The 128,840-nt window shown below is 34.1% G+C and overlaps 13 protein-coding genes, 1 non-coding gene and 1 pseudogene across 27 annotated transcripts; 9 read left to right on the top strand and 6 right to left on the bottom strand.

The window, feature by feature from the left end:
* Positions 1 to 10,854: 10,854 nt before the first annotated feature.
* LOC145608738 (protein sym-1-like) lies at positions 10,855 to 16,262 on the bottom strand. 3 transcript variants are annotated; one of them, XM_081664343.1, is made up of 8 exons: positions 15,786 to 16,262; positions 14,258 to 14,345; positions 13,683 to 13,777; positions 13,414 to 13,486; positions 13,175 to 13,267; positions 12,952 to 13,038; positions 11,372 to 11,452; positions 10,855 to 11,274 (listed from the first exon to the last, which is right to left on the bottom strand). In XM_081664343.1, the coding sequence occupies exons 1-7, from the start codon at positions 16,100 to 16,102 to the stop codon at positions 11,372 to 11,374; spliced, it is 834 nt and encodes a 277-aa protein (XP_081520469.1). In that variant the 5' UTR covers positions 16,103 to 16,262; the 3' UTR covers positions 10,855 to 11,274. The 3 variants fall into 3 exon arrangements, with proteins under 3 accessions (XP_081520469.1, XP_081520470.1, XP_081520471.1); XM_081664344.1 differs by having other exon boundaries at positions 10,855 to 11,253; XM_081664345.1 differs by having other exon boundaries at positions 10,855 to 11,248.
* A 1,483-nt stretch (positions 16,263 to 17,745) lies between these two features.
* On the top strand, positions 17,746 to 23,312 carry LOC145608556 (syntaxin-51-like). 3 transcript variants are annotated; one of them, XM_081664171.1, is made up of 7 exons: positions 17,746 to 17,900; positions 18,438 to 18,709; positions 20,693 to 20,898; positions 21,004 to 21,104; positions 21,276 to 21,320; positions 22,622 to 22,758; positions 23,064 to 23,312. In XM_081664171.1, exons 2-6 carry the CDS (start codon positions 18,492 to 18,494, stop codon positions 22,745 to 22,747), a joined length of 696 nt encoding a protein of 231 aa, XP_081520297.1. In that variant the 5' UTR covers positions 17,746 to 17,900; positions 18,438 to 18,491; the 3' UTR covers positions 22,748 to 22,758; positions 23,064 to 23,312. The 3 variants fall into 3 exon arrangements, with proteins under 3 accessions (XP_081520297.1, XP_081520295.1, XP_081520296.1); XM_081664169.1 differs by having other exon boundaries at positions 22,942 to 23,312; XM_081664170.1 differs by lacking the exon at positions 17,746 to 17,900 and adding an exon at positions 17,935 to 17,974 and having other exon boundaries at positions 22,942 to 23,312.
* A 1,813-nt stretch (positions 23,313 to 25,125) lies between these two features.
* On the top strand, positions 25,126 to 39,619 carry LOC145609689 (uncharacterized). 4 transcript variants are annotated; one of them, XM_081665141.1, is made up of 30 exons: positions 25,127 to 25,293; positions 27,127 to 27,216; positions 27,484 to 27,826; positions 28,509 to 28,669; positions 28,854 to 28,919; positions 29,121 to 29,238; positions 29,321 to 29,430; positions 29,527 to 29,622; positions 31,239 to 31,362; positions 32,402 to 32,469; positions 32,582 to 32,668; positions 32,786 to 32,941; positions 33,038 to 33,133; positions 33,304 to 33,363; positions 33,448 to 33,563; positions 33,652 to 33,739; positions 34,175 to 34,279; positions 34,380 to 34,484; positions 34,668 to 34,720; positions 34,819 to 34,882; positions 35,022 to 35,153; positions 35,331 to 35,443; positions 35,546 to 35,639; positions 36,025 to 36,244; positions 37,770 to 37,900; positions 38,275 to 38,421; positions 38,578 to 38,706; positions 38,920 to 39,018; positions 39,120 to 39,158; positions 39,260 to 39,619. In XM_081665141.1, exons 3-30 carry the CDS (start codon positions 27,586 to 27,588, stop codon positions 39,395 to 39,397), a joined length of 3,156 nt encoding a protein of 1,051 aa, XP_081521267.1. In that variant the 5' UTR covers positions 25,127 to 25,293; positions 27,127 to 27,216; positions 27,484 to 27,585; the 3' UTR covers positions 39,398 to 39,619. The 4 variants fall into 4 exon arrangements, with proteins under 4 accessions (XP_081521269.1, XP_081521267.1, XP_081521270.1 ...); XM_081665143.1 differs by having other exon boundaries at positions 25,126 to 25,293; positions 27,127 to 27,826; positions 34,383 to 34,484; XM_081665144.1 differs by having other exon boundaries at positions 27,127 to 27,826; positions 32,786 to 32,935.
* Positions 39,620 to 40,339: 720 nt separating this feature from the next.
* Positions 40,340 to 41,930, bottom strand: LOC145609552 (mitogen-activated protein kinase 7 pseudogene; annotated as a pseudogene).
* A 2,793-nt stretch (positions 41,931 to 44,723) lies between these two features.
* On the bottom strand, positions 44,724 to 47,099 carry LOC145608464 (transcription factor IIIA-like). Its single transcript, XM_081664079.1, has 6 exons — positions 46,916 to 47,099; positions 46,668 to 46,808; positions 45,764 to 46,055; positions 45,453 to 45,682; positions 45,213 to 45,356; positions 44,724 to 45,111 (listed from the first exon to the last, which is right to left on the bottom strand). Exons 1-6 carry the CDS (start codon positions 47,045 to 47,047, stop codon positions 44,923 to 44,925), a joined length of 1,128 nt encoding a protein of 375 aa, XP_081520205.1. The 5' UTR covers positions 47,048 to 47,099; the 3' UTR covers positions 44,724 to 44,922.
* Positions 47,100 to 48,063: 964 nt separating this feature from the next.
* On the top strand, positions 48,064 to 56,371 carry LOC145608508 (aladin-like). Of its 4 annotated transcripts, none has more exons than XR_014105822.1 (16): positions 48,064 to 48,289; positions 48,379 to 48,434; positions 48,565 to 48,711; positions 50,002 to 50,116; positions 50,442 to 50,541; positions 50,633 to 50,809; positions 51,817 to 51,872; positions 53,556 to 53,643; positions 53,721 to 53,796; positions 54,487 to 54,586; positions 54,701 to 54,752; positions 55,186 to 55,323; positions 55,488 to 55,575; positions 55,652 to 55,719; positions 55,841 to 55,920; positions 56,123 to 56,371. XR_014105822.1 is itself a non-coding variant. In XM_081664123.1 (15 exons), exons 1-14 carry the CDS (start codon positions 48,232 to 48,234, stop codon positions 55,712 to 55,714), a joined length of 1,314 nt encoding a protein of 437 aa, XP_081520249.1. In that variant the 5' UTR covers positions 48,064 to 48,231; the 3' UTR covers positions 55,715 to 55,719; positions 56,123 to 56,371. The 4 variants fall into 4 exon arrangements, 2 of the variants coding, with proteins under 2 accessions (XP_081520249.1, XP_081520248.1); XR_014105821.1 differs by having other exon boundaries at positions 56,120 to 56,371; XM_081664123.1 differs by lacking the exon at positions 55,841 to 55,920.
* A 1,529-nt stretch (positions 56,372 to 57,900) lies between these two features.
* On the top strand, positions 57,901 to 64,721 carry LOC145606598 (alpha-L-arabinofuranosidase 1-like). The gene is made up of 17 exons (XM_081662391.1): positions 57,901 to 58,169; positions 58,815 to 59,027; positions 59,266 to 59,320; positions 59,601 to 59,812; positions 59,901 to 60,022; positions 60,124 to 60,277; positions 60,631 to 60,700; positions 60,834 to 60,979; positions 61,086 to 61,131; positions 61,231 to 61,283; positions 61,474 to 61,618; positions 61,980 to 62,098; positions 62,196 to 62,267; positions 62,348 to 62,451; positions 62,701 to 62,956; positions 63,772 to 63,912; positions 64,257 to 64,721. Exons 2-17 carry the CDS (start codon positions 58,866 to 58,868, stop codon positions 64,407 to 64,409), a joined length of 2,010 nt encoding a protein of 669 aa, XP_081518517.1. The 5' UTR covers positions 57,901 to 58,169; positions 58,815 to 58,865; the 3' UTR covers positions 64,410 to 64,721.
* A 2,690-nt stretch (positions 64,722 to 67,411) lies between these two features.
* Positions 67,412 to 74,252, top strand: LOC145608530 (E3 ubiquitin protein ligase RIE1-like). The gene is made up of 4 exons (XM_081664145.1): positions 67,412 to 67,997; positions 68,794 to 68,913; positions 73,228 to 73,495; positions 73,773 to 74,252. The coding sequence occupies exons 1-4, from the start codon at positions 67,573 to 67,575 to the stop codon at positions 73,935 to 73,937; spliced, it is 978 nt and encodes a 325-aa protein (XP_081520271.1). The 5' UTR covers positions 67,412 to 67,572; the 3' UTR covers positions 73,938 to 74,252.
* A 511-nt stretch (positions 74,253 to 74,763) lies between these two features.
* Positions 74,764 to 76,487, bottom strand: LOC145609301 (large ribosomal subunit protein cL37 alpha-like). The gene is made up of 2 exons (XM_081664816.1): positions 76,328 to 76,487; positions 74,764 to 75,352 (listed from the first exon to the last, which is right to left on the bottom strand). Exons 1-2 carry the CDS (start codon positions 76,401 to 76,403, stop codon positions 75,006 to 75,008), a joined length of 423 nt encoding a protein of 140 aa, XP_081520942.1. The 5' UTR covers positions 76,404 to 76,487; the 3' UTR covers positions 74,764 to 75,005.
* A 2,665-nt stretch (positions 76,488 to 79,152) lies between these two features.
* LOC145609551 (putative protein S-acyltransferase 1) lies at positions 79,153 to 85,958 on the top strand. The gene is made up of 10 exons (XM_081665007.1): positions 79,153 to 79,210; positions 79,351 to 79,476; positions 79,748 to 79,776; positions 80,615 to 80,623; positions 80,745 to 80,897; positions 82,446 to 82,625; positions 82,709 to 83,011; positions 84,039 to 84,260; positions 84,705 to 85,178; positions 85,883 to 85,958. Exons 1-9 carry the CDS (start codon positions 79,153 to 79,155, stop codon positions 85,146 to 85,148), a joined length of 1,524 nt encoding a protein of 507 aa, XP_081521133.1. The 3' UTR covers positions 85,149 to 85,178; positions 85,883 to 85,958.
* Positions 85,959 to 88,721: 2,763 nt separating this feature from the next.
* On the top strand, positions 88,722 to 93,775 carry LOC145609669 (putative protein S-acyltransferase 4). The gene is made up of 6 exons (XM_081665124.1): positions 88,722 to 89,194; positions 90,275 to 90,448; positions 90,809 to 91,114; positions 92,035 to 92,256; positions 92,657 to 93,129; positions 93,510 to 93,775. Exons 1-6 carry the CDS (start codon positions 89,141 to 89,143, stop codon positions 93,532 to 93,534), a joined length of 1,254 nt encoding a protein of 417 aa, XP_081521250.1. The 5' UTR covers positions 88,722 to 89,140; the 3' UTR covers positions 93,535 to 93,775.
* A 1,051-nt stretch (positions 93,776 to 94,826) lies between these two features.
* On the top strand, positions 94,827 to 98,051 carry LOC145608532 (magnesium-protoporphyrin IX monomethyl ester [oxidative] cyclase, chloroplastic-like). Its single transcript, XM_081664147.1, has 5 exons — positions 94,827 to 95,350; positions 96,373 to 96,437; positions 96,613 to 96,940; positions 97,098 to 97,196; positions 97,661 to 98,051. The coding sequence occupies exons 1-5, from the start codon at positions 94,901 to 94,903 to the stop codon at positions 97,922 to 97,924; spliced, it is 1,206 nt and encodes a 401-aa protein (XP_081520273.1). The 5' UTR covers positions 94,827 to 94,900; the 3' UTR covers positions 97,925 to 98,051.
* TRNAC-GCA (transfer RNA cysteine (anticodon GCA)) lies at positions 96,144 to 96,215 on the bottom strand. Its single transcript has one exon. It is a non-coding gene; the product is annotated as a tRNA-Cys (tRNA).
* Positions 98,052 to 98,669: 618 nt separating the features above from the next.
* LOC145608534 (putative aquaporin SIP2-1) lies at positions 98,670 to 101,278 on the bottom strand. Its single transcript, XM_081664149.1, has 4 exons — positions 100,892 to 101,278; positions 99,250 to 99,510; positions 99,037 to 99,144; positions 98,670 to 98,939 (listed from the first exon to the last, which is right to left on the bottom strand). The coding sequence occupies exons 1-4, from the start codon at positions 101,183 to 101,185 to the stop codon at positions 98,886 to 98,888; spliced, it is 717 nt and encodes a 238-aa protein (XP_081520275.1). The 5' UTR covers positions 101,186 to 101,278; the 3' UTR covers positions 98,670 to 98,885.
* Positions 101,279 to 104,572: 3,294 nt separating this feature from the next.
* LOC145609629 (E3 ubiquitin ligase PARAQUAT TOLERANCE 3-like) lies at positions 104,573 to 113,240 on the top strand. Of its 4 annotated transcripts, none has more exons than XM_081665079.1 (15): positions 104,573 to 105,604; positions 106,478 to 106,577; positions 106,795 to 106,876; positions 106,960 to 107,132; positions 107,226 to 107,296; positions 107,403 to 107,468; positions 107,562 to 107,718; positions 107,813 to 107,961; positions 108,575 to 108,739; positions 108,819 to 109,133; positions 109,472 to 109,516; positions 109,656 to 109,953; positions 110,865 to 110,987; positions 111,153 to 111,228; positions 112,270 to 113,240. In XM_081665079.1, the coding sequence occupies exons 1-15, from the start codon at positions 105,439 to 105,441 to the stop codon at positions 113,020 to 113,022; spliced, it is 2,739 nt and encodes a 912-aa protein (XP_081521205.1). In that variant the 5' UTR covers positions 104,573 to 105,438; the 3' UTR covers positions 113,023 to 113,240. The 4 variants fall into 4 exon arrangements, with proteins under 4 accessions (XP_081521205.1, XP_081521203.1, XP_081521204.1 ...); XM_081665077.1 differs by having other exon boundaries at positions 112,264 to 113,240; XM_081665078.1 differs by having other exon boundaries at positions 104,574 to 105,604; positions 111,150 to 111,228.
* Positions 113,241 to 128,840: the final 15,600 nt, after the last annotated feature.

Below are 128,840 nucleotides of genomic sequence, written 5' to 3'. Positions count from 1 at the left end.
CTCCTCTGAAGCAATCTCTTTGTAAGGGGTAATCTGTTCAGAATCACGTGTGATAAAGAGTTGCTTCCTAGAGGTAAGAATCGTCTCCAACTCCTCAACTTCACGCATCCTTCCCTTCCTGGGCGATGCTTTAAGCCATCTCCCCCATCCAAGCCTCTGTTTCTTACTCTCTTCCGAGACAAGGCAACAGTCCCTTTCCGAATGTCCAATCACCCCACAAGCATAACAAAAATACGACAATCGTTCATAAGCAAATTCAATACAAATTTCACTGCCACTCTTATCAAGGACTCTCTGAAATCTTCGCAAGGGCTTAGTAATATTGATCATAATCTTCGCACGCCGGAATCGATCCAATCCCAGCATGTCCTCTTCCATCTCCAATACCTCACCCCAATTTGCCACCAGTTCCTTGACATCCTCATCGGACCTACAATTGAAGGGAAGATGTTTAATTCTTACCCAGAACGGGCAATGAAACAGAGGGATCTTTTCAGGTTGCTCATTCCCTTCAATTTCTTTTAGAACAAGCAATAAATTATCAAAGCACCATGGTCGTCCATTTAACACTTTCTCCTTATCCCTCCAATGGAAGAACTGGAAAGCATAAAGGTTCGGCCCTAAGGCCCTAATCACTACTTTGTCCTGTAACATCCAAGCCTTCGTCATAGTATTCTTGAAAGCCTCAACGTTATAGGGTCTCTCAGTCACCAATCGGCCAATCAACATCAAATGGAAGTTCTGTTTATTAGAGGATGAATCCACCACACCCAAATCCACCACGCCCCCATCCTCATCATCAAGCTTAAGGTTCGCATAGCGGTCAGCAATGTCATCCGCCATAGAAAACCAAGGGAAAAGCACTCAGATCACAAAAGCCGAAATAAACGGCAGCAAAACCCTAGGCACACTAGAGAGAACGGCCCTTTCTTTCGAGGGAGTCTCTTGCAAAAAGACTAGGATTTTTATTTTTTTATGATTAACCTTTGACATGTTCTATTATATACAAGCTAAGTATGTATGCAATAAGTATTTTGTTATGATTAACCCTAGGATTTTTATTTTTTTTCTTAGTTTAATTATACTCCATTTATCAAGAATACGCATGAGATCGAATTGCACATATCGAAACACTGTAAATTTTTCATGAGCTAAAAATATACTCGTCTTTAAATTAAGAATTCAAATTAGCTTAATGATATAAAATATTCGTCTAATTTGGATATATTTAATTCATTTTCAATAAAAAGAGGTAATAAAACAAGTAATAGTTAAACAAATTGAAATAATGAAAATTATTTCACACATGTAAGTAAATGGAGCTTTTTGTAAGCTTGTTTCATACAAGCACATTATTATTGTATCCGTGTGTAAAGTCATTTATAAATTGACACATAAAAAGCACGTACATGCGACATTTATGTATGTAATGAGATATACAGATTAATTATTGACACATTTTTAGACTGAAATTTTTTTATTGACTAGTTGGAAAGCCTAACGTACACATTTCCAATATTACTTAGCTATTTTATAGATTAGGCTACTACATCCATTTGATTATTCCTCTTTCCAAATTTCCATATACTAGTTGTAGTATTTTTGTGCAAGTCAATAAAAATGGATGGTCAGTTATAATTATCTGATAAAGAATAATTTTGCAAGAATATGACTGTCGTTGTTCATTGATCTTGACTTTATTTGCTTTAATTTCATACATCAAGTAGCTTAATTAGTGGTGGTTTTTTTTTTTTTTTTTTTTTTTGGGGGGGGGGGGGGGGGGGGTGGATGGTACAATGGTGGAGTACAAAATAATTGTACTAAACATAGAATGGCGTGTTAGAAGGAAATGTTGGATCATTTATGAACCATAACTCTCTTTTAACTCTCTTCTGCCGTGTTATATACCCTTTTGGATACTATGACAACATTATTGTTTGAGAATTCTACGTATTGTTTTATAGTGAAATATAAAGTGTAAGTTTGATTCTTGATTCAAAGATGAAAGTTTTGTGAGAATTGGAACTTCCAATAATTCATGTCTATTGATTTAATTTGGTTAATTCAAGAAAGGTGAATTTAGAACTTCCAATACTATGTTTCACAAAAAAAAAAAAAAAAAAAAAAAAAAAAAAAAAAAAAAAAAAACAGAAAAAGAAAGAAAAAAAACCTTCCAATACTAGACTTTTCGATCATTACCAACTCCACTGCCTATCCATCCTTGAGGAGTAGGGATCATAAGATTTAACACTTTATTATACTAGGGCAGCTAACGCGCGCGATGCGCGAGTCATAGCTAGCCATCTCTAGAAGATTTTTTTGGTTTGGCTTTTAAATCACAAATTTAGTCAAACTAACAATAAGAGAAAATAAGTAAACAAATATATTTAGGTGGCATAAATGTTCAAGCCAACTAACATTAATGAAAGCATAAAAGTACATACATATTTTAGAGGTTATATTGTCTAAACCCTATTCATTTAAAATATATAGCCTGTACATATTAATGAGGGTATGTATGTAAATACACATTTTGAAGGGTATAATTGGTATTACACTATTCATAAGAGTAGTTTTCTACTTTTTATAAGAGAAAGAAGATAGGGAATGCTGTTTAATTTAATGATAATTGTTAAAGTCTAAGGGTGGTGATAAGAATAGTTTGTATTTATGAGTTGAGTTGAGATTGACTTGACCCTAATTCGACATTCAAGGCTTGATTCTATTAAACTTAGGCTTAATTATTCATTTCAATTTTGTTTCAATAAATACTCCTTAATATTCAATAAGAACATATTTCATAGAATAAAAAATCAACTTTAATTTCTCAAAAATTACTGTAATATTTCAGTCTTTTTTATTCATAGAAATATATAATCTCATATGAGTATATAACAATAATAAAACACCTACCTTTAATGGATTTCAATCACTACAAAAAAAGAGTTTTAAGCAGTAAAAAAATTATAATTAATCAATGTTTAACATCTAACTAGACTCAACTTGCCCTCAAAAAAAAAAAAAAAATAAATAAATAAAAACAAACTAGACTCAACTTTTAATTTAATGAAGAATTAAAAAAGACTACTTCGTATTACAATTGTTTCTAAAATAAAGGAAAAAGATAGGGCTGCATATAATAAGCTAAAAGTGGAAAGAATAGACATATAATTAACATTTATCACAACGATTTACTCGTGAATTGTTGATAAATTCCAAACTTTATACGGAGTACTAAAAAAGGAAGTATATTGCCCTAAGGGATGCATATATCATTACCCAAAAAAAATATATTATTACAAAGTATCCTCCGTCCCTGTTATTTTGCTCCATTGTTAATATTTTGGCTATTTTAATTTTTTGACTATTAATCCATTAATCTTTAAGATCTAATAGGATGTAAGATCGCGTACGATTCGTTTTATTGTATTTACAAATTAAATTTTATAACGGTTAATATAATCATGTAGGATCTTATAGTTTTAGAATTTCTCAATTTTAAATTACCGAGTAGTTAATAAAAAAAAAACACTTAAATGTAGAGTAAGAAATATAGAAGTAAGAAATAATAAAGGCCTACATCCTTAAAATGATCAATGGTTTGATTGATACCAAACTTTCATAAAAATAAGGTTGACAAGCACCTCACTAAGTCAAACCCCAATTATCTCCCCATTGCTGTCACATTAATATGGGTGGATCGGAAAAACCTTTAGCTTATTTTCAAAATGTCAGTTTTTTGGAGGCAAGCAATACTGCCAATTTTTCATTTATTTTCTAAATTATTATTTTCATACTTTATTGCTGACGAGAGTGCTTCGCTAATCATAGTCAATTAGTCATAGTTAGTCTAGAACATCGATCATTAACTAACTATTTGGGATAGGATACTTAAACCACAAAATAATTTTTAATTAAGGTCAATATATAGCTTCTAATTGTCGTACTTTATGAGTAATTAGCCTTGCAATTTGCCAAAAATTGAAACCGATAAGTCTACCCACTTTGAAAATTGGTTAAATTGTCGTACTTTAGTATCATTATTGTTGAATATTAAGCCTAGGAATTAAAAGAATAATAGAAAATTAGGAAGAAGTTTTGTGGTAGATTCATTAATAATATGGAATGGTTCAATTATAATATCTCTAGTTTTCTACCCTTTAATAGAGTATGACCGTATATGAGTGTATGACCATATGAATAATTGTCAAATTAGATATAAAAGTGATACAACGAACAATCAAAGTTTTATTTGATTAAATATAGTATGATTACCTTATTTGCTAAAATTTGATTTCAATATTCGTTTAGAATTATTCTGGCACCAAATTAAGGATAGAATGAAGTTGAAGATTGAAGCAAAAGAGTAGAGTATAGAATGAAGTTGTTTAAGAAGTCAACAAAAGTGTGCGAATGCCACGTTTAGATGTTGTATATGTGACAGTTGCGTAGCAATGTGCTCTGCCTGCCTTGAGATCATCAGATTGATGGGCTCCACTTCTGTTCATACGCGCTGTTCTGTTATGTTGATTCTCCTGAACAGTGGACATTTGACACGTGTCTAATCATACTATCCGTTTTGCAACTGTATTCATGGACCAAGTCATGTCATAGTACCGTTGATGCTACCTTAACAACCAAGTTCAACATAATTTAAGACCGAGATCAGAATAAATCGATCAAAGATTGTAATTACGGTTTACTAATTATCTATACTAGGATAAGTTAGGAGTGTACTCGTATAATTTTAAAATTTATGTAAAATAGAACGGGAGAGGCAAGGTAGAGAAGCCTAGAAATCCGCTACCAAAGCCCAAAGCAAAATCTATTATAAGATCAATTGACGACATGAGAAGTAGTCCACTTGGGTTATAAATGAAAACCATTTGCTCTATTTTCAATGTAGAATAAATAATGCTCACACTTACACTTAACACAACCAAATAAAAGTTGTTTTATAGGAGTACATGTTAATTCTAATTACAAGTTGTTTCGAGTAGTTTTAAAATCTCCTTCAAAACATATTTATGTATGAGTAAAAAGAAAGGTTAAACATGGCCTAATACATACATGTATGTGCGTAAGTGGACAACAATAGACACCTTAATTACAAAATGGCATTCGTTTTCAATAAATTACTATATCATGTATTCGCTATATTAAGATGTTGTTCATTATGATTTTATTTTTCGATAAATATCATGACTATACATTATGATACAAGAAAGTTCAAGTATTGTAAGTAACAACTATATGTAATACGTAGATTTGTGCGCTAAATGTTCTTCAGTAGTCCACTCCTATTCCAGCCGTTTCCATTTTAGTTATACGGTACTATATATATATGACTCTATGAGCTAGAGGTGTGGAGTATGGACTATGTATGGACTTATAGAGCATACGAAATCATTTAATTGCATGAAATTATACAAATTAAAAGCCGGCAAAGTCTTATACTACGTAATAAAAATAAAGTTGTTGGTACGTTTCATGATGTTGTAACAGTGAAACACGATTGCATGGGGTATTAAGTAAGGAGCATATGAAAAAAGTTCATAAAATTATTAATCTGACAGTAGTAGTAGTGCCAGATGATTGAGCCAAAAAGTTGAAATCAATTCAATTGTACGTTGATATACAATACAATACCAATATCATATCATGTTAATTGCTACTCCGTAATAATAAGTAGCTAGCTAGCTAAGGCTGGTCCATGAGTACGTGGTGGTGGCCTATTAAGTAACTGTTACATCTACTGTATAAGCTAGGAGAATTAGAGAAAGTTGTACATGATGTGTGCATAAAGTAAATTTATTTGCTAAGGAACAATCTATACTATACCGTGATGAGCGCCAACAATATAATTATTATATTGGCGGTTCTCCGTTCTCGTTAGGCTTTATACTGTTTACTAATTCGCCAATTCGGATCAGGTTTATCTATACAAGATTCCAATCAAAAGAATATTCCAATCAAGAGTTTTGTAAAAGTTGTTTATATGATGTAATTATCTATTTAACACTAATTTTAGCATAATTCAATTGACTTCTCAACATCCGTCATAAAATCTACCCTTTGTGTTTCAAAACAAAAGGAATCTAAATTATAAGTCAAAATTAATAAAACAACGATAGTACACATTATTAATAATAAAACCCATCATTTTCATAGTAATAATTATATATAGCAAAAATATCAAAAATAATACAAGAAATAATAATTGTGAAAGAGAAGTACTACTACCACAAATTTTGTTATAACATGAAGAATTGATAAGAAATTATAAAAAAAAAAAAAAATGGGGGCCATAATAATAAATGAAAAAAGCAAAGTGGGGATAGATAAGCCTTGATTTATTATTGTTTGCGCGTAAAGAAGTTCAAAATAGATTCTCTTATCAGTCATCAGAAAGAGATGTAGTGGGAGAAGTTGTTGACCAAAATAATCTATTTTTAGTTTAATTTTTATTTTTATTTTTGTTGTCAGAGAAAATGTATGTATGTGTCGTTGCTTTTGAGGACGAAGATGTGATCAGCTTATGATCGGGTCAGATAAAGCCCAACCCTATTTTTGGATTATTTTACTTTTTATAAAGAATTTGATTTAATCATGGTGGGCACCTTTTTCTATCCATTAATGTATAAAATGGTGTTAATGAGATTTGTGAAGTAATAATGTGGACTGTGGAGTGAGTTTATGTGATCGTGTTCATACTACATTCAAATGTGTAATAGATATAGGCCCTATTCTTTTAAGCTTTTAGATAGATCAGAGCAGATTTGTAATAGAGTTAATAATACGAAGTTATACAATTCCCATATGAATACATAATACGGTAATGTGCTTAGTTGCTTACTTAGTCCAATAAAGAATTTTTTGGAAATTGAGCGTTCTACTAGATTCTTATTACTCAATTAACCAAACAAATTTACTTTTAAATAAAATATTTTAAAAATCAAGAATTATTTAACAATTGTAATTTGTAACTCTTAAAAATGGTTACTACGTTTAACCAGACAAAATCTAATTATGCCATACCAAGCCAAATAGGCTAAACACTAGCATGTCTAGCAATGACTATTTTACATTGTACACAATTATCTTCACTGGACAATTAGCTATGCATTGACAAGAATGTGAAGGATCAAATTAAGTTGACACTTTTTAGAATGTTCATAACTAATTATCGAATTACTCATAAGCCACAATCTATATGAATTGGGTTATGTTACATTGTACATACTAAGACCTTTTGCCTAGGTACACACTCGCCTCCTACTAAATCTATTAATATATGTCTCCAACTTCATAAGTTAATTATCTAGGACCGGAGGAATTATACGGTACGACTTAAAAAAACGGAGGAAGTAGCAAATTAGATTATAACAATAGTGATTAGACAAAGGGATGATGATGAGGTGTAAATTAGGTCCCATGCAAAAATGGTTTAAAACATAAATAAAAAGAAAATGAAAAGTGGGGTCAAAGATAAGATAAAAGTGGGGCCAGTCTGACTTACAGTAGTCGTAATCAAGTAGGAGGGGGGACTTGGACTTGGAAGACGGGGCTGCTCTTAAACAATCAGATGTTGACATCTTCTCTTTTGTGTTGTGTTATGTGCATTCTCTTTTTGTCTTTTTTTTTTTTTTTTTTTTTAAAAAATAAATAAATTCTGACTATTTTGCGGTGGATTTGTCTTTCTTGGGCCCACCTTTTGATTACGTCATGATGACACTTGCATTGCATCACTTCTTCTAGTTGGTTTTTTTTTTGTTTAAAAAAAAAATAAAAGGAAAATTCAGTCCCTTCCCCCAAGAAGAAGTTGATGAGTTTGTAAAGTGATGATTTTGAGAAAGGATATAAATTAAATTCATGTTCTTTATTTCATAATTCATTTATTACTCCGTACTGTGATTAATTATACTTATGTGATTTTACTCTCTGTTTCGATATAAATGGCTTAATTTGACCAATAATTTTATCACGCAAAACTTTGACAAATGCTATAATATCTTTGATTATCGTTGAGTTCGAATTACTTTCGTTGTTTTTTAGTTCAAATGCAAGTATTAGACTACATATTTTTCACGACATAATTCCTGCATGACTATATTCATACCTTAGTTTTTAACAAAATACTCCGTATAACCTAAATCTAGGATGAGAATATTCTACGGATATTCTTTATCAGTAAATTTATTTTGCATGAACATATGTTACATATCAATATGTACATAATCACCTTAGCTTGATAGAAATTACATGATTGGTAAATAAAAATCTTCAAGTTGATACAGTATAAATGACAACAGGCCGACATTTGGTTGGATCCATATCTTTACTTTTCCATGATTAATTATATTTAATTCCCCGTCAAACAAGGGTTGTACACAAACTCTAGATGAGGTGACTTAATATTAACTAGCATTTTGGCCCGTTCGATGCACGGGTTCATATTTAGGTTATTTTATATGTAGGTATGTTTTTCAGTAGTTGAAACTTGTGATATGAAATACGAACTAATTGTTTCATTGCTAAAACTTAAAAGGAAAAAAAGAATGAGGGTAGAAATGGGGAAAAAAAATAAAAGAATTTAGTTACATATATATACATGAAGACTATAGGATATGAAATGACATATTGGTTTAAGTTATATTTTAAGTCTATTAGTTGAAAAGACAATTTTTATATAATTCAATTCATATGTTTATGTGATGTATATTAATTGGTTCAACTTTATTTTATTATGATGGAAATGAAACACTTCATTTTCATAATTGAATTTGCAAGTTATAGAATGTATAAAGACTTAAACTAAAAGATTAAAAGGGGTGACATGTGTCATGTGTGGTAGTGAGTGACTTGTGATGACATGTGTCATATGAAAAATTATGGTTTGTGTTTTTAAATACTAAGTATAGATGAATTAATCTACTTTAGTGGGTAGAAAGAGTCATTCTTTTTTAGAACTAATTAAGATACTGTGCTACTAACCAAAAAGCAGTGTTAACAATCTACTGTTTAGATTCAGTGTAAACTACAATTACTCTTGTATCCATTTCATCCATCAAAGGCTTATGAACTAATCAAATTTTGATAATTAAGTACAACTCATTACAAGAAAATAAATTTTGTTTTACAAAGTACAAATTCGACTTTATATAACATTTAAAAATTGAATATATTTACAAATATCATGAGTTTTACAATTTTATTAGTATTTGATAAGCCGAAATCCACAAACAAATCAAACTCTTTCATATCAATGTGACGCTGTGTTAGATTTCTAAGCCAGAGAATTAATAATCTAAAACCAACTCAATTACATTGATCACCCGTCCCGCCGCTGGCGAAAGTGATGTTGTATCATAATTTCATATCATTTAACAAGACAATAGACAATTAGTAGTCCAACAATTTAGGTCTTGACCCCTTAGTTAAAATTTGATAAATGCATTTGTACAAGAATGTCGCTTTTTATCATAATTATTGAGACTAAAGCATTGCATTGAACAATTTCAACAAGTCTACGTATGATAGTGAAGTGAAAACTCAATTTAATATTTGTTTTTATTAATTTTTTTTTCAATTTTATCAAAAACTTGTTCAACTTTCAGCAAACAAGAAATTCAATTTTAATTTAATTCTTTTGTAGGGGACTCCCTAAAATTGACTAGTAAATTAATGGGCCATGTAGAAAGTTAGAAATGTAGACATTGGGCCCACTTATTTATAAGAAGGGCCAAATCAACTATGCTTAATTCGTTACACGTGTCTTGTTAGGCCCACAAAGGCCCAATGGTCTACATCTTGCTGACTTATCATCGTTGACATCATTAATTACACAAAATTTAGCCTAATTAAATTCATATTTTAGGACGTGGAAAAGATAAGCCGATAATAAAACAAATTTTAGCTATCAATGGACATCTACGTAAACTAGATTAATGTGAAAAGACATGTAACAATGATATTTGAAAGTTTGAATCCATAATATTGATTGATGATTGCATATTTGCAAATTGCAATACAAGTTTAATGCTAATCGACTTTGTTGAGGTCCGAAGAATTGTATTTGAGATATGTGATCGAATTTCGTCTATATCCTTATGGATGTCTATTCTAATAATACATTCAAATCACAAGATTCACAGCAATATGATTGCATAGACTCCAATTTAAATTTGGTTAAATATTTATTCGTAGTTTTAATGTCAATTTCATTTCAATTCTTTGTAGCTACAGATGTGACATAATTTGATGATATTGTTTTAATTCCAAGTACTACTAATCATGTCTAAAGTCTCTTCTACAAGCTATTCTTTGGGCGAATACTTCGTTTCGCAATCAAATCTTTGCCCTATCTAAAATTGATTTCATAGTCCCCATAACTTGAGCCTTAATTGAAGAAATATAGAGGAATTGTCTTTTAAAGAGTATATATGTCAAATATGATGTCTGTATTCTACATAAATACATCATATGCCTACTAATTACTTTACTCTTTCTAAAGATAATTAGCAGTTGACTAGCTTACTAATAGCAATTGGGTAAAAACAATGCCTTCACTTTAACTGCCCACATGAGTGCACCAAGAAGTTATTTATGCTCAAGGAATAAAACCGCTTGCATTACCGTTGTGCTTACCTACAAGGGTTACAGCTCTACAGGGATCCAAGAATAATTCCACCGATGAAGCAGTGCATCTATCAGACATCACTCAGCGTGTGGGGATGCATGTTGTGCACACAGAGTGGAAAAAATCCCTATGTGTACCTTCTTTTCGGAACACCTAGGACCCTCAAGTGTAATGGTGCATGTAACAAAATTCTCATGTTATAGAAGGCATGGGAATATTAGGAAGTCAGAATAAGAGGATCCTCATACGATATGTGAACCAACAAAGTTGAGAGATACAACACATTTAATCAAGACCATGAAGAAAATACCGGCATCATGAGAATAATATGCATGGCAACACTCGGACTTTCTATGTTCCACAACAGCTCAGAGAGATGAGGGGGTGTAGAAGGGCAAACTGAAAACAGCTTCCTTAACAACACAATGCCCACTCAAATGATGCATGTTTTATTGTCCAGTTCGGATGAAAGTAAAATGATCATAAAGCGCCACATTTTGAGGTTGTTGGTCAGTGATCACGATCAGCGTAGTAATAGCACCATGTGTAGATTCCAGTGCCTCAGGAAAGTGAAGTTTCATATTCATTATGTAGAGTGTATATTATCACCTAACCTGAATGCAAATTTTCTGACACTGAATGCATGCTGTATTTAGTTAATGAAAGAAATAAATTGCAGTAAAAAGTATGATGTTACATTAAACAATGATTAGAAAAGGTTCAGAAACATACTTATTTTGTGACCACTTCTTTGTGAGCTTTATATGATAGGATCACGTTCCATATTACAGCGACAAAATTGGAAGCAAGAACCTGATAATCAGACCACAAATTGATAAAATCAAGATATGCTACACTATCACAATTACAATTTAATCATGATCAGACAAGGACAACAACAAAGCTTGAACCTGGCAGGATGTTTATGCTCGATAACTGAAAACTAGTCAGTGACTATCAAGGGTTTAAAGGGCTTAATAAAAATAAACTATGACCGTTAATTCCTCTCAGTGACCAAAGTCAGGGTAATCCTCACCTTCCCTAACATCTATGTGGATTAAAAGAATCAGTTGAGCACAATATTACTCCATACGAGACCACATCCGATGCCTGATTTTGATGAAAACTTGGGAAGTTTAAACATACAAAGCATATTGAATGGTTTGCTAATACCTATAAGTTCTATAACTTCTTCTCCCTCCACCCATCCCACTTTCTGCTGATACTTGACAAAGTATGCACATTGTACCTATTACATGTATGAAATTAAGGTCTTCAAGAAGGGTTAGGAGCACTAGAACACGATAATGCTCATGTCTATAGACAGTTGCCCCCTAAACCAACTACAATTTGCCAATGGAACAGTCAGGGATCATAGCTTAGTCCATCCAGTTGGGCCAAAATGGTAATTTTTACCTTCAATAAGAGTACACACTAATAGTGCCATTGTAACTTCAATTGGTACAATTACCCTTTCAAATAGTATTAAGGAATGTTCAAATGATACTATAATTGCCTTCCTTTTTTCTCTCTCCTCAATGTCCCCACCGGGCCACCCTCTACCCGGCTGTTACAAGACTTCCAACCCCTGAGAACATTACAGGCTTATAGCTTATTCTCCCCAAATGATCCCCACCTCTCTCTTGCTCTCTGTCCTTATTATCCCCAAATGATCCCCACCTCTCTCTTGCTCTCTGTCTCTCCTCTTTACCTCTTTTTATTTACTAGTATTTATTCATTTATTTGTTGTTTGTGTCCAAGATGGACTGAAGATGCTATTGCTTAGCACTTCCCCGGACATGAAATATCAGGTGACTCTAGAGGATCAACCACCACAGACTGATTGAGGGTAAAATTGCTAGTATACAAAATATCAGCAGTGCAAAACAGAGAAAATTGCCTAAAAACTTAAATATTATGTAGAATAGGAGCATTGTTTCAAAAAAAATGTAGAATAGGAGCATAGAGACAAATGAATCATGCATCTGCATATTAAAAAAAAAAAACACAAGAGGAACTTCCAGATATGCAAAATGTAAAAAAAGCTCTTAGCTAACACATCAAAATTAATTCAGTTCCCTCGTTTCTTATGTTCAGTTATGAATAGCACCTACTCCCAAGGAGGGTAAGATGCACTTGGTCAAAACCAAGCTTGATGCCCAGCATGACCTTTAGGCAAACTGAGCATTGGTTAGGTTAGGGTAGTAACTCCTTACCATCCTCAAAGGGGGAAAAAGATGAAGGCAAAACCACTTTATGCACAAATAAGAATATAAGATAAAATGAACTTCCACAATATCATATTTACATACCTGAAATTGTTGGGGAACAAAACGGAAGTTCAAAAACTGGAATGGTATCCACAATTTCCAATTAGCAATCACAGATGAAACCCATTCCTGAAAGCAATTAAACTTCTATTAATATGACTGTATTTCTGAAGGTGCAAAATTACCGTAATAACAATCCCAGGCCCTATTTATGGTTAAAGCAATGGAAGGACAGAGGAAACTAATAAAAAATAACTACACAAACCTGCTTAAGCTTAGGCACAACTTCTGAAGGCCTTCCTTCCAATGTGATCAATGTAGAGAGAAAAGTTCCGATAAAGATAGGTGCAAAGATGAACTGCAAAAGATATGATTCCATCCTTGAGTAACATTTGCAAGCGTAGAAAAGGAACATTATAAAAGCTATGAATATTGCTGACAGGATAGGCCGAAATATATAGGGAAAAGTTTATATACATAAGACAAACAATGTATAGAAATAACCTGATCGAGTATAAGACGCAGGAAAGCACCAGAAGCTCCAGGTAAAGTGACCAATTTACTAAGATATAAGTACCTAGTTACATGAAATAGCAACATTTAGAAGGTCACATACACCAAAAACAACATATGAAAAGATTAACATTACCAAAAGTAAAGTAAAATAGCACTGTATTGACTGAAAACATACAGTGTTTGCTGAACTAATAAGTGTAAGCCACAACAGAACTTTGAAATCATATATACAGGATGTTTAAATGCTGAAGTCATACCAATAATGCAGTGTTGGGCCCACCAAAACCAGCCCTAAAAAGGTGAACATGGAGGTCCTTTTGTAATCCGGCGTTGAGACTTTATCTATAGCAAGCTGTATGAGCAACATGCCTCTGTCAATTAAACTAAAACAATTACACCCACATACTAAAGCAAGCCACTAATACCAAAGACCAAATATTATATGTGTAGCACAATTTGACAATTTACCAACAATTAGGGTCGCGACACAGAAATGCAAATTAAGGCATATGGAAGATGCACTTGAAGTATCTCTAAGAAGTCATACTAAAATTTTCCCACAGTAGGTTTACCCAAAAACTTCCACAACTTAAAAAACTTGAACAGTCACAGAAACTGATACACAAAATTACACAACATGAAGTATACTGCCCAGCCATGTTGAGAGGAGAAGCATTTTAACATGAGTCTTTTTTGAGACTAGTCCACCAAACCAACAGCTCCAAATCAAAAATAGGCAACGATTGTGAAAATACACAGTGAATTGGATGAAAACAACAAAATAATTCAACCTTCCCTGTGAAAATGGTAACAGAGAAGCGAGAAGTCATACCTGGCAAATCAAGTCTCCAACAAAGTTTAACAATGCAGAAGTCACAGCTTTCGTCAAGACAGGAGACTTCACTAGAAGATCCATGTACCTGTAACCCAATGAATTAGCATCTGTGAATATTGGTAAAGTATTCTAAGAAAAATTGCGCAAACACTAATTCAGCAATTTCCAACTAACAACAACTGTAGCTGCTAAAGGCATACATAATTATGCAACAGCCTGTGTATAGCCTTAACAAAAACCTCAAGTAAAGCCTGATGCAAACGTCTCGTGGTTGAAGCTTCTAGGTTTATACTTGACTAAAATTTAACAAATAAAAATACTCGGCATCAATTTAAGAAACAAAGGGCATGTGAGTCGTAGCCTAGCAAGTTCATAACCATTGAATGGCAGACTAGCATGTTTATAAATATTTTTTTCTTTTGAAAAATTAACATTGATAGAGTACATGCATCAAGTAAAATTCTACTGAAACAATCTGATTTAGTTCATTATATACAAAGCAATATAATTCTAACAACCTCATCAAACTTTATTGACCAAGCACCTTTTTATTTCCATTGATGCCAACAAACCAAAAAAAAATCGTGTAGAACTTGCTGATGCAACTAAGAGTAAGTCTGCTGTGTGAAATAGCACTATAGACAAGTTACCCGAGGGGGGATCGGGGGACGCAGCACCTGCTAAAAAAAGTAGATGGCTCATACATAGTACTGTATTATTTCTACGCAGCACAACAAAATCAAGTTTCCAATCTTCTAATTCCCTTCTTCATTGCTCACTTCCGAATTGACAATGTCAAGATTATCGAAACCAATGAGTCTTATAGAGTTATAGGCAGTAGCAACAACACAACTATACAGCCAGCTAAAAATTACCAGCTCATTTCCCTGAGATGATAAACTCAAAGATAATCAAGTCTCGATATAACTCATATAAGCAACCAAGCCTATGTTTTTCATCCAATTCAATCACCAATCAAAATCACATCCACACCCCCACTACATATTAATACTATGACAAAAAAATCATTTCGTTTTTCCTTGTTCTTTTTTGGATCATCATAAATTAACATAGAAACCATTAATCACTGTCAATAACATAAATCTCTAAGAGAAGGAGTCCTAGAGTCCTAATACTCCCAAAGCACAAACATAATAATTTCTTCTTTCACTTCAATTGAGCTCATACCCACCTCCTTGACTCCTTCTACATACCAATACCATCACAATGCAATAACTTTCTTTTCACTTCATTACTCTGAATTGTCTAATGCAACATTTTTCATTGTCATACTTTATGAAGCTCAAATATTACTCCAATCATATCCTTAATTCCTTATACATAAACATGATTTTCTTCATTTACTTTAATTTCGACTACTTCATACACTTTATTTCACAATTTAATCAATTCTATCACCACATTCTAACCATAGTAACACAAAATAAGCACAATTATCCACTAAAAATTCAATACTTTAAAAAAAATTCAAAAAAGCAATTAAAGATAAAGCTTGAAACTTTACCAAGAAAGCAAACTCCATTTAGACTGATTCCCACCATCACCACCAACACCATCATCACCGGACCCACCAAACCCTCCTCCGCCATTACCACCGGTAGAGCCGCCGGACCCACCACCGGAAACCGCAGAAATTCGGGAATAACCCATAAATTTAAAACTCAACCCAGTAAACCCCAACTCCTTGTTACTGCAAATTGAGTTGAATTTTTGAAGTGGGTTTGGTGAAATTGAGTTGAATTTGGGAGGAGGAGTGAGAATTGAAGAATGAGGGAGGAATAAAGGGGTTTTCCGGAGATTTGCTGTGGAGGTGAGAATCATTTTCTGGTGTTTGTTTAAGGTGATAATATGGTGGTTTCTGAGGGAATATTTTGGTAACTGCTACAATGTCAACAAATTCACAAGGGTTTTTGTTGGGGTTATGGAGGGAGCCAAATTATGTTTAATCCAAATTGGCATGAAATTGGCCTTTTGTTGTATTCCTTTCATCCTTTGGGATGTCACAAGGTCAAATAGACATTGGCATGTTACATACCTCTTTAATTTTTACTCACAAAGTCACAAAGCAATCTAGATTCTAGATTATTTACTTGTAATTTTCATTATACACTTGAATACTTGATTGTACGTGCACAAATGAAACGGAGGGAGTAAATATTTTATTTTATTATTTTTTTCTAAAAAAGAACCAAAAGAGTAAAGATTAAGTTGGTAATATCATGTACTTGTGATACACTCGAGTATATGATAGACAGTCTCAACATAATATTTTGTGAATAATCGAGTTTTGAATATTATAAGCTCAAACAATTAATCCAACTTTAAAATAGTAATTTGATTTAAATAAATTAGAATAAAATTAATTTATTCGTCCTTTGGTATGAAGCATACATAACTAGTTTAACACATGTTAAATCTTGAAAGTATGTAGTAATGGCTGTCATTTGTCTTGAATTAAAAATAACTAGTGATCTCTTTACATTAGCTATCTCTCATTCAAGGGGAGGAAAAAAAAAGATATCTCTCATTTGTCTTTACATGGAAAATAGTTTAATGTTTCGATTACAAAGCCTTTTTAAATTTTCCGATTTACACAAAATTAGTGGTTTTCTTTGAACTGCACCTCACAACACATCACATCCACCATGACCCATCGAATTACCAAGCCGCATCGGTTCACGCACCACCAATTCCATAGCCTACACCGTTAACGTCTGCCGTTTTAATTTTAGCTTTGCTCAAAGGTGTTGCCATGGCCTTCGCGGCTACTACGTTGTTAAACCAAAAATTATGATGGATTGTTAGTGGTTTTATTAAAGTTGACGTCATCGATGTCAGGATTAGAATTGTGGAATCCGTGGACGTACTAAAGTTGTTTGTGTTGTTGTTGCTGTTGTTTGCCTGTTTGTGAAGTGTATGTTTTTTCTATTTGTGTGGATATATTTACCCGTGAGACCGTTCTACACAGTAATTTTCCTAATCATTAAGTTGCATTCTTATAAGTTTTTTGAAAAAGGGAAAATTTGCAAATTGCAGCAATTTAAAACTTGCATTTTGTAAATTGCAGCAATTTTTTTAAAAAAAAGTTGCAAATTGCAGCCAAAAGCTGTAATAAACTGTAAACCTAATCCAACTTTTTCATCGGTTTGCGTGTCGAAGAATATTTGTTTAAGGTTCTAGAGGCCATTTTAGCCCTCAAAGATCTGAATTGAGCTCGAAATTGGCAAAAAAAAATAACGTAAGTGCCTTGTTTTGCATAACAAAAATGTATCGAATTGTGAGCAACTATTTTTTCCTCTAAAAAAAAAAAAAGCCTATTTTACACATTCAAATTTTAACTATGTAATCATAATCCTATACCTAATCAAAATTAAATTCAAAATCCATGTACGACCCAAAATTAATCATAGAAGAACCTACTATATTAATTAAGAATAAAATGATGCATTAAATTGAGATGACGACAATTTAGAACCAACAACAAACTACTTCTCCTCCTTACGAAATTTCGTAAATTCCACCACTATACCTTTCCTCACACGCCCTCGTTTTCTCTCTCCTACTTTTCTGTTCTGTTGATTCCAATCTTTTCCACCACTTATTCAATCTTTAATTTCAGGTAATGTTATTGGGTATTTGCTTCAGTTTCATGATTTCTCTTGTTTAATTTTGTATTGATTGTGAAAATTTTGTGTAAGATTATTCAATTTTGCGCTTGATTTTTGATTCTATTAATTTTTAGGGTTGCTAATTATTGACTTTCACTGCTGAAATTTGGGAGATTTTGTGTGAATTTTGTACCAATTGTTGAAAAAATTGATGAAATTATTGCTATATTTCCTTTATTGTGAATGTTATGAGAAACCCCTTTTTTGTTTAGAGATTGGGGTTAAATTTTAGGGTTTAAGAAGATTTGGTTGATTAATTGCTGCTGATTATGTGAATTTTGAATTTTCTTGCTGATCAATTATGTAATTGGTCTTTTGGGTTTTGATTTTTTGATTTGATTGAGCTGGAATAATTGCAGTTTTAATGTTCGATGAGTTGTTATTGTTGTCTTGTTGTGATCATTTTGTAATCTGATTTTTGTTCATATCGCATGGAATTTTAGCAAGTGTGCAAGTTTTGTTGATATATGTTTTTTTTGTTTGTTCAGGGTTGGTTTGTTTGTTTATCTTTCTTAAGAGTTAGTTTATTGCTGTTAGTTGAAATGGCATCACTTTCCGAGTCATGGATGCGAGAATATAACGAAGCATCAAAGCTTGCGGATGAAATAAACAGTATGGTCTCTGAGGCAAGTACTCTACCGCCAACTGGAACACAGACACAGCGTCATTTTTCTGGCACTCGCCGTAAGATTACCATATTGAACACTAAACTAGAGAATCTGGAGTCACTTTTAGCAAAGCTCCCAAGCATGCAGCCTATGTAAGTATATAAAGTTGACAACTGGTTTAATGATTATTGTTGGATATGTAGGCACTGCTAAGCTGCAACATGCTTCCCGGACCAGAATTTATTTAAAGTTGCTCACACTTTGTCTCCATGTTTACCATAATTGTTTTTTAATTAAATTCTTTCAGCGGCTCATTGCATTGGTTTCCTATTATATGATCAGGCTCAATGTGTTGTCTTGAAGATGAATTGCTTTTCCATCCATTTCATATCAATATTCCTTTTCACCTTTTCTTTGGTGTCATGATTAACTTTTACCCTTTTTAAATCATTAGCATAAAATATTAATGACACTTGTAGAATCATTCCTGTCAAAAAGGAAAAAAGATTGTAGAATTATTTTCATATTGCAGACCAATGTACTCTCAAAGGTTACTAGTCCAAGTTTCAAAAGTTGACCTTTAAACTTTCAAAGTCAAACAAGTCTTCTATGTCATAGATAAACTGGCATGTAAAGGAGCAAAGAAAGGTCCAATTACTCTTGCTTTCTATGCTTTGCAATTTTCTAGGAGCCTTCCATTTTGTGAATATGTGCATAGATTCTTTGCATTATTTTGTGTGTGAATCTTTTCGCCTGATCAACTATGAGATAGAATTTTGGGGTGACAGCAAGTTGGTTTATGCCCATGAGGCCATGACTTTCCTTACTACGATTCCTGGGTGTTTAGTCTGTCATCTAACTGTTTTAGCTGTTGAAACATTTCCTGTAAATGTTCAACACTTTATTTGTCTTATTTCAATTGTATTCTTGCACTAGAATCAAAAGATGATGAAATGTGACAATACTACCTTTGAATTAAGAAATGTGGAAACAGATAAAGATAATCAGAAATCAGGAGTAATTATTATTAAATACAATAAAGCAGTTTTATTTATTTTGTTATGTGTGTGTGTGTGTGTGTGTGTGTTGTGAAGGAGGGGTGGGGGGGGGGGGGGGGGGAACTTGTAGTCTGGAGCATTGGTTCTACTCTAGGTTTATAATTAAAGTGGACCTTTTAGTTTTAGCCTGGATTTTGTATGTTCTCCGTATCAAAGCAGCTGGTGAAGTTTATTTATTATGAAGTGTAAAGTTACGTTGCATGTCTTGGATGTGAATACGTGAAGCTTTTGTGACTTGATGTAGATCCATTGTTATGCTTTTGCTGTTTTGCATAAGTATGTTTAGTGTGTCAGAGTCTGGCTTATGTTATATTTATCCTACTGTAAGGATATTTTTTATTTGTTACGCTGTGCAATAATAGTGGGCACTGGACAGTTAAATTTGTGCATAGGCTTGAAAATTTTTTCATGCAGAGTGCTGTGCACGAGCCACATTGGAAAGCTTTTTGTATACTTTTTTTTTGTACATATGGTTCCCTATAGAATTCACGGGTTTCCTGGACTGTTTAATTTAGTTGCACCTGAATACCTGGTTATATGAAACGAAAAGGAACTAATGATGATCGTCAAAATCATAGGCATGACAGCTGAAAAATCATGGAAGCTGATGTTGACTTGATTTTATCAATATATTAAGCACTATCTATTTATCAATACATTTAAGCACTATCTTTGTTAAATCATTATCACTTATGGGTTTAAATATATTTACAATTCCTGTTCGCCAGTGTCCTTACTTATTATCCTATTTTTTTGGTTGTGTATTGCATAGTACCTATTTTTTTGTTGATCTTTTTACTTGTCTGATGTAGACCATGTAGTATTATTGTGCCTAGCACTGTCGTTTAAACTTAAAAAGAATAGGAATGATATATTTATAGGTTGGTGGTTTTTCATCTTTCTGTTGTTAATGACAGAGTCAGAACCTCTATGATAATTTCTGCTCTGTTTTACCTTTTACCTTCCTTGATCTCCTCTCCCCCCCCCCCCCCCCCCCCACTGTGTATTTTATTGTCATGTTGATTATAAAAAAAAGTTCACTGATAGTATATTGCTTATGCTCTCACATTTATGCAGAACAGCAAAAGAAATGAATAAGCGCAATGACTTGTTGTCAAATTTGAAATCTAAAGTCAGTCAGATGGCAAATACTCTCAATTCATACAGTGCTGCTTACAGAGACCGTTTACTAGGTCCGGATGTGAAGTCAGACGATGTAATGAAGAGAGCATCTAACATGGACAACCATGGAATTGTAGGCTTCCAACGTCAGATTATGAGAGGTATGGATAAAGAAGTTTGCATTTATCTATGTATGTTGTACACTCCTTATCTTAGCCTGATTGTTTATGCAATAACACCTCATCCCCCCCTTGATCCCTGAGCAGAGCAAGATGAGGGCCTTGAGAAATTGGAGGAGACTATAGTAAGCACAAAACATATAGCGCTAGCAGTCAACGAAGAGCTTACCCTGCACACTAGACTCCTGGTAATGTTTTAGTATGGTTTAGTTTTTGTGGCACAAGATTTCCATTGTACTCTCTCTGTAGGCATAATCTGCTGCATTTAATAATAACAATACTTTACCTTTACCAAATCACTGGGTTATAAGACTTATAACTATTATTCAAACTTCTGAACCTAAATCCTTTATTTGTAGGATACTTTGGATGATCATGTGGAGTCTACAAATTCTCGCTTGCAGGTAATTTTGTCTTAGTACTTGCATACTTGTTTATTTATGTTTGCTTTTGGTAAAGTAAGCTGCTTGTAATTTTCTTACCTTTTTGTTGCTTATAATTAAAAAGTGATTTGTCTAAACATCTTAAAACAGTAATTGCAATGTAGATTTTAAAAAATAAGTGTGAGTTTGTTTCACTTATGATGATATAATGTTTTCTATGATCTGTATTCACAACATTTGCCTGTTAAAAGTTTTTTTTTTTTTTTAGTGTTATTGTGGACTTTGTTTTGTTTCCAAGTTTAGTTAGATCTTAAAAAAAAAAAAAAAAAAAAAAAGAGAAGTTCAAAATGAGAACATCAGTTATTTTTAAACAATTAAGTTATATTATACAAAAAAAAAAGGTTAAGTTAGATCTAAAAGAGCTTTTGGTTATTAAATAAATTATATTCAAAATGAGAACAGCAGTGTCGCTTAAATGACATACTTAAGAGAAGTTCAAATTATTTGGTTTTGGAGCTACTGTCAAATTATATCCTTAAATGTATTAACCTGCCTGCAAATCTAGATGTCTGGGCCTTTGTCCCTTGTTGGCTTTTTTTTACTCCTGTGTAACATGTTACAAATGTTGATAAAATCTCTCAAGTCCTACCTTAAGAGTGGCAACTCATGTGTGAGTGAGTGTACTGATATGATCGTTATGGCAACAACAAATGTCATACTTCATACTTGTACTGTTCTTTTTGCAGGCATATCTTTTTGATATTAACTAGCCATTTATACTGCAAATCATTTATGTTACGGGTCTAACATCTTAATTGAAGCTGATTTTCTGTACTGCTAAACATTTGTTATTCCTCCTTTATTGGAGTGATTTATTGGGTGCCAAATCAATTCCATCATTGCTTATAAATTTATGTCCTAAGGTAACTTGTGATATTACTGGGCTGCTATTTGTTGATATCTGAGAACAGAGCAAGTTGTTAACTGATGGCAACCATGTTATATTTTATAATGTCCAGTGACTAGTTAAGTAAAAAGTTTTGTTGGATGAACATCAGTTTCAATTCTAAACCTTTTAGACTTTATGTGCCCCCCTGTATTCTAGATCCTCTGTTTGTGACCCTTGGACATTCTTTATCTTTGTTTTTCTTCTTAATGAATTTTTTTTTGACTTGTTGGTGCTCAGCAAGAAAATGTGAGACCTTTGTCTTTGGGGCTTTCTAGATCTCTCCACTTCAAGATTCATTCTTTTGCATATTGATTAGTGGGTGGTGAGTTTTATCTTTTGGGTTTTAATTTGTATTTCGTGACATTTGGAGCAGCGCATTCAAAGGAGATTGGCCATATTTAATAAACGCACCAAGGGAGGTTGCGCCTGCTTGTGTCTATTGGTTGTCTTGATCGTGGCTCTCATCCTTGTTGTATTGGCACTGATCAAATATCTATAGAATCTTGTTCGGTAAGCTCAATTAATCTTACTCATTTTTGGAGACTCTAATATGAAGTACACTGAAGATTGAAGTTTCTCTTTCTTTGTTTTGGGCTTCTGCTGCGCCTTCCTTGCTTTTGGTTTTCTCTGGTAGAGATTGCTTTTTTTACAGTAATGTTGTTTCATTTTTAATCTCGTATTTTTCTATTGTAGGTCCTGGGTAGCATATTGATCTTGAAACTTCATAGGAAGTGTGGATCTTGGGATCTGTGAATGAAATTATTGCTCAAGCACCTATCTGACCTATATTTGCAATGACTGTGGATTGATCGCAGATTGGACAGTCTCCATGAATAGTGTGTAAAGTATGCATCCTTCACAGTCAGCAAATTCCAACCTTCTGTATTATTTTTCTTAGAGGCCGCAATCTTTTGTCAAGTTAAATTTCAGCATCTGCTGAAGTTGTATGTGATGACCATCACTAATATTGGCTTCTTCTGCCCGGAAATTGTGCTGTTTCAGGAATTCTGAAATGATGTATTAACTCATCTATCTTTTAAAGTATATATGTTCATTTTATCTTTTATCGCCTTCCAATGTGTATAATGTAGGCGTAGTCACTCCTCACCGATATGATATCAAAACGTAAGAGATGCATAAGGGACAGTGAGAACAGAATTTTTTTTTTAATCTGTTCTCACCGTCCCTTATGCATAAGGGACAGTGAGAACAGAAAATTAGCGTGCACCAAACCCTAAATTGAAATTTAACAAGGTTATATCTTTCCTGTACATCGTTCAAACAATATTTTTGCATTGAATCGTTCCACTAATGATGGGAAAACCTACCCAAGGATGGGAATGCTACATTTTTTATTCCATTCCCTTGGTATTAAAGGCAGCCAAATTTAACATATTTTCTTTTTAAAAAAATGTTACCCACTCCCATTACTTCAATCAAAGCTTCTTACCCCGTTGCTATTGCTTTAAGAGCAACCCACCAAACCAAGAGATCCTTAAAAGATGTCTTCATCTCAGCGGTTTCGCTGTGCCCACTTTGAAAGTTTGAAGTATCGGCCGTCACAAGCCCTGACTCTGCACTTGTTGATGATGAGTGCTTCCTTAAGATACCTTTGGTCCGTGTTGCTGTGTGCTTACGAACCTCGCCCGTTCTAGGCTTGCGTCCTTGTTGTTAAAAGACATGTGTGCGTCGCACGATTTGGTGTCAGAATCCTTGGACCGTGACATTATTACCCAACTCATCAATCATCACCTCAAACTGTATACAAGGTTAATTTTTGTTCATTCGATGATTAGATGGGCGATAATCATTGAGATGGGCAAAATATATATTTAGGTCCAAGTTTATAAAGGATCCATTTTTCAACAAGCAACACTCCTAAGAAGAGTAAGAACCATTTATCACCATGAACACCCTCGCTAACAACATTTATATGATCACCATTATGATAATTAATCAGCATAATTTTTTTTTTGTAAATTTGTACCTAATCATATCTACCTTTAGAAAATTAACTTTAATTGTTATTTTGTCACAAAATGTGGTGATTAAAATGTAAAATACATTAGCATTATAAAAATATATGTTTATGCTAATGTATTATACACACTGCTACAAAATCATCTAATTTTTTTTTAATAAAATATACTTCGTATTTAATAAGGAGTAATACTACAAATCTATCTTATTTTTTATTTTTTTTTATCTAAATTAATTTAAAGTTAAAAAAAAAATTATTAGATAAAAATCACCCTCAATAAACAAAAATGACACGTGTAAAGGATTATTAGGAACACTAATTTAAAATGGTTCAGAATTACTTTACTTATACATAGCTCAAGACTTGAATTCAATTTCAAATATCATCATATAATTTTGATTATACCAACTTAATCAAACCTTAATACTCGTAGTGTTTTCCTAATTTTATTTCTTATTGAATTTTATGTACTTTTAGAATTCTACAATATAATTGTAAGTTGTACCACATATGACATACTCCATAAGAAAAAAAAATTGCATAACATAATTATCCAACTTTATAGTACATACGTAGTATTTTGTGTTTCTAATAAATAAGTACGAATTCGACAGTAACCAAGATCAGCCTTGGTGATGTTTTTAATCTTGCAAAAAAATTTCATGCTTTTAAGATTTCTCACTCCTAGTGCAAGAAATACACTTGCTCATCTTGTGGCGAGATGGAAAACTTGTAATTATGGAGCTTAATTTGAAATAAAATTCCTGCTAACGTTAAAAAAAAAAAAAGTACGAATCCGACACAACTCAATGTAATCTTTAGCGTTATTGGTGAGGTCACATGTTCTTTCAACTTCAAGATTTAGACCCAAGATTACAACATCGCCGATTGTGTCGCTGTCGATTTTGTCACCCAATCTTCTCTATATAAACTCCGACAACATACTCTACTCTACTAGGTTTCTTCATTTTCTTCTTCCTTTCTTTCTCCTTCGCTCTGTATTTCTCTTTGATTCTGAATAATCTCAAGCGTTGCTCATTCAATTTCATTGATTCCCATCATTTGTAAGATGATTTCCTTCTTTAATTCTTTATCAAAAATGATAAAAATCCGATAATTAAACTATCTGGAAAACGGGTTTCTGCATGTATTTTTCTTTTGTAATTACAATGTGAATTAACTTGAAGTGATAAAAAATGAAGTATGAAATGAATGATGATTGATTGAATATTCCCATTTGATTGAACCCTTTTCATTGTTATTGAGGTTTCTGGAATTCAACATGATTATGGTTGCTCAAAGTTATTGTTTCATTTCTTTGAATCTTGATTTTTTTTTGGCTGAATTCTGCTAGTTATTTTGTTGTTGTTGTTGTTGTTGTTGTTGTTGATGATGAATTTGTCTGCAAAATTTTGATTTTCAAATGATATTCGGTTTTCGGGGTGTGTTGAAGTTGTTTAATTGAAATCAATGCTAATATACATTAGATTCCTTGTACTTTTTGATGTCATTTCATTTGGTAAGTTTCGATTACATTTATGGATTAGTGATTTTGTGGCGATTCTACTGTTTTTGTTAGATGGAACTAGCCAAATGGTTTGAGTACTATTTTGATAATCAATATTGAGGGTTTAATCGAGAATTTAATGGCAATGATTGACCAAAGATAATTTTGAGTAATTTGTTGAAATTGAAATGTTGGCTTGATTTGTCAGAATTTTAGAGATATGGCAGTTGATTTAGAGCCTTAGTCGATCTTGCTTCAATCGACTAATGAGTGATAGACTAGTAGTTTTGCTCATCAATCTAATTTCATGTCTTGAAATTAATTAAGTCGTCAACCTTTTGATAAATTTATAGACTAGTAGTCTTGCTCATCTATCTAGTAGTTTTCGACTAATGCCTTATTTGGCATTTGGTTACTTCAAAGAAATAAAAGATTTAAATTGACAAGCCTGTAAAATGTAATTGATTAATTAAATTATGTAGTTCCTTGAATTTTTTTTGGAATTCACCAATTTTTATAAGGCATTAGATCATAAGGGATGGAGGAGGAAGATTTTTGTCGATGACTACACGGAATAATTACTTTTGGTTCATGTAGCCGGCCTCACTTGTGGGATTAAGGCTTTGATTGATTAGTGACCTACTTGATTGATTAGTGAAACTTATGGGATTTAGGCTTTGATTGATTTATTGATTAGTGGCCTGCTCTGTATGTGTATTTTAGATTGCCCTCATATTGCACATATTGTAAGGCATATATAAGCTGTTAGCATTCATGTGGGTGATCGTGTTTTTATATATATTTATAACGAGTCATGTTTAAAGTGTCTACCCTTCTACACAGGAGTAAGGGACTCATATTCTTTGAATAATGCGGCTTTAGTCGACATAGCCCATGATAAAGCTTTAATTTGTTCCCCTATTCTACTGCTGATATTTAGTGGATGATATGCAATGAAATTGAAATTAATTCTATCTATGATACAACTATGCTTTTATTTTGTTTTTTTTTTCTTTCATTTTTTCTTTCTGTATAAGTAGTTCAGAGGGATTTCTCAGAATCCTATATCCTTCTAGTGGTCAAATATTTGATTCTTTTGGCATACACAGAGGGATCTGTTGCAAGCGCTTATTTGATTTTCAATTTTAATTGGCACAGTTATGTTGTCTTATCTCATACTATATCTGTATTGATGTCGGGTTTAATATTTATTTTATTTGTATAATACAGTTATACACCTGCTACTGTCTATTGTTAGTTGTTCTCTTTTTTGGAATAATTTTATTCTATACCTTTTTCTTTTTTCTTCTTGTACATCTTTAAGACTAGTCCTTGAACATTATAATTGGAATGATGTTTAATCGAATTTTGTTCAATATTTACTTTTCAGGTCTGCTGCTGGCCTGCTGCCCTTCTCTCGACCATAAAGTTGGTTGTGTTTCATTTTCAGAGCAGTAGGATGGCATTTTAACTTTGAGTTGTAATTAATTTTCAACACATCCTGTAACTTCAAAATTTGTCATCGACTTATACTCTGCCATTTCCATGTACCTATATATGTAAAACAAGCAGAAGCAATTCCTTATGTTTGCATTTTCTGTAAATGATCAAGCTTTATGCATTTACTTTTAACATTCAAGCTCATCTTTTGATATTATTGGTATGCCTCGTAGCATTATTATAATTCAGACTTCATTTCATAATGTACATCTAGACTCTTCTTTTGGATTTCGTGAAAATTTTGCAGATGCCATTTGGCCATATTCAGCAAAGAAGAGAAAGCATTTGAAAGTACACTTGCTCTTTGCTTGCATATTTTCATTTGGGGGAATTTTGCTACATCATCTACATGGAAAACTTGGAACAATTGGAAGCTTTGTGCGAGATGCTTTACAACTCACTAGACTCTGCTGAGCGAGCTTATGCTGAGAACACCTTGAAATGCTTCTCCGAGGATACCAGCTGCATCCCACAGTTGGAATACATACTTGAGAATGCAAGAAATTCATATGCAGTTTTATTTGCTAGCTCAAGCTTGCTGAAGCACGTCACTCAAAATATTCTTCCTATGCAGCTACAGCTTCAAATTCGTAATTTTTCCCTCAAATTTTGTACCTATAAGTGATTTTTGATATACTCCTATTGTTTACTACTGCTTATTGACTTCGTGGCCACAAGTTTAATTGCCTTTGCTCCTGTTTCATGTCTATGTATGAATGATGTTGTGAACATATCCCATTTGATTGAGTCATCTGATTTATTTCTCTGCAGTTAGGTAATCTATGCCACAAACTTTAAGTTGGTCAAGTCTGCTGTCAACTGATACATCTCCACTAGTTATTCATTGCTAGTGATTTCAACTTTCAGCAATCTTCTCTTTATAAAGGGTCATATTTGTTTTTTTTGAAAACTATAAAGGGTCATATTAAGATGTTGGCAGTTGGCCTTCTTATTGTGATTGTAAACAGTAGGATTTGACTAATTATATATTTCTTGTATTTTTATTTTATTTGTTTATTTATTTATTTATTTTGTTGGGGAGCGGATGTCATATGCATGTATAAAGTATCTGAATCCTATATGATGGTTCACACATAAACTAAAAGGTAAAATTTGTTATCTGAATCCTTTAGTAAATAGTAAATAGTGAAAAGTAAAATTAGATATCTGAACCCTCTGTGATGATCCAGACTATTGTATTTTGACAATGTGTGTACATGGAACTTTGCCCTCTTGTTTTCCTAATTTGTCCTGTGTGACTTTAATCTGAAGGCAACCATGTTGTAAACTATCTGGCTTCTAGAAGTGCCAACTTGGAGCATATTGTAGCGACTTCGTTGATTCAACTTGTTTGTCGAGTTTCAAAACTTGGTTGGTTTGTTGATGATAAATTCCAGGAGCTCATTAGTGATTCTCTGAACTTTCTGAATCAGGTTAGTGAATACAGCCCTTTGTATATTTGGTAGGAAATTGTAAATGTCTATGTGAATCAATGTAAATATATGTTTCTTTAAGGTATCTGATTATTTTGAATTGTCAATCATTGGTGCCCTTTTCTGCTGCAATTGCTGTTTTTGGTCTTGATATTTTTATTTGAGCCTGTGCTTAATTTTGCAGCAAGAAGCCGCTCACTATGCTATGGGTTTGAAGGTATTGAATCAGCTTGTGAGTGAGATGAATCGGGTAAGGTTTGTCAGATATGATATCAAATTGGCTTGTGATTTATTCCTGGAATAAATTTAGGGAGGCTTAAATCTTTATTGTTTTCCTTCATAGGTTTTGTTTTTTTTGATGTTATCATTTGGATTGATTATTATTGATTTCTACTTAAGCTGCATTAATTTCTATCTACTAATTGGTGTGTCAAACTCATTTTAATAACAGCCAACTCCAGGGTTACCTGTGCAGCAACATCGGAGGGTGGTAAGCAAGTTCAAAGATCAGGCGCTTCGGCAAATTTACGGAATCTCCCTTACATCATTGCATGGACTTAAAAGTGATGGTAATTATTTAGGCATTCTGTAGCCATTTTCTTTTATAGAGTAGCTATTTTTCTTCCGTCTTAAGAGTTTTTGGGTATGTAGCTCAACAGAAATTGCAGGAGCTGGCTCTTTCACTTTCTCTACAATGTTTATCTTTTGATTTTATGGGATCATCAATTGATGAAAGCTCAGATGAAAGTTTTATAATTGAGGTATATTGTGGAAACTGGTTTTTATATTTTAATCCGACTGAAATATTCTATTACAAGTCTTTTCTCCTCAGTAACTATTTTTTAATGGGGTGACAGGCTCCGGTCTCCTGGAGATCAGTCCTTGAGGAACCCTCAACAGTACAAATATATTTTGACTATTATGCAGTCACCAGTCCTCCTCTTTCAAAATTAGTGAGTTCCTTAACTTATGTCATTTTCTTCACTGAGTTTGTTTTGAAGGGATAAAAAATGGGCTGGCCTGAGTTGGAATATGTATAATTGGTAGACAATTTGTAGATTGACTATGTAGAAATGATTCGGTCAAAAAGCCTGAATACAGGATCTGACGGTAGATAATTAAGTGAAATGCTAAGTGAAATGTTTGTGGATTCCTGTTACCCTTTATCCTCTACAAAGGGACTGTGATGGCGATTTTATCAAACTCTAAAACACCATTGCATAACATCACACCTTAAACTACAAGAGCTAAGTATTACGTAATCAAAATAATCACCTACTCAGACTTAAAAAATTATTACTGTAAAATGAAAACATGAGGTAGAACTGCTTAGTTGGTTAGTCAATTGTGGTTCTTTGTCAGTTGTTGCTCTGTTCTCCCTCCGTCAAATGTTGCTGTTCGGGGCTCTTAAGGTTGTAAACTCATATGATGTCCTGTAAAATCATTAAAAGTCTAATAGTAAATCTAGGAGTATCATAACAGTTTCAGAAGTGAAATGCTAACTAAATAGCTATCGCAACTGACCTACCCCAACCCATGTTCTAAGAGAGATGTGTTCCTTCCATTCCCTACGTACTATTATTCACTTGTAGAAGCTAAGAGATTCGTTATTGTAAACCTCATTTCAGTTCCAGTGTCCTATACTTTAAAGAGTAGCCCAAAGAAAGTAGTTTGCATGGAATTTGCTGAAATAGTGTTGATGGTATAGGCATTATCGTGCACTTTGATTTGAACTTTGTTTCCCAATAGGATTTAGCATATTTTATGAACCACAAATTGCCCTGTCCCTATTCTTATTTGCGTATCAGTATAACAATGTTCTTTTTACCTTTGTCACCTTCACCATCATAAACCACACAAAATTTTCTCATATATGAAAAACTAGTGGAGAGGAAGTTAAAGGGTATAAATGTGAATTTTCCTGACGAGGGTTGAAAATTTTTGCTTGTTAATTTAGTCTTTGGTGTCATACTGTCATGTCACAGTCAGAGTCTTGAAGGCAGTTTAAGGATTGGCTCAAAGGCATAGTTGGAGGTGCAAAGAGGGGGATACTTGTTAGATTTATGCTATTTTTGGTGGACATGACATTGAAATGTAACAAAAGTTCAGATTGAAGTGATGTTTGTGGACAATTCGTACTGGAGGTTACCCTATGTCAATGTTGTCGCCCCTTGTCGAAATTCACCTGGCTGGTGGGGAATGGGCAGAGAAGATAAGAAGTTGGTTAGTAGTAAAAAACCAAAGAAAACATATCTTACTATAATGGGTCGTTGATTCATTCTTTTACCTTTTCTTACCAGAAGTATAAATTAATTGCCTCCAAACTTATATGTGCAACGCCTTACTTTCACCCTTGAAATGGAACATAATTCTTGAAAGATGTTATCGCATCTTTCTGATGTATAATTATTACTCTTTTTGTCCTTAAAATTCATAGATGTAATGGTTGTCAATGTTTGATTGCAGTATGTTTGATCAGCTTTTTGAAAGTAAGAATTTATTTTGCGCTTCAATGTGTGTGTAAAATTCTTTTTTCCTCAACACTGATAGCTCAATGTTTTCTGTTAAGGCTTTGGAGTGTTTGGGGCGATTGACTTTAGTCAAAAGATCCTTGTTTACGAGCGGTACCACACGTAAGCAGTTTTTGACTTCATTGATGATGGGCTCAAAGGATATTATTGAAACAGGGAAAGGTTAGTTTGTTGATTAATTGCTCCAAGTCTTTCGCTTGAGCATTAACTTGTATGCTTGATAAAGAGCTTCAATTTAATAATGAGCATTAACTTGCATGCTTGTAAATGGGTTTAGTTCCTGTATATAGCTATGTTTAAAAGGTGTTTATGTAAAGTGAAATATGAAAAATAAGTCTGTTAGAATTGGTTCATGTTCTTCTTCGTAATCCCTCTAGGAAAGTGTAACGAATAGACTTGTGATCTCCTTGCCTGTAGATGTAGGCTTACTTTGATTTGAACATATCTTGTTTTAACCTTCATTTATCTTATTTCAATTTGCACATTTAACTTTGTTGTTTTTTGTAAATTAAACTGAGCGCTAATTTGATCCACCAATCAGAAAGATTTTTAAAACTCTTATTTTGTGCAAGTCTTTAGTTACAATTAGCTGACAAGATTATCCTTAAATTATGAAAAAAATATTATATCTACCATTTGAATAACTCAATGGTGAAGTCTATTGTTGCCTTTTTTTGAAACAGGGTTATTATTAAATCGTCGTAAGTGATATATAGCTGTAGAAATAATGTATTAAGGCGAGTTGGCATTGTGATCTTCCCCCATTTGGGACATTGGGAGATACAAGGTCATGTGATACAATGTTAATTATGTTACTGATATGAAATCCTGTATCTGTTAGTATATGACACCTTAATTTCTCGGGACTGCTATATTTAGTCTTGAAGTCGAAATATGATGAAATTAACTTACAGTACCTATATTAGGAATCTAGACATTTCAGGAATCTAGGCTTAAAAAGTCATTATAGAATTTATCAAACAATTTATGCCTATAAATAATTCTTGTTAAGCAAAAATTTGTTTCATATGCTTTAGAATTGTTTATACTTAGAAATAATCATATTACCAATATCTTTGTATTAAAGCAGGATATCAAATTTTTTATTTTTTAAAATTTTTTTTTTATTATTTTTTTGAAGAAAAGCTGGATATCAATTTACTACAGTAGTTATCTACTTCTAACTCTACCTTGGGAACAGGTCTTAATCATCATGATAATTACCATGAGCTTTGCCGTTTCCTTGGGCGTTTTAAAGTGAATTTTCAGGTACACAGATAGGTTTAACATTTAAACGTCAAATGATATGCTCAATTCATGGCTTACTATTACACGGATAGGTTAAATGCTAAAAGTGATGCTGCCTAAAATTTTGTGACAGTTATCAGAGGTCGTGAGCGTGGAGTTCTACAACTCATGGATAGGCCTAATATCAGATTTCACATTGAAGTCTCTGCATTCTTGGAAGGTTATTGCAGTCTTAGCAACCTTTGGAAGTTTACTTGATGAAGCTAAAATTTTAAAAATTTGCATAGCAGTAAATGTTTCAATTTGTATGAAAATGTTTTGAGTTTCTTCATTTCAGTGGACAAGCAGCAGTATTTATTATCTTCTAGAGCTGTGGTCCAAAATGGTAACATCTTTACCATATTTGAAGGATAAGTCTACAAACTACCGCTTAGATGAGTTTGTGCCCAAGATTTTGGAAGGATTTGTATCTTCACGTTTTGATTCGGTACAGGTTAAGATATAATTGCTTGCCCAGCTTTTCTTTTAGCTACATATATTTGTCTTTGCCTCTTTCTTAACTTAGTTATCCGACTGATTGTTAGGACAGGCTGGGTTCTCGGACGATCTTTTAGAAGATCCTCTTGATAACGTTGAGCTAATGCAGGATCAGCTCAAATTCTTTCCATATCTTTTCAGATTTCAGGTTTGACCTGTTGGTCTTGAAGATTGTTTTGCATTGAATTACTAGTTTTTTTTTTTTGTTTTGTTTTTTTTTTTTTTTTTTTTTTGGGGGGGGGGGGGGATTTGGCTGTGCGTAGTTGCTGAGCTGATTCTGATTCTCAATTTTTTTTGTCTTTTTCTTATTTATTGTAGTGTGAGAGCTGCAGTACCTATTTGATAAATGCTATGGACCCTCTCTTACAAGAATATATGGTATATTATATCCTTCTTGTTGTCAACGTTTAAATATTAAACATACGCATAAATCTTAATGTATGATTTGGTTGCATGACTCAGGATGGCACAAAACTACAGGAGTATGTGACTAGTAGCAATGTTGTATTAACAGAGACCAAACTTGCATGGATGGTGCATATAGTGGGTGCCATACTGAGTGTAAAGCAATATACCGGGTATGGATTTTGTAATTCTTACTTATTTTTATTTTTATTTTATATTGCATGCAAAAGCCTCGAATTTAGTAAGCAATCTCTCTTGCAGTTGTACTTCAAATGAAGTGATTGATGCAGACCTTTCAGCACGTGTTTTGCAGTTGATAAATTTCATGGACACTGGATCATATGTCCAGGTACCGCGCCCTAACTCTTTATGGGATGTTTTGATGTCTCTTTGTAAAATAGAGGAATTTTCTTTATTGCAGTACCAAACCTTGACATTTAAAATATGATTATCAGCATTTTGTGCCATTGACAGTTACACTTGCTGACAAAAAACTAAGAATGCTGGTAACAATATTATGGTGTGTCATTTCTTCGTTGGCTATCCTTCTGGCCCTTCACCGTTTGAAGTTGCTTCTTGTCAATTGCCAGTTTTATATCTACTTTTGTCCTGGAATTTTATACACAATAGCAGACATTTAGTGATATGAATTTCCTCGCTTCAATTTACGTGCGAGTATTTTGTCTTTATGTGGTAGAATTGATCTGCAGGTTGATTGTATACTGCCTTTTGTCCTCTTCTATATTTGCTTTAATGCTTTTCTTGTTTTGCTTGTATGTGTTAGAGATATGGTGAACTCAGCAGGCAGAGGCTGGAACTTGCAGTCCTTAATTTCTTTGAAAACTTTAGGAAGAGTTACGTAGGAGACCAAGCATTGCATGCTTCAAAGGCAAGTGCATATTGTTGATTAAATTCATAATCATATCATCATATAATGATACTAAGGTCAATTTCAGTGCTCTTGACTTCTTTTTCTTTTTTTCTTGCAGCAGCTGTATGTTCGGTTGTCTGAACTTCTTAGACTACATGATCATCTGTTGATTTTGGATGTCATGGTCCGGAAAATCGCCAATAATCTGAAGTTTTGTTCAGAGGTAACAATTAGATGAAGTATATTCTAAATAAAATCTTAGGGGAACACCTTAAAGGTTCTTGGCTAAGATAATCATATAAGAAATGGGGAAAGAGAATGAAGGGGAATGCTTATTACCTACTCCGTAATTGTTAAAATTTATGTCATAATTAAGTTCTTTTGGGGATCTTTCTTCTCTTTGCAGAGTGAGGAGGTTTTGGATCAAACATTAGCTCTGTTCTCGGTGATGACATCTGGGTTTGTTCTATTGCTACTGGAATATTTTTAGACTTAAATTTTTCTTTTAAAAAAAAAAAATCCTTTCTTATGTACAATAAAACATCAAATCTATTCAGGTTAATGACGGGAAAACTTCTTTCAAAGCTGGATTCTATTCATTATATAACAGAAAATCACAATGTAAGTGGTCTTCTTAAGTCCTCTTCCTCACATATTATAAGAACACCTCCCCCCCCCCCCCTCCCTCCTCCTCCTCCCATATTTAGAGCTGGTACTAATTAAAGTGTCTGCTTGGCTCATGTTGTGTTGCTAATATCAGAGAGAGCATTTTCTTTTCCTAAAAGATTACAGTGCTCGTAGAAGAACCACTTTTTATTTCACTGTTGGTTCATTGATGTTCATGGAAGATAACATTGTCAAGTTCAAGCAAGCAATTGATCCTTTACAACAGGTATGTGTGTTAACTGTTAATATATTAAAATGGCAGTGAGTTTTAAAATTCAATCGTTGCTGCATTGAAAGGACCTCTCCTTTCTGTTAGCAATGTACTTTATTGGTGTTGTAATGGAAGCTGCAATCATCAGACCTCTTTCTTTTTTATATGTTTTATCGTTGTTGGTGGTGATAGGTTTTTGTCAACCTTGAGTCCATTCCTGACCCGTTATTTCGGGACGAGACTGTAAAATGTGCTATAGCTGGGCTGATGCGGGATCTAAGAGGAATTGCAATGGCCATACACAGGTGATGTGCGGGATCTAAGCCGCATCTCTTTGCTCTATCTATAAAATTTTTAATATTACGAAGAAAAAATTTTAACCTCTTATATTTCATTAATTACTTCAGTCGCAAGGCATATGGGTTTCTTTTTGATTGGTTATATCCAGCACATATGCCTCTTCTTTTGAAAGCTATTGCTACTTGGATCGATTGTCCAGAGGTAAGCTGCCTTTTCCCTTGAGATGGTTTTACATAATAGTGTCTTGACAATGACATGACATGCTGTAGGTTTACCTGATTATCTGCATGTTTGAGTTTGATTGTGATATGTATTGTACAAGAATCATATGATTGCCTTTCCAGTCAGCATGTTTTAAGAGTGGATCAAATCTAAGCCATCATTCTAATAAAAAGTATTGATCATAGGATTACTTAATCTAGTGGGAGTAGCTTATTAATGAAAGTCAAGATATCCAGGCAAATTCGGCATTATTAATGAAAATCAAAGTATCTTGTATCTGCATTGATTTTAATTATTTCTTTTTGAGGGATCATCCTTAAAGAGTAATGGATATTATGATGGTTAATCACAAGGTCTGTTGCAGGTGACAACTCCATTGCTGAAATTCTATGCAGAGCTAGTTCTAAATAAAGCCCAGCGCTTAACATTTGACCAATCCTCTCCTAATGGCATACTGCTTTTCTGGGAAGTTAGCAAGTTGCTTGTTGCTTATGGGTCTAGAATTCTTGCTCTTTCTGGTCCAAAAGATGTCTATAGCACCAAATACAAAGGAATCTGGGTTTCTCTTTCCATTTTAACAAGAGGTATGTACTTTCAAAATTGATCTTTCCCATAGTCTTATCCCATCATCCCAGTCCCATTCTTCTACTTCCTTTGTTTTTTTGGTTGCACCCTTTTGACTTTTACTCTATACCCACAATCTTGTTTGACTATTTTTGGTGATTTTTTACTAGAGAACAATCTTGGTCATGTGGGAGCTTGTTAAGTGCAACTAAACATATACTTCCAAAATATCAACAGTAATATTTTTACTTTATACTTGTACATTAGCATGTGTAAAAATAGAAAGGTTACAATGACCAGTTTACCCTACCCCCCCCCCCCCCCCCCCCCCCCCCCATACCCACCCACACACAAACAGAGGAAGTACTACATACTGTGACAGTGGTGTATCTGTTTTTTGTTTTTTAAAGATAGTTTCCAGTGACATATAAAATGAGGAGACAAAAGGTGATCAAAACTATACTCAAATCAGGAAAGCTAAAAAAAACCCCGCAATCTAGAATTACATTACATCAGAAAGAGATGTGCTTAGGCAAGGCTTCATGCACCTGACCTAATTAGAAATCAATCATTCTTGAGATGTCACCCAATCCTGAAAATACTACTCCCTCTATCCCATAATATAGTTCCTGTTTCCCATATTTCACGGAAATTAAGGAATAGTAGAAGCGTGTAAAAGTACATAAAAATCAGTAAAAATTACATTAAAGGCAAAAAATTCAAGAAAAGTACAATATTAATGATGAATATAGTAGAAAATTCCAAAAGCATTTAATAGGGGCTAAAAAATTAGGGAAAAAATAAGGGTAGCTTGTATGGGAATTTAAAGTGATTTTAAGTGAAATCTTAAAAAGGAAAGAACGGAAATGGGAAGAACATTTTGGGACGCCGGAAAAGGAAAATGAAAACGTATCTTGGGACGGAGGGAGTATTATTCGTCTCTTAAATATATAAAGTATAACAGAAAATGAATCGTTGTAATATGGTGCTAGCTGTTTCTGTTAAAATGGTTACTGGATTTTTTCCTAGACATCTAAGCCTGATTTCTGTGCAAATTATGTTCTGTCATCTTCTTCCCATGCCTGAACCCTGAATATGATACTTCCTTTGGTCTCATTGCTTGTTGCTTTGTCTGGCTCAACAATGCTTGGTTAGTTTAGTACTTTCCCTGTCAAATTCGTCTTTCCGTGTCTTCCAAAGATTCAATTTAAATCTTGGATACCGCATTGCTGTTCGAGTGGTTGTATTAGCAAATGCACTCTGAATTTGTTGTTATTTAGCAACTAGAGCAATCTTAGATCTGCTAGCTATGGTTCTAGATTGTGTATAATCTTGGAATGTTTTCTATCTAACTTCAATGGAAATGTGATTTCTGCTTATGAAAACGTCTGCTTTTGTTTGACGCAATTTTTTACATGTATGTGGAGGATGTGCATCTTTTTTTGTTTTTATTTGACAAGCTCTCCATTTGTCTTTCCAATTCCGGCTTGCAATTATTCTTAGCTTGTCTTAACATTTTTTGCAATGATATTCTTTTAATGACAGCAATTGGCGGCAACTATGTCAATTTTGGTGTGTTTGAGCTATATGGTGACAAGGCCCTTGATGATGCCCTTGATATCGCTTTCAAAATGATTCTCTCAATCCCTGCTGTTGATTTATTAGCATACAGAAAGGTTTGTGTAGATGTTCTGCTGTCCTGTACCAAAGCCGCAGTCTCTCAGTTTGTTTTGTCCCCTCTTTCCCTCCATATAATTTTGAATAGGCTAAGGAAATTTAGTATTGTATTAAATATCTGGTGACCCTGCTTATCAATATGTTTTTATTTTGTTTTCCTTGTTTTTTGTAACATTCATGCTTATCAATGTGTTTTTAAGTTGTTGTCCTTGTTTTACTTAACATTCATGCTTATCAATATGTTTTTAATTTGTTGTCCTTGTATTACTTAACAGTCATGCTATTGGTCACTATGCTTCTCCATTTAATTTGATGGTTTATTTTGCTTCTGATAATTTTCTTTTTTTAATTTCTATATTAATATTATTCGCAGGTCTCCAGGGCTTACTTCAGTTTTATAGAAATTTTTTTCAGCAAGCTTATAAAGTTTTCTTGTAACCTGGAAGGAACTACTTTCAAGTACATTGTCACATCCCTCCATTCTGGCATAAAGAATATAGAATCAAACATTGTTTCGCAGGTTTGTGTTGGTTGTCATGTTCCCGAATTCCTTTTTTCACCTAGTATTTTTTGTTAATCTAGCGTGACACATTGGCACGGAATCAAGATTCTTATATGAGCTTGCAATTTGTTGACAAATGGCTGATTCAGTTGTAATTAACATTTGAAATTGCAGTGTGCTTCTGCAATTGATTATTTGGCAACCTTCTATTTTAATCATATTATGATGGGAGAATCGCCTGCTTCACCAGCTCTACTTACTTTTGCTAAGCATATTTCAGATTGTGGTGATATCTTTCTAGATGTAAGTTTAATTTTTTGTTTACGTATTCTTTATTAAGTATTCCATTTTATGGCTGTGTTATATCTTTCAAGATGTAATTAGTTCTACATCTTATTTGCCTTATTTAATCTTTCTTGAGCTAAGTAATGGTGCCCTTTGTTTTTCTTATCAACATGTAACGAACTACTTAAGAAATTTTATGATTTTCACAAGTAACGTGCTTTCGTTGATCAGATACTCAAGACTATGTTTGAGAGAGTTTTATTTGAAGACAATACCTCCCAATGGGGTATTAGCAGAGCAATGCTGAGTTTGATTCTCATAAGTGAAGAAGTAACGAATTCATCTCATTTGTTTTCTATTCATATTAGATATCATGTGTCAGATCTGTCTATTGTCGATGCTTATATGATTACGTGTTGTTTTTTTTGCAGATGTATACAAAATTCAAAACTGAAATAGTGGCATCACAGGTAAGCTTGCTTTCTTAGGATTCAATCCCCCCTCCCTCCCCTCTGGTGACCCTTCATTCCGTGGCATAGAAGATCACTTATTCTTGATGTCCTGTAAACAGCCTGTGGATCAACAGCAACGCCTTTTTCGCTGCTTTGATATTCTCATGGAAAGTGTTACTCGAGATTTAGAATCGGCTAACAGGGACAGGTTTACTCGAAATCTTGGCAAGTCCCGGCAAGAATTTCGTGAAAAATGACTTTAATCTCTCAGATATGTCCAAACCAATTAAAAGATGAACTCGTGGTGACATGTAGATAGTTGTGCTAGCCTATAAAACTGTATATTCTTGTTTTTCTACAATTTCTTTCTGTAAATGCCTGTTAATGGCATCTGTTATTTGAGATATGTTACACAGCTATAAGTTCAAATATAAACTCTGAAGAGCAATTCTTACAGGAGGGAAATCCTTTCCCTTGAAATTTTTGATATAGATTGGAAGTTTTTTGGAAGTTACAGGAGCAATTATTACAAGCCATAATTTGCTCTCTTTCTTTTATACATTTCACACTTCAATGAGAACATCACTTGTCCAAATTTCAACTACCTCTCCCCCCAAGCCCAACCCACCCTAATGTGATCTGGTAAACGAGTAATTTGGATTGAGTTTGATTGAAGTCGTATTTGGCTGATGAGTCATTTGGTTTTGTACAAAATTTCAAAGGGTAAAGTATCGCTGCCATTGTTTTAAGTTTTTAACATGGATCTCGACTTCTCGAGGCATATTGTTCAACTTCCTATACTATCTTCCTTCCGTACAAGAATCATGCCTTTTGCAATATACTCGTACATTCTTCCTAGTATCAACAAAGTATTGGATGTTTATTAAAAATCAGCACAATCTGAAATATGCTTAGCAAAACTACACAATACCATGATTTTGCTCGTCTTCTTACAATCTTACACTTCATTAATTTCTAGTGATTTATGGCATAAAGTATATATGCAATTAAATGAAAGATGACATTGTATAAATACAATAAATTTAAGAATGAATTTGGGACGATTTGTGATTAATTTTTTTAATATCCAACAAATTTGAATTCACTAACAATAATCAAAGTAGACCTAAGCTATTTCTCCATCATTTTTTTTGAAGAAACCATCAACTGTTTTTAGTACATGTCAAACTTTCTAGAGATCAAACATTATGATAAAACTCCATTTCTCTCCACATCAACTCTCTTAGACACGACTCCCCTGCATTCGCCTCAATATCAATGTCGAGAGGCCTTATAGCAGGAGGATATTGAGTTGGATCATACATGTCTGCCATGTAAGGGTGTCGAAGCGCTTCCGTGACTGTAATTCTCTTTGTTGGATTAAAAACAAGCATCTTTCGCAGCAAGTCTAAGGCCAAAGGATCAGCGCTAGGATACTTGCCCCCCCAAGCAATCCCCGTATGAATAAGGCAACCCTTCGATGAATTTAACAGCATTTTGACTTTTTATGAAGGAGAGGTCATATTCACCAGGGGTTCCAAGAAAGTTGATGATAAGTCTAATTTGGTCGAGGAAATTTTTACCAGGGAAGAGAGGTTTGTGGCCTAGTATCTCCGCAAAAATGCATCCTACTGACCAAACATCAATTGCTGCATCATAGTTGTTGTTGCAGACTAGTAACTCGGGTGCTCTATACCACCGTGTTACTACATAATCTGTCAAGAACAATTCACCACCTTTGCACGTTCTTGAAAGGCCAAAGTCACATATTTTTAGACTAGAATTTGCATTTATTAAAATATTTGCTGGCTTTAAATCACGATGAACTATGTTTGCAGAATGGAGATACCTTAGCCCTTCCAGCAACTACAAAAACACAAACCAAGAATTAGTATATACATAAGTAAATAATATTAGTTCTATGAATAATTTTATATGTTAAAACTAATAAATCTTGAAACATAAAACTTAAAATTAGTATCTTCGACTAAACTAGTAAAAAAACATTATTTTTTGCATTTTATACTTTCAAATTAATTAAATCTTGAAACACAAAACAAAAAATTAGTATCTTCGACTAAATTAAACTAGTAAAAAACATTATTTTTATGCATTTTATACGTTAAAATTAATTAAATCTTGAAATATAAAACATGAAATTAAATTATATCTATGTAAAATTACTCGTTAACGTACCTGAAACATGATAAACTTGACATGATCACGAGAAAGCGGGCAACGAGATTTGAGTATTCGATCAAGATCACTATCCATCATTTCGTACACTAAGGGTCTGTTCTCTTACGTTGAAATTCAGTTCAGTTCAGTTCAGTTCAGCTCAATTCAGTTCAGTTCAGTTCAGCTCCTAATTTCCTTCTCTTATAAAATATTCATTTCAGTTCAGTTCATTTCAGCTGAGTTCAGTTCAGTTCAGTTCAGCTGAGTTCAGTTCAGTTCAGTTCAGTTCAGCTGAGTTCAGTCAATGAGAACAGACCCTAAGTAAATGTCCTTAAATGTATTCTTAGGAGAGGTGATCATAACATTCCGCAATCCGATCACGTAATCATGACGAACATGGCGTAATATTACTAGTTCCCTTAAAGTCCTAAGAGCCATAATGTGATCGGAGAATACATTACTTATCTTCTTAATTGCAACTTTTTCACCGGTTTTCATATCAATCGCTGAACATACCAGACCGTAACTCCCCTCACCAAGAGGTTGTATTGGTACATAATTTGCAATAACTTCGAAATTTAACCACCTCATTGTCTTATCTTCACTAGTCATTATGAATTTGATAGTAAAGACTAAGCGTGAAAAAAATAAATGCTCGCAATACTTTAGAGAAAGAAAAATAGAGTTTAAAAGCTAATGAATATGAATTTATAAAGGGGGTTGTTATTCGACGCCCGCAAATTACTCAAATCGCCCGCAAATTATGAATGAATTTACGTTATTACCCCCAATCTCTAACTTAACCTCTTTCTCTCTCCTCAGTTAAAATCACCACCACCACCACCCAACACCACTGCCACCGACGTAAAACAACATCCACCACTTTAAATCACCACCACCACCGCTTTATTTTTTTTCGCCGGAAAAGTAGACGAACCGTCCTGTCTAGGCGGTTCAACCATGGTCAAACAGCCTAGGGAAAACGGTTTGACCGTGGTCAAACCGCCCAGGCTAGGCGGTTCGACCGTGGTCAAAACGCCCAGGCTAGGCGGTTCAACCATGGTCAAACCGTATTGCCTAGGCGGTTTGACCGTGGTCAAACCGCCAAACGGTTTGACCACGGTCAAACCGCCTAGGCAATACGGTTTGACCATGGTTGAACCGCCTATCCTGGGCGTTTTGACCACGGTCAAACCGTATTGCCTGAGCGGTTTGACCATGGTCAAATCGCTTTTTTAGGGCGGTTGGAGCATTTTCCGGCAAAAAAAAATTATTTAGTCATCCGCAGTGGAGATGCGACATTTGGGGGTGGTTATTGGGCGGCGGTGGACTGTGGTGGGGGTGGTTGTTGGGTGGTGGTGGACAGTGGTGAGGGTGGTTATTAGGCGGAGGTGGGCAGTAGTGGCGGTTGTTTGGCGGTTTGGCACTAGGGGTATCATTGTAATTTCATTCATTAAATGCGGGCGATGTGATAAATTTGTGGGCGTCGTTTAGCGATTCACTTTATGAAGCTAAATGACGGTCGTTAATTCCTAGCTAGTAGCTACTTCTATACGAAGTAGAATTACTTACTCCGCACCAAACTATCCTTAATTTAAAAAAAAAAAAAAAAAAAAAAAAAAATCCTACCTTATGATTTTTTTATTATTTATTTTTAAATAAAATAGGATATAAGCACCCTTGCATCCAAAAAAAAAAAAGATAAGCACCGCTGTAGTTAAATTTCAGTTCAAATAATCATCTGATACTATTCATACACAAATACACTTTTCTTTAATTAAATTATTTAAAATTGTAAAATATTATTAATTTTATTTTAATATACTTCCTTAGTTTCCCTAAAATATATATATATATATATATATATATATATATATATATATATATATATATATATATATATATATATATATATATATATATATATATATATATATATATATATATATATATATATATATATATATATATATATATATATATATATATATATATACTTCCTTCGTTTCATATTATGCGTAATAATTAAAAAAATATATATATTAAAAAAAAAAACCCCCCAATTGTTGTATAGAATATAAAAGGGAGGTAGTATATAAATATCAAGTTTTGTATAATATTAACTGTTATATAATAAATAAAATATTTAAAGATTTAAATTGTATGTACAAGTACTTGTTTTTTAGGGCATAATTTTGGGTTTTCCTGCATGTTACAAGCACTGAAGAAATAAAAGTACAAGTTTATAAATAATCTCACAGCTTTTGTTTGGTTAAATTCCCTCAAACAAAAATTTAAATTTGACTTGGTTTCAAAAAAAATAAAAAATAAAAAAATTAAATTTGACTTCATCTAAAAGGTACAAATAGAGGAGTATGGAGGGAGTGCTTTATAATACGGAGTAGTAGACTAGTAGCAAATATGTGAACAATTTGCATCTGATATTTCGTATAATGCTTCGTCATATACATTGTTTTCAATATCACTACATTTTACTTCGTACGAGTATATTTTATCAATAATTAATAAGTTATAAATATTATAAATTGAGGAAAATCCAACGAGAATTAATCAGAGTATAGACTATAGAGAGTTGAACCCTATCAAATTTTGGATGAAGTATAAAAATAAAGGTATATTAGGAAATTTTGTCCACAATTACTAATTTAAACCTCCGTTTTGAAAACAACTACTCCAATCTTGTAAAATGTTAAGAGTAGCACTACCACTCTTCAATTTCCAGCTAGAATCTCTAGTGACCTTTCCCTCCAATATTGTTTCTCAACAACTTTTCTTCGTTTGACAATAGAGCTCTCACCCAAAAAATTATTGAGCAAATTCCTTCCTTTTTTCACCAATTGAGCAAAAGGAATCATTTCTAGAACACTACTTCAGGTAATTGAATTTAGGTTTAAGTCAATTTGAGAATATAATATGCAGGTTAGGGTTTTTAGTGACTTGAAATTGGGGAATTTAGGGTTTTGCAAATTTGTGCGTTTTGGGTAGATTAAATAGACAAGGACATGCCCATGCATGAGGACATGGAATACCAGTCAACTCTTAGTGAAAGTATGTGCATGCATTGGTAGTACAACTAACTTTTCAAGATAATATCAATCTTTAAATAGATGCATATTGACAATTTGAAAAACTATAACGTTGTGCAAGAGATAATAGGAGAGCGGAGGATGAGAAACTTCTTAAAAGGACCAGTTCACTTTAGCTTAATTTCAATTCAGTTCCTAATTTTTTTCTCTTCTAAACAACTCAGTTCACCTAAGCCCTAATTCTTATGCACGATAATGAATTTTGATGCAAAACATTCACCAAGATTAATGAACTGATGAAGTTTGAGAAACATTCACCAAGAGTGAGAAAATTCAACCAAGTAGCTAGTACGAAGTATTTACTAAACACAAATTACTCTGTTTTATAATTAGCGGGTAAACCAAGTATCATATATTCAAAAACTAAATAAGCAGCCCAATATACAACTTCCAGAATCTCCCTTACTATATATATACTCCCCTTTTACTTAATATAGTCTAGTCTCCCATAATTTACAAAAAACTTTAAGTTACTGATTCTGCCCTGTAATGATCAATCAACTCTCTGAACCATCATCATCTGAAAGCAACCACGACAGGAATTCCGAGCTATCATCTAGAACACCATCACATTGATTAGGCGCACTAATTCTCTTACGCATGAGCATCTCAACATTAGGAAGCTTTCGTTTCCGTCCACCACGAGGCCTGGATCTGAATTGCTCATCGAACTCCTCAAGATCTCCCTAGAAAAAGCAACAGTTAAGCGGTTAACACAAGTGTAAATGACTGTGTCAGGATAAGTAGAAAACTTTGTGTCGAGAAACCTAAGAGACGAGATGTATACATGCACATAAACATGGCGAGTAGATTTCTCATGGTTATCTCTCACATGCTTGAAGGCAAATCTCATGCCGCAACCAGTAAAGCTACAAACGAAGGGTCTGAGTTTCAAATGTACTGCCTTTACATGCTGCTGCATATTTGATTTCTGTTGAAGTCAAAAACCATTTTATTAATTTCATTCGCTAATACCTACACTGCTCAAAAAGCAATATACGAGAGAATAAAAGTGACAACATCCTACCGTGGTAAATGAGTGGTCACACCCCTCGAAGGTGCATTTGAGTATGGTGGGCAAATGCTCTCCATGAGTTGATAAGTGCCGTTTGTAATTCTTTCTTAGGTGCTTGGAACCACAAACCTCACAGTTTACATATTGGTGACAAGATCTGATATGAGCTTTGAGGCAATCGATGTTGGCAAAGGGTTTCATACAGCTCGGATCAGCACAAAATGTTTCTGAAGATTCCAAGACTGAACAAGTAATATCCTCAGTCAGATTCACAACTAATATAACAAACATTTCAAAATAACAGAGGCAAAGCAGAAACTTGCCATGGGATTCAGCATGTTTTCGCAACTGAGACGCATATTTGAACTCCTTCCCGCACCCATTTTCCTCACAAACATGTTTTATTTGTCCCTTCCCGGTATCAGGTTCAGGCTTATTATCTTCATGAAAATCCTTCAAATGCCTACTAACATTCCCTTGAACAGAAAACTCCTTGCCACAATTTTCTACAGGGCATTTAAACAGCTTCCCTTGATGCTGAAGAATGTGACGATTCAAGTGATCTTTCCTTCTATAACTAGCATTGCAGTCATTTATCGGACAAACAAAGCTCCTCTGCAAATATAACAAGCACCTCGTTCAGGAAAAAAGCCAATGCACAACCGGCATATTCTAATTCATACTACTAAAAATCGGCCCAATGGTCAAACCTTATAATAGTGCGTGTCAAGAGGCTTGACTTGACGGAGCTTCTCAGGCGGTCCCCCGTCCTGATACTAGTCCAGTCAAGATTTATAAGATTACAAAGCCTCTTTGCATTTTGGAGTTCATTCTTTGGGATCCAATGCTTCACACACTCCCACATAAATTCATTATCTGCAATATTAACATCAATCAGCTATGAAATTCCATACAAATCATCCAAAAACATAACCTTGCTCGTGATTCTCTCGATAATTTATAAATCGAGCAAGATAACCCTTCCAATAGATACAACTCCAGCTCAAAACATTACGAATTCCATTATAAATCAATTACATAACCCTTATCACAACAAAAAATTTGTAACACTAGTCAAACTCCAATATAAAACCAACATATTTCTATAGATATCGGCAATTAACACTAATTCACATTAAAAATCTACTGTTAATTTCACAAATTACAATTCAAATCTAACATAAACAACAATCAATAAAATCAAACAAAAACCACCAAAAATTGTACCTCAAGTGAATGGCTAAGCATGTGTTGCTTCAAGTGAGCAGGTTTCTTAAAACTAGCACCACATTCTTCACATGTTTTATTACAATTTTGCCCCTCGTTTTCATCGTCTCCTTCGACTTCTCTCTTTTTCTCCAATTCCTCCTATAATTACACATAACATGCATCAAAATTCAGGAACAATCAGAAAATTTAACTACGAAAAAATCAAATTTAACGAAAAATTGAATTCGTTTGGGTGTAGAAATTACCTGGTGGTGAGAAAGAATGTGAGAATTGAGGAGCGACTTTTTGGATCTACAAATACCACAAAATTCGCAGTAATATCGACGAATATCTCTGAAAATTGGACCTATATCTCTGTCTTCAAGCTCTGCTCCCATGGCTGCCACTTTCTCTCTCTTGCTGAGGAGTGAAGGTGGGGTTCTAGGGTTTTGAAATTCGGCAAAGAAGATGAATGATTTGGGGATGGATTTGGTATTTATACTCAGTGGTCCGTACTAGGCTAGTGTGTTACTCCTAATTTTCTGGGCAATTTATTGGGCTTATTGTAATATGGATTATGGGCTAGGAGCTCGTGTGAAATTGTTAATGGACAAAATGGCAAATTAGCCCCTAGGAGGCTAGGAATATATTGTCGTAATGTGTACGATAAGTCACATGTTAAAATCCCGCCATCATCAATTATGATTTGTAGTCATTTGGGTAGAACTCGGGATGTGTTTGAAATTTGTTTTTAGAGTAGCCTTTTAGTGTTCGACCACTATATGAATCGAATACTCCCTCTCTTTCCGTCTTTTAAAGTCAGTGCCCTACTTATTGACAAATATGTCAAGTTGTCAACGCTTGATTTTAACCTCTAATCTAACCTAAAAACTATAATAAGTTAGAAAATATACATGAGACAATTGTAACAAGTACCCAACTTCTATTAATCACTATGTTTCATTGTCAGTAGCTGAGTGTACAACACTATGAATCGACAATCAATTTTGCTTCTAATTATAGTTTTGTCATTAACCGAATATAAGTGACTAAGGTACATCCGGAACAATATACATTTAGGGGCTGTTCTCATTGACTGAACTGAACTGAACTGAATTGAACCGAACTGAACTGAACTGAGTTGAACTAAACTGAATTGAGCTGAACTGAACTGAATATTTTTATAAGAGAAGGAAATTAAGAGCTGAACTGAATCGAGCCGAACTGAACTGAACTGAACTGAATTTCAACGTAAGAGAACATACCCTTAGAATATGTTGTTGATAAAATAAACCATATATTATACTCTACCAAATCGGTAGATATTTTTTCTGAGCCCCAAATCGGTATATATTTGCTCCTTCCTCTCCGATATTACCTGGACCGCCCACGGGACGACATTAATTAAAAAATAATAAAAAAGCGAAAAGCCGAGAACCCTGGCGGGAAAGGGTGCAACCCATTGATTAGTGTCCTAAAACCCTACACTAGGCCACATATCTCCCCATAGTGAAGTGAGTATTTTAACTCAAGTACTTAACTAAGTTGCAGCAAACCATACAGTCGTCGGAAAACGCCGAAGATGCCGTCGTTTCCGCAACCAGGCACCGTCACCATCTGCGAAATCAACCGAGACCTCAGTATTTCTCTCTTTCTCTCTCCTCAATTTTCTCCACCATTTTCAATTTCTGCTCAATTTAATTTCAACTAAACTATGTTAATTTTCCAGTTACTGCTGATAATTTATTCGATGATCGTGCTAAGGAATGCTATGGCAAAGCTCTCGTATGTTAATTGTTTCTTGCATTTTCACTGAATTCCTAATTTTTATATGGGTTTCGAGTTGATTGTTGTTATAGGGTTTCTTTTCTATTTATTTGATTAAAATTTTGATTTTTTTGAATTTGGATTGTAGGGTGTTGTATTTAGTCCTTTGCAATTTCAACCGGAAAATCTAATTTCACCGAGTCGTGATGATGCCGGTGATCAACAAGGGGGAATTCCGGAGAAGGGTTTGCCTGCTTTGATTGGTGCTGTTAAACGGATTTTTCACCCTAATGATGTAAGTTTGAAGCTCTTAAGTTTTAACGGAGTTAATTGGATTGCTGATTGTCAATAATTTAACATTGAATGTTAATTTTAGTGTATTAGTGAGAAGAATGGGAGTGGCATTGGTTTATTGTGATATGTTAATTGTGTTTGCTTCATAACGTGCTTGCAAGGCTTTACATTTGGATTGATTGATGGGGTGCAAGCCCTATACGGAGTTATTTTTACGAAGGGCGTTGGTTTGCTGGTTGTCAATAATTTTACATTCAATGTTCATATTAGTGTATCAAGTAGAAGAATGAGATTGACATAGGTTATTGTGATAATTTGGATTACTGGAATTAGTTGTAATTGTCGAGTTTGCAGACCTTTAAATTAGAATTGGTTGACGGGGTGGTGACAATTGATTTTGATGCTTGTTTTGTGAACTAGAACCTTCCTTTGAGGACTTTGATTATATGAAGTACCATGCAAATTAGTCAGTATTAAAAGAGCCTGTTTCTAAATATTCATGGTAACCCATTCACGATGTATTTTAAATTGAATGATTAGATGTTAATTTATTAGCTATCTCTTAGGTGTTTGAAAGTTGCTAGTCAGTAAGTTCAACAAGAATATAGTGGTCTTAAAGGATTATGTGTGATATAATTGGAACAAACACTAGCCTTCTTTGAGAGCTTTGAAACAAATGTCTTCTGGTAGCTTTACTGGCTTGCCTAAATCAATTTAATAGGTTAGACTAGTGGCTTTACAGAAACACCATGCAATTTGTGAAATATGATGCTGTGATATTATTGAATGCTACCTTTATTCTTTTGTTCGTATGATTGCACTAATCAAATATCTTCAGTTCTTCACTTTTCTTTTCCCCCCTTTTAAAATTGCAAATATTATTGGAGAGTTGAGGTGTTATTCTTGTGTACTTTTTGCAACACAATGTTAAAGACTATATCAGCTTTTACCCTTTTCTTTACCTATTGATTTTAAATCTCCAAAGCTGTAATGTAACGGGCATTCTGGATAACATACATATTTTCTGTGAATTGTGATAGTGCTCTAATACATTGTCATCAACCTCAGCAAAGAGTTTGACATCTACAATATTGGAGTATAAACAGTTGTACCTTGTACTCCTTGCTTCTGTTCTGATGTGGGGAACAAAGCGTTGTTCAATATAAACTGAGCCTGTCATAAGTCTTTTCAGCTATGAAATTGACTGAAGACTAGTAAAATTGTAATTAAGATGAGTAGTATATTTATGCCTGCACATATAGTGCTTCTTCTTAGTTTCTTAGTTTTGCAGGTGCATTTGTTGCCAGAAGTAAATTTACAAGGAGTATCATGGCACCAACACAAGCATATATTGGCATTTATATCTGGGCCGAATCAGGTCACAATTCGTGATTATGAAGATACTGGTATATCTCTTGTTTTTTAAACTCTCTTTGTTCACAATTATCCGTCTTTGTTGATATTGTGCATGACGTTTTCTTGATTAAGGAAGTGGTAATACTCTATTTTCCATGACGTAATCATTTAATGAGCAAACTGTAAACAGCGATGCCTGCTGCAATTCAAAATTCTGTTAAATAGGTATCGAGGAAAGTGGTTGTATTAAAAAAAAAGTATTTTTAGTTAAAATGAAAGGAGGCTTTCTGTAAATATGTCTAAATTGTGTGTTATTTCTCTTGATGATTTTAGTTGAAACTTTTTACTTAATGAAATGACTTATAATCTGAGCAGAGGGAAAGGATCCGAGCATTTTGCACGGCGATTTTCAGAGAGAAGTCAAACTTGTTGAATGGAGGCCAAACAGTGGGAGAACACTTTCTGTAGCATGCAAGTGAGCACCACAATATACCCTTCATTTTATGCTGTTTTGTACATAATCATGTTTTGTTAAGTCCAGCCGTTGGTTTTGATATATAATACAGGGGTGGAATTTGCATATGGGCTGCTTCATATCCTGGCAATCCAGCATCTGTACGATCTGGGGCTGCCCCTTTTGTGGGTTCCATTTCCAAGGGCTCTGGCACAAGATGGACGTTGGTCGATTTTCTTAAGAGTGATGAGCACATAAGTGCACTGTCTTGGAGTCCTGATGGAAGATATCCTTATTTATGCTGTTTAATTCTATTTAACAATTCTTAAAATGATGCATGTGTATTCAGTTATTTATTGCTGATAATAAAAACTTGTTTTTTGAAAGATGGAAATTCTATTATCATTCACCTGTCGTGTGCCATACCAACCTTTACATGAATGGTTTGGAAGAGCTGCAACATTTGAACTATGCCAGGTAACATTGTGCTAGTCTTCTAGGATAAGTCTTCGGTGCAATACTTAACCACTTCATTGTCTTCTCTCACTGTTAATTAGCGGAGTCTCTCTCATTGGTAGGTCTTACTATATACACCTGGATGAGAAATGCCGTTCATAAAGAGCTATTTTTTAATGGGATTTTTCCGAGGGAAGATCTTACTAGAAACTGTTTTATAGCCTCCTTTTGAGGTTATTATTTTCATTAGGTACTTTGCATATTGAAATGATCTATACTCTGATGGTGAAGATGTTTTATTTGAAGTAGGTTGATAAAAATTGCATAGCTCTTTCCAGGCCAGAAAGCTATAGATTCTTAGCCTCTAGTGAATCATCATCAACTTGACTTTGAAACACTTAGATTGATTTTTGAACTCATTTTCTCAATCCCTCCTTACATGTATATTATTGCCACTTCTAGACATCCATATTCTGGCTGTTCTTACTCCATTCTCGAGTTTTGTTATCTGTAGCTGAGTTTTTTGGGGTTTGGAAAGGATAAGGAAAAAAACCTATATTTGCAAATATTGCTCTTGGTATTGGTAGGTTATGGCTAGGGTTTTCAACTAACTAAATAAGCTCTTTATTTGTGAGTTGCAGGTGTATACAACTTGTCTTTTGTGAAAAAGTTACTGTTTCCTTCAGGATATTGATTGACTGATATGATTAGTGATGTAACAAAATGTTTTTGATTGGGGAGTACCCTATATATTGGTTTACGTCCTATAGATTTCTGATTGTGTTTTATTGATCTTCTTTTGGCATGGTGTATGAGCTTTTCTTAACTAGTCAACACATACTTAGCAACAGGGTCTTTTGAGAGCTCAGCCTTTACAATTTGGGATGTTTCTCAAGGTATGAGACTAATCACGGCGTCATATATTTTTAATCTTCTCTTTTCTTTTCTTTTCTTTTTTTTTTTTTTTTTTTTCTTTTTTTTTTTTTTGGCGATGTTTAATCTTCCCTTTGTTGTCTATAAATTTGGTTGATCTTAGAAACAATTTGAGAGTAAGTTACCTGGAAAATAGAAGATAAGATGTGAACTTGAGCTGCTTCACTTGCTGTTTAATTTTGTTATGTAGTTCTACTATGTGTATTGCTTTTAATAACAGGGCTTGTGATGAATAACTTAGCTATTTATTCGAGCTAGATGTGGCCTTTAGATTTTTTACTCAAGGTTTTCTTCTCGATGTAATGGTCATACTCCATGGTTGACACATAAAGACATAATTGAAGCTGCTGACTTTGAAATTTTGGTTGAACTTTTATGTCTATTTTTTTAGATGAAGGATAAAAGGTTTTAAAGGATTGAGAAAGATACAAAAGAAAGGTTATTGTGGTTCTTAGAAGTTTTTTAATAGGGAGGAGAATAGGAGATTAAAATTGATAGTTCCTAACTTTTTTAAGGGTTGTAGGCTGAAGCCAGAACACTATATCTGAAGCAGAACTGGTAACAAATTTAATCAGTCATACACGGTCCATTTTTTTTTTTTTAAAAAAAAAAAATCTGAAGTTGTGAAAGTGAACTTTTAAAGCCAATGACTGAACGAAGGTTCTCTTCCTCCTCAGTAGGTAACTCAAACTTTAATTCTAAATCAACTCTGCGGTGAAGCTAATGTATATTATCAATTATGGAGGCAACAGCCTGTTGAAATGCAATTGTATGACTTCCATTTAGTAGAGGCTAACGTGTTCTTAACAGGAGATATAATGAGAATTAGAAATATCTCTTCAAGCTTTTAACTATATTTGGTTTTGAAAATGGTGATTTTTAATTTGTCAAATCATTAGATGGGAAAAGGTTGAATGGTTAAGCTTTTATCCGTTCATATATTTATCTCAAAAATAATAACACTCTGTAGCTAATGGCTTAGAAACTCTGTTTTTCCTCGATGGTACCCTTCGTCTGTTATCATTGCTGTTGTACCTCTAGAGTAACTGAAGCCCTTGTGGATGAAAGTTATTACAAACTTTCCCTGATACCTGATGTATCTCTTCTGACCCTCATCTCTTTTCATTGGTCACAAGCACCGGCTGAAAGGCCTTTTCTCCTGTATGCCTATAGTGTTAACTATCTTAGGTTCATCTACTGCACATTCTGCTCCATATGTTGATTTAATAACATCCAGTCATTCCCTCTTTTTTATTCCTTTATGGGTTGACCATAATCGTTGCTTTCTCCAGTCAGTTGGTGTGTGTTCAGGATTTTTGGTGTTCCATGTGTAGTTGATTGCTGGGTTGAAAAGCAAATTGCTTTCTAAGATCATTATGAAGTATTAAGAACTGTAAGGCATCTAGTTGCTGATGACTAATGTTTCTATATCTGTTACAGAGTCATGGCTTAATAAAGTACTTGCTAATGTTTAGTAATCTCATGCTCTCCTTATTGTTAAATCAATGTATATATTGTCAACTCAGCATATATTTTTTAATAGGTTTTAATTAGTAGGATTAGAAAACCTTTGATAATATCATTATGTTTTCTTTTCGAAGTCCATTTTGAAATTGTAGTGGCCATTGGTCTTTCTGCTAACTTAGGTGATGGGACTCCTTTTCGACGAGGATGGGGAGGCATATCAATCTTGAGATGGTCGCCTACTGGAGATTACTTTTTTGCAGCTATGTTGTATGTTCTTGGACTTATACCATCTTAAATTCATGATGTCCCATCAAATTATGTATTGAAAATTTATTTATTTGCAGTGATGGAACATTTTATCTATGGGAGACTGGGACTTGGACCTCACAACCATGGTCTTCAAGTCGTGGTTTTGTTACGGTGAGGGAATACCTTGTCACTTGACCATAACTGACTTCTTTGGTTTGAACTTACAGTCTACTGTTATAAGCTTCTTTGATTGCATTGATTTGATTTTATAACTCCTTAGCTTGCTGATTTGAGTTTAATATATATTCACTGAGCTGCAACTTGCAAGTAATTATGTAAAAAAATACAATTTTGTTGCCAACACTTGTACAGATGTAATCTAATAATGCTTGTGAAAGATGAATGGTAGCCTCATTTTTGTTAAATGTTAAATGATTATAGATTCATTACTTGTCCCTAAAATCATCCTTGTGGCCTTGCCCCTAGATAGTACATTCTAGGCTATAAAATCCTCCTAGTCGATCTGGTGGCTGAAGTGAATTTAATTGCTTGCTTTATTTGTGCTTTGGAATTGTATATTTCTACTAGTATTTTTATTTGTACTTTGGAATTTAGAATTGCTTGTCATCTTTGCATCCGGAGTTTGTCAATATTTTTCTCTAGATACATCAGCTTCAACATCTAGACTTGTTGAATGCAGTAACAGTTTTCTCCTTTTAGTATCACTCCTCGTGTTCAGCTATGAAAGCCCCTGTTATAATTGTGAAATGCAGGTTACTGTCGAGTTTTCTCCTTTGAGTTTTTGTGAAAGAGAAGATTTTCCTTGATATTGATGCTACCTCGTTCTTGTTTCTTTCATAGGGGGCAACATGGGATCCTGACGGGCGTATGATTTTGCTTTCCTTTTCAAATTCTTCTACTTTGGGATCTGTTCACTTTGCATCAAAACCTCCATCTCTTGGTACTTAAAGCTGCCTATTTCCCTTGCCCCCTCCCGCAGCTCCTAATGTTATACATTTGCTATCAGTGTGACCTATTTTGTACCTTTAACCTTATTTTTAAATCATTTCTACAGTTGCACACCTACTCCCAGTTGATCTCCCAGAAATATCAACTCTAACGAACAGGTACTATCTATGTTTCCCATCTTCTCTTGTTTTCAATTGCAATCCAAGTTCTCTTTGTAGACTACACGATTTGAAAGTGAATGTTCATTTTCTTTGATGCTACAAATTAGTTGTATGAATTGCAAAACTACAAATTTGTCTTTGTAAGTATACAGTCTGGTGGTTGGACTGGGTGGGTGTAGGGGGGAAATATGAAGCTGTAATCCTGCAAACATGATTGAAAGAGGTTTCAAATGCTGTGACATGGTCATTTCCTTATACATTGCACCTCCTGTTCTATTAAAAAATAGTTTCTAAAAAAAATCCAAATTTTGTAGGTAATGTTTTCATATATTGAAATGCTAATTATACCTCAAGCCCATGCTTCTGTCAGTGTACTGAACAAGAAGCTTCTTAAATCACCTTTCTGGCTTATTCTTATCATTTATTGCAGTCAGAAAATTGAGAAAATAGCTTGGGATGCTTCAGGAGAACGCTTAGCCATATCTTTCAAAGAAGGAGATGAGTTGTACCGTGGTCTTATTGCCGTATATGATGTTAGGAGGACTCCTTTGATTGCGGCATCTCTAGTGTGAGTTACTTTGATTTATTATATATATTCTGTACTCTTATTTTCAGTCTGTTTTCTGTGTGTGTTAGTCATTTATTCTTTCATATCCAAAAATGAATTTATGGTCATGTTATGTTGGTAAACATACTACATAAAGTGATTTCATCTTTTCCTGTTGCATCCAGTGGATTTATCAGAGGACCTGGGGACAATCCCAAGGCAATTGCATTTTCTTTCCATGACAAGTTCAAACAAGGACCTTTGTTATCTGTGGTAAAATATTCTACATCAACCCTCTTATTCAACTTTCTCGAATTGTAGCTTATTTAAGTCCATCTATACTTTTCAGTGCTGGAGCAGTGGTTTCTGCTGCACCTATCCTCTTCTATTCCGTTCTCACATTCTTCCTTAGTTGAGGTATGCCTTTACTGTTGATCAATTCTTATTGTCTTCATATAATTGTATTAGGGATTAGGGAAAGGTTACAGGGCTTTATTTTCTTTTGAATTTATTGTCTGATATATAGTATATTTGGAAGGTTATATGTTGTCCTTGATTGTGGCTTGTGGAGAGTAGTTGTCTACCTGTTTGGAGTAATGTGCCAAGATCGTTTGTAAGGTACGTTGTCTTTGGAAGGTGCCTATCTGTGCAAATCAAAGAAACAAACTACAATTTTGAAATCTTGGCCTTATTGCAGCTTGTTAGTATATTATGGAGTAAATGTCACTCTACCTTAAAAAAAAAAAATCTTTTCTCATTTTGCCCATTGGTTTTATTGTATGGAGTTAAAATGCTGTGAACTTATTTCTCTCTGCAGTAGGCTGTTTTTGGAAGGGGGGAGGCGTTGCTTCAGCTCTGCAAGCGGCTGCAACTTCTGGTGAACAAAATTTCCCTGTTGTCTGATTCGTAGACCTTTCACAATCTCCGGCATTTCTGTTTTAAAAGACGGTGGTAAACAGGTCTCTAAAAGACAACAGAGCCCCAAGGCTTTTTTTGATGGCTATAATTTAACTGTATATTAAATTCAGACATTCTTTCAGTGCTATAAAAAACTCCTCTCTTGTGTTTACGGTATCGTTTTGCACTTCAGATACAGTCTGTTCGATTGTTATTTTGCAGTCAAGTTTTAAATGCCAATAGTGATGTTAAATCGTGTACAGAAGCCGAACTATCAATAACAGAGCTCAACTATGTTTACACCTATCAGGTTTCGGAACTTCTGTAGGTTTTTGAGTGAACGCAAGCATAAATGGTGAATCTACCCTTACAAAGTAAGAAAACAAAATCAAAACAATGCAATTAACCAATTACCTACGAATATCTAATGTAGTCATTCAAATTGAATGGTATATTATTTGTAGTTGGATTTTGCTGGAAAGTTAAGCAAATATTCCTATCTTTATTTCTACTTGTAGTAAACTTCAGGAAAACTAGTACATACGTTGAGGAAAACAGGTCCACAAAATATTACTCATAATTCAATAATGGGAAGACTAAGTTGTCCCAGCTATTTTTTTGCCTTTTTTTTTTTTAATTCTTTTGCCATTTATTGAATAATTTTATGTTATTTATGTATGTGTCTATGTGATGAGTATATTAATGTTGTCTGGACTTTGGGGCATACTTTAAAAGGGTGGTTATTTGAGTCTGTGGTAGTTGCAACGCCTTATCAGCATTTTGTTACTCCGAATTATTGTTATTATTACTCTGTATTATTGTTATGGAGTATAATTATTGAATTGAATTACATTTTTTTTTTTTTGGGGAAGTTTTTCTCAAGGTCAATTTGTGGTTGAGAGACGTGATCACCAAAATAATTGCAGAAAAGGAGTGGCAGGATAAACAGTACAATCAATGTAGTTTGAAGTACAAAATTTCATTAACATTCTGTTAAAAAAATAATTATAAGAGTACGGAGTACTTTTGAAAGATACATATCAAAATGTTGAGCCTATTTAAGGTTGTATAGCTTATGGGCCGATGTTACGAGCCCTACTCTCTTTAGGTTGTATATATACACTTGTGCATACTCTAATGAAAATATGAAACACTATTCTCTCTATTTTGACATGGTATCGGAGCCAATCAAATTCCTAAATTCTAAATTCTAAACCCCAAATTTCTAAATTCTACTTAGTACTAGAGCTCTCTTCATTTGAATTTTACTTATCCGATTATGTGCCTTAAGCGGCTAAGTTTATCATGAATTTCGTTTCTCTTAGCCAGTATAACAACCCATTCACTTGTAAATGTACTCTCAGTCCTTTTAGCCTCATTTTTTTTTACAAATATGACTGCTTAACATCTTAGATTCTTAGTAGAACGAAACGAGTAATACTCTTACCAACTACCGGTATACCATATACAGTACTACATACAAAGTACTTTGTACTATAACATCAATCACCGAATCAAGTACATAGATCTCAAGTAATTAAACAATGGTCCTACAAAAACAAAGATTTCTCCATAATAATTCTAGGAAATCCGTATAATTACTACTTTTCTACCACTTCAATAAACAAATTAATTGCCTTATCCAAAACATTAGATTATTTTATTTGGATAATAATGTCACATAATATGATGAGTTGATGACTATAATGTCGGATTCATCCTTAAAAGTAAAGATAAACTTATCTTCAACCCGTCTCTGTTCATAATTTTCCGGCGTAACTCAACACTCTTTCAAGTGGCCCCTTTCTTTTTTTTGGGGTCACTTGCAATTTTTCCCTCTTTTTCTCTCTCCTCTCTTTATATAAATCATCAGCTAATCTTCCTATTTTTGTCATAATTATAATTATTTTTCCTCTCTCAAATTATTAAGCACTATTCTTTGAAGTCTGTCCATTTTCCTGGTGAACAATGTATGTTATAATTATTATTGATTAATTTGCATATTATTTGTTTTTAATGGTTTCAAAGATTGTAGCTTTATTGAGAAATAATGGGATTATTAAGGAAAGATTAAATTTTTATGATAAACTAATTTAATGGAGCATGTGATTTGTTTGTTTAATGTAGTCCATGGTTTTTAGATTAGTTTAAATTATAAGATTCTTTTGTCTAATTTAATTTACATTATTTGAAGGGTTAGTTGCATATTAGTTGTATTGCATGCATAAGTTGTATCTTTGACTTTTTGTTTTTTCACCATCAGAATTTCTGGGTTTGTTAATTTGTTGCTTAATTAAGGAAATTAAGGTGCATAATTGCGTTTATGAGCTATTTTTTACATGGGGTTTTTCTAATTAGTTTTCTTTCTTTTTTTTAAAATTATAAATTTATATGTTTTATTTGAAATAACTGAGATTAATAGAGTGAATGATCAGAATTAGTTTCATGCTTTTGGAATTGATCTTTGAGTATATGCAACGTAATTTATATCCACCTAGAAAAAAGGGTATTTTGTATAATTTGATAACTAATTACCCATTTTGCGTTTAATGCTATTTTGGCAAATTTTTAGGGGTGATTTAATTATAGATTTGTCTTACTAAATTTGGTGACAGATTGTGCTATATTGGAAAATTGGCAGAAGATTAATGTGTTGAGGCTACAATATGGGTGGATATTGTCTGTTGATATTGCTAATAGGGGCATGTACTTTGTATAGTTCATATGGTGTTGGAAAGATCAAACAGACCGAAACAGCAATACTTACAGTAGATGCTAATGCTGCTGGTCGAGCGATCCCGGATAAGTTGTTTGGGATTTTCTTTGAGGTTCTTTTCTTAGAACTTTTGATTTTCATCCTGATGAGTTTCTAACAAAGTGGTCCTTAGTTTATAAATGCAAAAGTGGGCTTTATTTGCAGTTGATATGTCTTGCAGTTTGTCTATTCTACACTACAGCTTGTTAATTTCGACTTTTGAGTGTTACTATAGTTCATGTTTATGTAAAATGTAAAAGTTGATTTGCCTTCTTTCTAGATAATGAATGTGTAAAATGCTATATATACAGGAAATCAATCATGCTGGATCTGGTGGACTTTGGGCAGAGCTAGTAGACAACAGAGGTATGTTCTTTGTCCTTGTTAAGTTAACGTTGGGGTCAATTTTCACTCTGGGATCGAGAAGCTTGAGCGGGTTATTTTTATCATTAGCATTTGTTGTTGGCATATATAGGAATGTAATGTGGGTTGAAAACTGAGACTTGGCGAAATTGATGAATTGTACATCATATGAGACACTATCAGTTTCTTTTTGCACTCTAGCATCCTTTGATTCCTCCCAATTATCAATTAATGAAAACAGGTTCATGCTTATGGATATAATCTGGTAATTTTGTGTTTCTAGGTTTTGAAGCTGGAGGTCATCACACCCCTTCAAGCATCAAGCCTTGGTCAATTATTGGAGATGAATCAAACATCGTCTTATCTACAGACCTTTCATCATGCTTTGAGCATAACAAAGTTGCTCTCCGGATGGATGTTATCTGTGGCAATGATGGTGTTAAATCTTGTCCTAGTGGCGGTGTAGGAGTCTATAACCCTGGATTTTGGGGGATGGTAAGAAGTTGGAATTAATTTATCCTTAGTGCTGCTAAACCTGTGCTTTAATCTTTTTGATCAATTTTTTCCATGATTGATTTTGCAGAACATTGAACAAGGGAAGAGTTACAAAGTAGTCTTCTATGTTCGATCAACAGACTCAATTAACATAGATGTCTCATTGACTAGCTCAAATGGAGGGCTAGTGTTGGCTACCAGCAACGTGATGTAAGAGCTGTACTTACTCCGTATTATGCAAGATCTTATGTAATCTAAAAGTAAAAGGCTGCTTCTTCATGCATTCTGACTCTAGTATCTTATTATGGCAGTGCTGATGCAGCTAAAGTTGCTAATTGGACAAGGATGGAGGTTATGCTGGAAGCAAAAAGTTCTGATCCAAATTCAAGGCTTCAATTAACAACAACCAAAAAGGGTGTATTGTGGATTGATCAAGTGTCAGCAATGCCAACAGATACCTATAAGGTAGAATTTTAGAATACAATATATGTTCAATCTGATAATATTTGTAAACACAATAATATATCTACAGAACATATATTACAAAAAGTATGTTTCCCTATGACCCTATGTCTCTAATATATTCTAATGTCTCTAAAATAGATATCACATATATGTTCAGGAATTACCTCCAATTAAAATTATAGCCAAGTATTCATCTGATCTTCCATGACAACCGAACTATTTCACTTGTAAATATTTGTAATTCATTTATTGAAGGAGGAAATATTTTAAATAATAATATGCTTGCAAACAAATTACCATCAATTCTTGAAATTTTTCTCTTGTACCTTATGAAATCTAATCTGTTTACATAGGGACATGGATTCCGCAAGGACCTCTTTGAAAAGCTTGTTGATTTGGAACCAAGATTTTTTAGATTCCCAGGTAAAGTTTAGTATAGTCCTGTTGTTGCTTCATAGATGTATATGATGTTGACATATCCTTTATTTTCCAAAAAAATACTTCTTCATGATCTTGTGACATATTTGTTTATTCATTCTGCATTATGTTCTACCAGGTGGTTGTTTTGTTGAAGGCGAATGGCTAAGAAATGCTTTTCGCTGGAAAGAAACTGTTGGTCCATGGGAGGAGAGACCGGGACATTTTGGAGATGTTTGGATGTATTGGACTGATGATGGGCTTGGCTACTATGAATTCCTCCAAGTAGGAATCATAAACTTTTCTCTTTTTTTTTTTTCTTTAATTAATTACTCATGTCATCAAGATGCAGGGAACTTTTAGCTAAATATTGTGTTTGGAGTTTTGACAGTTGTCCGAAGATCTTGGGGCATCTCCAGTGTGGGTAATTAATAATGGTATGAAGTATCAATGTTTGTTTCGTTTAACTGATTCTCTTTTTTACTGTCTAAAGCTCCCTATTTGATGTATTTGTACTTTCTATTTGACTATCATAGGAATCAGTCACCAAGAGTCAGTTGAATCATCAATGGTGACTCCTTTTGTGCAAGTATGTTACTTCCTCTGCTTTCTTCACTTGAAATAAACACTTTGTGCAATGCATTGCAACTATATGGAATTAAGATACAAGTTTCATTCATACATAATTTCCGATAATCCAGTCAAATTCCTTCTCCTTCCAGAGCCTGATTTAATTTAGTAAACAGTTGATCTTATTCGACACTTTTCTATGAATCTAGGAAATGCTTGACAGTATAGAGTTTGCCAGAGGTGATAATTCTTCTCAATGGGGTTCCCTTAGAGCTGCGATGGGGCACCCAGAACCCTTTGAACTAAAATATATTGCTATTGGTAATGAGGATTGTGGGAAACCATATTATCGAGGTAAATTGTTTTTTCGTAAATTATTTTGCTCTACAATAATTGTTATTTATGTTCAAATCCAGTGACGACTGTTTTACAGATTTTATACCCGTTTTTGTTGGCAAGTTCGTGATTACACACTTTCCACCTTTGACACATCTGTTTTGCTTGTAGAATTCATACTAGATGAGATAAAGGGGAAAAAAAATTACATTCTACTATGTAGCAAGTGTTCATCAGTTGAATAGAAAGTTTTCCTTCTGAGATTAATGCTATGGCAAACAGGAAAAAAATAATTACAGCAGGAATGGGTCAATGACTTATTCTTACATTATGCCAATGGCGTTGCATAAAGACTCATCTCTCTACCATTTCTGACCAGGAAATTACCTCAAGTTTTATGATGCCCTAAGAAAAGCCTATCCAGATATTCAAGTTATCTCTAATTGTGATGCGTCATCAACTTCATTGGATCATCCAGCTGATCTATATGATTTTCATGTAAATATTTCTCGACATTCTCTTTTGTATAATGTCTCCGGTATTGATGTACAGCAACCAACTGAAGAAACCCTCGTGTTTTTTCAAAATATTCCAGATATACACTTCTGCAGCTGATATGTTTTCTAAGAGTACTAAATTTGACAGGACACGGCGTAATGGGCCAAAGGTACATGAAAGAAGATTATTTTGTAATTTCATCTGTAACATATATTTTACTCACTATAGAATATACCCTCTGTTTGACAGGCTTTTGTGAGTGAATATGCTGTGACTGGAAAAGATGCTGGCACTGGAAGCCTTCTTGCTGCATTAGGTGAAGCCGCATTCCTTATTGGAATAGAGAAAAATAGGTAAGTAATACATTTAGCCTCTATGCGAACTGTGTTTTTTCCTCTAGCCATATAAACTGCTGAATTTCTGACACAGATATCTGCATAAATTTTGAACATCTAAAGAGGTTGCATTAAGTGCTTTGGGTCAAGTTTGTTTATGTTTTTTTGTGTCTATACCCACACATTCTTTGTTCAAAAAAAAAAAAAAAAAAAAAATACCCACACATTCTTATGTTTTTGAAAAATTGCATTGTATTCTGAGCGCAGTGATGCTGTTGAAATGGCAAGTTATGCTCCCCTTTTTGTAAATACCCATGATAGACGATGGAATCCAGATGCTATTGTTTATGATTCTTCACGCGCCTATGGTACACCTAGCTACTGGATGCAACAATATTTCACAAAATCCAGTGGGGCAACTCTTCTCAATTCAGCACTTCAAGCCAGTTCCAAAGCTGCAGTTGTTGCCTCCGCAATTAGTTGGAAGAACGCAACAGACAACAAGAACTATATAACTATTAAGGTATGGCACCTTTATATATTAGACTTCTGCAATTCCTAATCTGAAACTATAAGTAGGAATTCCGGTGATAAATAATGACACAGGAACACTTCCCTAGCATATGCTCCTCTTGGCATATTTGATATCACATGAGCTTAATAACACATTAGCACCATTGATTTATTCTCTGAAGTTCAAATTCTGCTAATGCAAACCTATTATGTCTTTAAATCTCTCTGTTGGTTCAATTATATATTTGCTACCTTCTATAATGAGTTTGATGCATCCAGCATTATTGAAATTTTCTCAAAAGGTTTGCTTCATGTAGATTAATAAGAACCGAGTTTATGGCAACTTTTTAGAATAACAATTGTCTGAGGATGAGTAGAGATATGTCAGTAATGTCACCAATTAATCCTTATGATTCACTAAGGTTGCTGTAAGAGATTCTTTACCTGCTCAGGCTTTGGCTTCTTTTCACCTGAAAACCCTGAACTCAACTTATATATTTCGTAGTTCTCATCTCTTGACTAATCTGGACTTATTGCTCCTAATCTTATTTTAGTGGTAGATTGCATTTAGGTAGCCTTGTCTGGGTATGTTATCCTCAATCTGAACTTATCAAAACTCTTTGACTCTTGTCTGTACTTTTTCCAAGGGTAAAAAGAACAAAACCTCAACATCAGAATCAACTTAAGTTTTTTCTTTTAAAATTTTCTATCAGATTATTCAGATACATGTCTCATGATTCTCGATGACTTGTAATTGGGAAATGCATTCTGGTATACATACATAATTTTCAGTCTTTTTAAAAAGGGTTTTGATTATTGGTGCAGATTGTGAATTTCGGAAATAATTATGTGAACCTCAAGCTCTCAATTGGGGCTGAAAATTCTGTACAGCTAGTCGGGTCAAAGAAGACTGTTCTTACCTCTACCAATGTAATGGACGAGAATTCATTTCAAAGTCCTAATAAGGTAATATTCAAAACACATGATGATTGAGTTCTTATTATAGTCAGTTTAGTGTGGTTTTATTTTTGTATACCACCAACATATATCTGTACATAGAAATCCTGCATGATCGTGTATATTGTACTCGTAATATGCATATGCTAAGCAACAAAATTCTGTTTTTAACTCCCTCCTCAGAGAATTAACTGTCACGTTACCTTGACTTCTGAACTCTCATAATAAAGATTATTAAAATATTGATTACTAATCATTACTATTGTAGGAAACGTGACAACTTTTTAACAGTACACCAACATAGAAAACATTTGTCAGCTTATCTGGGACTAAAAGATTTTTGTTACTAACAGGTGATTCCATCTTCTTCTCACTTCACATTAACTGGCAAAGAGACGAATATCATGCTCCAGCCGATTTCTTTCACTTCATTTGATGTGATACAAGAACAGCCAAGTCATCTGTTAATGAAGGAAGCAGATTCTGGCCTAAAATCTTCTATATGATGAGCTTATACAGTATACAGTTTACACAGACACCAGATACAAGACACCAGACACATCCAAATACAGATAATGGGCTTTTGTACACTAATGTTCTTTGTATTCTGTAACAAGCGTGTGTCTTGGGCCGTTGTACAAGAGTTTGATTCAACTCTTAACGAAGCCCACACGATTAAGACCAGCTTGTCTCATGCAGATTTATCTTTATGGTTCATTGGTTGTATAGATTCAATTCAATGTTGGCTTATGAGCCTGATGTATATCATATAGATGTCATTTTTACCAATAAAAATTAATTGCTTTCATTTTCCTTTATGAGGTATCCTTTTTTTTTTTTATCAATTATAAAAAAATGATGTTCAGCAAAATAATTTTAACAGCAAAATTAAGTTTCAACAAATAAAAATACCGAGAGACAGTGAATACATGAAGTAAGTTTTTAATTACTACCTCCGTTAATTATTATGTGCAACAAAGGGGTATTATTTGTGAGACATAAAATATTCCTTTGTTGCACATTATTTAACAGAGGTAGTAATAAAAATCATTTTAATTCTTGAAATAAAGTGAGTAAATAATGAAAAGTGGTGGTATATGGATTGCATATATACCTAAATATTAATTTGTGTTAAAATTTTATCAACCATTCCTCTTAATTCTCACTTGATCTACCCTTCTTTTGAAAAATTGGCCCTTTGACTGGCTAGTATGGTCGTCAATCACATGATAAGTAGGTAACATGTACTAATATAATGAAAATTAAACCCCCTTTATAACCTCTTCTTTTCTGAATAAGTTTGATTTTAATTAGCTCCAATCAATGAATCTCTACTAATCTTCACAAATTACAAGAGGAGTGTTCCAAAATAAAAAGGAAGCAAAATGAATAAAGTATAAGGTAATATTCCCGATTATTGCTTCCATATTATATTACATTTACATGTCATGTCTCATGTATAGTGTAAATTGAACTAGTAACGTGATAATCTAAATGCTACGAAAGAGGTTTATTTTCTCGTGATTACATTGCACTTTGGTTTTCTTGTGGTATTTACTTATACGTTAAAGAGCTTTAAACATGTCCATCACGCACGTAGTAGTAAATTAATGTAATAAGCTAAGTGTTTCTGCTTAAAATATTCAACAATGCATCTAGTATATGCATATGTTTGTCCTTGACTTTTCTATTCTTAATAGGATTCTTATGTTGTTTTCTATTCTTAATAAGATTCTAATGTTATTTTAATTTGCAGAGGTGCATACCTATGTTCTTCTTGAGGAGGTAGATATATAAGGCATTAATAGATTGTGGCCTCTTTTTCATTATCTATCTTTTTTAAATAAAAGAAAGATAATGAAAAAGAGGCCACTATATATTATTGTTGCACATAGCGCATCTACGATCTACCACGAGAATGTCCGCTGAATTGTGGTAAGTTAAGATAGATGTTAAGACGGTTTATGAAAGAGGTAAATGTTGTAAACTTGTAAAGTCACTATGATGTTGTCATGATTCATGAAGGTGTTAATGTTACTTTTGCTAGGTATTATGGCTTTCTTTTTGCACCTTTCTATGTTTTACTTGGTGTCTATTACAAGTAAAATTAATCAAAGATGGCCATTGCTCAATTAAATTAATCAATAAAAACATAAAATAGGAAGATAGAAATAAACCAATTCAAATTCAATTGAACAAGACATTAGTTTCATCCAAACATTCATAGATCCTCTATCCCTAGTATGGAATGAACTAATCACACATAACTAAACTAAAAAAAAAATAAAAAAAAATAAAAAAGATAAAAAAAAAAACATGATTACTTTTTTTTAAAAAAAAAATAAAAATAAAAAAATAAAACATGATTACTAATACTAATAATAAAAATTATAACTTACAAATTAAAAATTGAAATAAGAAAATTGTAAGCGAATCTTAATCAACTTAAACTTAATTAGGTCACAAATTGCTTGGTCTTATTGGGAGTTTTTCATATTTTACTCACTCTCATTTCCACCCGTAATTTTAAAGTCTTAACAAAAATTTTATTACTCCTCTCAAATCATCAGACACCCTCCCAAAAAAACTTAAACCACAATTAGTTGGTCATAGTCACATACCACATTAAGTCACCCACTATATAGGATAATCCTTTTGGATTATATTATAAACTTTGACTTTAAAAATTAATCAATACTTAAATGTCCAAAATCCAACCCACCAAAACAAGTACTAGTATTATACTTCGTATACTTTAAGTTAAGACTTTTGTATTGAACTTTGTTAGTAGCATTAGGAGTACAAAATTTTGTTTATATATCTATAATCTACTTGTATAATTAGTACTCCGTATATCTATATTAGCCACATGTCACCATAATTACTTTTTTTTTTTTTTTTTGAAACCACCATAATTACTCATATAACACATATTATCTCCAACGCATATAACACAAATATGAATCACATTTCAAAAAAAAAACCTAACTAATAACCCGTGCATCAAACGAGCCAAAGGCTAGTTATATCTAATTACTCCCTCTGTCCCAAAAAGAACGACTCATTTGGCCAAAATTTTATCCCAAAAAGAATGTCTCATTTGGCCAAAATTTTGTCCCAAAAAGAATGACCCATTTGCATTTAAACACCCACCAATTTGCTACAATATTTGTGCAAAATTAGCTTCCCCATATAAAAATTTGATTTTCCATGTTACTCCGTATTTTATTACTTTCTCTCTCTATTTTTTTTTACAAATCCCATGTAAATTTATCTTTTCAATATATTTTTACTTCTTTTTACTTAACTTCTTAATACCCGCGTAATCAACCCAAATGAGTCGTTCGTTTTGGGACAGAGGGAGTAGTAATTACGAGTAATTGCATTAAATAATTGTCACATGAAATCTCGTTTACATGTGTTTATATCAGTGTGTCCGATTATGACCATGTATACTCTAAATTGTTAAATACATGAATGTCGAAAAACCAACTCACCATCCCACAGAAAAGGAAGAACGCCATCTTAGAAAATCTCCCACTAATTGCGACCTTCAACTTCTCCCTTTCTACCCAAAAACCAGAAACCCATAAATAAGCTCAAAATCACCAAACATTTTCACTTTTTTAGTTAAATTTTCTCAAAAATTCAAAACCCTTTTCTCAAAAAATGGAGGAACAATCATCAACCCTCCTAAATCACACACCCACAAATTATTTAAGAAATTATCTCACTTCCACTTTCTCTCATTTTCTTCCATTAAACCATCCTTGCATCAATGGCGGCTACTCGGAGCTTCGAATTGATGATGATTCCGATGATGGGTCATCATCATCATCATCTGATCAACCTTACTGTAAACCCTTTGTTGTTCTTGATGTAATTTGGAATTTGGGGTTTGTTTTGGTGTCTGCTTTTGTGTTACTTTGCACAATTGCAGAGAAACCCTCAAGCCCTTTAAGGGTTTGGATTGGTGGCTATGCTTTACAATGTTTATTGCATGTGGGGTTTGTTTATTACGAGTTTCGCCGCCGTAATCATGGCGGTTTTGGCGGCGTTTCGGCGCCGGAAGGCCATTCGCAGTCTCACAATAGGTATGCTTCTATGCTTTGGTACAACAACTTTGCATTTCTTGTTATTAGTTGTATATTTGATTTCTTTTCGGTTCAATTGATGTAATTGATTAATTTGTGCTGTAATTTTCATGTTAGAGGTGATTTTGATTGGTGGGTTTTGCTTGTAATTGGGTGAAATCCTGAAATGTTTGATATTTTCTGTAGGTGAGAGAAAAAGTTGGCATTTTTCTGATTGGTTTTGGGTTTTTAGTCATTTTTCTGGGGTGATATAAATTGGGTTTCCGATATAGTGTTGGGTTGGTGGGTTGAGCTTGTGATCGGTTGAATATAAACACGAGAGGAAAAATAATGAAAAAATAGAGTTGGTATTTTGGAATTTTCATTGAATTTTGTTAGTTTACTGACTTGATGAATATGATGATAGTGATATCTTTGATTAATGGATAGCCAGAATATAGGAAACAATTTTTTTTTTTGACATGTCTTATATTGTGATTTTGGGGTATTATGACAATGATTGAAACTGATGTCTTTGGTTGATGGTTTATGGTTGTAGTTTGCCAATAAGGCCTAAAGTCACTAAATCATAATCAGTATTCCGGTGGACTATTCGCTACGCTTTAAAGTTGTCATCTGTCATAATTTATGGTTAAGGATTATCTATATGTATATTAGTAGGAATTTTTTATGGCAACATGCAAAGGTTAGGTTGAGTTAATGGTTGCGGACAGGCACTGCATTCTTTGTGGTCCTTCTTCTGTTATCTGGTTCATTGAGGGTGTCACTGCTAAATCTCTATTGATCTGATTTTCAGTATTATGAAGAGATTGGAATCACTGAACACAGTAGCGTCATCCTTTTGGTGGGTTTTTGGATTTTACTGGATCGTGTCCGGAGGCCAATCCCTTTTGCAGGATTCTCCCCGTCTTTATTGGTAAGCACATCTCTCTTTTTGTTTTTTTATTAAACTCTTCATTCTAGGTTCTCTTGTTCCATTTTAAATTAAATGCTTTTGTTTCATAGGTTAGTATGAAACAGTCCTGTGTTAACTATTAAGGATTAAAAATTACTGGATGAAGTAATAGAAAGAAACTTGATCATGAATTTTAGTTAAGAGAGCTGACAAGTATGAACAGACTGAAAAATTGGGTTGATAGACTATAGCCACTTACTAAGCTCAAGATTGAATATTCTCCTCCCAAGTGATTCTAACCTTGCTTCTAACAAGTAGTGGGCTATGCTATGGTGGCTTTTTTAAAATTCTTCATTTGTATCTTCTTGTGGTCTCATCATTTAAAACCTACGCTGCTCTAGTTGTATGTTGTTTAGCAAACTTACAACAGTTCACATGTTATTAATTTAGTCCGATGAAGGTCTATTAGATTTTGGTGTTATGTTCTGTTCTTGCTGCTTGCTGCATTTGATTGGACTGTTAGGTTATGTCCCTTGCAAGTCAGAATCTAGGTTGGTGCCAGAGGGAAGTTCCTAATTCCTGTATACTAGCACAGTAAGAAAAATGATTCATCTTCATTTTAGAATTTTTGGGACAATTTGTTCAACTTTGTGGTATGGCTCTATGTACATCTTGTACATCCTTAGAACATGTCTAAGGTCGGATTTTCTGGTGAGCAGAAAAAGGAAGCCTTGGGAACCGTTGGTGATCAACAATTTAGAGTCATGCTGATGCAAATGGGCCAAAATAATTGGGTGTTTGTACGTGTACGAGCAATACTGTTGACAGGGGTTGTGAAGGAGGTCTTAAGTATCAATGATGGTCATTTGTCAATGTGAGAATGTGATCCTCCAGCTCCTTTTGTGTTGGGCAATCCCAGATTTCAATTAGGAACAGGTGAATTGGATTTTGATCTACTGTTAATACTGTGTAGTTAACCCTTTATTAAGTGCTTTAGAGAGCAATATATAAGTTTGTTGGGCCCTTTCCTAACCCAGTTCTACTGGTCTCCTTCCTTCCTAGCTCATTGGTGGCCCATTTGGTCTCAATTCAATATTAGTCACGATGAGTAGATTTTTGAAAAGACCTTGAATCCTTTTTATCGGTGGTTGCTAATTTGCTACATCTTTTCCCTTTTTCATGATCCTGGGGAGAATAGCTGTAGACCTGTAGTTCATTTGTGTAGTTGCGTGGTGGCAATATGAATCCACTATATTTTCAAAAAATTTAGAAGAGTGCTAAATCTTAATTTAACTGTCTTATGGCTTTGTGAATCTGTTGTATGCAGTTTTTGCAATGAAACTTATGGATAGATAATACATGTAGTTGCTTTGTGTTATTTTTGGGGCTGTTGGGGCCTTGGGGGTATGGACATTCCCTCCATTTTTTATGCAGAAGATTATTAGGGGAAGGGGGAGGGGATGCTTCCAAGTTGGATCAATCCGTTAATAGCATGATAGAAATCAGATATGAGTAGATCTTATTTACAGGGTTCCAGGCTTAGTACATCTTCTTCTGCCTTTTAAATTAAAGACCAAGCATTAAGTATTCTTCTTGCCCCCCCCCCCCCCCCCCTCCTCCCTCTCTCCAAATAATGTAGGTGCACAAGGAGTCTGGGTGGCAGTATTGCTGGGGCATGATGGGCGTTCTTTTTAGTTGTTCCTACGTGGTTCTTGTTACTATATTCATTTTTAATGAATTGATGGTGTGGGTGGTTTACAAAATTATCTTCTCTTTGAGGAGTTGGCTTAGAGATTGATTGGTTTGATTTGAGCATCAAGTGTCATTGCTCCTCACTTCGTCGTATTCATGATGCACAAGGAGGAAAAATTGGAGGACAATAAATTTAAGAGTTTCTTTTATTTCATTTTTTTTTTCCAGGGTGGGTGGGTCGGGGGGGGGGGGGGGGGAGAGGGGGAGATAAATTATTGTCTGCTTGATATCCTTTCCATTTTCCAATGCCTCATGGATCTCTCTACCAATGTTACTTGCATGTTAAGATTTCTTTTATGGAGATATGCAGATGAAAGCATGAAACTAATGGCTGTCTGAAATGATTATTGCTCTCTTTGGGTGCTGAGATGGAGAGGGTGATGAAACTATGGTTATTGTATGCTCTAGAGGATCTGTATGTTACTAGGTGGTTATAAAGGGAATATATAGTGTGTATGTATATGCTTGTATATTTTTTGGGGGGAATTAAAGAATGATATTCTTGTTTGTTACCCGAAGCCCTAGACAGAGTTGTTTATGTTGGTGCTGTGGGTCAGCCTCCCTTGATAGCCATGATAGTTGTGGGCATGAGGAGAGATATATGGTTGTGGCTTCGTGGTTACGGTGAGATTATATTGCATGCTCTAGAGGATGTTTATGTTGGTGTTGTGGATTAGTCACCCTTGATAGTGAAGATAGTTGTGGGCATGAGAGTGATTCTGGCTGATGTATTTTGAAATTGTGGTTACAGAGTGGAGGCAAGTGGACAAATAGATCCCTCCATGGTTTTGGTTGGATCTCAGAATTGGAGGACCTAGCCAAGTCAGTTCAGGCTAGCTTACTCATTTGACTGGCTCAGTCTTTAACTCTTGTTATGAAGCTAGACTGTTGTAGATTTGATCAGTTGAATGATTCGCCCCAAAGGTCTTAGGGTAAAAATGATGAAATGTTACAGGCCTGGACAAGGCCTGCTCTTGAGCTAAGTTAAATCCTCTGAATTGAATTGGGCTGATTTTTTGGGCGTTTGCTGAATGAACCACTAATTGCATTTTCTGAACGCATGTCAGCTTGCAAAATTTTATGGTTCTTTCTGAATGGAAGTCATTTCAGACAGGTTTCACCTTAGACGTAGACGAGTGCGCCTACTTGTTTGGGACAGGGTGAAGGAGGATCTTAAGTTGTGCTGGTGGTGAGTGAGGGAGATGTAGTAGTCGTTTTGGGCAAGAAAAGGAAGGACAACTGGTGGCTTTTGCATTGGCAAACACGTGGTAGTCCTGGTAGATATGGAGGTAGGAATAAGTAGTATGTAGCATAGGTTGGATTTCTAGCTTAGAAACCTGAAACAAGAGGAATGAGGGTTGGTTGTAACCTTACCATGCCAAAGCAAACACGGTGGGAAATTTTAAGACTTGTCAGTTCTTTTCTCGTTACAGTGTTACACACGTACACCATTGTTGATTATCCCTCACCCATCCTCGTATATAGATTTATATGTCCCTTGGTTCATTTGTGTATTCACCATGCTATTTCCTGCTCTTTACAAATGATTACTGAAACAAGATTCAGAGCCAGTCTTTTTAATATTATTTTTCTTCTTCTTTTGGTGCTAAGGAAATCCGAAATCATCAGTTATGAATTATGATGCTTACCCCAATACTCACTACTCAGTAGGGGGCAAATGTTCTGAACTTTTATTTGGACTCGGGTACCCATAAATCCATACTGACACAAATGTGTACAAGTGTTTTGCTCAGCTATTTGTCGTCATGAAATGCCTAAGTTTCTTTACCAATGTTGGAGTATCAAGGATCCAACACTGTGTCAAGAACTGAATTTCTCACAGCAAGTTTAATATTAATAATGCGAAATTAAGACAAGCTAGAGTACTTTGATTAATTGATTCGAAATTAACAGGAAGTTACAAGGATAAACTATAGCTTTAGGCTATAAATCTCAAGGTAGCTGGAGGCTGCTAATCTCCAATGGATTCACTCAATTTCTGGATAGTTGCTATTACTACTTAATTTCTTTATATACTCAAGCTACAAGCATGCCCTAATATTACTTAGTATTGTCTTCTAGTACTTTAGAAATTAGAATTCTCCCCATGGTTCCCAAAGTGTTGTGATTTCTCTTTCATATTTGTCTTCTTTCCTGAATTGGCTTCCTTCACATAGCTACTGCTCCCCATGTTTCCCTCCTCCTGTCCAAGCTCCCCCTTTTTCTTTTTCTTTACCGTTGAATTGCTTTTAAATGTCAACCTTGCTCACTTTGTCAACCTTGGGCCTACGGGTATAAACCTTAATGAGTTGGCCCATATGTGGGTCCATTACACACTGGTACTTGGGGTAAAATGAATAGTCTGATTAAGATAGGTTCTTGGACAATATGTGACCATTTTTCAAGTTTTGCAATATATGACATGGAGTATATACGTTACAGTACTGGTGCTATAGTTTTCAGATGTCATTCTCTTACTTTCTACATATGGTCAGTATATATATATGCTACTCAGGATTGTATTCTTATGCTCAAGCCTCAAGGAACATGCTGTTGAATTATTTTTTTTTTGCTGAATTGCAGGTTAGCTGTAGTTTTCCTGGCACTCGATGTGTTCTTTATGATATTTTGCATAGGAATGGCCTGTATAATTTGCCTTGCTCTTTTTTGTTGTATCCCAATTGTGGCAATTGCTTATGCCATGACGATTAGAGAAGGAGCATCTGAAGATGAGATCAGACTACTTCCAAAGTATAGGTTCCATCAGTCTTATGCATTAAAGATGTCTGCCTCTGTGGATCTGGGAAACATAAATGCTGCTGACGAACTAGCCATGCAATTTGAAAATTCTGTGAGTGGCACTGCCTTTTATATTTTATAAGACCATACTGTATTCTTTATGCTTGATAAAATTTTCCCTCTCTTTTTTCTCAATGAAAAAAATTCTAGCCGGTAAGTTTAAGCATGCTGATGTCCATGAAGGATATTTTTATTGGTTGGCAAAGGTCTGCAGTCCATTTGTTTTTTGGGATAATGATGGAAATATATTAATTAGAAATCTAGTTCACGGTACTGTATCAGACTACACAATGTGTCCCTGGGATCTGACCTGTTAGTGTCTTTTGCAGGAATGCTGTATATGCTTATCACGGTACGTGGAAGGAGCAGAATTATGCACCCTTCCATGCAACCACAATTTCCATTATGGATGCATCAGCAGATGGCTGCGGATAAATGCTACCTGCCCGCTTTGCAAATTTAATATCAAGGCCAAAGGTGATGCATTGGTCTAATAAGAATATGCTCTCTGAAGCTGTGTTTATTAGCTCAGTCAGCTAACTGTTCTCCCCCTCGAAATGAAGATCGACAGTGATGAAGCACTGCTGATTTCTTACCGATCTGTTGGCACTTGGTTGCTACTAATAGATCATGTAGAAAGGCAATTTGTAGAGAAAACTGTTTCCCCCGGCTTCTGTAATCTTAACTGTTAAATTAGTGTAAATAATCAATTCTTAATTTAGGTTTCTTTCTAACTCACCATAGCATCAATTTTTTTTGGTTATCAAATCATGAAGCAATAATTGATATAATGCTGAAAAATTGCAGTATGACTGTAAAGTCTGTATCACGGAGTTGCTATCTAAAACTACTGGGACGAGTTTTGCCTGGAAAGAAAAAGGCACGTGTTGCACGACTTTGTAACATTGAAGGCATGCTAGCTTTGCCTCTCTATGCCCTTTCCACCTCTAGATGATTTCGACCAACTGCTGGGACTATGCCCTCCCTCCCATCCCAGGCTTTAAACCAGAATTTGAAAAAATGAACACTTAACTGTAAATTAACTGAATTTGCCGAACTTCATCTAACCAACTCCAATATTTATTGGAAATTAAGAAAGGCCGTAATTAAAGTTCTATGAGGCTTTTATTTTGATTTTATTATTATTATATTTTTTTTTTACTTGGAATAAATGAAATTGAATTGAGCTAAAATGAAATAAAAACATAGAAATCAAATTGACTGAACTAAACCAAATTCAATAAATTGAAAACCAAGTCAATTCATGCGCGGGAAAAGGGCTAACATTGGGAGAATCCAAGAGGAAAAATTAAAGCCGAATACTGGAAAAATGATCTACATTGCCCTTGACAGATTGTCGCAAACAGGAAAACAAGTACAAATTGTTCAAACATATACATTCTGCTGAATTGGAAAAAGTTGTGCATATCTATGTTTCTCATCAACTTCGGCATCTACAGGCAAGGTTTCTCTTCTAGAACAAAATACAAAACATGCTACAAAAGGAGTATTAAACATTTTTTTCTTAAGCCAAACAATTAGTAACCTGGCTGCTGCTTCTCTTACACATTCTTGAGCTTCTTCATCTTTGAAGGTGGCCATCGGCCCTTCTTCCTCATCTTTCTTTTTCGCATTAGACGATTCCTCCGGAGTCTAATCTTCTTTGCCAATTTCATCTTTATCTTCTGTTCAAGCTTCATCTGCAACTTTGACTCCAGTGGAAGATTCTCAACTGATTTCTTATCTTCCTCATCTGCTGGCTTATCTCCACCTTCTCCAGCCGGCTCCTCTGCAGCTGAGACCATTGCAACGACAATGCCTCTCTTTTGAGCAATTACGGGTCCATGAGCCTGTAAGCTGTGTCCAAAGGTTGGATGCAACGCAACACACACATTTTGCAGCCTGGTTGCTGAAAGTCCACCTCAAAAAGTCAGTCATCCATTAGGACAGTATAACAAAGTAAATAGGCCAGGCAACAACATTCATGTTCGATTTCTAATTCGAATATCATTCCAACAGTACATGTACATTAATACTCCATACAATGCTTTTGTAAGATTCATTTTCAGCAACAATCTACATTATCTATACAAGACACCTCAAACCTTGCTACGATCCCTACTCAGATATTTCGTCGAGGTGATTACTGATATGGCATCTACAAGGAATAAAACCAACCCCAAAAAGAAAGCTGCAGAAAGATGACCTGAATATTCATAAGCAAAAATCAAGGCGGAATTGTGGAAAACCCCCCAAAAGCTGCATACATAGCTCGTTCCGAGCTAACTCGAGAACATTGTAGCAAACAGCCTTACAAGAGTGCTAGGGAACCAAGTGGGGTGTAGTATGTCCTAATTCTTAGGAATATAAGCAAATTGTGAGCCAAATTCAGGAATTAAAGGCTCCACAAACAAAAGTTATCTTCCTAATCCCATAAAACTTACAGGTTACAGAAATTCGAAATTCAATCAATTAGATAAAACTGGGAAATTGGGAGCCCAATGAAGAACAAAAGTAGTAATTCAAAACTGATCCAAATTCCCATCAATGCAACATCAACAAGATTGATTTAAATGATTAAACAGATAAATCAAAGCATAAATCCGGCTTAAAATTTGATTCAATTTGACATTACACCAAGAAGCACTCCAACTGCTCGACGAAATTCCCCAATGAAATACAAAAGCAAGATAAACCCAAATAACAGGGCAAAGCAGAAAACAGAAAATGGGTATTAAATCACTAAGATAATTGAACCATGTTATACACAAAAAGGTAAACAAAACTCAGAATTCAGTTAACATGATGAATGAATTGCATAATAAATGCAGAAAATTGAAACCCAGAAACTAAAAATGAATGAAAGAAGGAAGAAAATACTTACGGAAGGAAGAAGAAAGAGCAATGGAGGTGAAAGGAGGAGCAGAGGAGAGAGAAAGGAGAGGTGAAAGGAGAGCCATCTCTCTGCTTAGCGCAGTAGAGTGAAAGGGTGGCTTATGGATAAGCTTTTGTAATGATGGCGAGGATAAATTAAAATTCACATTGGAGGAAACTACTTGGTTAAATTAAATTTTGCGCTTAATATTTCACTTTGCAAGGAAATGAATGGTTGCGATTTATACCCGTGACCTTGCTATCATGTTAAAATTCGGGAAAACTCTTTGAATTGGAGTGTGTACGATCAATATACATATGATTACAACACTAGTCTAAATGTTGAGAACTCATTAGTATAAAGATACAAATATGTCCTAAATTTGTGAGAAATATTATACGATCTTACTCTAATATTTCCCAACCATCTTTATTGCATAAAAAGGTGAATCGATTTTAATAATGCATGATAATTTTGAAATATATATGAAGTAAAACGGTGAAAGGTGAATGTTGTTAATTATGAGTTAATTAATAATATGCTTTTATTTTTTTTTCCAGTTTATACGCTTTGACATTATTTATACACTTTCTTTTGATCATGTTTTGTAATTTATACATAATGAAAAATATAGTCATGTGAAAATGTGAGATCTTGTTAGATTCGTTACGATATATATTTTCAAAATATCTAATTTTTTAAATAATTTTTGCTTATTAAAAATTAAACCTATTAATGGTTAAATATATGTATTGGCAAATATGACAAAAATATGATCAAATGAAAAGAAACCGGGAATTAAGATTGCAGCATTTATAGATGATTTTGAAAGCATCTAATTTGATTGCTACTTGATTGAATTATGACATATATAATCATGTTTGATTTCATTTTATGTCATAGAAAGTGATTTATGAGATATTCGATTATCTAAAATACCCTAATAATCTAAATAAATCATAAAGAAGGATGAGTAAGGATATTGATGCAATATCATGCGGATACCACACCCTCTTGGCTTATATAATAGAGATTATAAACTTATAATATAAATTATAAAAATTGCACACAAAATTCTTTACATTCAAGAAATTCTCTAATTGTTTGTTTCCATCATCGAAATCATCCATGGCTAAGGGATTGTTTACTTTGTTCTTCGTAATGTCATTGTTCTTTCTCCCATATGGTAATTATTAGCGATTATATTAATATAATTATTATTTTTTTTGTTAGAAATACGTAAATTTTTTAAATTCTTGCTCATATACAAGTATATCACCAACTAATAAAATTTTCATTTAAAATGTTATATATTAGGTAGCGTACATGCAGGTGATCCAAAAGTATGCGCAGAGAATCCATTTCCTTTGACATCTTGCACGTATGAATCATGTTTGGATGCTTGCCTAGCTAAGTCCGGTAGATATGGAGCTAATTGTGATTGCATCAATAGCGATTCATGTTGTTGTGACCTTGATAAAATATAAAACATAATGCAAATGTAATTAACGTAGTTCTTAAATAATTAATAAGTTTTGTTTCATATTGTATTCATGATTTTCTAAGGGGCGTTGAAATTAAAGTTGTGTTATAGTTACAAAATGATTAAAGAATTGAAAGTACGTGTCGAGTCTCCTTATGTTACTAGCTTGTGGATCATAATCTGAACACTTTAATACTCGAATAATTATTGAAACATTTGACATTTCCCTTTTTTCCAAAGATTTTTACGAATACGCTTTTTGTAAATCGAAGTACGTTTTTTTGGAACTGCTTCCACTACTATTTATATATGGAGTTATCAATTTTAATTTAACTATATTATTTTTTTTTTAATAAAATAGCTTATTAAAAACAATTTTTTTAAAAATATGTTGTTGAATAAAAGTAATAATATTTTAAAGTTTCATAATACAAATTTAAATACTTATAAGACACAAAATTTGATATTAGTTATTGCAATCTCTAAGGAGAATGTATCACGCTAAAAAAGAGCGTGAATAATAAAATTTATTATTCGGATATATTCAGAATTTCAGACTACTTCTAACTTGTATATATTTTTCGACCAAATAATCAGAATAATATAAAGATTTAATATAAGAACATCTTCTAAGAACGAAGATAGTAGTATAAAAACACACATCTCTCTTATATATTCAACTTCAATTCATATCCCTTTAATCTTATAAATATTTTCCCCTTATAGTCTACAGAGTACTAGAGTAGTAATTTAACTAACATTACTCCGTATTTTTTATAAACTAGACTCAATAATTAATACAAGTAGATGTTTTTTGAAGTCATAGGTCAACATCACATGAAATTTTTTTAAGATTCACATATCAACCATTGCAAGCATATACTATATTACTAGCTTTTTTTTTTTTTTTTTTTTTTTTTTTTTTTTTTGAATAGATACTATATTACTAGCTTAGTACAACATATAGTAACATATTATAAGTTAGGAAACAATCTTTTTAGAAGACGTATTACCAAATATTCTAAAGATTACTACCTAAAATTGCATATCTCTAAATTAACAGAATGATGGTAAATTTGCAATGTCAAAAAAGAAATAACTTTTGATTAGGAAGACAATCATGATTATAATATATATAGAAGGAACAAATAAGGGAATTGCATATGATTTCTAACAATAATTTACCAAATTAAATTGAGCATTAATTAGTAGCCTATTATGTAGTATCATATTATACTTGGAAAGTAGGGTTTTTGTGCATTTGCCTATGTATATAAATAGAATACATGTAATTAAGTCTAAATTGCACATAAAATTGCTTGTTTTATTTCTTTTAATTCATAATTCATCAATGGCTAAAGGATTTCATACTTTGTTCATCATATTATTAGTGTTCTTGCTCCCATATGGTAAGTTATCGACGATTATTCTTAATATTAGAACAAATTTTATGTAATATTTGTAAAATTCTTGCTTAATTACAAGCATATCACTAATTAAATTTTTCATTTTCATTGATGAATATTATTATTATTATTATTATTATCAGGTATTATGTGTGGTAGTGGTGGTGGTCGACCAGTATGTTCAGAGTATCCAATTATTGTTTCACCATGTGATAGTAATGTTTGTCAAGCTTCTTGCTTAGCTGAAGGCAGTAAATTTGATAATGGAGGTTGCATCGATTACTCTACATGTTGTTGCGACATTGATACTACGTAGTACTACAATTCAATTCAATTCAATTCACTAGTAGAAAAACGTCATTTGATTTACTTGCTTACTTTAGGTGTATTTACGTCGATGTTGCAACAAATTTGTGATGCAATTACATTCATTTGCGTCGCTCAGCATTGATGTAATTCTTGAATAATTAATGCTTGGTTTGGTGTAAGAAATTTATTTAGAAAGAATTATTTATGAATTTTGTTCTTGATCTTCTAAAGGTTTGGAGTCTCTCGTGTTACTTCTAAATGTGAATATATATCATGCTCCGACAATAATTTAGTAACGTGTTGTTGGGTGCAATATATATTCAATTCTCGAATCATTATTATGACCTCCATCATTGTCTTTATCATCTATTTGAACAAAAAATTGTACTTCGTACTCGTACTAAGGACTACTAACAACTAACACTTTTGGACTTCCATTATAACAGCTACGAATTTTATTATTGAAGTGAATCTTATTATTCTTAATTGCACCCGTTACACCTCAATTAAATTCCATATTTCACACTTTAGTCTAAACATTGACCTAGTTATTCGTTATAGCACCTAAACTGTAGAAAACCCTAAAATATGAGTAATATAATTGGGGTTAAATGTATGGGGTAATTAATTAGGAATATACGGGGTTGGATAAATGTAATTAAGGGTTAAATTGCTTAATTATGGGTTTAACGTGGATTAATGACGTCATAAAAGACTTAAAAAGTAATTTTCAAAGTCGCTTTAATACGTGATAGTAATTGATAAATTTTCTTTATTTTTATACAATACTCGTATTGTTATTTTAAGGTGAACAAAACCGGACCTAATAAATTTTAATTGAGTGACATGAAAATCCAATAGCACGAGAAAAATGAAATAAATTGCCCCATTTGAATTATTGGTCATGTTGACATACTAATACTATGCCAACCTCCTAAATTTGAGGGCTAAACAAAACCATTAGATCACCCCCACAATTCCTTGGATTTTGGAAGATTTGCTGTCGAAAGATAGAGATGAAGAAATAAGGGGAAAAAAAATTCAAAGGATTGTGTAAAATCTGGGCAAAATTAATTGATTGTATTGTATGATTAGCAGGGGAAGCTGGTAAGAATAAGATCATACATCTTAATCTTCCCTTCTGCTGCATTGCCCACCAACTGTTTGATAAAATTCCCCTGTGAAAAAAGTTCTATTTAATAAGTATGATTTTGATGATGGGTGTTAGATAATAGCCATGGATGACCAAATACAGATCCTTAGTAGACGTAATAGCATGCCTCCTGATGGGGGTTCTTCTTGGAATTATGAGTCTCAATCTGTGCATTCCACGCGCTCGTCGAAACCTGAGAGGCTCTATAAAGTTTGGCCTGGGAACAATGTATGTGATGCCCTGTTTTCCTATGATCTTTTATGTTTTAAATGTTGTTGTTCATTGAATTTTTGAATTTGGAAATGTGGGGTTTTCATGTTTAATTATCATGTAGTACATTTTGGTGTTGGCCATTTGATATGAATTGTTATCATTGCCTGTTTTTATAGTTGACAAAACTCAAAATGTTTCATGCTTTTGAATTTGGGTTAATGCTAAATTGCTAATTGATGGTGATTAGTTGAGCACTATATTAGCTTGACATAGGTATAAGTGTATGACATGCTAGGACTCGAAATTCTAGACATGGAGATTATGTCTTAACACCTTTGGACACTGAAATCTACATGTACCTTCACATAATAATGCATTTGAAAACATTTTAGGTGGACCTGTTAGATAGCTCTTGTTAAACCCTCTTGTATTAGGTTCATTTGTGAGGATTGTATAGCAATAGCATAGTGTTTTTGTATCTCAGTTTTCTTATGTTTTTGTTCTCCACCAATATTTCTTTAATGATCAAACTGAGGTGTTGAGCAAGGATTTAATTAATATGTTGGATTATGTTTACGACAACATTACATGAAATTAGAATAACGAATCAAAGTAACTTAGGCTAAGCACGTGCCCGTGGTCTGTTTGCTCAATTGATGTCATTTATCCTGATTTTTATTGGCAAATGGCAATAAGCTACTATGGGTGTAGAGCTGTTTGATGCAAATACAAGATTTGGAAGATCAAATCAAGGATTCTTGATCTTATTTCAGTTTATTTGATGCAAGTTTACTGGTTGGGGTTAAAGGTTTGATTCCCTTACAATCATGCTGGCCAAAGTGGATCAATGTTTGCATGTGATGTTGTGTATCTTTAACTTGAATGAAAACTCTGATTATCCTCCAAGTCTTTTTAGATAAAGTTGAGTATTTTGGTTGTATTTACTTTTTTACATGAAGATTGCCTAAACTATGCGAGGAGTAGCTTTGATGAACACCCCTTGTTGCATGGCAGAAATTACAGAGACTATTAAATTCGTTTGTGAGTGTTATATTGCATAATGTTTTCATCACTTTCTTATGTACTTTGTATATATTTTACCCACCAATATTATGCCTGTAATGATTAATCCGAGGTATTGAGGTGAAACTTGAAAGGTTAAGGAATTATTAATATGTTGGATTGTTAAATGTACAACAAAATTACACAAGACATAGTAAAGAATCAGAGTAACCTAGGTTGAGCATACTTCCATGGTCTTTTTGTTTGATTGATAGTATTTTTCCTGATTTATATTGACAATCTGATTTATATTGACAATCTGCTACTATAGGCATAGTGTTGTTGTATGTGCAAAAATTGGAAGATCAAATAAAGAATGTTTTGATCTAAAGTCATTTTATTTGACTAACAATTTACTAGGGTTTGAATCCTTTTCGATCATTGCTAGACAATGCAAAGTGGATCAATGTTTACATGTGATGTCTTGTAGCTCTTAGTTGAATGAAATGCCTAAGCTATGTAAGGAATAGGATTGATTTACTTCCACTTGTTGCATGGCAGAAATTTCTTTGTGGTGGGAGATTGGTACTTGGTCCTGATGCGGGATCCTTGTATTTATCATCATTTTTGATAGGATGTCCAGCTATTACTTTCTGTATAAGGATGCTCGTTAGGATCAAAGAACATGATCCACTATATGGATATGGGGTGCTCACCACAGGTGTCATTCTCACTTTTATGGTACGTTTTTCTTTGATTGATTTATGTTATTTTGAGCCTTATTGATATATGTGTTAGTCTTATGCAGTTTATGAACTTTGTAGGATTTGTTGTTCCTTTACATGACATCTGTTCGAGATCCAGGAATAATACCAAGAAACCATAGGCCAATTGAAGATGAAGGTTCAGGTTCTTCATCAAGGGAATTGGTAGCAACGGGCAAATCTGGTATTCTTAGGATTCCTCGCACTAAGGATGTGACGATTAATGGCTACACAGTTAAAGTCAAGTTTTGTGAAACTTGTAGGCTTTACCGCCCACCCCGTGCTTCTCATTGCTCAATATGCAACAATTGTGTGCAGAGATTTGATCATCATTGTCCATGGGTGGGTCAGTGTATTGGACTAGTAAGTTAACCTGTATTATTCTTGATCATACAAATATATGACGCTTTAATATGGTATTGTCTGAAGTCTCTGCATCAAAAAAAGGTTTTATCAAGAATTTGTTATTTCAATTTTCAGCATATAAATTTCCTATAAATTTTGAGAAATGATACTACTTATTCAAATGAAGCCAGATCTATATCCCATAGTCAAACTTTCTTGTAATTTTGGCTGTATACATTCATCTAGCTTTCTTGTATTCTCTCTGTTTTTTTGGTAATAACTTTACTGCAATCAAAAGGGTAAGTTTGCTCGTTTGAATGCTCTATTGCATCTGCAGTTGTCTTTATAAAGTTTTTTACAATTGAGCTTCCTGTAACCATTGGAAACACTGTCATCAAAATCCTTCCCTGAATGATAGGACATCTAACTACTAAGACTTGATAAAGTATCTTTCACGGACTTGAAATGAATTTATTCTTAACTAAGTGTTAAATGTAAATAACTTAGACCATTACTATACAAGACTGCATGAGCTCTTTTGCATTGTCTTGTTTTTCCAGGACCAAGTAGAACCCCTGTTTTAGCCTATACATGACGGAAACAGTCTTCAACAATATGTTAAAGAAATTATATTAATACCAGTATGTAACATACAGACATAGACAAACCACCATTTTTTTGTCCAGTGGGTTACATAATCTTAATAATGAACTGAATAAAACATCTGTTGCAGTAGCCTCTAACTATAACCAGTGTCAAACTTGTACTATGTCAAAGAATGTTGATGATATGATTTGTTTCTTTCAGTTTCAGATTCAGGTTCGAATGATTAATCACTTGAATATAGAAATCTGAATTTCTTTTTTTTTAAAATTGATGAATGTGTATGCCTAATCTGCCTTTGTAAGGTTTTCCTATGTTGTTTCTTGCTCTACCATCTGTATTATAATTTTCTCTTCTTTTCTTGTTTGTTTGTTTTTTTTTTTTTTTCAAACTCTTATCCTGCTACAAGTGTTACTAACTAAAATTCTCAATTTTTCTTCAGCGTAATTACCGTTTCTTCATCTTCTTCATATCTTCATCAACGTTCTTGTGCATATACGTCTTTACATTTTCATTGATCAATCTTCTTCGAAGAAGGAAAAGCCTTGTGCATTCAATGTCTCGTGATGTTGTTTCAGTCATTCTAGTCGTTTATTGCTTTGTAGCTGTCTGGTTTGTTGGTGGACTTACCCTCTTTCACTTCTACTTGATGTCAACTAACCAGGTGATGATCTTACACCCAAAATTATAATAAGTTTACATTTTCTGCTATGAGAAAGTATGAATTGTACAATGCTCAGGCTACTAAGCCTTGAAGCTTTAGCACATGGGGTATATAACTTCTTGAGCACACCCCTTCATGTCATACTCATATTAGCTGAAGACTGTTATTTAGACTCTTTCATTTCATCTCAAATCTCTGTGTTAGATGTGTGACAATTAAAAGACATAAACATTCAAAGATTTCATTAAATGGTTGGTGCTTGGAGCTGTTGAAGACGTACTCATTTCCGATTGTTGTAGTCGAGTCTGTGTAGCGTAGGTTTCAATTTCATAGACATGTACCAGAACTTAAGCATGTGCCTGGGTGACTGGGTCTTAACATTTAAGGTCTCAATGCCTCATAACATTTTCACTTCAATCTGATATATTATGTTTTCCAAGGCAGACAACTTATGAGAACTTCCGGTATCGGTATGACAAGGGAAAAAACCCCCATAATTTTGGTGTGATCAAGAATATTAAACAAGTCCTATTCACCAAAACGCCACCTTCAGCTATCAATTTCAGAGAGTTGGTGATCGTAGAAGACATAGTTATACCTATGACTCCAAGTGACAATGAAAGCTATACTGGATTTGGGAAAAATTCAGATCAGGAAATCACACAAAGGCTTACGCAAAGTGGGCGTTGGGTGCTTCAAAGTAATTTTCAGAACTGTAATTATGCAGATAGTGATGAAAAGTTGAAGAAGAAAGTAGGTAACCAAGACACTTCAACTGATCAGTTTCTATTGGCCCCAGGACAAGCTTCTGCACCTCAAGGATATCAAGCCACATCTCGAGATGCTGCTGACATGGCAAACAAATCCGAGAATGTTGATGTTCGTTAAGGCTGCCATGTGAATACCCTGATTGTGAAGGTAATCTCAACTCTAATTTTATACAAGCTTATACTCTAATTTTTTTTTTTTTTTTTTTTTTTTGTAGACTTAAAAACTTATTTTCTTTTTATTACTCATGAACAACAGGACATGAATTAATATCAACTATTAATGCATCTGAGTTCTGATTTTACTATATGTCTGCAGCATAACTGTATAATGCTTCACAGACCGAGAAAAATGATAGATGACTCTCATTAGGTACTAAACTTGCACCTCTCAACCATCACATCCATCCAACATACCACCTTGTACCTTAAGATACCACCATAAGAGATTTCATCTATCACACCTATCTTCTCCACTCGATTTTATTTTTCTTTGGTTGCATTCCCAGAGATTTGCATAACACTTCTCAGACAACTGCCCCATGAAGCAATTACTCGGATATGCAAAATTTTGAGCCATTTCTGAGACAACAGATGCAGAAACTTCTTACCTACAACGTCAATAGATTTAATGCATTGATATTACAAGATCTTCCATTATCATACCAGTATTCTAATTACTGATTTATTGTACAATCATGCTCTTACTATACGTTGTGCAATTTAGGCGAGTTGGAGGAATGTATGTTGCTGACTTGCTGCTTTATATTTCTACTGAGTTATGAAGTATATGTTTTTAATTCGAGTGTTCTGCTGTATTAGCTAATTAGTTGATACATATCTGCTTGTTATTAGTTACAGGTTGAAGCAGGTAATCACAACTTCATGGTTAAATCAAGTGAGAATTATTCTCATACATGGACCTCTAATGGAATCAGGCTCATGAATCGTTGTATATTGAGGCATAATCGATCATGAGGGATTTTTTTCGTGATTTAGACGACCAGGGAAAAGACTTAAGTATCTTTCATGTACCTAAAAGGAGAAAGAGTTCAATTATGTGTTATGGTGGCACCAAAAGTGTATTATGTAAAAATTTACAGTGAAATGAGGTGTATCATTTTGTAAAATATCTGCAGTTTACGTTTTTTTTTTCCTTCTTATTTTTTCTTATTTTTCAGTTTGATTTTGAATTCCCCTCTTTGTTCCTTCCCTCTGAGATATTTTTTCTTCTAATTTGTATATTTTCATAAACTTAGAAATTTTAGTAAAGCTTTTTTGCCATGAAAAAAAAAAAGTGTTTTTCATTATGGGCCATGGAGGTGTAAATGTGTAATAACTTTCAAGTATTATTAGTGTATATGTGTGATGGGCAGAGTAGAATATGAAGCTAAAGTAATGATATTATAATTATTATCTATCATATAATTAAAGTTTTTGTATGTAATAATGTAACAATTGAAGTTGATCTGATGATAGCATATTTTGTAATCTGCTTCTTTATTTTTTATATTGTTTGTTTGTGCAAAAATTATCATTGATGACATTACTTTTTAGTATGGTCATTCTTTACTACATGCCATCTATTTCTATAATTCTATGTAATTAAATCAGGGAGTTATAAACTGAAAGATATAATTTTAACAATAATATTGAACTTGTGTTCAGTTCAGTTCAACTGAACTAATCTGAACTGAGTTGAGCTGAACTGAACTGAACTGAAATGAATTTTTTATAAGAGAAGGAAATTAGGAGCTGAAATGAACTGAGCTGAACTAAACTGAACTGAAATGAATGTTTTATAAGAGAAGGAAATTAGGAGCTGAACTGAACTAAGCTGAGCTGAACTGAACTGAACTGAATTTCAATGTACGTAAGAGACCAGGCCCTAAGTCATTTCATCTTCCCAAAACTTGAGCAAAAGTCAAATAATGTGATTATTAGTTGTAAATGGGACACTACAGGAAGTTTATTTTTAAAAATTTTATTAAATAGTTATAATTTTAATTAAGTTTAGATCAATAGAAATATGTGAATAAACATACTTCAATGATTTAAACCATATCCAGTTGTGTCCAAGTTCGACAAAGATCAATGGTGACCTTTGTGTCAAAGTCAATTTTAATTAGGTGAACCATGAGTTTTTTTTCAACTTTATTTTATCATTTAAAATATTTCAAATGAGTAAAATTGATAGCAAATAATTATATTAATACTTTTATCACTAATTTTTTTATTGTTATTATTTTTGAAAAATTTCTAATGGCAAGGTCATCATAAATAAAAGGAGTATGGAATACTTAGTTAAATAAATGTATAAGAATTTTAAAGAAATCATTATCTAATCTATTATATAATCGTAGAGTCAATTTTGCAACACTTCACCACAAACTTTTTTTTTTTCCAATACTCAAATTCTTTGCATAACCTCATCTAATTATTGTTTTTTTAAAAAAACACACACACCAATAACTACTCATCATGCTAATTATAAGTCATATTTTTTTTTACACCAACTATAACTATCCATCTTGCTAATTTTTTTGAGCAGGCCCCCATTCATCTTCAAGATGAACAAAATATGTTTATCTTAGGGGCAATTCGTAAATAACTAGAACAGTGTGAAGTCCACCTTGCGAACTGAGAAGGCAGTTAATAAAATGAGTTGGCATTTTATGCTGACTTATAGAAAACTTCATGGAGCAGTGAATTAACTCCGTTAATCATCTACTGACGATTCTAACTAACTGCCGTTACTATACATTTTAGAACAATTACGATATATTACCATGTGTTTGCTGGAGTGCAATTGGGACTTGGGAGCATGCTAAAACTTACTAAGTAGGTAGAGGGATGCTGCAATTAACCACGCTGCAACTGGCCGAGATGCACACTGCGACTATGCTGCAATTAATTTGGACGGAGTATGTTCCTGCCAGAACCTCAACGACAATCGATCCAAAAGCAGATGGAAGGCAGGCCCTCAAGGACACCAGATCCAAATGAACCAGACCCTAACGTTTACAAAATGCGGAAAACGCCGTGAATGGGGAACAAAAGAGATGGCGTTAAAAGAACGTGCTGACTGGACGTGGCACGTGCGAAAAATAGATTACAGTTCATCGAGTAGTAATGTGTACACATGGCAGGATTTTCCGAATTTTTTTCCAAGACTCCAATGATTACCAATATTTCACTTTGTGTTGTTTTATTTCGCGTATAATATATTTATATATTCGGTGTATTAGCACGTGTATGCTCTAGTAATAACGAATTACAAAGCCTATATAAACTTGGTTCAACTTCGAGCTAGCTCAAACACTAACAATTCTTATCGAGTTTAGCATATTCGTAAATCTATTTATTTAGCGTTGGAGTGGATGCATGGTGATGGTAGCAAAATCAACGATGAATTGATAGGCAACCAAACCGCGTGAAGACAATTTCTAATATTGGTATACGGCAGCACGTAGATTGGTCGGACCAACCAAAAACCAACTAACATGATTTTCTCAAAATTAAATTAAATTATTTTATATTATATAATCTCATAAAATGTATTTAATGTTAATATTATAGTCTTAAATATCATGATCAATTAATTTTATATTGATAAAAAAATCCATAAAAACCGCGAGAAAATTGAAATTTCCGCCATTTTCCAGCGTGGACTACGGCTACGTGCCAGATACCATTATAGAGAGAGAGAAAATAATAAAAATAAAAATAAATAAAGTCAGAGAATTTGGGAATTTTTCAATTTTTTCAACATTCTGAAAAGAGAAACTATTTTGCTGTTTCACAAGTAAAAGAAAGAGAGAGAAGACTCAGAAGCTCAGAAATTCGAAAGATCTAATCTTTTTGTTGGAATAATTTTGCTGGGAAATTTTGAGGGAATTATTGATTTGTATTATTTTCTTTCTATTTTTTGAAATTCCATTGAATAGTGATTTTTCTAGAGAATTGAGTGATTTTTGTTTCCTTATTGGTGGATTTAATTTGATATAATTATGAGGGTGATTAAAGATTGTTGCAGATGTAAGAAAAGGTAGAATTTTTGAGAAATTCTTGAGAATTCTGGGTTTTTTGGGGGTCTTTTGAAGTTTTCAATTGATGATGGCTACCAACAAACCCAAGAGGCTCTTTGAAGTTTGGAGGGGCAATAATGTAAATTTCGTTTCTTCTCTTCTAAATTTTTAATGTTATACTTTGTTTATTTGATCTAATATTGAATTGGGTGCTTCTCATTTTTAATTAGTAATAATTCATAATTCTGGGTTTTAATGATTATGTATGAATATGATGATTTTATCTGTTTTTGCTTGGTTTAATTATGTTCAAATTATTATGATTAGCAGAATAATTTATGCTATTGATACTGGGTTCTATATGTTTAATTGATCAAATCATGGTTTAATTGTCATATTTCTGGAAATTTACATGTGAAGTTTTTTTGGGGTGATAATGATCAGGCTCAGCTTTTATTTATATTGTATGATCAGGGTTTATTCTTGTGTTTCGAAAACGAATTTATATGGGTTTTACTAGTAGGGTTTATGGTTATTGATGCAAAGAGTAACCTGCAGTACAACCAAATGGAATTCAAAAAACTCATCTTTGTGCAATAAGTTGTCTTGGATTGAATGAAGCAGTCTTTCTTTGGTAGTAAACTGCTAGATATTAGGGACCCTTTGATAGGGGTCGGAGAAGGTCGAATCAAGGTCAAAGTGGAAGCTTAAATTCAGATAAGATCGGACTTATGAAGGTTTATGGCTTTAAAGGAATAGATGATCAGATTGGGGGAGAGAGCAGCAGTTGACCTATATGCTGTCAGGTTGGGTTTAGTTAAGATTCCATGTAAGGTTTGCTAGCTGCTACTATCAAGTCCTATAGAAACTGGCATTGTACCAGTTCAAGAGGTAGAAGCACGTACATATAGACCTCCCAAACCCTGCTTAAGTTTGGATTGTCATTTGGTGGGGGGTGTTGTGTATAAAGCTATTAGTACCCCTTACAAGTTAGATTAACTCGTGATCGATTTTGAATTGATCTTTAAAAGATAACTATGGTTTTACTTTCTGAAAGATTAAGTAATTCTTGATGCAATTCCCATGTTTTTGAAAGATCCAATGCTATTCCATATGCCATCTATTGCAAAAGCTGAAGTATGAATTTATTTGGCTAAAAGCCTTTTATGAGTAGAATTGTAAGCATACCTGCTGATTGATATTCGTTTTGTGTTCATAGAAATTTCTGTGTGGAGGAAGATTGATATTTGGACCTGATGTGGGATCAATGTTTTTGTCGAACCTCTTAATTGCCGGGCCAGCATTGACTTTTTGTATAAAGGTGTTTGTAAAGGCGAAAGACAACAGTAAATGGTATCCTGTAGCAGCAGTTGGACTATTCCTAACCATCTTGGTAAGTATTGTTTAGTGCTTATGCCCACCACAATTCAAACTGCTTCTATGTACATGTTTTTTTTGGTGAAAAGCTTCAAAGTGTATGTGAAGAATTATAAGCACACAAGTTCTCCTGGGATAATTGGATAAGGTTGTTAAGGCCAAAGGGCCAGTTGTTGATTGACGAAGAACAGGAGGATAATGTATCATTCCTCTGTTTTTCCCAATTCCTTGAGTCCCGCTGAACACCTATCTCTCAAGATCAAATTGTTTATGCAAGCAAAACGCTTAGATAATATAAGAACACCATTGAGTTTCTACTTACGCTGTCTTGTTGAATATAATTGTATAATCTGATCATCAATACACTTTCTTGCAGGACTTATTGTTTCTATACATGACATCTGGGAGAGATCCTGGAATAGTCCCAAGAAATTCAAGGCCCCCTGAACCTGAGGAATCTGATATAACAAACCCTTCAATGGAGTGGGTCAATGGAAGGCACCCTCATTTAAGAATACCTAGAGTGAAAAATGTATTAGTGAATGGTTACACTGTAAAGGTGAAGTTTTGTGAAACATGCTTGCTTTATCGCCCTCCGCGTGCTTCCCATTGCTCCATTTGCAACAACTGTGTACAGCGGTTTGACCATCACTGCCCCTGGGTTGGTCAGTGCATCGGACTTGTAAGTAACCTGTTGTCACATGATTGAGAATTTTTAAGCTTATATTATATTTTTTGTGTGACGTGTCTATTGGTTTTAATCTTTTGATCTATGATGTTATCCTTCCCTTAACCTACTCTTTTCATAAAAAAGAAACAATAAATAGGGTTAGTCACTAGGCATTGATTTTTTTTTTTAGCAAATTGATACTTGAGTTGGACAAAAGAGGGTTGGGATTTGTGTGATCGTGAATCAATATCCCCCATTTCGCCTTTGAAAACCATCCATATGATATATAATTAGATATGCTTTTGATCCATATGCATGCAGCTATGCAGGTTTTTTTAGTGATTAATTTTTTCTCTGGGCATCTGAATTGTGAAACATCCATCTAGCTGTAATTATGTGAATTATAAGGATTTTCTAACCCCAGGCTTCTGAAAAACCCCATCTCTGGGGTTATATTTGTTTTCTTTTACCGCAATTTTATAGCAGTCTGACCCAGGAAGTTTGATGCCTTGATGGTATTAGCCTGAATAAAGTGCCTTCTAAATTTTTTATAGGGATAAGACACTGGTTTAATGGCTATGGAAATAAGCTGATTTTATGATAATGGATATTATGGGGCGATGGCCTGTTACTCTTGGTCCTTAGAGTCGTTGGCCTTGTTGCCTATGCAAACATATTTGAAAGTTCATAATTCATACAGGTAAACTGTTTGTAATAGTTTTCCCTAGCTAATGCACCTCGGAATCAATTGCATGAGCTACGTAGATTACAAAAAGACTTCCTTTAGCAAATTGTTGTTGCAAAGAGATGGAGCTAGAGTAATAACTAAAAGATGTGCCTGGCACGATTAAAAATGGCTAACAAATGTGCACATGTTCATTATTGAATTACACATATGTATGTAGCTATAACATCTTTCTTGGTTTTTGCAGCGGAACTATCGTTTCTTCTACATGTTCATACTTACGGCAACAATCCTGTGCTTATATGTTCACATATTTTCTTGGGTTAGTCTAGTGAATGAACCAAAGGGTCTATTGAAGGCTATGGCACACGATATCCTCTCTGTTGTCTTGATTGTATATTGCTTCATAGCTATCTGGTTTGTTGGAGGCTTAACTATTTTCCATTTCTACCTTATGAGCACCAACCAGGTAATTTCCAGTATAATTGTTTGTAATCTGATTTATGCTTATAGCTTTCAATGGCTGTGAAAGTAAGATGCTCACTTTTAACACTTTAGATTCCGATGTACAATAAAAAGAAGAAATGGATAATTTAAAATGGGAGAACAGATATGAAAGGTAAACTGAGGATTCGTGTTGTATGATGTATTATAGTCTGATTTAAGAATCATATCAACAAGAATCTGTACATGAAATGAAGAATTTAGTGTTTTACAATTTGTAGCTCATTATGCTGGGATTAACCTGTATGCTTGAAATATGTTCATATTGACAGGAATAGCTATTTTTGTCATTAATCTTTAACTGAAATGTTGGCTGATGTATTATTGGATCAAGTCTTATTATATACCTTTTGGTACATGTGCAGACAACTTATGAAAATTTTCGCTACCGGTATGATAAAAAGGAGAATCCATATAATAAGGGGATACTCCAGAACTTTAGAGAAATCTTCTTCACTCGACTAGCCCCTTCATTGAATGATTTCCGGGCTATTGTGTCTGAAGAAGACCAGGTACCAGACAAACGGATGCATGTTCACCCATCTTTTAAAGCGGATTTCAGCTCAAAGGAGAAAATAGACATTGAAGCAGGTGATAAGCATCATGAAGATGAAGATTATTCACTCCCTAAAATTTTGCGCAATTTAAGCTATGATTATATGGAGGACAATGTGAAAAGCAAGAATAGTGGAGAAGGTATGATTGCAGACCCTTTTTTGGTTGATGAAGAACCAAGAAAATTTTTGCATAATTCCCTCGCTGAAGATGAGTTTGGTGAAAGGAACTACCAAAGAAGTAGCTCTTATGGTGCCGCACAGCCTAGCACACAAGAACCCAGGTGCTTTGTAATTACCTTACTTTACTATGATGTTCATAACTTCATACTGTACATTGTTCTGCATTTTTTTTTATTTATATTTTGGGTTTAGATCCCAATTCTGGCTAATTATCTCATAATTTGACAACTAACAAGGGGTGAATATCAATAGTGTCCTTGTTGAGTCTAACTATTGAATGGTCATTCAGAGTGTTAAAGACATTTCACCTCTTGTTAGTTTGCTAACTAATTAGGCAAGTAGATTTTTACTTATTGAATACTACTGTTTGATGTATTCCATCTAATTCTGTTAAAATATCTGACTCTTGCTGTGTTGCTTCATTTTCCATACTATTTTGCTTGTCTAACCAATGTTTTATGTCTGCAACTCTGTATAACAGTCGTGATCATCGCCCATCTGTATAGGGGAAGACTGATGTCAGCTAAAGTGTTGATGTTGTTTCGGCCATGAAAAGTCTGAATCTGTCTGAATTGACTTGTGAAGTTCAGAATAATATTGCACATAAAAACATTGAAACTCGGGTGGTGCTGTGGTGGAGCAAAACTCGAGCTCCAAGGAAATGACACAGAATTTCCCCCTTCTTTTGCCTACAAGAATTTCCAAACATTCTATGTACTTGAGATTACATATTGTAACTTCTTTTTAGCTTTTTTTTTTTTTTTTTTTTTTTTGGTTGGGGTTTATAGTTTTGTAGGGTTTGAAGAGCTGACAATCGACAGTAATGCATGATTTTTATAGGGTTGCTTAAAAATGTACCATTCTACACTGCTGTCTTCTCACAACTGTAAATTATTGACAAATAGTTTTGACCCTTATACAGTATACATGAAATCATGAATTGGGGGTTATTTAATCTTTTAAATTGCTAATTGTTCTTCAATTTGTTGTTTGTATATTAGTCTGCACATTATAATTTGTTTTTGAAAGGTTATTTTCTTTGTACAACCAGTTGTGCCATAAATTATGGCTTTATCTTTGTTCATCTTCTCGTACCTTTGCAAGCATTGAGCCAAAAAATGACTGCACCATGCTTTACTTTTAATGCGTGTATAGTGTACCACAAAAATAATACATGAAGATTATTGAGAAGCCGATAATGAAGATTAATGAGAAGTACATGGTAACACTTGCATTTCATACTCGGGTACACCCAATTTATAATATGTATGTGTTGTCAAGTCACTCAAATGTCACACAAATCTCACTTATTCACTTATATATCGAAACTTTATTACACATAGCCTATTTAGTACGGAGTTTTACTCTATTCACCATGGCTCCATGTGATAGGAGCATACATAAAGAACTATAGAAAAATCTAGAGGATGATTGTGAATCATAGAGTCACATTTTTTTTGAGGGAATCAATCAAAGAGTCACATTTTTGTTATCCATACATGAATTGATCAACCAAATTCAATTATAGATGACATTACATTACAAACCATAAAACCTCCAAAAATCTTACACAATCAAATAGAGTAAGAAGAGCCACATATATATCAAGGCCAAGTTGGAACACCCACAACCCCTAAGTCCTTAACCCATCAAAGAAATCAAACCAACCCATCACCACATGACACGTGGCAAACACCCACTTCATCCTCAAGATTTCATTGGATCAGATTCATTACCCTCAAAATTTCCCAAAAAAATTCAAAAAATTAAAAAATTAAAATTATAAAATAAATAAAATCACTTTAATAACAATCCCAAAACTCCCACCAATATTTTATCCTCCTTCTCTAGCTATCTCCTCAATCCTCAGCAATGGCAGCAGAAATGGCACTCCTAAAACCCATTTCAAAGTTCAGCCCGAAACTAAGCCCAAGCCCGATAACCCGGCCCGGAGCAAAAAGCTTCAGAGTATCCATGTCCACAACATCAATGCCCACAAAAACATCAAAAAAGGGGAATAAGAAGGAAATTCAAGAAACCCTTTTAACACCCAGATTTTACACCACTGATTTTGATGAAATGGAGCAACTTTTTAACACCCAGATTAACAAGAATCTTAATGAAGCTGAGTTTGAAGCACTTTTGCAGGAATTTAAGACTGATTATAATCAAACTCACTTTGTTAGAAACAGTGAGTTCAAGGAAGCTGCTGATAAGCTTGATGGGCCTTTGAGACAGATTTTTGTTGAGTTTCTGGAAAGGTCTTGTACTGCTGAGTTTTCTGGATTTCTGCTTTACAAGGAGCTTGGTAGGAGGCTTAAGGTAATTTTTTAATTACTTATCTTATGTTTTTTTGATTGATTAATTTGGTTGTTTGTTTAATTGTAAGCAATTTTATGTTTTGTTGTGGTGGGGTGGTACCCGTGACCTTGAATCAAATTTCGTCTATATCACTTTGAATGATGACTATAGTGATTAATCAAGGGGGTTATTAGCTTACTTGTGAACAACTTTAACTTTGTGTTATATACCTGGAATCAAATTTCGTCTATGTCACTTTAAATGCTAACTATAGTAACTGCTTAAGTGGGTTATTAGTTTACTTGTGAACAATTTAAAGTCGTGTTATATTTCGTCTATATCACTTAGCATGCTGACTATAGTGACAATTTAAGTGGATTATTAGACTTATTACTATAGTTTACTTGTAAGCAATTTAAAGTCGTGTCTTGGGATAGTATATGATCTTAGATCGAATTTTGTCTATATCACTGACGAGTATGATGGTTCTCTAATTGTTTGTGGATAACTATATCACTAACAGGAGTAACAGCCATTGTGGCTCAATGTCACCCCAAAAAAAAATGTAGTTGTGAATTTATTTGGTGATTTTCTCTGCTTTTGTCATTGGCAAAGTTCAGGTTCAAGTGAACTAATTGTATTCAGTTTATATTTTTTTTTAGGAAATTGAAGTTAGGTGTTTGTTTGATGGTTTTTGAAGTTCAAGTCTTGAAATTTTGGGACTTGTGAATTGTATTTAGCTTTAAAATAGTGCAAATTGAAACTTTTTTCAGAGGTAAACTAAAAATATTCCGAATAAAAAAAAAATTTAAAAAGGGCCCAACCGGGTTCGAACCGGTGACCTCTTGATCTGCAGTCAAATGCTCTACCACTGAGCTATGGACCCTCAGTGTTTACTTTTTGCTACTCTGTGTACTTAAATTGAATTATGGCACTAATACAATCTGCATGATTTTAGCTATGACATAGAATTAGTTATAGTAGTGTAAGATATTGTTCTAACAATGTAACATATTAATATTTGATGTCCTTTAATTTTGCAGAAAACAAATCCGGTGGTGGCAGAGATTTTCTCCCTTATGTCTAGAGATGAAGCCAGGCATGCTGGGTATGTTTTCGCAACTCTCCATTGCGTTCTATTTGTACAGAACTTTGATCATATTCACGAGGTTCTAATGCATTGCAGATGGTCCTTGTGGATGTTAATGCAATGTGATTCCAGCCTCTGAATGTTCATTAGGTACCAAAAGATTTTCACCGGAACTGTTTCTTGTCTTGTGCAGGTTTTTGAACAAGGGTTTGTCAGATTTCAATCTGGCCTTGGACTTGGGTTTCCTGACCAAAGCTAGGAAATACACATTCTTCAAGCCAAAGTTCATCTTTTACGCGACATACCTATCAGAGAAGATTGGTTACTGGAGGTACATTACCATTTACAGGCACCTTAAGGAAAATCCTGAGTACCAGTGTTACCCCATCTTCAAGTACTTTGAGAACTGGTGCCAAGATGAGAACAGGCACGGAGATTTCTTCTCTGCTCTCATGAAGGCGCAGCCCCAGTTCCTCAATGACTGGAAGGCCAAACTCTGGTCCCGTTTCTTCTGCCTCTCGGTAATCATATCATTCACAAGTTATCCCTTGCTATATCTACAATTATGTTGTGGGGTCTGAAAGCAAGCACTTAATTTTAGGGGAGATTGGACTACAAGTAATGTAAATCTGTAATGATACCATTGATTTTAAACTTCTATATCTATGTTTGTCACAGGTTTATGTGACCATGTACCTCAACGATTGCCAAAGGACAGCATTCTATGAAGGCATTGGGCTCAACACCAAAGAATTTGACATGCATGTCATTATTGAGGTGAGACGATGAAATTGTAGAATGCTTTCGTTCTCATGTACATTCTATCTTCCTCACATTTTAATCTTGGTGTTTGGTATGTCTCCAAGTGTCAAAATTGACGATTTACAAAAAAGTTCTATGTCTTTTTTGGTCCAAAGAAAGTGTTAAAATATTTTGTACCCATGTCAGGGTGTTAAGATCTGACAGAGGTACTCAAGGTAAATTAAAGTGTTTGATTGAAAAGCAAACTTTAATGTAGTTTGCTTATTTAAAGTACAAATGAAGCTTGTTACTTTGATAACTTCTTGTTTAACTACTTCCTTCCAAACACTTTCCTACTATAATGCAGTCAACTAAGCTAAATAGGCGTAAACTGGAAATTTCTTAAACCCTGTAGACCAGAGCATTTATCCATACTAGGTGATTCTATCGTGCTTGTGAAAATTAGAGTTTTATTTCTGATGCTTTGGTGTTTTTTGCAGACCAACCGCACTACTGCCAGAATATTCCCAGCTGTGCTAGATGTGGAGAACCCAGAGTTCAAGAGGAAGCTTGATCGAATGGTGGAGATTAACCAGAAGATCATCGCTATTGGGGAGACTGATGACATCGGCTTTGTGAAGAATTTGAAGAGGATCCCATTAGTAGCAGCACTGGTTTCAGAGATCTTGGCTGCGTATCTGATGCCACCAATTGAATCTGGTTCGGTTGATTTTGCAGAATTTGAGCCACAGCTTGTATATTAGTCTTCCTATGTACTACTGTATTGTGTTCCTTCTAGTAATTAATACTCGAGGATGACTTAAATTGCTATTGCCAGAGAACAGAGAATCTGTAACAGTATGTAAACTTATAAAATTGCAGATTTTGACATTTCAGCAGTATCCCTGATTCCATGTTTAATAATTTCTGAAGTCATATAAGAAAAAAGGGCGGTCTTGTGTTAATAGGAGAGTGATCTCCTAAGCTATATGAATTAAATTACGGCTTGGGTGCATCTAGTCTCACTCACCTTTTAAAATATTTAACCTTGCCAAGTACTCCGTATAAGACAAAAGTCACCATCCAACAATATGACTAATCAATAGTCATATCGCAACAGATTGCTTCAAAATATGAAAGTATGACCCCTTGCATAGCAATTTTTGCATAAATCTGGACACGAAAAAAAAAAAAAAAAAAATCACTGTTGCAAGTCTTGCAACTAAAAGCAAGATATTGAATAAACCATGGCTAACAGATTCTCAGGTTTTCCGCATTAGAAAAATTTAGGCATTCCAGATTTCCAGCTACTAAAAAAATAAATCTATACAATATATGAGCAATAATTCTGCACAATTCTAGGTTACACAGCAGATAAAATGAAGCTAAATCAGCAGAAAATGGCAGGCTTCTGATAAGCAGCTAAAGCTCCTTAACTGGATTTGAGAGGGTTAATTTGTACCGTCATTGAGTTTGAAATGCACACCAGAATCAGTAGATGGAAATCGATGAGGATGCAATTGCAAGTTACTTTCTTGCATTAATATGCTCAAGATAAATTTACAGCTAGTTTTAGTGGAAGTAATACAAAAGGGAAATGTTCCCGTCCATGCTATTTAACAATTTCCATAATTTTCTATCTTCATATCTAGTTAACTACCTGTGCAAGGAACAAAATACACACATAAGAGAAAGAAAAAAGAACATGTCGAAGTTGTTCAAAAATCATTCTGATTTTGGCTTTGTGTCCGACTCTTCTATTGCTTTCGGAAACAACACCTTGAAGATCCATACAGCCAAACATGTCAAGATTGTTAAAAAATCATTCTGATTTTGGCTTTGTATCCGACTCTTCCATTGCTTTCGGAAACAACACCTTGAAGATCCATACAGCTAATAAGGTTGCCTCAATTGGAGCAAGCCAATAAACAAAAATGTGCTCCTTAGTTATGTAGTCACCACGAGCATAAGCCCATCCCATCACCTGCATAGACAGCAAAATTGACAGTAACAAAAGAGTTCAGTAACTGAGTTTATATAGCATACAAAACAGAGACCATATATACGGTAAAGATACTTAGATACATACAGATGCTGGGTTCATGCATCCACCAGTTAAGTCGGAACCAAGAACGTGAAGTGTAAGTTTTGAAAGGCTAGAAATCCAGGTTTTCCTCACAAAACTCCCAGGAAAGCTTCTTGCTAATGACAAAGAGATGAAAACAATCATAAAGGTTAGGACTCCCTCAGTCAACGCGCCTTGATGGATGTTGACATTCAGTTTTGGTCCCTTGCCAATTTCAGGAAACATATGAATTAAGAACTTAACCCCATAAATGGCTCCAAGCACCTGAAATGGAGATGAGTGGATTAATACGATAAACTATATAATATGAAAAAGACCAACTATTCTACCAAAGCAAGGCAATAACAAAAAAAAAGAGCAATTTGAGAAAAGGAAATTGTCATACTCTGTATCTTACTTATCAGGCATACAGTTCTAATAACAGAAAACTTTGATTTCAACTCGAGTAGTAACAATGGAGCATTTCCAAACCGCATAACAACCATTATAAAGACTAGCCTTTAAACAGTACCAGCACCTCATACATTGTGAAATTCAAGTTCTCCAAACATTTAAATTTTATGAACAATATAATCAATCCAGGTTCTAAACAAGATTTGCTAAATGTCTTAAGATTAAACAACACAGTAATAAGATCCACATCAAAACATCATCTGCATCAAGTTGTCCCAATGATCCTAAAAAGGCTCCTGCCTAAAGCCAGGAAATTTGGGGGACAGTGGTCAGATATACACAGTCTAACCCCTTCTTAAACTCCGTTAGAACCTTAACATGAGAATGCATCTAATTTCCCACTTGTTTACAGAACACGGTATAATCCCTTCATAACTCCATTAGAGCCTTAACATGAAAATGCATCCAATTTTCCCTACTTTCACAATCAATAAAAAGCAAACACACTGTGAATCTGTGATGCACAACCTTGATCTAAAGCGAATGTAATCGTGAAAGTAATTATAAAGTAAAAGCAAACCCTCTCAACATTTAACTGTAGTCAATCTTGAGGTTGAGATATGTGAAAGGAAGGAGAAATGAAGCCAACAAGTTAACAAAGGCAAAAGAACAACTTTCAAAGCAGACGATTTTCGGATTGTCCTTATTGCTAAGCTAATTTCGTGCTTCATGCAATTAAGCACTTACCTATTTAGTCCCGACAAATAAAGATCCCTTCATATAACAACAATACTTCATATACAAGCACAATGATCTTGCTTCGTATACAAGCGCAAATGCAGAACGACATCATACCAAAAAAAAACGTGCACACAAACAATATCATCAATTCAGTACTCAACTAGATGTTTTTAAGGTCCTAATTCTAATAAATCAAATCTTTCTCATCTCACAAATCTCAATCTAGGACATATTCAACCATTGACAGAAACTTCAAAGCAAAATACTGCACAACAAATGAAGATAAACTACAATCTTAATGTCAAATAATCACTAATTTAATCAAATAAGACCTCAAATTAAACTCAATCAAAGTAAGATCAAATTAAAGCACTAAACTTTATCAATTTTAGCAACAATAGAAAACAAACCCATCATAAATTTTACAACCAAATAAACCAAAAATTAAAAACCTCACTACCCAATAACTAATTCAATCAAATTAGCTGAAAAAATTGGTTAAAAATTATACCTGAGCAGGGATTCTTGCACCAATGATGAACAAAAAACGACTAAAACCCCCAGAAATAGCTCCAGCCAATATATTGAGAGGATTATAAGTAGCACCTCTCGCAAATTTAGCCAAAAAGGCGAAGAAGAACAAATTGAGAACAGAGAAACACAGCTTCACAATTTCTCCAATAAAATTATGTTGAAATCCCATAAAATGGAAGACAAAGATTTTGACAAGAACACCAGAACATACCCACATAAATGAGAGCACGAAATCCGAGATTAACAACGACCCATTTTTAGATTCTCCCATTTTTATGTAAAAAAATTATTTGATCAATAGGATTTTATGCTAGTATATGTATATATCTCTCTCTATCTTTGGACTTTCAGAAACTGTTCTGTATTTTGGCATATATTCGAATTATATTTTATTCGGGAGGGAGTGGTTATGGTGTCCCGAATAAAAATTTGAAATTCTTTATTTTCTCCATTTCCTAATGTTTTTACTTTCCCCTTTCGGGAAAATTCCCGGTTTCTCATATTAGGAAACGAAAATTTATTTTCTCATGGGGCATTTTCGTAAATAAATTAACAACTTTTTCATTATTATGAGTTTCATAATTGAATAAAGCTGTTGATTTATTTACAAAAATGTCATGTTTTCACCATGAGAAACCGGGACATCCTCCTTCTTCCTTTATAAAAACAATAATAGTAAATAAATAATTCATTGGTCGTTAATTTGGCGGCTTATGTTGCAAGTAGCCAAGTTGGAAAGTGAGTTTTGGGCTGACATTGACATTGTGTTACACTAAGAAAAGGCATAAAATTAAAATGGAATCTTTTCTCTCAATAATGCTTACCCAACTAATTGTAGTTTTAACACCATGTCCAACAAAGCAACAAAGTATTCTCCTGTTACTCATATAATGTACATATGTAATTTAGGAGTATAAATTTTTTTTTTTGAAAGAATAGGAGTATAAAATAATGAGTTGGATGTAAGACAAAGTAGAGTAATGTTAAAAATAATAATAATAATAATAATAATAATAAATAAATAAATAAAACCTCATTAAAAAGGTGAATAAACTTGTAATACCTAAAAATTTTTAAAAATTTAAAAAAAAAAAAAAACCTTAAAAATTTTAACCAATTGTAAATACTATTTTTTTTGAAAAAAAAAAAAACTATTTAAAAAAGAAAGATACTCCCTCCGTGTTTTAATAAGTGTTACACTTTGATCAACACATAATTTTAGACAATTTAATTGATTTAAATAAAATAAAAGTTAGTGGACTAGTTGGGATATTAAAAAATTGTAAAAGAAAGATAGTGAGGTTAATAATATATTGAAAAATATTGAATGTGAGAGAAGATAAATAATAAATAAAAGTAGTAGTGGGTTGGGTGGGGACTATAGGGGGAGAGAGATATAATATTTAAATGTAGTTTTTTGCCAAAAAAAAAAAGTGTAACACTTGTTAAAACACGGCCGCATTTGGTAAGTGTAACACTTATTACAACACGGAGATAGTATATAAATTTAGACTATCTTTTCTCAAAATTGAAACCTAACTTTAAAAAAAAAAAAAAAAAAAAAAAACCCTCTACTATGAAAAAATTAATACCATGTGCCTATGTCCCTTTTGTACTTCGTATTAATTAAGATTGCTATCAATATCATTTATTTCAATTAAATTATATTGAATGAAATAACATCTTAAAAAGTACTTCGTATATTTTTTTTTAAGTATTACTACCTCCGTTACATATTAATTACAACTTTGGAATATTTTATCTCTCACAAATAATCCCCAAAGTTGCAACTAATATGTAACGGAGGTAGTACATCATTTGCATGGACGGGACTCGGGAATGGTATTAGTTTAAGATATAAACGATTTATTTATTTATTTATTTATCTTTTGGTGCAGAAGATATAACGGCTTTAGTTGAGCTAAATGTAACTTTTGAAAGGGATGCATGGGTCATATCATTACATATAGTGACAACACCCACTTGATATTATGCTTAATACGTAGTATATAAGAATAGTTGCACACAAAATTGATAGAGAACTAGTACTCATAATTCATATTTTAGTTGTGATTATCTCTGAATGGCATTGTGTGATGGTGAACTTTTAGGAAAATGAAGTATGGAGTAGCAACTACTAATATTTTACGAATTTAGTTGCTCATATCATATTTTAGTTGCTCATATTATGATATTAGTCATATTACACATTCAAACACACACACATACACACACAAAAAAAAAAAAAAAAAAAAAAAAAAAAAAAAAAAAAAGGGGGTGGGGGGGGTGGGTGGGTGGGTGGGGGAGAGAGATCTATCACCTCAAGTTTGTGCATAACTAGCCAGAATAAGCTTGAAAATAAAAAGCCTAATAAACTTGAATGTGAGTTTAAGCCAGTGCAAAACAAAGTAACACAAGCTCAGATTGTTATTACACTTCTATAAGATAAGGAGAAGGGTGTTATATGTTGGAACCTCTCATATGTTAACCCCATTTGAGTTAGCAAGTTAGGTCCTTTAAAAGTGGGGGGATAGGGACAAAGGATAAATGAATCCTCACCTCAAAATGCCTTTAGTGGGGTTTGAAATCCACAATCCTTTGATTGTGTGATAACAAACATTGTTACACTATCCATCAGTATTTACTAAGTGCATCAAATATTATACTACCTCCATTACACATTATTTGCAACGATTTGACATAAAGTAGAGAAGAAAAATGTTTAATCGTTGCAAATAATATGTAACAGAGGTAGTACAAATGCTTAACATGGAGTAATCATCTTCTTAGAATATCACTGTTGGGTTACTTCATAATTATAATCCCACCAAAAGAGTTGTATACTCATTACACTCCCAGAAAAAACACTATAATTAACTATTTTTAGAAAATGAAATTGATAATTGTGGATATTATGATTTATGATTTTTGTAACACTAAAGTCAAGGTTTGTATACTTAATTTTAAAAAAATTTCAGCAATAAATTTTAAAGTAGCTTTTAGCGTATTGACTCCAGTAAATTCCGAGTATTTATGGTGAATGATGTATTGTAACTTTTAAAATACATTTGACAAAACTTGTAAAACCAACATCATTTTTTTTTTTTGACAAAAGTAACAAGATTTAGTTTCACAACACCTTCTCTTTCCTATACATACTTGACCATCCAAATTCTCAACATTTAATTTGTGTCGAACATCTAAACTAGACAACTACTCGTCGACAATTAAGAGTAACTACATAGTAATACAACAACCATTTCCAGCGTCCAAAATCACACATTTGATAAAAAATCAATCACAAAATGTCAATAAGACATCCAAATATAAGCAACATCAAAATTAAAATCGAATTGGTTACTCACAAAAACTTCTAAAATGAATTACTCCCTCTGTCTCCCTTATGTTTGTACCATATGACTTATAAAGCTATCACATAAAATGAGCTCACAGTGCAAATAAAAAGAAACAGAGAAGTTGGCTTGAACATTTCGTTTAAGTAAAGTAAGAACTATCCTACTAATCTAAAACTTCTTATAAGTCAACTCGACCCGAAATAGCAAGAATCAAGAGTTAGGCAGTTAGGTTTAGACATGGTAAGTTGATAAACAAGTGGGAAAGAAAGAAAGAAGATGCACTTCACTTTCACATCACTTGATAGTATAAATGGCGACACATAACCACATTATCCCAAGTTTGGGCGTAAACTCGTAAACGTACCCTTTATTTTTCTCCTCATTTACCCCAAACTTCTCTCTCGTTTTCCCCAATTCTGTAAACCCAAACCCTAACCCTAATTCCTATCCATCTCACAAATTTCAATCTTCTTCATCCAATTTCATCACTGATACTCCTCAATCAACTTGTTCTACCATCGGATTCTCCCGTGTTGTTCTTCAAATCGCACTGTTCCGTGGATTTTCGCTGAAGATTTCTCTACTTCGTCGCTGAATCGAAGAACTTTCGATTTCTGGGCTATTTGCAGCAATTTATCGTGGTTTTCTGCTGTTTCATCTGTTATCGGAGGTTCTTGCGGCGGCGATGTTACGATTTTCGGGGTTTGTGAAGAGTCGGTGTCTTCGGTGTTGATGATTTCTCCTTTTTAATGAAGGAATTCTGGATTTCTGGCTTCGATCTGTGAGATCGTATCATTTCGGTTCAATTTTTGATTAATTAGATGCAATATCATCTGATTGATCTTCTTTGAAGCTGGATTTTGCTTCTGTTGAAGTGTTACGATTCAGAATTCGAGCATTGAGCTATTGCAGCGGCGGCGGCTTTCGAAGGAGTTCGCAGCGAAGAAGTATACTAGGAGAGGAATTGAAGGCGGCAAAGAGATAAAATTTTTACTTTGTACTTTGTTATATTTGAGTTTGAAGTTCAATTAGAGGCCTTTATTTTTAAATTTGAAGGCCTCATAATATCCGTAGTTAGGGTTTTTGATTGCATTTTTGTGCGATATAATTTTTGTTCGATTGATTGATTTCTTTTTGAAGGAAAGAAAAGTGAAAAAAAAAATTAATTATGGCAGTTTATTATAAGTTTAAAAGTGCTAAAGATTACGACTCAATTTCAATCGACGGTCATTTCATATCGGTTGCCAATTTAAAAGAAAGAATTTTTGAATCAAAGCATTTGGGAAGGGGTACTGATTTTGACCTCGTCGTTACCAACGCTCAAACCAATGAAGGTTGGTTGATTTTCTGGTGTAGATTATAAGTTGAATTGAATTGCTTTCGACGATTTTAGTTAGAAGTTTTTGAATTGCATTCTTGCTCAATTTTGAACCTGTAGTTGTGTAAGCTGTTATTTCTTGGGAATTCGAAACCGGCTTTAGGTTTATCTGGATTGTGTGAAATCAGAGGTTCTTTCCATTTTTTTAAGTGCTTAAATTGAAGTCTTGATGTGAGCCTCTGATTTCACGCAATTACACCGGTCCTTGTTAGACATAGAGTCCGTGATGAGATCTTTATGATGTCACAAGTAGTCGAGTACTGCTCAAGTTCTCATACCACCACATCACCAACTTGCATAAACTATATTTCCGCAAGTTAAACTAAGATTAGGATGATGAGGTGGTCAAATGTGAAGGGGTGATAACGATATACCTAAGATGTTGACGTTGAATGGGACATATGATCCAATTCCTGATGCAGGATGGTAGTCTTTAATACCCAAACCACATCAGACTGTAGTACCCCAATTGCTTATTTAGTTGCTTCTTTTGTTTACAAGCTTAAGAAGTATTCATTTCTTGACATGTCTAACTTTGTTGACAAGAAGCAAGTAGCTGATACTTAGGTTTTCCTTGTATTGTTGAGTTTAGGTTATAACCACATTCTGGTTTAAGTTCAATAATCCATCGAAGTTTCACACTTTTGTCTAGGTTGTTTGAATTTGGGGATTTGATTTTATTGCTACATAGCTGAGATGGCCTTTTGACTTCCCACTAATAACAGCTGCCAAGTTTTGTCAGGTCAAAGTTGGGCAATGCTTCTTGGCTGTATTGTTTTATGTCTTTTTGCAGCTTTTCATGGATTGTCTCTCTGTTCTGCGATTTCAGAGTATCTAGATGAAGCAATGTTGATTCCAAAAAACACTTCTGTTCTAATACGCCGGGTACCAGGACGTCCTCGCATGCCCATTGTTACACAACCGGACGAGTATTGATCCAATCTCCTGTTTTTTTAACCTTGAATCACTTTTTGTCGACACTACTTTTCCTGATGAATATTGTATATCGGTGCCATTAGGGCTCATCATATTTACCTGTTGTATTTTGTTATATATGTTTGTTGAAATTTTCATTGAAAAAAAATTTAGTTTAAAGGTGGCCAATTTGTTCGCTTGTTGAGTTGGAAATCTGCTTTTGTTCTGTAGGCCGAAGGTGGAGGATAAGGTGGAGGATGAGCAACATGCGAAAAACAACTACTTTGCTGCTGATTCTTCAGGGTTTGGAGATGTATATATCCAGCATTTCTTAGTTTATATTTATAGTTGTTACAAAATTTATACATGACGAACATGTTCGATCATATGTTTCAGTTTGAAGCTTCAGAACTGGATGATGAATTTGGAAATGATCTATATGCAACAATCCCTGAGATGACACCAGGACAATCAGGCAATCCAATGCAGGATTCAGTTCCTGCAAGTAAAGCTGATGAGGACAGCAAGCTTAAGGCTTTAATTGAAAATTCTAGTTTTGACTGGCAGCGGTTAGACTTTTTTCTTTATAAAAAAAGGGTTTTAGTTGTTACCGGATATCTTTTTTTTCCCAGTACTGATGTGAAGTAATGTGTGAAATGCAGTCAACCTGGTGATGGTTTTGGCTCTGGGAGAGGATTTGGAAGAGGTGGGAGGGGGGGTGGTCGAGGTTTTGGTATGTCTAAAGCAATAAATCCTTACCTGCTTAGTGTATATAGTATATTGTTGATGCCTTGACAAATGTAAATGACTTGATTCCAATATTGCATGCTTTTGATTAGGTCGAGGTGTTATGGAGAGGAAAACACCTCCACAAGGCTATATCTGTCACAGGTGTAAGGTTCCTGGTAAGTTCTTGTTTATTCTGTCTTAAATTCTGGTTGTTTAATTTTGAACATTTTCATGGATGCTGATTGATTGTAAATAAATTTGTATATCAGGTCATTTTATTCAGCACTGCCCAACAAATGGTGACCCTAATTTTGACATTAGGAAAGTGAAACCTCCTACTGGCATTCCCAAGTCAATGCTTGTAGCTACACCGGATGGCTCCTATGCATTGCCAAGTGGCACATCTGCTGTGTTGAAACCAAATGAGTAAGCTCACTTAATTATTATTTTTATAATTTTTTCTTTGCAGCTCTTATCTTGTGCAGAATTATTGAGCTGACAGCACTTTTACTCTTAACAGGGCTGCATTCGAGAGAGAAATTGAAGGTCTACCTTCTACTCGTTCTGTTGGAGATCTTCCACCGGAGCTCCATTGCCCGCTGTGCAAGGAAGTGATGAAGGATGCCGTGTTAACCAGCAAATGTTGTTTCAATAGTTTCTGTGATAAATGTAGGGTGATTGTATACTGTAAAGTGCTTTCATATTATCATAATAATGACGCGTGCCGAATTTTGACGATTGTTAGAGTTTTGTGTTGGTTTGATGAATGTAAATATTTTCAAAGAATAGCTCTCCCTTGGTTTCAAATTGCAAGTTTTTTTTGTTAGTTTATTGAGATAATCTTATTCTTTCAAATTGCAAGTAGCATAATGATCTTTGAGTGGGGTCATACAGAATTTGATGTACTTATGTGCTTGGTTTATTGTATGGTATATTTTTGGAACATGAAAAAAAGTTGATGTTTATTGGTTTTGCATCTCCTAGTAATTTATATAATCTTTGGGTCTCATTGTGCTGGAGCATGGTGTAATGGTGTATTATGTAATGGCCTGTTTATTTGCTCTCAACATTTACATTTACTGTGCAAATATCTACTATGCAAATCGTGGACCTTTTATATGAACAGTGTTAACTTATATTGCAGTTTTTTCATGGACATATTTTGAAATAAAATTAGTCTCAAAGATTTGATTATTAGTGCCATTTGTGATCAGCTGATGTATACTGGTTTTTCTAGATTTTAAAACTGCTTATTTATTTATTTTCCTTGAATCATGGCCAGGTATAAGGGATTTTATTATCTCAAAGTCTATATGTGTCTGTGGAGCAAGAGATATACTTGCAGATGATCTTCTGCCAAATAAGACACTCCGGGATACCATTAACCGTATACTGGAGTCTGGTAATAGTAGTGCAGACAATGGAGGGAGTGCTCTCCATGTTCAAGGTAGTTAAATTGAGTTTATCTCTGCTGAACGAATTCTTTCCCGGCTTTTTTCAAAGATCTCATCACGTTGTTTCCTCAGATTTGGAGTCTGCTCGCTGCCCGCAGCCTAGGATTCCATCACCTACTCAATCTGCTGCCTCAAAAGGGGAGCAAATGCTTCCTCCACGAACTGAAGGAACTTCAAATTTGAAAGAGAGTTTAGAAGGTATTAAGCCTAGCCATGCTTCACAGTCGCAGTCACAGCAGCATATCTCAGAAAGAGACAAGGTTACAAAAGTTCCAGACATGTCTGAAGCTACTCATGAGTCGGCTAGTGTGAAGGAACCTGCGTCACATGGTAGTGCTTTACCTGTTGAGGAAGAAGTTCAACAAAAGGTGGCTGTTGGCGAAGCAGGTAAATTGCACAGATGGTTGGTTTTGTCATAATTGTTCTCTGTTACTATATTTTGTTTTATAAAAGTTTTAAGCTCTCTGTATTATGTTCTAGGTTTGTGCAACTTTTTATTATTCTGTCCAAAGCTGTCTTTTATTTTTCTTTAATTTTTGTGGAGCTAGGGGCGGGGGGCTTGCAGTGTTACAGAGGCTTAGATTTATTTTGCCCAAGTGATATGGTGAAAAAGCACCTGTTGCACTTTTTCAGAATTTTTTAGATTAGAATGTAGATGAAACACATTTTGTATATTAATGCAGTTGGCTGTTATCCTAATCAGTTGCCTTTTCCATGTCTTCCAGTAAAGAAAAAGAAGAAGAAGAAGAAGATGCCCATGCCTGGAAATGGTACACCTTTTTCTTTTCAGTTTTCATGTCTTTCTTAATGCTACAACTTCTCAGGATGTTTCTCCGGTCATTGTTTATATTTATGTATGTATCTGTGGTGCTGGTTTCTGATACTGGGTTTGAACTTGTTAATTTGCAGCTCCAGACATGCAATGGATGGGCATGCCTCCTGGGATGGATGGATACATGGGCGGCCCTAATGGCTTCAATCCCTGTTGGCCAGGCATGCAGCCTGCAATGGATGGATTCATGGGCCCCTTTGGTGGACATGGTGGTAACATGCCTTACAATATGGGTTATGGTCCAGGGCCTATGGATATGCCTTTCGGGAATGTTTTTCCTCCAGATCCTTTTGGGAACATGATGCCTCCAGACCATTTTGGAGCACAAGGGTTTATGATGCCTGGAATGCCCCCGATGCTTCCTCCTCCTCAAAGGTATAAATTGCAGATTTGATATTTTGTTCTCACACCATTTCCTTACCTTGTCTTTGGCTCCGTTATCCGTTTGCTGATATTGGACTCTGCTAATAGCAATATTCATGCTAACAAAATGTATGTATGTATATTATGGCGTTGATGCTGTTTGGTGGGCATATGTCTTACAATTTTGACACTTTCTTCATTTGAGCTTACTGTGTATGTATATACTCTGTATTTTCATTCTGTTGCTTCTCATGCTCGTCTTCTTGATAGAGCTGAAGAAATTTACTGTTCATCTGCTTTGCATCTGACCTGGATTTTCATCTCAAGTTCTATTTCTGAATATAGATTTTCCTAACACAAAATTTAAGTAAACTTCATTTAACTAAAAACAATGTATTCCTGTTAACCAAAATTAAAACAAAATTTGTCATGTATGATCAGTGAGATATGAGAAATAAAGCAGTCTGCCAAGTGAACACTAAAAACAAGAATAAAAAAATGTGTCATTATTCATGATGCCTATTTAATTTAATTTGAGGACTTTACTCCATCCTTTTTAGCAATTATTAAAAATAACTGATATGGCTCAGTAAACTCTGCATATTTTTTAGTTATTGTGAAGGACTCCGTAGTAGATGATTTATATGTTACAGATTCAGGGTATACATGGAAATAACTGCCCTTGTTGGGTGAGGACGTGAGGTTGCACACACCCAGTCCTCTTACTCTAGTGTAGGTCTGAGCCACTTTAGAGGCAATTGGGGTAATATTAATATGGAAGCTGATTTTTATTGGTTCTTGTGCAATAGAGTTCATACTTATTGTGTTGTCTCTTTTATGCACATGAATAAACTGCTTGTGTTGAAATTTTTACTTTTTATTATGTTAAAGAGCAAAAAATTGAGCTGTGGTTCAATATATAGGGATCTTGCAGCAGAATTTGGAATGGGCATGAATGTCAGGCCACCTTTGATGAGTCGGGAAGAATTTGAGGCTCGGAAGGCTGAAGTAAGAAGAAAGCGAGAAATGGAGAGAAGGGTTGAGAGGTGAGGACTGGTCTAAGTTAGCTATTTCAATTTATAAATGAAAGGCGTGTTTTAGGGTGTAGTATTAGCATGTAGCCTATTTTTGCATGTGGAGAACTCTTGGTACTTGTATGTTTGAAGAGTTGATTGAGTGTGTTGGTCTGATATGAATATTCATTGCAGTAGGGAACTTCCCAGAGATCGTGATTATAGCAGAGAAGTAAGCAGCAGCGCCAACCCCCCACCTATGAAGTCAAAACCTGTATGTTATTTTGTTGTCAATCTTTGTTCTTTTTGGTTTTGGCCTTTAGTGTAGCAGGAGGCTGCAATTTGGCTAGCAAACTTTTTTCTATTGCTTGATAAATTGAAGTAAAAAAAAAAAAAAAAAAATTGAGTATAGGCGACTGAGGTTTCTTCTATGGTCTATTATTGTGGAGAGTTGCTGGAAAAGTCCTATATTTGATTATTCCAGTCTTTATGTTGGGGAGCTTGATTGGGCTATTCTCAATTGTCCCGATCTTTTATGAGCTGGATGAAAATTCTCAATTTGTGGTTGTATAAATGGGATGTAGCCACAGGCCCGCCTTAGCAAATTCCCACTCTTCTGGTTCATTTTTTCTGTTTGTTTTCATTGCTCCCTTGTTGCCTGCAAGGATCAAATGTGAATAATTAGTTTTAAGTGGTTGACTTTATTTTGTGGATTGTGTAACAAAAGGTTGTCTTGGCAAAGCTATGGGATAATACCTAAGAAAATCCCCTTTTCGCTGTCTGTTGTTTTGAATGCATCTTTGTAATAATGGACATTATGTGGTATAGTGTTTGTTTTGGGAATGCTTCTGAATATGTTCTTTTCAGATTGAATACATTTTTATTTACTGTTTGTAGACTTTCAGTAAATTTTAAAATATGCCAGGGAATTTAGTTACTCTAAATATACGAAATTCTTGTGAGCTTGTTTTGAAGAATCAGTAACCTGAGTAAACTATTTTCCTGAGTACAAAGTTTATATGCTTGATCTACTCCGAATTTGGGAGTAAAAGTTCGTATTTGACTCTAATTATTTTTCTAATTACCAGGTCTATAATGTGTTTGCTGTTATGTTAAGAAAATTTTGTTTTGGTTGACTAATTACGAAATAGACGATGATGGATTGATGGGTGTTGTCTAAATCTAAAAAATGAAGAGTTGAAATTTAGTATAGCTGATATTAAAATTATATGCTTATGTTGGTTTTTATACATTTGGGTGTGAGTTAAACATAAAAAGCATGTTATTAACATGTTTCATATTGTCAAAGATGCAGAGGCCTCCTCCAGCCAGCAGGTCCCCGAGTGAAGACCGCTATGATAGTCTCCGGGACCGGGACCGGGAGAGGGAGAGGGAGAGGGAGAGAGTGAGGGCTAGGGAAAGGACTTCTGTCGATCGTGATCGGGAACAAGACCGGGATCGTGACCATGAGAGCCACCAGAGACGGACTTCCCACAGTCACAGGTCTGAACGGGTTTCACCTGACAGAACCAAACGTGATGTGGAAGTCCCTCGTCCAACCCTGAATAGAAAATCTGAACACCATGAGCGTGATCACAACCATGAACGGGACCGTGATCACCGTGACCACCGTGAGCGTGACCATAAATCTGAACGTCATTCCAAGCCGTCCTCTAAGCCTCCGTCTTCTGTAGATGTGGTTCAACAGTCATTAGACAAGAAACATAAGGCGAGTGTGTTCTCGAGGATTAGCTTCCCGGATGAGGAGGTTTCCAAGAAGCGAAAGGTTTCTGATGAGCCCAAGCCTAAGCCTGTTAGCAAGGACCATGATGCCCACCATCATAAGGCAGTGGCGTCATCTTCTACAGCAAATGGGCACCATCATGATGCAGGGAAGAAGAGTGTGGCAGCAGCAGCAGCAGCAGCAGCAGCTATGGATTATGAGTCGAGCGACGATGAGCGGCATTTTAAGAGGAAGCCTTCAAGGTATGAGCCATCACCTCCGCGCCGAGAGGAATGGATGACTGTAGATGAGGAAGATGGTAGGCGGCATCGTAAGCACAGGTAGATGTAATACTAGGGAACTGATGTTGTGAGGTTGAAAAGTGAGCATGCCGAGGATCAATTTTCCCTGTTTGGGCAAATCACTCATCACTGTAATCTTATGCTTTTTTTTTTCCTCTTTTTTTTTTTTCAACTTTGATTTGATGATTTTGTAATAAAATTGTACCTTTCCCATCTTCATTCTTTCTATCAAATATCAATGAAATCCACGCAATTTACATATGAATCTTTTGTCAGAAGTTTTTTTTATTTTTTTTTTGCTTATAACTCGTCTCCTCTTTCGGTTACCCTCGTTTATAGATTTTAAATATGTTGTTTATTTTAGTGAGAATGCAATGATTACTAATTTACTACATATAGTGTGCTAGTAAAACTATACCTTCGTATTGCTTAAGCAAAATTCATAGCGATAGATTAACATTTTCTTTTTTCAAAATCTTATATTGATATGTTGCTAGTACAAGTATTAGAAAATAGAATTACGGGTGAGCATGGCTTTGGATAACTATACCCGTTTGACATGATCTGATTTGATATATGTCTTATTTAGTAAATGATTTTTTTATCGGCTTTTGGCTTTTGCATTTGGTCGATCTAACATTCAAATATTTAGTTAGGTAAATGGTTTATTTAGTCAATAGAAAAGCTAGCTCAGCTTTTAAGCCAAAATGAAAAATTTGTTTGGATTAACTTTTAGTTTTTGGTTACACAAGTTACTAAAAACATCTAATAGCGTAATTATAACAAACATCTAATAAAAAAATCAATACAAGCAGCTTGTCAAACTAGCCAATAGCCAAATATGATATAAGGGCATAATAAAATACGAATAGGGTTTGACTCCGTACATCTTTATGAAATGCAAAGCACCTATTTTGTACTCGACTACCAAACGGACAGTTTAGGGGACTTCAATTGAAAACAGAAAAACATCCTTCTTTATATATATAGAATCTTCTTTGCATGGAAAATCAATAATTGATCATACAAACATGTTCAAAGAAATTAATTTAAAAGTAAACATAAAATTACAAAAACAAACTCCTTTTTCCTCACTTAACATTAGTAACTAATTTAATTAGTTACTAATTGAGGAAGGAGATACATATATTATCAAAAGCATAAACAAAATCAATTACATAAAACTATTACCAAGTTTCATTTACCAAAATATCATTATACATATACTTAGTATAGTTTTGGTAGAAGCTAAGGTATAATAGTTAAATTATTGATTATTTTACAACAAATTGTATCAATTAACAAGACTCAACGCGGGTACAAGAAGGGTTCCAACTCCGCTAAGGATGCTGCCCAACTGAAGCAAAGGGATGCCCTCGAGGCTGCCTGTACTAACCGCGGCATAAATGGGACAACCGAGGATGGGAAGGTTAACAAAAACCCTCAACCTAGAGATATCAAGTACACTATTTAAGATGTTACCAACATTAAGAATTTCGATCCTAAACGAGCCATCCGAGGCAGTTTTGACAGAAGCAAGTATGTTGCCGTTGAGCCTAACTCCTACCCTAATGTTGGACAAGGGTGCGCAGGTTCTACAAGCAGTGGTTACGGTTGGTGAGCACCGACAAGTTCCGACTATGGCTAGCACGTTCACGGGTAGGCCGTTGATAATTAAGGCATTGGTTTCGGGTAAGGCGGTGGACATGATTAGTAGGGTTAGTGCAAGAGAAACAAAGGTTGATTTTGTTGTTGTGTTTGCCATTTTATCTAGTAGGGTTTTCAGAAAGTGAAAAGTTTATTTATTGGTTTATGGTTTAGTAATTTATATTTATTGGAAGTGTATGTGATGAGGAACATGATAGTAGCGAAGAGAGCTATTTATAGGCATGTAATGTACTCATGTATATGTAAATGCAATTTGTATAATTGTATGCTTGCATAATATAATGTTTGAATATTAGAAATAGAATAATAATAATAATAATAATAATAATAATAATAATAATAATAATAATAATAATAATAATAATAATAATAATAATAATAATAATAATAATAATAATAATAATAATAATAACAATCACATAATAATAAGGATAAATAAAAATGTAGTAAATGATTAAAGAGGAAAATAGGGAATTGAGGGATGGCTATATTTTGTGTTCTTCCCTTTAATCAAATTGCAATCCATACCAAGAAATTCAGAGTTTGTTATGCATGAATGTGCGTTGTTAATGATTGTTTATTTTGTGACGTTGTGTTCAAGTTTTTATTGATTATTCCGTATATATCACATTTTGTATTGCCAAAGTCTTGTATCTTTGAGAACTCTTTAATATTTATTTTTCAGAATTCCAGCTAACCGATCAACTTAATTCTTTGTAAATATGTAGTTCATTTCATTTAGTTTAGTAATGTATTGACTGTTTAGCTTAGTAATGTATTGACTGTTAAATAAAGGGTGTCAACACCTATATAATGACTGGCATAAGGGGAAAAATTACACGTACTTTTGATGCAATAATATTTTGATCCGCGTGTGATTTTAGGTGATTGAGTTGAATTTATTAAAATTTGTGTATGCGAGGCTTGTTTGGGAATTAATAAATTGGTAACAATGCAATAACAGTTTGTTAATTGGATGATTCTAAGCACCAAATAAGATTCTCGGTGTCCTTTGGCCTGGGGACGCTGTTATCACTTGTCAGGATTCGAATATGTTATTTTTGGAGGTTAAATCTGAAGGCTATACTCCACGAAATCGCATGCACTATATTTGAGATTTTAGGACCTTTGAAAATTCAAGTAATGGTGTGAGATGCATTTTAGATGCTATAAGGAGTCGTATATGTCCACTAGTTAGTCACATAAAGATATGTGGTGGTCTTGATTTAATGATGAGAAACATGTACATTATTGACTAAATTAGTAGTTAAGAGACAACGTGGATGGATCCAACCATATAAGTGATCTTCCATGGACGCTAGGGGTACATAGGAATCATCATCCCTTGTCCTCTTTTTCTTTTATGCCTGAATGAAAAATTCAAAATTCTCCAAAACAGAAGGCTATAATCCACGCTCGATCTTGGACCAATCTTAGAATTTTTTTTCCAAAATTAAAGTGGTTGTGGACTTGTGGGTGATGTATGGGATAGTAAAAGCTAAGGTATGATTGAACCATAAAGTCACCTCGATCACCATTATGTTTGTAAAGTCTAAAGACTGAGTATGGTCTAGCTAAATATATTACTTCGTATGTTTGTTATGACAATATCAGAAGTTTTTGTTGCGTAGTAACTTGTAACTTTGTAAGTCATGAACTTATTTGTAACAGTTGTAATAATCACCTAAAATATAGGCATCCTGGAGTTTTATTAAAGTGTTGGGATTATTTCATAGGGTTATCAAATCAACACCCACCTTTGTAGATGCATTGATTGTTTATAATGGACGTATAAACGTATGCATGGAAGACCACTAGATGAGAACAAGTTGGAGACATCCATCTCTTAGCTTTATCCCTCAATTTCTTGATCGTGACTAAGTTAATTGCTCATCATTTTATTTAAAGAAAATTAAACCGCATGCAACTCATCATGTATGGTGTATACGTAGAAGGTCACCGAATCAATTTTCAAAGTTGCACAACACGTACATACACTTGCACAATTTGAAGGGAAGAACACAAAAACACCCATCCCTTAAATCCTCATTTTCCGGATTTATCATTTAACTATTATTATTATTATAATCGTAGTATTCAAACTTTATACGGAACACAAAGTATATGCATACGCATGCATATTGGCGATATTGCAATCACACATATATCCTATAAATAGTTTCCTTCATTCTTATCATTCTCCTCATACTCTAAATTCCTACAAAAATAAATTAACTCCAAATACATACTCTAAATTCCTACAATTAACATTACAATGGCAAACACAACAAAATCAGCCTTTGTTTCTCTTGCACTAACCCTACTAATCATGTCCACCACCTTACCCGAAACCAATGCCGCCCTAGTAATCAACGGCCTAACCGTGAACGTGCTTGCTATAGTTGGAACTTGCCGTTGCTCAACCACCGTGACCTCTACATGCACCATATGCGCGCCCTTGTCCAACATTAAGGTCGCGGTTAAACTTAATGGCAATGTAATTGGTGAAGCCAATACTAACACTGATGGCTCCTTTAAGATCAATATTAATGTTGGAAACATCATAAATAACCTAATTGATGTCTCTAACCTTAGGGTTTTCGTTGAACTTCCCATTGCCGGTTGTCCCATTTGGGCCTCCGTTTCTACCGGCCACCTCGAAGGCATCCCTCTCTTGCAGCTTGGTAGCATCCTTAATGGAGTTGCTACCCTTCTCGTGCCCGCATTAAGTTTTGTACGTTAATCAATCCAATTTGTCATAACATGTATGATAATAACCATATAATGTACCATAGCTTCCACCAAAACTTTATAATAATGTAAAAATTTTGGTGGATTAAACTTGGTACATGTTTTAAGTACTTTAATTTCTTCTTGCTTTCAATAAATTATGTATCTCCTTCACTTTCTTAAATAAACAGTAATTAATTTAACTAGTTAAATTAGTTACTAATGAGTGTATGAGGAAGAGGGCGTTTGCTTTGTAATACTATCATTACTTTTCTAATTTATGTACATGTTTTCCCATCCTTAAAATTAATTATGGTTTATTTTTATTTTTATATATATATGCAAAGAAGATAATATTAAAATGCATGCTATTGTATCGTTAAATGTGTTAAGTAATTACTCATTCTGTCCCATTATAGTTTGCCTGCTTTCATAATTCGTTTTTTCTAATTTTTATTTGCTTGTTCTTTCAATTTTATGACAATAGCACAACTTTTAAATAATTTTTTTTTTTTTTTCACTTTTAAAAGTCAAATGTCTTACGCCCTCTTTCATACAAATACAATTAAAAATTAGTTCTTTAGTTCAAAAGAAGCGAGAGGATGATCAAAGCTTATCCTTATATGTGCATCCCAAAGCATACATCCCATCGCCGGAATGATCTTGATATTTAGGTCGGCTAGTTCACCATACTTTTGCTTTATCAAATATGAAATTATTTTATGATGTAATTCTAAGTTCTAATCTAATTTCATAACAACTTTTGGTAACTATGTACTTTCTGAAAATCTTTTTTCTTTATTTTTATTATTTTATCTTCCTATAAATCTATGTTATTTTATGTACACTACCTCCGTTTCAGGTTATGTGCAACATTTACTAGCTAAAAATAGTTGTTATACAAGCAACAAATATTTTCTTTCCTTTTGAAGTTCATTGTCATTTCTCTCTATCTCTCTCTTCATCACATGCATTTAGAGATATCAAAACCACACCTGACCTAACCCGACCCAACTTGATCCGAAAAATATCCGATTCAGATTTTAACTCGCGGGGATACAATAATTTAGTATAAATCAACTTTAAAGTTGCCCTACCCAACCCAACTTCTCATCAGACCCGATCCGCACATTCAAATTGACACCTCTAATGCATCATTCTCTTTCTCTTTTTATTCAACAATCACAAACAAATTTTGCCTAGGACAGTTCGTACAAATTCATTTGTTACACATAATATGTAATAGATGTAGTATATATTTTCATGATTTTAACCTTATAATTTTAATTTATTCAATTTACATACCAAAAAATATACTTGTATCTTTCATGAAACATGCGCCAAGAATTAATGGTGTAATGTATATGTTGATACATTGTAATTTCAAAACGTGCTATTATTCGATTAAATGATGGCACCAATGGTACGAGTGGCGGGGAATTATTGTGTACATTATCAAGTAATTAAAAAAAGCTTGAAATGGAAAGCATGGATGAGTATCATATTTAGCAACAGTACAATATTCACAAGTAGCCATTCTAGCCCAAATATTACGGAGCATTTTTCTTTTTCAATATTAATGCTGTTTATTTTCATTACTAATTTCCAACAAATTTTAAAAATGATACCCTTTTTTTTTTTTAATGTAAATAAATAGGACATTAGATAAATTTGATAAGGATAATATGATTACCTTTATACAATGAGATTTGCTTTTTTTACAAAGGGTGCAACTTCTGAATTTAAAAAAATATATATAATAGCATCTCCAGTGTTAAGCTAATTCTCAAATAAGCTTACCATACCACATAGGATTTTAAGCTAAATTTTTTGTGTAGTTATTTTGTGCCCCAATGGTTAGCTAATGACTTGCTATTAAACGAGTTTAACTTTCTCAATTATCTTTAAAAGTTAAATTATATTAGTATATTAATCTCTAAAATTTTAGAAATTTCTTCTCAAGCTAATTATATTTTTCAGCTCCAATGGTCAAGCTAATAATTAAAAACTTTTGAAAATTGCAAGCAAGTCCCTAGCTAGCTACAATCACTGGAATTGCTCTCAGGGTTGCTTTGACTAATCAATTTTAGATAATTTCACAACATAGGTGCAATATTTATTGCTGATAGAGTATAAAACTGTAGTTTTGGTTTCTTTTTTTTAAAAAAAAAAAGCATATTTTTTGGCCTTAATCATCCACTTAATTTTTTTGTTGAATTGATCCATTTAACATGGTATCTAGAGTCAACGTGACACAAAGATTATCATGGTTTCAAATCCCATCCACCTTCTTTTCAAAGTGGAATATTAATTAAGTCGTGGGTAGGGTTCATGTTGCATCCACATTTTTGAACATTGGTTGGAACCTCTAACAATTGTACCACCAATTATTTATTTAAAATTTAGTGCAACTAATTGTTCTCCCTTTAGTATCACCCAATTTAGTCTTTTTTATTCGTTGTATCAGTGCTTTTAATATCTAAGCATGAACCATGTTCTCTTATCCAAGCATATACTTTATATATTGCGTACACGAAAATCGGCTCTGATGATTAAAGGACTGTACATTTACTAATTTAATAAAAAAAATCAGAACATTAACAAAAGATTGCCCTACTGCTATTCTATCAAATTTCATGTACGAATGCCCTAATAATACACAACAGATTACGTATTACACTAATAGATCGAGTATAATTAAGCCAAAATCGAGATGATACCAATTAGGATAGACGTAATATGATCTATATGATGATCCATGCTCAATAAAATAATTATTATTGATGCATATGTTCACTCCAAGGTCTCCAACTGATATGCGTATAGTAGCCATGCATAGAAGCCTTTTGATTTGTTAATTAAATCTCAACACATCAAGCTGCATGTTGCGAATATTATTACTAATAAAGGCCTACAATTCAACTATTCAAAATAAATAAATCGGAGACAAATGGAGTAGATATATACTCGTAGTTGACCATAACTTAAAAACAAAGACTACATCATCAAGCTAGTTCACTACTACTACTACTACATTTTCGATCAAAACATTTTATAGGAACAAGTTAAGAAGTCAATAGAGAAAATAGTAGAATGAAATACAATCAAGTCACAAAGCCACACCTATAGTCAACACTCCATTTATTTCTGAATACGTGCATCACTTTGAAGAATTACATCATTACTTCTTTACAACTTAAATTATAGTGCATTATTAGTATTATTATTCAAAACGAGTGGTGTATATGGAAGGCAACCAAATCTATCAAGTATCAAACTTGCATAAATAAAATACCTAAAAAATTGCACACGTTTGCAATTATTACGCGTATCTTTATAATTATTACACTCTTCAACTAACCGTTGTACATTTGCATATTCCTCACCCTATAAAAACCTCCCTTCACCCCTCAATTTCTCCTCACACTTCAACAAAATACAATCACTAAAGTCATATTTCCTATATTATAAACTCACATTATCAAAAATAATACAATGGCAAAAACAACAACCCAAGCCTTTCTTTTCCTTGCATTAGCCCTAGTAATCCTAGGCACAACCACCTTACCAAAAGCCAATGCCATCCTAAACATCAACGGCATAAACGTGAAGGCGCTAGCACTAAACGGAACTCTTCATTGCTCGCGCACTTTAATCGATCCTTGCAACAACTGCCCACCCTTGGCCAATCTCAACATTGACATCACCCTCAATGACAAAACGATTGCTACTACAACAACCGACCGTAATGGCTTTTGTAAGGTCGATATTGCCGTAGGTGATATCATAAATAGTCTAAATGACATCTCTAAACTTAGGGCCAATGTTGACCTTCCCATTCGCGGTTGCTCCGTTTGGGCCAACGTTAATACCGGCAGACTCGTCAGTCACGTTGCCCTTGGAGCTCGCAAGATCGTCAGTGATGTACCTTGTCTTGTTTTTAACGCGTTTATTAAGATAGCTCTTTAATTAAGCCAAATTGTCATCAAATAATCAACCTACTTCATACCAAAATTTTGTAATGAAATTTTGGTGATTAAAGTTGGTATTGGTTTATTAAGTAATAAGTACGTAATTGATGTTCTTCATGCTTTCAATAAGGTATCTTCCTTGCATGATTATTTACTAATGATGTCTAAAGAAGAGATAGTTCCCTTTGTAATTTTACGACTTTGTAAGTTCATTACTTTTGTTTGGGGTTGCTCTAAAAAATAATGTATGGTCTTCTAGATATATATTCTAAAAGACAGATATTGTATTAACAATGGTTGTTAACGTATGATATAAATAATAATGGTTGAGAATATAACTTGAATTATCTGAATAATGTTGCGGTTTTATTAATGACATTGTGCATTATAATTATAATTTTGAAAAGATGCATATATGGAGGAGTTTATTGTAGGACAATGACATTGTGCATTAATAAGTTTATTAATTAAGTCTTTAATTACGGAGTAATAAACTTATGGACAATGACATTGTGCATTAATAACCTAGTTGATGTCTCTAACCTTAGGGTCTTCATTGAGCTTCCCATTGCCGGTTGTCCCATTTGGGCTGCCGTGCCTACCGGCCACCTCCAAGGCATCCTTCTCTTGCAGGTTGGCAGTATCCTTAATGGAGTTGCTACCCTTCTTGTGCGCGTTGAGTCTTGTTAATTAATCCAATTTCTCATAACATTTTAAAAATACACTGATCTTTCCCAACTTTCTCTCTCTATTTTGTTGCATTCATCTTCCTCCTTTATGTTATTCATTTTCTAGAATTTCCTCAAGCTTGTAATTGTAGGGGTTTATAGGTACTACGCAGCTAGCGGAAATAAACATGAATCATATTCATTCAGTACCTAATCCAAGGATCTTTGCATAACACATAAAGAACACATAATTGTACCTTTGAAGCGTGATTCCACGTGCGATCGAGTAAGAACAAGGGGAGATAAAGAACCTCAAGCGTGATTCCTCTACTTGGTCCACAGGCATGGATTAAGACCTCCACTAATGCTAGTTAGTTGCAATTGAAACCTTCAATTGACCTTCTACGGAGAAGAGCGAGCAACGAACCACCATGAACCACCACGAACTCCACACGCGCCACCTAGGGTGGCCGGCCGTACGGACAAGGGGAGGAGAATTAAAGCCGTGAGTTAGAGAGAGGAATTAAGGTTTTGGGATTGGTTGCCTTGATGTCAAAATTCACTGTGTGTGAATTATGACTCTTACATTCAACCCTAGGCATGGATCTTATTTATAGATTTCATCTCTAAATAAGAGCCCATGTCAAAAGCCCAAAGGTAATTCCAATCTAACTATGCTAGCCCAATCCAGTTCATGATTAGTTAATTGCTCATGAGGCCCATTAATGGGCCTCTTACTTGCTTAACCTAATACCCTTGTGTGTGACCTCATAGGATCCATTCTAGAGGGCTTTGGACTATTTGACTAGTCCAAAGATCATCTCTCATAGTCTAGCAACAGATGATGACGCCCCAAAATAACGAACTTATTATCTCCATAATAGTGATCCTTGATATATCTAGTAATTGCACTTATCGAAGACATAACTCCTTCAGTAATCTCATAGCTCGGATACCCTTATCAATGGTATCAGAGCCACCATTGCTCAACTCTGCTAGCAGTCTAGCACCAACACTCACTACTCGAGTAAGTAGGATGGTTGACGGTGGTGCAGTGGGATGACTACTACTGGCCGACGGTGGTGGGTGGGTGTTGTTGATGACTTGATGGTGGTGGTTAATTTATTAATTAACTTCACTTTCTCTCTCCTACCTTGCTTAATTACATATGCTTTTATTCATTAATCCACTATTATGAAATTTTGTCTTAGAATCCGTGTCAAGTTGAAAGCTACAACTAATATGTAACGGAGGTAGTACATGAGCGCGCATGTAATTGTAGTTGACTTTGATTCATTCTTTAGGTTTGGATGTAGCTTAATGATATACGAAGTAGGGCTGTTCATCGGTTCAAGACCGGACCGACCCGGATTGGACCGAAGATGACCAATAATTAGAATTCTAAGAACCGAAGACCGGACCGATTAAGCTAGGACCGAACCCGGACCTAATCGAAAGAATCGGTCCAAAACCCCGACCGGACCACTTTGGACCGATTAAAGAATTTTTTTAAAAAGAATGCTAAATTTTTAGTAAAGTTATGGAAAACACGAAAAAAGTAAATTAAAGGAAAAACTATATTTTAACATCATTTTTACGTCTTTTTTTGTATGTTTAGTACATAAAAACTTATAAAGTTAAATTTTTCTAAGCTTATTAAGGATAATTTTAACCATTATTTAAGGTTTCATGAATATTTTTAATAAAAAAATAAGTCCGGTCCAAGACCGGTTTTTATAGGGTTTTGGATCGGACCGGACCGAAGACCGGACCAAACAATTCGGTCCGGGTTCGGTCCGGGGTGGTCCGGTCCATTTTTTCGGTCCAGACTGATTTATGAACACCCCCTGATACGAAGTACTAATTATATCTTTAATTGCCAAATATTGCTGGTTTCATGCGTTAAATAACTTAATAAGCAAATCATTGCTGGTCTGGTTTCATGTATGTGTAATAATGTTGTCATTTTACTCAATCATATGTTAAATTTAATCCAATAATAAATACAATTCGTATAATATAAACTTAAATTAAAAAAGAGTACTTAAAATCGGATTTAAAACCTAATCCAGTGATCTCAATCAATTGACAAGCCATATAGTACATTAATACTGATGTCTTAAAACAAGCATATTATAATATTGCGTTAAGCACAAATTTTTACAATAGAAAAACGGTTTATGCAAAATGTGAACGAGTCATACGTTAAATGTCAAAGCATGCTATATACTAATTATATATAACTTGCATGACAACATTATGAGGCTATGGTAAGAAAATTTAAGCCTAATTTTAATGATCATCAACTTGATGGAGCTGATGACTGTGACTCAGTGAGATCAAATTTTTTAATAATATTTTAAAATACTTATATATGTTGAATATTACTTTTTTACACAAGCTTCCTACTTTCAGTTTAGATATACGCAATATGTTTTTGCTTTAATTTGTTTCTTTTTTAGCAAAGGAGATCTCAGTTTTATCCCCCTCATTAAATTATCACACCAAGTGATAGTGGTGGAGTTCAAATGAACATTGCATAATTTTGACAAAAATGTTTGGGAAAAAAAAAACAAAAAACCTTCACACATAGATGGTTGTATAGCTATCTAAAATACTGAATTATAATCCAAAAATAAATAAGAAAACACATGTATCAAGAACTTTTGTTTGAGAGAAGTGAAGGATTGTAAACATTTATTGGATTATAAGCTCTCCTCATCGCACTTCTTTGATTTGGAGGATAATCCATGTTATCTAAAATAAGAAAACACATGTTAGTTTTTTTTTTTTTTCCTTGAATCATAAGGAAGAAGTTAAACATTATATGGATCTCAATTCTTCCTCCTCCCGTGGTACAATACTACAATACTAGTAGTATATGTACTTGATGAGCTGCTTATTTTCATATCATTAATGTGGCCACTTATTAAAAAACAAAGTAACCCATATAATACTGATCAAGTAACCCCTGTAATACTGACAGGATAACTCCTATAACACTAACCAAGTAACCTTATAACACTAACCCCTTTAATACTGGCCAAGCAACCCTTATAACACTAATGAAGTAACTCATATGAGTGACAACATAGTGTAGCCACATATAAGAATTTGTGAATATATAAAAGCTTAAGATATGACAACATTATTACACACTAGAATAATATGGAGTAATTTGCTTGTTAAACGCATGGAATCAGCATTAGATGGCAATTATTTTTGAGATAATTATAATTAAAAATACAAAATAATAATGAATGAACCATAGTCAACTACACTTACATGCGCTCAAGCAATTTATGTTGATAAATGATAATATAAAAAATATATACACTGATAACAGAAACTTCTATATATAGAGACACACAAATTGAGAAGTCCATAAACAATTTTCTACGAAATACATTATTACACAAACTTATAATCGACTAATAATTTGTAACAAACAATGGAGGGGAAGGCCAACTACAAACCATTCAAATTAGCAGCATGTCTATTCCTTGCAACAGGTTTTTCTCTCCTTAAATAAGCCTCAATTTTGGTTGTACGTGTTATGATATTGTATATAAACTTATCGTTTTGGGTTTCAACTGGCTTCAATCATCAGCTTAAGCTGTTGGTTGAGTTGGTCTGGTCATTTAACATGTTGCATGTTGCATATTTTCTTAAAATATGGTGTATAATGCTTTTCAATATAATCTTCGTAATGTTATTAATTAGATATGATTAATTAATTTCTTTTATGCAAATTATACTAACACTTTGAATGTCTCGATGTATGTACTTCAAGTGTTGTTGCACGGACTTTTTGTGAATGCATGTACCACAGAAGATCAAACATGCGATCCTAATGCCCCCGACTGTTGCACTGGACTTGAATGCCGAGAAGTTGCACCAAGTGATTACAAGTGCGAACCTGTAGGATGTGAGAGTCACCCCGGACATACATGTGATCCTGGTGTTGCTGGTTATTGTTGCCCTCCGATGGAATGTGTTACTGTTGCTCTAAATACTCACGAGTGCCGTTTACTACCTTGATTTGTTCGTTGTCGCAACACTCATGGTACATCTTATGGCATGGCTTTGAGATCCTTGACTGATGAAGTTAATTTGTTTCCTTGTGTTGTGTGACGATACCATCCTATGTATGGGATCGATGTTATTACTTTTATGTTTGATCGATTGAATAATAATGCTTGGGCGTCCCTTCCCAACCACGCCTTGTATACACGAACGTATAATCCAAGGCTAGTTGTGAATCTGTTGTATTTATACTCCCATGCATGCATGCATGCATATGTAACACTCTATATTATTGATAATGAATTTGCTTTACTTAATACTGCCAGATCTCTTACATTATTTGATATATACTTGTATATAGACATATAATATGGACAAATCTTACCTTTTATTTTTATCATAGGTACCTTAATTCAAACAAATGGAATAATAGCAATTCAATTATCCAAAATTTGAATAAATTTCATCACTCATTCAAATTTTCGTTAACCTTCGCCATGTGGTACATGTAATTATAATTTTTGATGCAGTTTCATTGTGTTGAAGATAAGTAAAAAAAAAGACAAGGTTTTGAAGATAGTTTGTTGTTTCTAAGAGAGAGAATAAAAGTAGTGATCTGAATAAGTAAAAAAGACTAGCTATCATACTCGCGTTACATATGGCTAGCTAGTAATGAATCTATTCTATATATATATAGCACCACGCGTAGTGATTTCTCCATTTGGACAGCAAATTCCACAATGGATTCTCTCAACAGACAAATTCAACCCTGCTTAAAAGACCGAAAAAGGGCTATTGACCCCCAAGTTCAACCGTTGAATTGAAGAGATTGAAATCCGCCGTAATTGCCACCCCCTCTGGAAATTGACATGACTGGAATTCCGTTCAAAGAGGAATACAAATATTCAAATCTCCATTACTCTCATTGTCTCTAAAAGTTTTTTCAAAAAATTAAATAGTGAATATTTTGTAACAATTTCGGTCATGACAGTTCCCAAAAGTGGTGGCAATGACGGCGGATTTCCATCCAAAGAGGCATTAAGTTGCGTGTGCCTAGTAGAAATATCCATATTGCATATTGCACACCCTATAAAAACCTCCCTTCACCCCTTAATTTCTCCTTTCACTTCAACAAAATACAAATTACTTAAAAAAAATTCTTTAAAATAAATATTCACGTTTCTAAATACCTACGATGGCAAACACAACAACCCAAGCCTTTCTTTTCCTTGCATGTGCCCTAGTAATCCTAGGCACAACCACCTTACCAAAAGCCGATGCCACCCTAATCATCAACGGAATACACGTGAAGGCGCTAGCACTAAACGAAATTCTTCATTGCTTGCGCACTTTAATTGATCCCTGCAACAATTGCGCGCCCTTGGCCAATCTCAATATTGACATCACCCTCAACGGCAAAACAATTGCTACTACGGTACTACCACAACCAACCATAATGGCTTTTGTAAGGTCAATATTGCCGTACACTACTAGAAATAGGCCTATCTCCGACGGAATGGTTCCGACGAACACTTAATTCCATCGGAAAAGTCGGAATTTCTGACGGATTTTTTTCCGTCGTAAATTTTCGACGGATTTTAAAATTCCGTCGGAAAGTTACGACGGAATAAAAATCCGTAGGAAAATATGGGCTTTCCGATGGAATATTCGGTCGAAAATGCAGATTTCCAATGGAATTAAAATCCATCGGAAATTTCCGACGGAGTAATATATATATAAATAAATATGTATATATATATATATATAAACCCTTCCCTTTTAATTGAAACCCTTGCCGGCCCTTTCATTTCTCCTTCTTTATTTTCTCTCTCTTCTCTTCCTCTCCCCTCCGCCCCTTCCTCTGTTTTTCTTTCTCATCTCTTTCCTCCGCCCTTAATTTCCTTCCTCTCTTCTTTCCTCTTCTTCTCTTCCTCTCTCCTCCGCCCCCTCTTCCTTCGTCTTCTCTTCCTCTCTCCTCCGACCTTGGTCTATATGGAGTTGTTTTTGTTACTAAAAATTAATGGTTTTTTCGGTCAAATTCAACTATGAAAAGTCTAGATCTAGACTTTTTATGGTCGAATTTTGCCTATTTAAACCAAAATTAAGAATTCAAAGCCAAATTCGGTGAGTAAGGTATGTTTTTCGAGCCTATTATATATTTTTTTGTTTGTTTTGTGGTGGCTGGTGGTATTCGGATGTGGTGGCTGGTGGTGTAGGGATGTGGTGGCTGGCGATGGTCTTGGGTGTCGCAAGTGGGGTGGGTTAGGGTTAGGGTGGGGTGGGTTAGGGTTTGGGCTGGTTTGGACGGGTTTTGGTAACTGTTTGGTCAGGGTATGGGTTTGGGGGAAGGGAGAGAATAGGAGGGTTTAGTCATGGTCTAGGTGAGGGTGGGTTAGGGTTTTGGTCTGAGTTACGGGTGGGTTAGATTCTAGGTTAGGGTTGGTCAGGGTCTGGTCTGGGTTAGGGGTTTGGTCAGGGTCTGGTCTGGGTTAGGGGTTTGGTCAGGGTCTAGGTTAGGTGGGTTAGGTGTTTGGTTAAGGTCTGGGTTAGGGGCTGGGTCAGTGGTGGTGGCGTTGGTGGAAGTGTCTGGGTGGCGGTGGGTTGTGGCGGTGGTGAAAGTCTGATTTGGGTGGGTTAGGGTTAGGTTAGGGCTAGGAAGCTGGGTGGGGTGGGTTGACAGCGGCGTTTTGGGTGGTGGTTGGAGGTGGTGCTACGCCGCGCCGGTGGTGGCGCGGCGTATATTTTTAAATTTCAAAAAATAATTTTCCGACGGAAAATCTGTTGGAAATTTCCGACCG

The sequence above is a fragment of the Chenopodium album genome, chromosome 23 (genome assembly GCF_948465745.1).
Source record: "Chenopodium album chromosome 23, dcCheAlbu1.1, whole genome shotgun sequence".
Lineage (NCBI taxonomy): Eukaryota > Viridiplantae > Streptophyta > Magnoliopsida > Caryophyllales > Amaranthaceae > Chenopodium > Chenopodium album.
The sequence above is the reverse complement of the archived record's forward strand: the minus strand, read 5'-3'. Positions and strand labels throughout refer to the sequence as shown.

Excerpts from the sequence above, each read along its gene's own strand:
- LOC145608738 (XM_081664343.1), bottom strand. The coding sequence starts at position 16,102 with ATGATTCTCACCTCCACAGCAAATCTCCGGAAAACCCCTTTATTCCTC. Across the intron at positions 13,487-13,682 it reads GGCCCAACACTGCATTATTG|GTACTTATATCTTAGTAAAT; the intron begins GTATGACTTCAG and ends TCATGTAACTAG. Across the intron at positions 13,268-13,413 it reads TGCGTCTTATACTCGATCAG|TTCATCTTTGCACCTATCTT; the intron begins GTTATTTCTATA and ends TATCTTTTGCAG.
- LOC145608556 (XM_081664171.1), top strand. The coding sequence starts at position 18,492 with ATGGCATCACTTTCCGAGTCATGGATGCGAGAATATAACGAAGCATCA. Across the intron at positions 20,899-21,003 it reads CCAACGTCAGATTATGAGAG|AGCAAGATGAGGGCCTTGAG; the intron begins GTATGGATAAAG and ends ATCCCTGAGCAG. Across the intron at positions 21,105-21,275 it reads CCCTGCACACTAGACTCCTG|GATACTTTGGATGATCATGT; the intron begins GTAATGTTTTAG and ends CTTTATTTGTAG.
- LOC145609689 (XM_081665141.1), top strand. The coding sequence starts at position 27,586 with ATGGAAAACTTGGAACAATTGGAAGCTTTGTGCGAGATGCTTTACAAC. Across the intron at positions 29,623-31,238 it reads GTCCTCCTCTTTCAAAATTA|GCTTTGGAGTGTTTGGGGCG; the intron begins GTGAGTTCCTTA and ends TTTTCTGTTAAG. Across the intron at positions 34,485-34,667 it reads ATCTGAAGTTTTGTTCAGAG|AGTGAGGAGGTTTTGGATCA; the intron begins GTAACAATTAGA and ends TTCTCTTTGCAG.
- LOC145608464 (XM_081664079.1), bottom strand. The coding sequence starts at position 47,047 with ATGGGAGCAGAGCTTGAAGACAGAGATATAGGTCCAATTTTCAGAGAT. Across the intron at positions 46,809-46,915 it reads ACATTCTTTCTCACCACCAG|GAGGAATTGGAGAAAAAGAG; the intron begins GTAATTTCTACA and ends GTGTAATTATAG. Across the intron at positions 45,683-45,763 it reads AAAACATGCTGAATCCCATG|TCTTGGAATCTTCAGAAACA; the intron begins GCAAGTTTCTGC and ends TTACTTGTTCAG.
- LOC145608508 (XM_081664123.1), top strand. The coding sequence starts at position 48,232 with ATGCCGTCGTTTCCGCAACCAGGCACCGTCACCATCTGCGAAATCAAC. Across the intron at positions 53,644-53,720 it reads TACTTTTTTGCAGCTATGTT|TGATGGAACATTTTATCTAT; the intron begins GTATGTTCTTGG and ends ATTTATTTGCAG. Across the intron at positions 55,576-55,651 it reads AAGGACCTTTGTTATCTGTG|TGCTGGAGCAGTGGTTTCTG; the intron begins GTAAAATATTCT and ends TATACTTTTCAG.
- LOC145606598 (XM_081662391.1), top strand. The coding sequence starts at position 58,866 with ATGGGTGGATATTGTCTGTTGATATTGCTAATAGGGGCATGTACTTTG. Across the intron at positions 62,268-62,347 it reads CACGGCGTAATGGGCCAAAG|GCTTTTGTGAGTGAATATGC; the intron begins GTACATGAAAGA and ends TCTGTTTGACAG. Across the intron at positions 62,957-63,771 it reads AGAACTATATAACTATTAAG|ATTGTGAATTTCGGAAATAA; the intron begins GTATGGCACCTT and ends TTATTGGTGCAG.
- LOC145608530 (XM_081664145.1), top strand. The coding sequence starts at position 67,573 with ATGGAGGAACAATCATCAACCCTCCTAAATCACACACCCACAAATTAT. Across the intron at positions 67,998-68,793 it reads CATTCGCAGTCTCACAATAG|TATTATGAAGAGATTGGAAT; the intron begins GTATGCTTCTAT and ends TCTGATTTTCAG. Across the intron at positions 68,914-73,227 it reads GATTCTCCCCGTCTTTATTG|GTTAGCTGTAGTTTTCCTGG; the intron begins GTAAGCACATCT and ends GCTGAATTGCAG.
- LOC145609301 (XM_081664816.1), bottom strand. The coding sequence starts at position 76,403 with ATGGCTCTCCTTTCACCTCTCCTTTCTCTCTCCTCTGCTCCTCCTTTC. Across the intron at positions 75,353-76,327 it reads TGCTCTTTCTTCTTCCTTCC|CAACCAGGCTGCAAAATGTG; the intron begins GTAAGTATTTTC and ends GTGGACTTTCAG.
- LOC145609551 (XM_081665007.1), top strand. The coding sequence starts at position 79,153 with ATGGCTAAAGGATTTCATACTTTGTTCATCATATTATTAGTGTTCTTG. Across the intron at positions 79,477-79,747 it reads CAGTAAATTTGATAATGGAG|GTTTGGAGTCTCTCGTGTTA; the intron begins GTTGCATCGATT and ends GATCTTCTAAAG. Across the intron at positions 84,261-84,704 it reads ACTTGATGTCAACTAACCAG|ACAACTTATGAGAACTTCCG; the intron begins GTGATGATCTTA and ends TTTCCAAGGCAG.
- LOC145609669 (XM_081665124.1), top strand. The coding sequence starts at position 89,141 with ATGATGGCTACCAACAAACCCAAGAGGCTCTTTGAAGTTTGGAGGGGC. Across the intron at positions 90,449-90,808 it reads GACTATTCCTAACCATCTTG|GACTTATTGTTTCTATACAT; the intron begins GTAAGTATTGTT and ends ACTTTCTTGCAG. Across the intron at positions 93,130-93,509 it reads CCTAGCACACAAGAACCCAG|TCGTGATCATCGCCCATCTG; the intron begins GTGCTTTGTAAT and ends TCTGTATAACAG.
- LOC145608532 (XM_081664147.1), top strand. The coding sequence starts at position 94,901 with ATGGCAGCAGAAATGGCACTCCTAAAACCCATTTCAAAGTTCAGCCCG. Across the intron at positions 95,351-96,372 it reads AGCTTGGTAGGAGGCTTAAG|AAAACAAATCCGGTGGTGGC; the intron begins GTAATTTTTTAA and ends TTAATTTTGCAG. Across the intron at positions 96,438-96,612 it reads GATGAAGCCAGGCATGCTGG|GTTTTTGAACAAGGGTTTGT; the intron begins GTATGTTTTCGC and ends TGTCTTGTGCAG.
- LOC145608534 (XM_081664149.1), bottom strand. The coding sequence starts at position 101,185 with ATGGGAGAATCTAAAAATGGGTCGTTGTTAATCTCGGATTTCGTGCTC. Across the intron at positions 99,145-99,249 it reads GATGCATGAACCCAGCATCT|GTGATGGGATGGGCTTATGC; the intron begins GTATGTATCTAA and ends CTGTCTATGCAG. Across the intron at positions 98,940-99,036 it reads TAGCTGTATGGATCTTCAAG|GTGTTGTTTCCGAAAGCAAT; the intron begins GTGTTGTTTCCG and ends TGGATCTTCAAG.
- LOC145609629 (XM_081665076.1), top strand. The coding sequence starts at position 105,439 with ATGGCAGTTTATTATAAGTTTAAAAGTGCTAAAGATTACGACTCAATT. Across the intron at positions 106,877-106,959 it reads ATTCTTCAGGGTTTGGAGAT|TTTGAAGCTTCAGAACTGGA; the intron begins GTATATATCCAG and ends CATATGTTTCAG. Across the intron at positions 109,134-109,471 it reads GGTGGCTGTTGGCGAAGCAG|TAAAGAAAAAGAAGAAGAAG; the intron begins GTAAATTGCACA and ends CATGTCTTCCAG.